The 144,179-nt window shown below is 43.2% G+C and overlaps 2 protein-coding genes across 3 annotated transcripts in view; one reads left to right on the top strand and one right to left on the bottom strand.

Annotated features, from left to right (window-relative positions):
- The first annotated feature begins 42,845 nt into the window (after positions 1 to 42,845).
- Positions 42,846 to 121,722, top strand: rad54l2 (RAD54 like 2). Of its 2 annotated transcripts, none has more exons than XM_078209377.1 (22): positions 42,846 to 43,020; positions 68,582 to 68,753; positions 73,768 to 73,901; positions 75,922 to 75,966; positions 79,426 to 79,557; positions 81,359 to 81,588; positions 83,088 to 83,270; positions 83,781 to 83,914; positions 89,032 to 89,228; positions 90,147 to 90,489; positions 94,571 to 94,748; positions 97,033 to 97,281; positions 97,879 to 97,997; positions 100,610 to 100,725; positions 102,526 to 102,625; positions 107,143 to 107,348; positions 110,202 to 110,377; positions 111,314 to 111,510; positions 111,916 to 112,109; positions 112,847 to 112,936; positions 114,245 to 114,337; positions 120,556 to 121,722. In XM_078209377.1, the coding sequence occupies exons 1-22, from the start codon at positions 42,903 to 42,905 to the stop codon at positions 121,533 to 121,535; spliced, it is 4,386 nt and encodes a 1,461-aa protein (XP_078065503.1). In that variant the 5' UTR covers positions 42,846 to 42,902; the 3' UTR covers positions 121,536 to 121,722. The 2 variants fall into 2 exon arrangements, with proteins under 2 accessions (XP_078065503.1, XP_078065504.1); XM_078209378.1 differs by having other exon boundaries at positions 42,852 to 43,020; positions 81,362 to 81,588.
- A 12,627-nt stretch (positions 121,723 to 134,349) lies between these two features.
- LOC144491486 (MAP kinase-activated protein kinase 2-like) overlaps positions 134,350 to 144,179 on the bottom strand; it is a 127,051-nt gene continuing 117,221 nt past the window's right edge. Inside the window, exons 8-10 of the mRNA XM_078209376.1 lie at positions 140,501 to 140,586; positions 139,715 to 139,795; positions 134,350 to 137,000 (exon numbers count right to left, since the gene is read on the bottom strand). Of these exons, the coding sequence (XP_078065502.1) occupies positions 136,845 to 137,000; positions 139,715 to 139,795; positions 140,501 to 140,586 (323 nt within the window). The 3' untranslated portion in view covers positions 134,350 to 136,844. The remainder of the gene's footprint in view (positions 137,001 to 139,714; positions 139,796 to 140,500; positions 140,587 to 144,179) is intronic.

Raw genomic sequence — 144,179 nt, 5'->3', positions numbered from 1 at the left:
AGGGTTCATGTTTCAGGTGGATGAACTTTCTGTCGTATGCAGTTGCAGCATTTTCTGGGTTTTATATAACTCTTCATATTGTTTCAAAGCTGCTGTGATGGCCCTTATTCTGGTATGAAAGGATACTGATCTGTTTGAGAGTGGATCTACCATTGCTCAATCAGAACACAGGCAGGATACTTATTATACTGCATGGGTTGTTTTTGCTGAGCATTGCAGCTGGGTTTCACTTACCTCTGGAAATCACTTGCTGAAGTTTTATCCACCATTTTTTCATTGAAACACTGTCATTTTGTGTATCGACGTTTTAGATTTGTACATAATACCGAGGGCATATGACAGTCCGATTAAATGCTGTCACTGAGCAAAGATGAATAACTTGAGGACTCCTGTTTCTTAGTAGCGCAAGTAAGAGTCAAGTTGACCGGGATCTCATGTCCAACCATTTCAGACATAATCTTGTTTGGGACCAGATTAGAGTCTGGGGTTGTGACAGTCTGTGAAATGAAAGATTGCCTTTGTATCAGAACAGTGCGGATAGTGCAGTGCTTCCCTACGGCTCACAGGCAATGAGCGGATAGGGAGAAAGCAGGTGCTGGGAGGGAGTCACTCAGCTAGCAGCATTAGTAGTGTTGATTGTTTGAAGATCATAAGTGTATATTTTAGTGGCTCCAGTGGACAGTGTTTCCTTTCTGCACTTAAACCTCCAAGGAGACTAGGCTGCAAATGTGTAATTGATTGCAATATTATCAGTTGGAAATTACAGATCCTATTTCTCAAAAGCGATTGTTTTATCTTGAGTGATGCTTGAAAATGAGCAAAGATCTGATTAATAAGGCAGGAGGAATGCTGTGGAGGCAGTGTGCACTTCTCTATGGGAATCTGCTTCTTACCCTGTGTTGTATAACACATGACTATTACAGTGACATATGTGCAGCTGTTTCCCTCAACCTTGCCTGCCCCTTTTGTAAGTAGGATTGCTGAACTCTTTTCAAAAGGATAGGTTCCAACTGCGTGCCATTTTGAATCCTTTAGCAGGTAATTGCTGGGGTTAGTGTGATCGAGAGCCTTTTAGCAGTGAAGAGATGGATCTGAACAAGGTGCTGTCTGCCACCTGATTCTATTGCTGGGTTTTGACCTGTTTTAGTTGAATTTGGCTTTTCAGAAATCTTCCTGTTATACACAGATGCTATTTGCAGTATTATGACATTGACTCTCCAGCATGCTGGGAACTGTTCGTCACTTGGAGAGACGTGTGCAATTGACCACATAATCTCATTACAGCACAGAAAGAGGGCATTTGGCCTGTCATATCCGTGTTGATTCTCTGAAGGAGCAATTCACCCAGTGCCACTCACCAGAATGACAAGTGATCTATTGCCAAACCAATCCATAACCTAGAATTTCGCACTGCTTTAGGATTTTTTGATATGGTATTTAAGTATCCATTGTCACTGTTTGTGGTGTGATTACTGGATCCATTGAGATGTTGCTTTGTTGCACAGATATCTTCTCCCGTTTATAATATAAGCAATGATTGCAGCTACATTGTGGGACCTATCAATTAATGCCATACAGTATTAATAGGAGTTCCAATTTGATAGTTTGTACAATTACAGTTATTTTGTAGTGTATCTTCATGCCTAGACTTTTTTATTCTTTTGGGGAATGGTGGGGGAAGGATTTCCGAGGTGTTTATCAGTCTGTTGAACTGCATTGAACACTGCTCCCATGGCCAACAAGTCCTTATCTAGCAGTAGGGATAATACCACTGCGCTATAAGCCCTCCTTACTACAGAAATATATGCAGGTAATTTATAGCCCGGTAAAAAAGGTGTGTGTGTATGCACATATAAACTTATTCCTGTCCAGCACACAAGAACGATGAGCAGGAGGAGGCCACTTGGCCCCTCAAGTCTGCTCTGCCATTAAATAAGATCAGGGCTGATCTGATTGTGGCCTCAACTCCACTTTCTTGTCTTTACCCAATAACTTTTGACTCCCTTATTAGTCAAGAATCTATCTAACTCAGCTTTAAATATATTCATTGATCCAGCCTCCACCGCTCCCTGTGGAACAGAATTTTGCAGGCCACAACCTTCTGAGAGAAAATAATACTCCCATCTCAGTCTGAAAAGGAAGGCTCCTAATTTTTAAACTGTCCCCTAGTTCTAGACTTCCCCATGAGGGGAAATATCCTATCAGCATCCACCCTTTCGAGTACCCTCAAGATCTTGTATGTTTCACAAAGAACATCTCTCAATTTTCTAATCTGTGATGGTTATAGGTCCAACCTACTGACCTTTTTATATCCTTAAGGAGACTAAAACTGTATGCTGTACTTCAGATATGCTCTCACTTCAGGCCCTGTACAGTTGTAGCAACAATTTCCTACTTATATATTTGATTCACTTTCAAAAAAAGCCTTCCTAATCACTTGTTTTATCTGCATTTGACGTTTTGTGGTTCATGTATTAGGACACCCAGATCCATCTGGATGGTAGAGGTCTGCAATCTCTCCATTTAAATAATATTCTGCTTTTCAATTCTTCCTGCAAGAGTGGACAAGTTCACATTTTCCCACATTATACTCCATTTGCCAAGTTTTTGCCCACTCACTTGACCTATCTAAGCCCCTTTATAGACTCTGGCCCATAACTTCCAGGCGAATAACCCCCCCCCCCCCCCCCCCCCCCCCCCTCAGCCTCGCCCCCCCCCCCCCCCCCCTCGCCAGAATCTAGAAAATGTTTGAAGATCACAACCAATACATCTATCTCTGCAGCCACATTTCCCTTGAGATTGTTTCAAGTTCCTCCAAACTTTTTACCTCTTTGTTTTCAAGTATTCTTGGGATTTTTTGGGGGTCTTGCACAGTGAGAGCAGACACTGTGTTCACTGCTTCTGCCATTTCATTGTTTCCCATTATTAATTCTCAGCACTCACTTTAGCTAATACTCGTAAAAATTCTTACTTCTGTTTTTATATTTCAGTTTCACTCATACTCTAATTTCACTCACCTCATTTTTATTAGCCGTTCTTTGCTGATTTCTAAAAGCTGTCCAAATTTCTGACTTATCACTAATCTTTAGAGTAATGCATTTTTCTCTTTCCGCTTGATGCTATCCTTAACTTCCTTAGTTAACCATGGGTGGTGCATCCTTCTGAGTCTTTCTAGGACATATCTTTGCTGAGAATTATGAAATATCTCCTTAAATGTTTGCTACTGCTTCTCTACTGTCCTTTTAACTTCTCACACTTGTCCAATGAGTTGAAATTTCCTATACTATATCAGGACCACTGAAATAGTTATCTTTGGTCGTTGCCACAAACTCCTTTCTCGAATCACCAATTTTGGTCCCCTCCCTGAGAGGCTGAACCAGACATATCTTAACATTGGTGTTGCATTTGATTCTGAGATGAGCTTCCAAACATAGAACAGTACAGCACAGAACAGGCCCTTCGGCCCACGATGTTGTGCCGAGCTTTATCTGAAACCAAGATCAAGCTATCCCACTCCCTATCATCCTGGTGTGCTCCATGTGCCTATCCAATAACCGCTTAAATGTTCCTAAAGTGTCTGACTCCACTATCACTGCAGGCAGTCCATTCCACACCCCAACCACTCACTGCGTAAAGAACCTACCTCTGATATCCTTCCTATATCTCCCACCATGAACCCTATAGTTATACCCCCTTGTAATAACTCCATCCACCCGAGGAAATAGTCTTTGAACGTTCACTCTATCTATCCCCTTCATCATTTTATAAACCTCTATTAAGTCTCCCCTCAGCCTCCTCCGCTCCAGAGAGAACAGCCCTCGCTCCCTCAACCTTTCCTCATAAGACCTACCCTCCAAAGCAGGGAGCATCCTGGTAAATCTCCTCTGCACTCTTTCCAGCGCTTCCACATCCTTCTTATAGTGAGGTGACCAGAACTGCACACAGTATTCCAAATGTGGTCTCACCAAGGTCCTGTACAGTTGCAGCATAACCCCAGGGCTCTTAAACTCCAACCCCCTGTTAATAAAAGCTAACACACTATAGGCCTTCTTCACAGCTCTATCCACTTGAGTGGCAACCTTTAGAGATCTGTGGATATGGACCCCAAGATCTCTCTGTTCCTCCACAGTCTTCAGAACCCTACCTTTGACCCTGTAATCCACATTTAAATTTGTCCTACCAAAATGAATCACCTCACATTTATCAGGGTTAAACTCCATTTGCCATTTTTCAGCCCAGCTTTGCATCCTACCTATGTCTCTTTGCAGCCTACAACAGCCCTCCACCTCATCCACTACTCCACCAATCTTGGTGTCATCAGCAAATTTACTGATCCACCCTTCAGCCCCCTCCTCTAAGTCATTAATAAAAATCACAAAGAGCAGAGGACCAAGCACTGATCCCTGTGGCACTCCGCTAGCAACCTGCCTCCAATCCGAAAATTTTCCATCCACCACCACCCTCTGTCTTCGATCAGATAGCCAGTTACCCATCCAATCGGCCAACTTTCCCTCTATCCCACACCACCTCACTTTCATCATAATCCGACCATGGGGGACCTTATCAAACGCCTTACTAAAATCCATGTATATGACATCAACTGCCCTACCTTCATCAACACACTTAGTTACCTCCTCAAAAAATTCTATCAAATTTGTGAGGCACGACTTGCCCTTCACGAATCCGTGCTGACTATCCCGGATTAATCCGCATCTTTCTAAATGGTTGTAAATCCCATCTCTAAGGACCTTTTCCATCAATTTACCAACCACCGAAGTAAGACTAACCGGTCTATAATTACCAGGGTCATTTCTATTCCCTTTCTTAAACAGAGGAACAACTTTCGCCATTCTCCAGTCCTCTGGCACCATCCCCGTGGACAGTGAGGACCCAAAGATCAAAGCCCAAAGGCTCTGCAATCTCATCCCTTGCCTCCCAAAGAATCCTAGGATATATTTCATCAGGCCCACGGGACTTATCGACCTTCAGTTTATTCAAAACTGCCAGGACATCCTCCCTCCGAACATCTATTTCCTCCGGCGGCACGGTAGCACAGTGGTTAGCACTGCTGCTTCACAGCTCCAGGGCCCCGGGTTCGATTCCCGGCTCGGGTCACTGTCTGTGTGGAGTTTGCACATTCTCCTCGTGTCTGCGTGGGTTTCCTCCAGGTGCTCCGGTTTCCTCCCACAGTCCAAAGATGTGCGGGTTAGGTTGATTGGCCAGGTTAAAAATTGCCCCTTAGACTCCTGAGATGCGTAGGTTAGAGGGATTAGCGGGTAAAATATGTGGGGGTAGGGCCTGGGTGGGATTGTGGTCGGTGCAGACTCGATGGGCCGAATGGCCTCCTTCTGCACTGTAGGGATTCTATGATTCCAGCCTATTAGCCTGTAACACCTTCTCTTCCTCAAAAACATGGCCCCTCTCCTTGGTGAACACTGAAGAAAAGTATTCATTCATCACCTCGCCTATCTCTACTGACTCCATACACAAGTTCCCACTACTGTCCTTGACCGGCCCTAACCTCACCCTGGTCATTCTTTTATTCCTCACACAAGAGTAAAAAGCCTTGGGGTTTTCCTTGATCCGACCCGCCAAGGACTTCTCATGTCCCCTCCTAGCTCTCCTAAGCCCCTTTTTCAGCTCGTTCCTTGCTAACTTGTAACCCTCAATCGAGCCATCTGAACCTTGTTTCCTCATCCCTACATAAGCTTCCCTCTTCCTTTTCACAAGACATTCCACCTCTTTCGTGAACCATGGTTCCCTCCCTAACATCTAATCCCTGCAATCCAAGTAACTGCTATAGCTACTTTGATTTTGCTTTTCTCATTGTCCTTTAACAGGGCATCCCCTAGTTAGCAGCCTGATCCTGCCCCAAGACTGCTGAAAGCAACACCACAGGAGATCTGCTAATATGTATAGGCATGATGCACCACGGGGACAATGGAGCATGAGTACACCATTCAGCACCTCGAGCCTTCTCTGTCATTCAATTAGATCAAGGTGCTAACTTGTATGGGTGTCTGTGTTGAGATGAAAAGGAAAGAAATGAATCTGGGACTAAAATAAAAGCAGAATATGTTGGTAATGTACCACAAGTCTGCCAGCATAGAATGGAAGAAGGCATTTAGCGCATTGCGTGCCTGTGTCAGCGCATTGCGTGCCTGTGTCAGCACATAAATTGAGCTACCCCTTTCGTTCCAATACCCCAGTTTTTCTCCATGCCCTGGAATTAATTTTTCCTTTCAAGTATTTACCCAATTCCCTTTGAAAATTATTATTCAGCAACATAAACAGAAAATGCTGAGATTTTCTAGCATTTTCTATTTTTGTTTCAGATTCCAACATCTGCAGTATTTTGCTTTTATTATTATTCAACCTGCTTTCACCACCTTTTCTAATGGTGCATTACAGATCATGGCAACTTGCTGTGGTTAGAAAGCGTCATCGTTCCACCTTCCTCCACCTTGTGGTGGTTCTGCTGCTCAGCTTAAATTTGTGTCCTCTGGTTGCTGACTCACCGGCAGTAAAAGCAATTTCTCCCTAAATAACTTAAAAAATCTAGTTAGAACACTGCTATTGAATCCCAACCCCGGTTACATTTTGCAATGTTTAACAAATGGGTTAAAGCTCCATTGTTGACTTTACATCAGAACCGGATGTGGAGCGATAAGTGAAACCCTTTATCGGACTCAAAACCCAAGGACAGCAGCAGTTAAAAGTCAAGAGTTAGTTCGGCTAACTGTTGTGCCAAAGAAGATGGCTTTAATATTCAGTTAGATTTTCCTTGGAAAGAAATGAACAAATGCAGGATGATTCTACAGAAATGATCTCAATTGGGTAATAAGAGGCAAAGTGAATGACCCAGAGTGGAGAATAAAACGGGGGAAACATGCAGAAAGATGCAGGGGTGCATGACTAAGATCCAAAATCGACATTTGAACCAGAGTGCAAAGATGGCAAATGAAGTTATGTGCTGAATTTGATTGGAACCTCGTCGAAGGCTAAATAATGGGAGACATACGATGAGGAAATCAGGATCATGTGGATGAAATAGCGCTATTCAACAAATTGATGACCCAGTTTCCATTTGGTCTTCCCACTGAAAAGATGATGGTGGCTTTTAACTGGCTGAGATAATGTTTGTCTATCACCCGGTGCTTTTTCCATCTCTTTCCAGTCGCCGTTGATATGTTCTTCTCTCCCATCCCTGTATTTTGTCGAGCCTTATAGCTGGGACTTGCTTCCAGTTTGGACAGAGGATGTATGCTTAGAATATTCACCTAACCTTTCCTTTTACAAATTCTAACTGACTTGCTTGGATTTGTTATTCTGTATCAAGTGTGCAAATTTAGCATTAGTTGCCAGTTTTCTGGGAGGGTGGAATTTGCTGGCAGGGCTTCAAGGTTGCCAACAATGGACAACAGAAATCCTCAATTGAAGAGAAGAACTAACAGGATTGATTTCACTGTAAATAGCGAGAGAATATTAATTGCGTACGTTATGTAATGCATAAAGAAGTTCTTTGTTTCTAACACTGATATAACTATCCATGAAATAGCACAACTCAACGAAACACTGATGTAGACCTTGCAGGATGTCACTTGCACAGGGGTACATGCTATTGATATTAAATGAATTTTCACTTTTGTAATGTAACCACAATGTCTTCATTTTAATAATCTGTGGGATGATAAAACTGTGAAGTTGTACAGATTGCTTCCTGCTGCTTCTCTCCAGGACTGTCGAGCAGAGCCAGTACTGCCAGAGCTCGAGGGTTTCACAGTCTCACGAATGATTTGAGGCAGTTTAATCTGGTACAGATGATCCAAACAGTTTTTTTTCCTGTGGGAATCGGTTGTGGAAGGAACTGGGGATCACTAGATAACCTACAAACAGCTTATGTAATGAACTGCCTTTCCAAACCACTGCTCAAAGTGTACAGGGTACATGGGGGCATTGAGTCTGGTCGTTCTGTTACATAAGCTTTTTGTTTTGTGAAACTGATCTTGGCAAAAGGCAAGACTAGTGCAGAATTAAGACTTCAAAGCTCGTTGACTGATTAGGGTTATGTAACTGCCAGTGGGGAGACTTGACTCCTTTGAGTGATTTGCTGTTGCGTGACTGTCACTGTTTTGCATACACACTGATCTTGTACTCTGCAGGGGCCTGCTGACAAAGTCAAATGTTCCTGTTTTTTTTGTGTTGCTGCATTTAAAGTCATATTAAAGTGGATTAGTACTGGGAGTGAAGGGTGCCTGATGTGTTCTTGCATCTGCATTCAGCACCAGAGGTCAGTCTTAGCGCTGTTAAATGCAGCAGGAAGTTCAATGCACGCTACTGCATCATTGTGAAAGTTCCATTTCTTTCTTGGATGGTTCTAAGGAGAAGTGATTACAGAGTTGTGGATGGGCGAAGCCTGGGTTGTTGCTCTTAAAAGAGAGAAGGCTAGGAGGAAATTTGATCGAGCTGTTCAAAATCACAAAAGATTCAGAGTGCAAATAAACGAGAAACTTTACAAAGGATGAATGTTGTCAACCAGAGGGCCCAGACTTGGGCGATTCACCAAAGGGAGTTGGAAATATACTTGAAGGAGAGAGAATTGCTCAGATGATGGTGGACCAGAGGAGTGGGACTAACTGCAGTGTTCTTTGTAAGAGTTAGCACAAACATTGATGGGCTGAATGGCTTGCTCCTGTGTTGAATGGTTCAATTTCTCATACCAGCAGTGTTCATAAGTGAGACTAGGAGCAGTTTTTTTTACTGTTGGCCGAGAGATTGGGTTTGAGATTGTCTAGTTTCTTCACGTAGTATTCCTCTAAATCCAGGGCAGTGACTTGCCAAAAGGCTATCCCTACATTGGAACTTATGAGTGTTATCAATTTCAGAAGTTGTGGTTGGAAATGCCAGCTATGCACCAATATGATTTAAAACTTTTGACTGTCTAAGATTGTGCCACTCTGCTTATATTTTTCTATTGAAGATTGCTACATGACACCAACTCTTTATGTATTCTTGCTCTTTGAGTTTATAAATCTGTTTCATCTCTTGATGTTGGGCCTGACGAGTGGAACTATCACAATTTCCCAACGAACAGAAAAACACGGCCCAAAGAAATTCCCCCCCAGTCTCATTAGACCAGAGTATTCAGTGAACACACTGGAATAAAAACAGAAAATTCTGGAAACACTTATCAGGTCTAGAATTAACAGTTCAGTTTGTGTTTGGATGGCTGTAACCCTTGCTTTGGAGATGCTGGTCATTGGTTTGAATCTAGGAGTTAGCACTGTGCATGATGGTCATGGTACTAATTTTTTATGTGGAGCATTAGATTTTTGGGTGGGTGGTCAGATTGTTTTTTGGTAATAGCATCTCCACCTCTCAATGTTCTTGAAAATAATGTGCATGTTTTACTGAAGTATCATAAAGATTTACAGCATAACAGGAGGCTGTTCGGCCCATTATGTCTGTGGTGACTCTTTCAGTTCCATTCCCCCACTCTATACTCCTAGCCCTGCAGATGTTTCCTTTCCACGTCTATGTCCAATTTATTAATGGAAGTCACTGTTGAAGCTACTTCCAGTGACCTTTCAGTGCATTTCAGAGCATCAGAACTTGCCCTGTAAAACCCTTTCCTCCTCTTGCCCCCTCTTTTTATTTTCACCAGTTAAATCTGAGGGGGTGGCATGGTGGCACAATGGTTAGCACTGCTGCCTCACAGCACCAGGGACCTGGGTTCGATTCTGGTCTCTGGTGACTGTGTGCAGAGTCTGCACGTTCTCCCTGTGTCTGTGTGGGTTTCCTCCCACACTCCAAAGATGTGCGGGTTAAGTTGATTGGCCATGCTAAATTGCCCCTCAGTGACAGGGGATTAGCAGGATAAATACGTGGGGTTATGGGGATAGGGCATGGGTGGGATTGTTGTCAGTGCAGGCTCAATGGGCCAAATGGCCTCCTCCTGCACTGTATGGATTCTATGAACACTTCTTTGGTTACTGTCCCTCATGAAAACGGTTTCTCCTTTAAGTAGCAACATGTTTCACCCTTCAACACAATCAGCACTTCTGAGAAAAGCAATTAGAAGAACCTCCCTTGCCTTGGGTGTCCCTTGGCCCAAAGCAATGCAGAGATTTTAAAATGTGAATTCTTTTGGGTGGACCACTCAGTTGTTAGTTAAATTAAAGATGAGCTGGATACACCATTTCCACTGTGATGCCATTAAAACTGTTTCTCTTAGGTTTCTCAGCCAGAAACCAGGTTTGAGTTGGCCTTTGAGGGATGTTCTACTTTCTTTCATTTTTAACCTCTTTGATTTAACTGCATGTCTTGTGCTGTCCTGATGTTTGGTTTAAATGCTGAGAGAGAATTAATTGCCACTGGTGGGTCTGAATTGGCTGTTGAACTGACGTTCAAACTGGGTGGAGTAACATCTGCTCAATCTTCAACAAAAACAGGAAATTCTGGAAATACTAGCATCTGTGGAGACAGAAACGTTGACTTTTCAGGTTGTGATCCAGAATTGTGACCTCTGAACTGGAATTCTTTTCATTTCACAATACATGGACATTGCTGGCTAGGCCAGCATTTATTACCCATCCCTAATTGCCCTTGAGCAGGTGGTGGTGAACTGCTTTCTTGAACCACTGCAGTCCATGTGGTGTAGGTACACAGTGCTGTTAGGGAGGGAGTTCCAGGCATTTGACCTAGTGACAGTGAAGGAACAGTGATATATTTCCAAGACAGGATGATGAGTGGTTTGGCAGTGAAATTTCAAATGGTGGTCGTGTTCCCAGTTGTCTGCTGTCCTTGGGTTGTAGGTTTTTCAGGTATGGTGAAAGGAGCCTTGGTGAGTTGCTCCAGTGCATCTTGTAGGTGGAGGCAGTGAATGGGTTGCCACTCAAGCGGGGGCTGCTTTGTCCTGGATGATGTTGAGCTTCTTGTGTTGTTGGAGCTGCACTCCTCCAGGCAAGTGGCGAACATTCCATCACACTCCTAATTTGTGCCTTGTGGATGATGGACAAGCTTCTGGGATTCAGGAGGTGAGTTATTTGTCACAAAACCCCCAACCTCCAACCTGTTCTTGTAGCCACAGTATTTATATGGCTCGTTCAGTTTCTAGTAGCCCCTAAGATTTTAGTAGTGAGGAATTCGGAGATAGACATGCCATTGAATGTCATGGGGAGATGGTTAGATTCCCTCTTGTTGGAGATGGTAATTGCCTGGCACTTATGTGGTGTGAACGTTACTTGCCACTACTCAGTGCAAGCACGAATGTTCTCCAGGCCTTGCTGAAGAGTGGCATGGACTGCTTGAGTATCTGAGGAGTCACAAAAGATGTTGAACATTGTGCAACCATCTGCGAACATCTCCACTTCTGACCTTTATGGTGGAGGGAAGGTCACTGATGAAGCAGCTGGAGATGATTGAGCCTAGAATACTACCCTGAGGAACTCCTGCAACAATGTCCTAGGACTGAGATGATGGACCTCCAACAATCACAGCCATCTTTATTGTATCCATTGCAATTCAGAAGAATGAAAGATGACGTTGGAACATAGAAGATTCTGAGGGGACTTGGCACGGTGGATACTGAAAGAAAGTTTCCCTTTGTGTGAGAGACCCAACTAGGGGACATAGTTTAAGAATGAAGCCTCCCTTTTAAGATGGAAATTAAATATTTTTCTCCGATGGGCATGACTTTTTGTAACGTTCTTCCCTGGAAAGCAATGGAGGCAGGGTTATTGAATATCTTTAAGGCAGAGATAGATTGATCCTTGACTAACAAAGGAGTCAAAGATTACAGGAGTGGGTGGGAATGTAGAGTTGAGGCCACAATTAGATCAGCCATGATCTTATTGAATGGCGGAGCAGGCTCAAAGGACCGAATGGCCTACTCCTAATTCATGTTTGTGCTTGGTATAACTCCAACCATTGGAGAATTTTCTCTCTTATTCCCATTGACTCCAGTTTTGCTCGGGCTCCTTGATGCCATACTTGGTCAACTGCTGCCTTGTTGTCAAAGGCAGCCATTCTCATCTCTTGAGTTCAACCTTTTTGTTCATGTTTGGACCAAGGCTGTAATGAGGCCAGGAACGGATTGGTCCTGGTGGAACCCAAACTGACATCAGTGAGCTTTTTTTTTGCAGAGTAAGTGCCATTTGATAGCACTGTTGATGACCCATTCCATCACTTTACTGATGATCAAGAGTAGCACTATAGCCAACCACTTCCATCACTTATCGAGATTGGACTGATGGTAATTGGTCCAATTCGATTTGTCCTACATTTTGTGGGAAAATCAAATATGTTGAATCTTTGTTGATGCCTTTGTTTAGCAGTTTTACCATTGGGTATGGGTACTCACCTTTGACCTGTTCACCATGGGGAACCCTAGTGCGAGTCCTTCATCTCTTGGGAAAACGCTTGAAGCTAATGGAAAGCTAAAAGTTATTTGCTCAAGAAGAACTTGATGGCATTGGACAGCAAAGTGAGCTGTTTGAAGGCAGCTTTAACTATGGAGATGTGAATTTCTTTTGTCAGGGAAGACCGAGATGCCAAGAAAGCAATTAGATGGCGAAGGGCTAAAGGATGGAACATCATCAGCAAAAGATGGTAGCTGCTGGTTTGATTTGAAAAAAGCTTGGAGAATTATAGGATCTTATAGAACAGGAGGTGGCTTGTCAGCCCATAGTGTCTGTGTCAGCTCTTTGACAGAGCCATCTAATTACAGCCACTTCCCTGCCCTTCATGGCTCTGATTCTTTGCTCCTTTTGAAGTATTTATCAAATTCACTTTTGAAAATTATTTTTGACTCTGTTTCCACCGTCCTTCCAGATTGTCATAGCACTGTGCAAAGAAGAAAAGCACATCACATCTCTGGCTCTTTTTTGCCAGTTACTTAAATCCTATATCATCTGGATATTGACCCTTATAAAGTACTAATGTTCACAAGTGCCAGTTGATTTCATGATTTCAATTGCACCATTACAATCTATTGTTTTGTACTTGCAATGATTACACTTCAAAAAGCCATTCATTAATTGTGAAGTGCTTAATGTGGTCCCGAAGATGTGAAAGGCACTATAAAAATGCAAGTTGATTTTGAGCTTTGCAGCTTTAGGGAATTGTTAAACACAAGTATCACTTAGACATGCCAACTTGGTGTAACTGGAGATTTCTTTTCAGATTACCACTTAACATTTATAATGCAGATGATGATTTTGTTTGCTATGCCAACTTGAATCCAAATATCCAATTTCCGCTTTGTAGCTCTAGTTTTAGATGTCTGGGTCCAGCAATACTGCATGAACAAGTGTAAGTGGGCAGTTTTGGCTCTGTGGTAGAAGGACTTCTGTCTCTGAGAAAAATTGAGCTTTCAGAACGCACTGCGGAGAATTGAGCACCTAAACCTATGCTTACATTTCAGTGCAGTACTGAGGGAGTGTGTGCGCTCCTATCCATTGAGAGCTGTCCCCGATGCACAATGATCACTGGCTGTTATGCACAACAAGTTGCGTAAAGCAATGATTATCCCAGTACTAGAAGGACCAAGCTGTTTCCTGCTAAGCAGATACTTATGGTGGTGGATCCCTAGTTTTGCTGCCTGCACAGTCTTGGGCTACATTTTATCAAAATGTAGCCAGGAACCTCCCTTTGGAATGCAAAATATGTCAGCCAGTTTATACAGCTAACTGATACCAACTTTAATTTTGGCCATGTAGTTTCAATCCTGTGATAGAGGGACTGTTGAAGGACAAGCCTAAATGTGGCCCCAAATACATGAAGTTAAATAGGAGAGCCACTTGTATCTTTTAACATTTGTGCCTGATCAAACTCTGGTTATGCCAGTTTCTTTCCCCTGTTTAATGAAAGACACTCTGGATGGCTGACCAAGAGTATCTATTCGCAAGAGAACACACACGTGAATATATTAAAGGGACTACTTTGTGCAAGACTGATGTTGTTCCATGAGTTCAGAAGCTAAAATAGGATTAACATGCTGTAGCTAATTATGGGATTCATCCTAGTCATTGAGAAAAATTTAATGTTGTTAAACATTTTTTTTCTATTGAGGATGCTTTGATATGCTTTCCATTACTCTGAAAATGTTTCAAAATTATTTTCCCTGAGATGCAAATATTGTAGGCATTTATTGTCCATTTCTAATTGCCCTTGACAAGGTGGTGGTGAGCCAGTTCATATGGTGTAGTTACACCCATAGTGCTGTTTGAAAGGAACTTCCAAGATTTGACCCAGCGAAGGTGAAGGAATTACTATATAGTTGATGTTCCCATGCGTTGGCTGCTCTCGTCTTTCTAGGTGTAGAGGTTTGAAAGATGCTGTCAGTAGGTGAGTTACACTTCATGGAATTCCCAACCTGCACTTGTGCCTATAACATTTAAGAGAAATAAAAGCAGGTTTACGCATAATTTAATCCTTTTAAATCCTGATTTCTGGTTAAACTGCACTGCACCTTCTCCAAGGCCAGTATATTTTGCTTGTAATACTCCAGATGGCCTTGCAACTGACCATCCATTCCTCACTTGTGAATTCTAATGCCCTACCTTGCCTTGGAAAAAGATATGAAAGCTACATGTCAACTGTGAACTCCAAGCTTCAGCCAATGACCTTGGTGTGATTACTGTGACTCTCAAGTAAAAAGATGTTATTGTTCCCTGTGCTAAATCTCTTGCATTTAATCTTGCATTTTTGGCCCCTTGTTTCAACACCCTCCCCAACCACTGGAAACAGCTTTTGTTTACCCATAAGCTCTGCGAATGAGAAGCATGAGCCCCAGTACAGAAGGCATAAAACTGAAATGGACCTGGGTCTGCACCCACCTGTCTACTATTCTGGCCAGGAAAACATCATCTTGTTTGATGCCCCTTGCCCTTAATCTGCATGCAATATCTTTTGGTGATTACTAACTCTAAACCACAAGCACATAGTACACTACTGCACATATCTTGTAAGTATTATCTCTGGGTCCTTCACAGTGGGGAGGAATATGCTTGTTTCACTCTAATCTCTTGTCATTCTACCTTTTTTCAAGGTTTCTTTGCCTGACCTTTGGGCCTTTTTGATTTTGTGTTCTTACCTCGTGCACAGAAATCAAAACAGGCTCATGAATTGTTTGTTCAATGAACCACCTTCTGGCTTGAGTTCAGTTTAGTTTCACAGCTCTGCATATCTCTCAGTAAAAAATAATGGAAATTATGATTTTGGCTTAAGAGCAGGTATAAGGAAATCTCATTTGATTTTGTGTAAGTTAATTCTACATCAAAGATTCTGCGTTATTTGAATCTGTATCAAGCTCACAGATGCAGTTGGTCAGTATTAACAGTGTTATTACATTCCTTTAAGTTTTGTGGCTTTGATTTGTGGACTCATTGAATAAGTGCTTGCAGTAATTAGCAATCTAATTACTTCTAAAATATTCCACCCTGCATAAACACCCTAGCACACATCCTGCATTGGTGATCATTTGCTGTTTTTCCTTGATGTTTCTGTCGTGCTTATTGCTTATGTAGTTATGCATTGAATGCCCCAATGGAGCAGACGCCTGCAGTGTTTCAGTCCAAGTAGGACAGTAGGTCATTAGAACATTTGGCCTGTTGGGCTAAAGGTATGGTTTGAAATGAAGTTGGTGTCTGTCACCTGCTGACTGTGGGTAAGCACGTAACTTAGATTGGAGAAGGGCAGTGAATTACTCTTGCACCACATTCTAGGGAATAGAGTACGAGGGTGGGGGGTTTGCTACCGTTGACCTGATTGTAACGGATGTGTACATCAATTTTAGTAGAGGGCACAATTTAGCTTGATTGTGATACTTCAATTGGTGGATTAGTATGCCCACACTTTCTCTATAGGCTCGAATCAAAAAGTTGAAAGAGACTGTACCATATCTGCAAAACTGTACCTCAGCCTTCAGAAGTGGAGGAGAGAAGATCTGGGCTGTAGACAAGAGAAAGAGATTGGAAATACTGATTGTACACCTTACTCTGGTTGAACCTTTAATTCCATTGCGAGTTGTAAACATATTTAGGGGCACTAATAACTCACTTGTACAGAATTTTCAATGAAATCAGTCAGGAGCTCTTTAAAGTGAAAGTTATATCAGTTCTAATGTAATTTCATGGACCCACAGCTTTCCAACTCACTCGTGTGGCGTAAGATGTGTTAATGTACAGCAAGGTAGTTGTAATTGCCTTCTAAATGTAACCCTTGCAGAATATTTCTGGAAGGAAATTGACACAGTAGAAGGGTGCTGGCTTGGAATCGAGTCAAAGTGTTGACAAAATAGTCAGCAAAGTCCAGAAAAATGCTGGAAGTATACAAACTAAATGGCTCTTTCGCTTTTGGGCTCTTGGAATTTATAGCTAAGCGGATTTTGAGAGTTGAATGAATTAGTGTGCTGTTGAGGTACCTTTTCATGTGTTGATAATCAGTAATCAGGAAACATTTTGTATTTGTTGAGGAACAAAAATAAGGGAATAGATTAAAAATTCCACACTGCCTTCCAAACTACCATGTGAACAAAATGATTGATTCATTGGAATTACATGTATTGGAGTGGATGGAAACTAGGTTGGTCCAGGGAAATTCCATACGCTGGGAGGGAATGACGTGGTCATACATTGAATGCAAATGGATCATGATTTGGCCCATCGGTTTTTGTATAATGAGATTATGGGGGAGGGTGTCAATGCAAGTAGACAGCGAAAATGAGTCAATGAAACACAATTACTGTTCTGGAGGAAGCTACAGTCCTGAATACAGTAAGCCAGAGGGTCTTGAACAATAGAAGGAAGCCATTCAGCCCATTGAATCAATGCTGCAGAGCAATCTCATCAGCCCCATTCCCAGCTCTATCCCTGCAACCCTGCTAGTTTATTGCCCTTATTGGCTATCCAATTTCCTTTTGACATTATTTCCATTTACATCATCCTTGTAGCTGGTGAGTTCAAGGCCATAACCATTCGTTGCATAAAAATAGATTCTTCCTCAGATTCCACCCTTCCATTTCTTAGCCAAAACCGTAAATCTGATACCACCATGTCAGTTTATGATCACCTAATAAAATAGCTTTTCTTTGTCCAATTGAATCCAAATCTGTCATCATATTGTACCTCTTCTCAAATCTCCCCTCAACTTCCTAGCCGCTTCAGCCTAAATGTGTAGCTAAAATCCCTCATCCTGAGAACCATCCTTGTAAATCTCCTCTGCACCCTCTCAAGAACCCTAATTTCCTTCCTAAAGAGTTGTGCCAGAACCGGACACAATACTCTGGTGGCTTAATCAGAGTTTTATAAAGGTTCAAACTATAACTTTTTTTGTCAGTGATCAGAATTACTGCAGCATTGCAAACTTGGTGTTGAATAAAATATATAAAGGAGAAGGAATGGGACTAATTGGATAACTTTTTCAAAGAACCAGTACGGGCATGATGGGCTGAATAGCTTCCTTCAGTACAGAAAGCTTTGAGTTTTTGAAGTCCAAGTTTACTTTTTTTCACTTCCATATGTAACGTAATAATTTCCTGCATTCCATGCAAGCCTTCCAACCCCTTTTCCATTTGAACCCTTCAACCTGTTGACTGTCTTATCGACCTGAATCTCTCTGTTCTATTTAAAAGCACATGTGCGCCTCCTATTATCCTATCTATTCTCCTGCCATTCATATATTTATGTGGTGTCTCTCTGCAATTGAATTGGAAAGAGTGGGGTGCAGATCGCCTGGCAGGTTGGTGTGAAATTGCAATCCCTGTTTCCAGGGGCATTGCTTAAGAACATTGTTGAAATTGTTCTCCTTGGAGCAGAGAGGATAAGAGATTTAATGGAGGCATTCAAAATCATGAAGGGCTTTGATAAGGACAAACTTTTTCCACTCACAGTAGAATTGATAACCCAGGGGCAAAGTTGTATCAAAGAATCAGGTGCAGTGGCTTCACTTGCTGCTCCTACCTCAGTACCTCTGCTGTCCCACTAAGTATCTACCCAGAGCCAGCTCTTGTTTTTCACCACTCTGAGACTGCCTACTTCCCTTTCCATAACATCACCCAATTCCACCCCTGCCTCAGCTCATCTGCTGCTGAATCCATAGAACCATAGAAAATTACAACTCAGAAACAGGCCTTTTGGCCCTTCTTGTCTGTGCCGAACCATTTTTTGCCTAGTCCCACTGACCTGCACTTTGCATATCCCTCCACACTCCTCTCCATGAACCCGTCCAAGTTTTTCTCAAATGTTAAAAGTGACCCTGCATTTACCACTTTATCCGGCAGCTCATTCCACATTCCCACCACTCTCTGCGTGAAGAAGCGCCCCCTAATATTCCCTTTAAACTTTTCTCCTTTCACCCTTAACCCATGCCCTCTGGTTTTTTTCTCCCCTAGCCTCAGTGGAAAAAGCCTGCTTGCATTCACTCTATCTATACCCATCAAAATCTTATACATCTCTATCAAATCTCCCCTCATTCTTCTACGCTCCAGAGAATAAAGTCCCAACCTATTCAATCTCTCTCTGTAGCTCAGCTTCTCAAGTCCCGGCAACATCCTTGTGAACCTTCTCTGCACTCTTTCAACCTTATTTACATCCTTCCTGTAACTAGGTGACCAAAACTGTACACAATACTCCAAATTCGGCCTCACCAATGCCTTATATAACCTTACCATAACACTCCAACTTTTATACTCGATACTCCGATTTATAAAGGCCAATGTACCAAAGGCACTCTTTACGACCCTATCCACCTGTGACGTCACGTTTTTAGGGAATTCTGTAGCTGTATTCCCAGATCCCTCTGTTCAACTGCACTCGTCAGGACCCTACCATTTACCCTGTACGTTCTACTTTGGTTTGTCCTTCCAAAGTGCAATATCTCTCGCTTGTCTGCGTTAAATTCCATTTGCCATTTTTCAGCCCATTTTTCTAGTTGGTCCAAATCCCTCTGCAAGCTTTGAAAACCTTCCTCACGGTCCACTACACCTCCAGTCTTTGTATCATCAGCAAATTTGCTGATCCAATTTACCACATTATCATCCAGATCATTGATATAGATGACAAATAACAATGGACCCAACACCGATCCCTGCGGCACACCACTAGTCACAGGCCTCCACTCAGAGAAGCAATCCTCCACAACCACTCTCTGGCTTCTTCCATTGAGCCAGTGTCTAATCCAATTTACTACCTCCCCATGTATACCCAGCGACTGAACCTTCCTAACTAACCTCCCATGAGGGACCTTGTCAAAGGCCTTGCTGAAATCCAGGTAGACAACATCCACCGCCTTCCCTTCATCCACTTTCCTGGTAACCTCCTCGAAAAACTCTAATAGATTGGTCAAACATGACCTACCACGCACAAAGCCATGTTGACTCTCCCTAATAAGTCCCTGTCTATCCAAATATTTGTAGATCCTATCCCTTATCACACCTTCCAATAACTTGCCCACCACCGACGTCAAACTTACTGGCCTATAGTTTCCTGGATTTCTTTTGGAACCTTTTTTAAACAACGGAACAACATGAGCCACCCTCCAATCATCCGGCACCTCCCCCGTGAATACTGACATTTTAAATATGTCTGCCAGGGCCCCTGCAAGTTCAACACTAGAATATGTCTGCCAGGGCCCCTGCAAGTTCAACACTAGCTTCCCTCAAGGTCCGTGGGGATTTATCCACTCTGATTTGCCTCAAGACAGCAAGCACCTCCTCCCCATTAATCTGTAAAGGTTCCATGACCTCCCTTTCTGTTTGCCCTATTTCCGTAGACTCCATGCCCGTTTCCTTAGTAAATACGGATGCAAAAAAACCATTTAGTATCTCCCCATCTCTTTTGGTTCCATACACAGTCTACCACTCTGGTCTTCAAGAGGACCAATTTAATCCCTCACTATCCTAACATACCTATAGAAGCTCTTTGGATTTTCCTTCACTCTGTCTGCCAAAGCAACCTCATGTCTTTTTGCCCTCCTGAAGTAGCTCTTAAGTAGCTTCTTGCACTTTTTATACTCCTCGAGCATCTGATCTGTTCCTTGCTGCCTGTACATTTCATACAACTCTCTCTTCCTCTTAATCAGTGTTACAATCTCCCTCGAGAACCAAGGTTCCTTATTCCTATTTACTTTGCCTTTAATCCTGACAGGAACATAGAAACTCTGCACTCTCAAAATTTCTCCTTTGAAGGCCTCCCACTTTCCATTTACATCCTTACCAGAGAACAGCCTGTGCCAATCCACACTTCCCAGATCCCTTCTCATTTCATCAAATTTGGCCTTTTTCCAGTTCAGAACTTCAACCCGAGGGCCAGATCTATCCTTATCCATGATCAGGTTGAAACTAATGGCATTATGATCACTGGATCCAAAGTGTTCCCTCACACTCACATCCATCACCTGCCCTAACTCATTTCCCAATAGGAGACCCAATATCGCATCCTCTCTAGTTGGCACCTCTATATACTGATGTAGAAAATTTTCCTGAACACATTTTACAAACTCTACCCCGTCTAAACCTTTAACAGTATGCGAGTCCCAATCTATATGTGGAAAATTAAAATCCCCTACTATCACAACTTTGTGTTTCTTGCAGTTGTCAGCTATCTCTCTGCTGATTTGCTCCTCCAATTCTTGCTGGCTATTGGGTGGTCTATAATACAACCCCATTAATGTGGTCATACCTTTCCTGTTTCTCAGCTCCACCCATAGGGCCTCTGTAGACAAGCTCCCTAATCTATCCTGCCTGAGTACCGCTGTAACATTTTTCCTGACCAACAATGCCACCCCCCCCCCACGTTTTATCCCTCTGCCTCTATCCCGCCTGAAACATTGGAACCCTGGAACATTGAGCTGCCAGTCCTGCCCCTCCTGTAGCCAAGTTTCACTAATGGTTATAATGTCATATTTCCATGCGTCTATCCATGCCTTCAGCTCATCTGCCTTCCCCACAATACTCCTGGCAATGAAATAGACACACCTCAAAAGATTATTTCCACCACACTCAACCCTTCCATTTGTGATTTTGCTTGAACTAACCTGTCTTTTTACCCCTGCTCCACTATTTGCTCTGGCACTCTGGTTCCCACCCCCCTGCAAATCTAGTTTAAACGCTCCCCAATAACACTAGCAAACCTCTCTGCAAGTATATTGGTCCCCTTGTAGTTTAGGTGTAACCCGTCTCTCTTGTACAGGTCCCACCTGCCCCGGAAGAGGTCCCAATGATCCAAGAATCGGAAACACTGCCCCCTACACCAGTTCCTCAGCCACGTGTTCATCCGCCCAAGCATCCTACTCCTACCCTCACTGGCACGTGGTACAGGTAGCAATCCTGAGATTACTACCCTCGGGGTCCTGCTTTTTAACTTCCTTCCAAGCTCTTTTCCTGGTATAGACTGGAAATCGCTGAGGGCAGGGACTCTGGATGGGGAGGAATTTGTAAAATGTGTACAGGAGGGTTCGTTGGAACAATATGTGGACAGCCCAACTAGAGAGGGGGCTATACTGGACCTGGTACTGGGGAATGAGCCCGGTCAGGTCTTCAAAGTTTTGGTTGGGGAACATGTGGCAAATAGTGACCACAATTCTGTTAGCTTTATGATAGTGATGGAAAAGGATGAGTGGTGTCCCAAGGGTAAGGTGTTGGATTGGGGGAAGGCTAACTTTATTGGGATCAGGCAGAAATTGGCAGCTCTTGATTGGGAGAGGCTGTTTGAGGGTAAATCCACATCTGGTATGTGGCAGTCTTTTAAGGAACGGTTGTTAGGGCTACAGGACAAGCATGTGCCTGTAAAAAAGAAGGATAGGATTAGAGAACCGTGGATAACCAGGGAAATTGAGGGACTGGTCAAAAGGAAAAAAGAGGCGTATGTTAGGTCCAAGCAGCTAAAAACGGAGGGAGCTCTGGAGGAGTACAATGAAAGTAGGAAAGTACTCAAACGGGGAATTAGAAGAGCAAAAAGGGGTCACGAAATGTTCTTGGCAGACAGGATTAAGGAGAATCCCAAGGCATTTTATTCATACGTTAGGAACAAAAGGGTTGTTAGGGAAAAAATCGGACCTCTCAGGGACAAAAGTGGGGAATTATGCTTGGAGCCCAAAGAAGTAGGAGAGATCCTAAATGAATACTTTGCGTCGGTATTCACAAAGGAGAGGGATGTGTTGACTGGGAGTGTCTCTGAGGGGAGTGTTGAACCGTTGGAGAAAATCTCCATTACAAAGGAGGAAGTGTTAGGTTTGTTAGAGAATATAAAGACTGACAAATCCCCAGGGCCTGATGGAATCTATCCAAGGCTGCTCAGGGAGACGAGAGGTGAAATCGTTGGGCCTCTGACGCAAATCTTTGTCTCGTCACTGGACACAGGTGAGGTCCCAGAGGATTGGAGGATAGCCAATGTGGTCCCGTTATTTAAGAAGGGTAGGAAGGATAACCCGGGTAATTATAGGCCGGTGAGCTTGACATCCGTGGTGGGGAAGTTGTTGGAGAAGATTCTTAGAGATAGGATGTATGCGCATTTAGAAAGGAATAAACTCATTAACGATAGTCAACATGGTTTTGTGAGAGGGAGGTCATGCCTCACTAACCTGGTGGTGTTTTTTGAAGAAGTGACCAAAATGGTTGACGAAGGAAGGGCCGTGGATGTTGTCTATATGGACTTTAGTAAAGCGTTTGACAAAGTCCCTCATGGTAGGCTAGTGAAAAAGGTTGGATCCCATGGGATAAAGGGGGAGGTGGCTAGATGGGTGGAGAACTGGCTTGGTCATAGAAGACAGAGGGTGGTAGTGGAAGGGTCTTTTTCCGGCTGGAGGCCTGTGACTAGTGGTGTACCGCAGGGCTCTGTATTGGGACCTCTGCTGTTTGTGATTTATATAAATGATCTGGAAGAAGGAGTAACTGGGGTGATCAGTAAGTTTGCGGACGACACAAAACTGGCAGGACTTGCAGATAGTGAGGAACCTTGTCAGAGGCTACAGAAGGATATAGATAGGTTGGAAATTTGGGCAAGGAAATGGCAGATGGAGTTCAATCCTGATAAATGCGAAGTGATGCATTTTGATGGGAATAATGTAGGGAGGAGCTACACGATAAATGGAAGAACCATAAAGGGTGTAGAGACGCAGAGGGACCTGGGTGTGCAAGTCCACAGATCTTTGAAGGTGACGTCACAGGTGGAGAAGGTGGTGAAGAAGGCATATGGCATGCTTGCCTTTATAGGACGGGGCATAGAGTATAAGAGTTGGGGTCTGATGTTGCAGATGTATAGAACGTTGGTTCGGCCGCATTTGGAATACTGCGTCCAGTTCTGGTCGCCACACTACCAGAAGGACGTGGAGGCTTTGGAGAGAGTACAGAGGAGGTTTACCAGGATGTTGCCTGGTATGGAGGGGCTTGGTTATGAGGAGAGATTGGGGAAACTGGGGTTGTTCTCCTTGGAAAGACGGAGGATGAGGGGAGACTTAATAGAGGTGTATAAAATTATGAAAGGCATGGATAGGGTGAACGGTGGGAAGCTTTTCCCCGGGTCGGTGGTGACGTTCACGAGGGGTCATAGGTTCAAGGTGAAGGGGGGGAGGTTTAACACAGATATCAGAAGGACATATTTCACACAGGGGGTCGTGGGGGCCTGGAATGTGTTGCCGGGCAAGGTGGTGGAGGCGGACACACTGGGAACGTTTAAGACTTATCTAGACAGCTATATGAACGGAGTGGGAATGGAGGGATACAAAAGAGTGGTCTAGTTTGGACCAGGGAGCGGCGCGGGCTAATTGTTCCTTGTTTCTCGTTTCAAGGCTTCATTCTATGATCATCTTGCTGGTGCCAGTACAGAGCGAGACTGCGGATAGTTGGGAACCTGTCTCGGGGGCAGGGAATTCATATGGTGTTCGTGGAAGTGGAAATGACTAGGGTTGGGAAGCATTTTCCGATCAGGGCCATTGTGATCTCCTGGACTCGTTTCGATCGCCTCAGGGGGTCGGAGAGGAATTTCCCAGATTTTTTTCCCCCATATTGGCCCTGGGGTTTTCACTCTGGGTTTTCGCCTCTCCCTGGAGATCACATGGTCTGGAATGGGGGGGTGGGGGTGAGTTAATAGGTTGTGATGAACAAAGCATCGTAGCTGTGAGGGACAGCTCGGTGGATAGGATATTGGTATGTAGATAGGCTGGAAAATTGGGCGGGGATCCTGGATTCAGGATTCAATCCTGGACCGGGGAGCGGCGCGGGCTTGGAGGGCCGAAGGGCCTGTTCCTGTGCTGTATTGTTCTTTGTTCTTTGTACTGTTTAGGGCCTCCTCACTCTTCCTGCCTATGTCATTTGTACCGATGTGCACCACGACATCTGGCTGATCACCTTCCCACTTTAGAACGCTGTGCACACGATCAGAGACATCCCTGACCTTGGTACCCGGGAGGCAACAAACCATGTGGGAGTTTCTGTCCCGACCACAGAACCTCCTGTCCGTACCTCTGACCATTGAGTCCCCTATCACTACTGCTCTCCTCTTCTTCCTCCCACCCTTTTTTGCGCTGTAGAACCAGACTCAGTATCAGAGTTGCGGCTGTCGCAGCTTGTCCCAGGTAAAGCATCTCCCACAACAGTATCCAATTCAGTATACCTGTTGTGGAGGGGTATGGCCACAGGGGAACCCTACTCTGCCTGTCCTTTCACATTTCCATTTCCTCTCCTTACAGTAACCCAATTTCCTGTGCTCTGCTGCTTAGGTGTAACTATCTCCCTGAAGCTACTGTCTATATACTTCTCATTCTCCCGAATTAGATAGAGGTCATCAAGCTCCTTCTCCAGTTCCCTAACACGCTTTGCTAGCAGCTGCAGCTGGATTCATCTTTTGCAGGTGCTGTCGTCAGGGATACCGGAGGTCTCCCTGATCTCCCACATCCTGCAAGAGGAGCATTCCAACATCTTGCTTGGCATTTTTTTTTTACTCTGGGGGAAAAACAAGAATAAACTTTCTGGGGAAAAAAAACCTACTCTCGCCTCTGCCTGTTCTCACCGAACCCGTTTTGAGCCAAAGCCCTTCAGCCCTCACTCTGCTACCTGCTCACTCCGCCGCCCACTCTCAACGCTGCCCGCTGGATAGTGCGGCCTGCTTTTTAAACCTCCCGCATGCTGAAAAAAGCTACAAAAAACCTTCCCAGGTCACGTTTTGCATACTTGGAATTTAGAAGGATGAGTGGTGATCTCATTTCAAACATAGTAGATTTTGAAGGGGCTTGCTGGGCGAGACACAGGGATTGTCTCCATTGGCTGGAGAATCTTGAACAGAGTCCCAGGATAAGGGTTGATCATTTATGACCAAGGTGAGAAATGACTCTGCTCTAGAGTTATGAATCCTTGGAATTTTGTACCCCAGAGGGTAGTGGATGCCCTATTGTTGACTATATTTAAGGCTGGGATAGACAGAATTTTATGGTCTCATGGGATAAGGGCAGTGAGTGGGAAAGTATAGTTGAAGGCCAAGATCATCCATGATTATATTGAATGGTGGAGTAGGCTCGATGGGTCATATGGTCTACTCCTATTTCGTGTGTTTGTTACCTCTCGACTTGACTGGTTCTATGCTTTCCTGGCCAGCCTCCCATCTCCATCTATTGTGAGCTCATTTAAAACTGCTACCCATTTACTAAATTACACCAAGTCCCATTCACTCATGCTTGCTGACCTGTTTGACCTTTGGCCTGACATAGTTCAATTTTAAAAATTCTTGGCCTTGTTTGAAATCCCTCTTTAATATGCCCTTCCTTATCTCCAAACACTACCAGCCCTACAACTCTTAATAACTGCGTCTCTCCAATTTAGACCTCATCCACATCCTTGATTTTAATGATTGCATGCACCTTCAACTTCCCGAGCATTACGCTCTGGAAATCCCATGCCTTAAAAATGCTCCATCTCATTATCTCTCCTTCCTGCTTCAAGGTGCTTCTTAAAATATGTTTAACCAAGCTTTTGGTCATCTGTCTTAAAACTGCCTTATTTTGCTGGATATCAAATTTTGGTGATGCTGTTGTAAAGGTCCTTAGAACTACCCAACAGGTGCTATATAAATTCAAGTGTTTGTTTGCATTTGAGATAATTTACAAAGGAACCTAATGAGAGATGTGAATTTCTTTTTCCAAGTTGTTGCCTAAAAGGACAGAAGGAAGATGAATAACCTTAAGAAGTAAATGAAGTAATACAGCTTGGTCAGTGGGGAAAGAGCAGGGGAATGGGACGCATTGTGCAGCACTCAGTGATGCAGAAATTCAATGTTCTCAATCTCAGCTTAGTGGGAAGGAGATACAAACAGCAAAAAGAAAAGATTTACACTTAAGAAGCAGGAAAGTGTAAGTTGTGCTACTCTTCCTGAAAGAGAACTTGGAAAATGTCCCTTATAATTGACTTTTTAAGACAGTGTTGAAAAGTGAGGTAGGAGGAATCTTGTGGAACATAAACATGGGCCCGTTCAAGTTGGGCTGAATAGCCTGATTCTGTGAAGTGAACTCTATGTAATGCAAAAGTGGCTTGACTGTGAACATTGTGGAATAAGCCACATTCTATCAAGCAATGACATTTCAAGTTACTGTACCAATTATATTCCAAAATGATCAGACTGAATTGATTTGAATGAGCTGTTTCTTCCAGATAATGCTTTTAAAATGACCATGGACAACCTGTGCTCATAGATAAGGAATGTGTCATACTCTGTAGTAATTTGTTTGATTTACATATGCAGACAGGCAGTTTAATTATATTGTTCCATTTGAAATGTCATGTAAAGGCCCTTTGGCATCCCTCAACACCCGTAACATTGCTGTACTGGCTCTGATGACAGCTGTGTTACTGACGCATGACTCTTGCCAAAGCCATATTTCATTGGTTAATTACGTTACCATGCTATACCTGCAGAATGGGGACCAATCAGAGTAACAAGTAGTTACATAACACCATTTGTTTCATCCACGCCCCTTGCCTCAGAATTAAGCTTAGACCTGTTTTGTTGCATGGTAGTAAACTGATTCTAAAATCCCTGGTATGTGATCCATCTGGTATTAAGTGCATTGAGTCCTTGGTCTCAGGAAGGGGAGCTTATACTTTTCTGTCTCTCCTTTGCTGTGTTACCTCTGTCTTTCTCTGTGTTTCCTTTTATTCATCTACACCAGTGTGAGCACATTCATTGCCAGCATTTCCCAATTTTTTTGGCAGATTACCAAAGGGGACACACTAACAGAATAGCTTCAAAAGTCAGTTTTGAATTCTGTGGTGAGTAACTCACCTCCTGACTCCCCAAATCCTGTCCACCATCTACAAGGCAAAATTAGGAGTGTGATGAAATACACTCCACTTACTTGGATGAGTGCAGCTCTAACAACACTTAAGAAGCTCAGCATCATTCAAGACATAGCAGCCCGCTTGATTGGCGGCATTGTGGCACAACGGTTAGCACTGCTACCTCACTGCACCAGGGACATGGGTTCGATTCTGGCCTTGGGTCACTGTCTGTGTGGAGTTTACATGTTTTCCCCCCTTCTGCGTGGATTTCCTCCAGGTGCACCGGTTTCCTCCCACAGTCCAAAGATGTGCATGTTGGATAGATTGACCATGCTAAATTGGCCTTTAGTGTCCAAAAGATGTGTAGGTTAGGTGAATTAACCATGGCAAATGTAAGGGGTTAAGGGCATAGGACGGAGCAAAGGGCCTGGGTGGGATGCACATTTGGAGAGTCAATGCAGACTCGATGGGCTGAATGGCCTCCTTCTGCACTGTAGGGATTCTATGATTGGCACTTCTTCTATCATCTTCAGCATTCACTCCCTCCCACAGTGGCAGCAGCGGGTATCATATGCATTGCAACAACTTACCAAGGCTCCCTCAACAGCACCTTCCAAATCCGACCTCTATCAGTTAGAAGGACAAGGGCAGCAGATATGTGGGAACACTACCACCTGCAAGTGTCTCTCCAAGCTACGCACATCCTGACTTGGAAAGATCGTGCCATTCTTTCACTGTCACTAGATCAAAATCCTGAAACACTCTCCCTAGAGAGCATTGTGGGTGTTCCTAAAACACGGACTGAAGCAGTTCAAGAAGGCAACTCACCACCAGCCCCTCGAGGGCAATTAAGGATGTGAAATGAATGCTGGCCGAGTCATCTTGTGAAAGAGTAAAACAAAAGACGTACCACAAAAGCCCTGAGCATTGTAGCATTGAGCTAATACAGGAGAGGGGGGAAGAAGGAGAGTTGTGGCTGCTGGACGGCGGCACGTGGCATAGCAGTTAGCACTGCTGCCTCACCATGCCAGAGCCCCAGGATCGATTCCCAGCTTGGGTCACTGTGTGGAGTTTGAACGTTCTCCCTTTATCTGCGTGTGTTTCCTCCAGGTGCTCCAGTTTCTTCCCACAATCCAAAGATGTGCAGGTTAGGTGGATTAGTCATGCTAAATTCTCCGTCAGTGCACCCGAACAGGTGCCGGAATGTAGTGAGTAGGGGATTTTCATAGTAACTTCTTTGCAGTGTGAATGTAAGCCACTTCTGACTAATAAACTTTTTTAAAATTTAAAAACAAAATTTCATAGAATTAACATTAACATTACAGATTAATAACTTTTTGTCAGAACTGGAAAAGTTTAGAGAATGCCATTACTTGCACCATCATCCCTGTTGTCAGTAACGCCCTCTGCCTTCCATTCTATTGAGACGTATTGTTTTGATTGTCTTCCGATTTGTCCCCCACACACTTTCCCCACCTCAGTACTTGCTTAAAGTCTGTTACATGTCTAATTTTTTCAATCTCTGACGGAAGATCGAGCTAAGTAAGTTTCTTCCTCCACAGTTGTTGTCACTATTCTCTGTTTCTATTTTAATTGCAATATTTCTTTTGCTTGTGGGGACAGTGTCGCCACCGGGAGCTCTCTGCTTGTTGAGGGAAGGTTGCTTGAGCGTACATTAGGTCAGGGTTTCCCACACTTTTCGGGCAGCGGAACCCTAAATGACCTCCCAAGAGCATCGGGAACACCAACCATTTTCATGTTGATGTCCCTTTGCCACAAAAAGTGGGAAAACAGAAATCAAATGTAAACCAGTCTTTTCTAGCAATAACTGTGCATATATTGGAATTAGGAAGAGGCAAACAGTCGCAAATACATTTTGGCAGCTATGTGACCCCCTCAGTTTAACCACAGGCCAAGCTACCCTTCCATGGCACCTAAACCTGAGCCCCTGGAAGTAGTACATACTTTAGGAGTGAGTAATCTGGTAATTTCAAAGACTTTTTGTCACCATTTGTCATTTTCAATGGGAGGAATGATGCTTGAACACGATTCTCATATTGACACGTGCATCCCTCTCCTGAACTTATACCCACAGCACACTCACACACGTGCGCGGCTGGGGTGCAGGTTAGATGAATTGGCATTGTTAAATTCTCCCTCGGTGTACCCGAACAGGCACCAGAATGTGGCGACTAGGGGATTTTCACAGTAACTTCATTCAGTGTGAATGTAAGCCTACTTGTGACTAATAAATGAACTTAACTTAAATGCTTGGATGGCAGCAGTACAGGTTTTCCAGACCCCATGTGTTGAAAACTATCTTCAGGAACCATTCATGAACTGTCTGTTCCTGTTACTCTATCTGGTTATATTTTGTAATCCTGCCTCTTATTCTGTAGAAATGCTTTCAAATAATACCTGTTTTTAAAAAAAAGTGTACATCACATTTTTCTTTCGTACAAAAAAGTCGTTTGTTTAAAAAAATAAAGAGATGAAGCCCTCTATTTTCTAGTCAATCTCCTTTGGTTGATTTGAGATTATACTACCCGCAGTTAAGAGCAGGGTGAGTTACCTACTTCCAAGTCTCTGCCGGTGCTGTCCTCTTTGAAGCACTTGAGAACAATGTAGCTGGGAGGCAGTGGTGGAGTGATATTGTCACTAGATTAGTAATCCACAGGCCCAGGGTAATGCTCTAGGGACCTGGGTTCAAATCCCACTATGGCAGATGGTGAAAGCTGAAATTAAAAGTCTCATGATGACCATGGAACTACCAATTGTTGTAAAAACCATCTGGTTGAATTAGGGAAGGAAACCTGCCATCCTTACCTGGTCTGGCCTATACGTGACTCCAGTCCCACTGCAATAGCACTCTTAAATGCCCTCTGAAATGGCCAAGCAAGCCAGTCGTTTCAAGGACAATTAAAGATGGGTAATAAATGCTGGACCAACCAGCAATGCCCACATCCAATGAATATTTTTTAAAAATTCACACTGCTGCTAGTTGTTTCTTCTCTTGTACAGAGGTACATGTTCACAGCATTGCAAATGTAAGCAAGATCTCATCAGAATGGGAATTTAACCAACCTCTCTTGAGGCCAACCATTGATCTTTCATAACTCTTTGATTTGATTTATTATTGTCACATGTATTAACATAGTGAAAAGTATTGTTTCTTACGTGCTATATAGACAAAGCATACCGTTCATAGAGAAGGAAACAGAGTGCAGAATGTAGTGTTACAGTCATAGATAGGGTGTAGAGAAAGATCAACTTAATGCAAGGTAAGTCCATTCAAAAGTCTGACAGCAGCAGGGAAGAAGCTGTTCTTGAGTCGGTTGGTACGTGACCTCAGACTTTTGTAACTTTTTGCCAAAGGAAGAAGGTGGAAGAGAGAATGTCCGGGGTGTGTGGGGTCCTTAATTATGCTGGCTGCTTCGCCAAGGCATCGGGAAGTGTAGACAGAGTCAATGGATGGGAGGCTGGTTTACGTGATGGATTGGGCTACATTCACGATCTTTTGAAGTTTCTTGCGGTCTTGGGCAGAGCAGGAGCCATACCAAGCTGTTAATACAACCAGAAAGAATGCTTTCTATGGTGCAACCTGTAAAAGTTGGTGAGAGTTGTAGCTGACACGCCAAATTTCCTTAGTCTTCTGAGAAAGTAGAGGCGTTGGTGGACTTTCTTAACTATAGTATCGGCATGGGGGGACCAGGACATGTTGGTGATCTGGACACCTAAAAACTTGAAGCTCTCGACACTTTCTACTTCGTCCCCATTGATGTAGACAGGGGCATGTTCTCCTTTACACTTCCTAAAGTCGATGACAATCTCCTTCGTTTTGTTGACATTGAGGGAGAGATTATTGTTGCCAAACCAGTTCACCAGATTCTCTATCTCATTCCTGTACTCTGTCTCGTCATTGTTTGAGATCCGACCCACTAAGGTGGTGTCGTCAGCAAACCTGAAAATCGAATTGGAGGGGAATTTGGGCGCAGTCATAGGTGTACACGGAGATGTACAAGGGCGGCACGGTCGCACAGTGGTTAGCACTGCTGCTTCACAGCTCCTGGGACCTGGGTTCGATTCCCGGCTTGGGTCACTGTCTGTGTGGAGTTTGCACATTCTCCTCGTGTTTGCGTGGGTTTCCTCCGGGTGCTCTGGTTTCCTCCCACAGTCCAAAGATGTGCGGGTTAGGTTGATTGGCTATGCTAAAAATTGCCCTTAGTGTCCTGAGAGGCGTAGGTTAGAGGGATTAGTGGGTAAATATGTAGGGATATGGGGGTAGGGCCTGGGTGGGATTGTGGTCGGTGCAGACTCGATGGGCCGAATGGCCTCTTTCTGTACTGTAGGGTTTCTATGATTCTATGATTATAGTAGGGGGCTGAGAACACAGCCTTGTGGGGCATCGGTGTTGAGGATTATCGTGGAGAGGTGTCCTTACTGATTGTGGTCTGTGAATTAGGAAGTTCAGGATCCAGTCGCAGAGGGAGGTGTTGAGGCCCAGAACGCGGAGATTGGAGATGAGTTTCGTGGGAATAATGAGCTGAAGGCTGAGCTGTAGTCAATAAATAGGAGTCTGACATAGGTGTCCTCGTTATCTATCTAGGTGTTCCCGGGTTGAGTGCTAGGCCAGGGAAATGGCATCTGCTGTATACCTGTTGCGGCGGTAGGCAAACTGTAGTGGATCCAGGTAGCCCGGGAGGCTGGAATTGATTCGTGCCATACCTAACCTTTCGAAGCACTTCTTTATGATGGATGTCAGAGCCACCGGACGATAGTCATTAAGACACGTTGCTTGGTTTTTCTTAGGTACCGGGATGATGGTCATCTTCTTGAAGCAGATAGGGACCTCAGATTGTTGTAAAGAGCGGTTGAAGATGTCTGTGAATATCTCCGTCAGCTGATCTGTGCAGGATCTGAGTGCACGTCCGGGTACCCCGTCCGGGCCAGTTGCCTTCCATGGGTTGACCTTCAAGAAAGCTGCTCTGACATCTGCAATGGTGACTCTAGATACAGATTCTTCCAGGGTGGAGGGCATGCTCTCGCTGACCTCTTGCTCAAAACGAGTGTAGAATGCATTGAGCTCATCAGGGAGAGGTGCGTTGGAGTTGGTGATTTTACATGCCTTCATCTTGTAGCCTATGTCTTGCAGACCTTGCCGTAGTCGGCGGGGGTCGGTATGGCTAGCCTGGGACTCTAGCTTGGTCCGGTACTGTCTTTTGGCATCTTTGATGGATCTCCTTGGGTCGTATCTGGCTTTCTTGTATAGGTCAGTGTCGCCTGGCTTGAATGCCTCAGACCTGGACTTCAGTAAGCAGTGGATATCCCTGTTCATCCATGGTTTCCGGTTGGGGAACACACGGATTTGCTTCTTTGGCACACAGTCTTCTACACACTTACTAATGAAGTCAGTTACTGTAGTGGCGTACTCGTTTAGGCTGGTTGCAGAGTTTTTAAATACTGACCAGCCCACTGACTCCAAGCAGCCCCGTAGGAGATCATCCGATTCCTCAGACCAACATTGCATGACTCGCTTTGATGGATTCTCCCGCTTCAGTTTTTGCTTGTAAGCTGGGAGCAGGAGCACAGCCTTGTGGTCTGATTTGTCAAAGTGTGGGTGGGCGATAGAGCGGTAGGCATCTTTGATATTTGTTTAGCAATGGTCTAGGATGTTTGGACCTCTGGTGGAGCAGGAGACATGTTGGTAGTAACTTGGTAGTACGCTCTTGAGTTTGGCCTGATTGAAGTCCCCAGCCACGATGAACAAGGTCTCGGGATGTCTCATCTCAAGGCTATTCATAGTGGTGTATATTTCGTCCAGCGCGATCTTCACGTCCGGATGGGATGTAAACTGCCACCAGGATAACGGAGGTGAACTCGCGCGGAAGGTAGTAGGGCCGGCATTTTAGCATCAGGTATTCTAGACCTTCACCACACTCTTTAGAGAGCAGCTGTTTAGTTGAGACCTTGAATGGTGTTGTTTGCTTGTTTAGGTTTCTTCCACTTTTCTGTATTTTCCTCGTCACTCCAAGCCCTCAATGAGAACATAGAACCATTGAATCCCATAGAATTCCTTCTGAGTAAATAACTTAGTAAATAGTTTAGTGGGAACAGGTCAAGACAGCAAAGGTGGAGTACATGGACAAGATGAACATAGACCAGGATGGGGCAGGGTTTTAGTTTAATGGGTGAGGGTAAAAAGTAAAAGCGGGTTTCGTTTTGTGCTTTATTTCTTCATCCATTAGAAAAAGAAAAGTTTGGAGCGACTCTGGAGGACTTAAAACACATCAAACATTTTCATGGTACAATCATTCCTCTGATAGCCCATGTTGGAGAGTGTGTGGCTTGAACACTGGTGTCCAGTCTGTGCCGGTATCGGAGCAGACACAGTGCCAGCCCAGACTGGATCGTTCTCAGCCACCAAATCTCAGAAAGAGTTTCTTACCCAGGTCTCCGTCACTCCGATACCCCTGCCAAACCAGTGCTCTCCTTGGTATGCCAGAGCAAACAATGATGAGTTGTCTTCTGATTTGTTCTTCATGGAAGTATTTTATCATTGCTTGGAACCTCCGATCAGTAATCAGGCTATGGAATTTCTTGGATCAAATCCCATTTAGCCTTAATTTGTCTGAACCTGCAACTTCACACTTAAATCTTTGCAGGTATGTTCATTACTGCAAGTCTTCAATGCTTTACATTTTGAATATCAGTATGGAATACATATGGCTGTAAAGGTGTTTAAAGGAAGAGTGGAAGATTTATGAATCTCGTACAGAGTGCATAAATGGATTTTATATCTGCACCACAAAATTCTGAAGGAAGTCATATTGGGAAAGGTTTCATGGGTGTCAACTGCCTTCTAATATCCCATCCAAGTAACTTCATGTTACCTTGTCAGTGAATGTTGGCTGATTATTCAATTGTGGAGTCAACGTATCTGATTCTGTCAGCGTCCGGTATTCACATTGGCTGTTTGTTTTCTCCTGGAGCTCAGGGACACTGAAGCTAGTTGTAAAATCTTAGCTGAGATTAGCTAACTCATTGTGGAGCAGACCGCCAACCAAGATGTTACTGATCTGTAATAGGGCATTATTTTGAAAGTTCCAATTGAATCTCCTCTACAATATTTTGAGGCAGTGTATTCCAGATTCCAACTATTTGCTGCTTTAAAAAAAGGTTTTTTTTCTCCTATCAGAGTTGCTGCTTTTGTTAATCATCATAAATTGGTGATTTATTGGCACTTTCACTTTCCCCGAAACCATTCTTGCACGTCTTTGCTGCACCCACTCTAATGTCTTCCTAAAGTGTGGCCCTTAGTCAGTTAAGGCTGAACCAGTGTTTTTATAAACGTTCATCACAACTTACATGATTTTGGTCTCTGTCTCTATTTATGAAGCTCAGAATTCTGAATGCCTTTTTACCCATGTTCTCACCTTACTGCCTTCAATGATTTGTGCACATCTACTCCCAGGTGTCTCTGTGCCTGCGCCCCCTTTAGAATTGAGCCCTCATTTTTCATCGCCTCTCCTCATCCTCTTATCAAAATGTATCGCTCCCATTTCTTTGCATTATACTTCATCAGTGTCATGGTGTCTCCCATTCCACCAACCCATCTAATATGTCCTTTTAAAATCTATCTTTATCTTTCTTACAGTTCGGAGTACTTTCAATTTGTCGTCTGCAAATTTTGAAATTGTGCCCTCTATATCCAAATATAGGTCATTAATGTGTATCAAGAAAAGCGGTGTTCCTGGTACCGATCCCAGGGAAACTAAAAATCATTTACCTTCCTCCAGTCGAAAAAATAACTATTCAACACTGCTCTTGGTTTCCTGTCACAGATAGAAATGAGACAAGAAAGAGACCCATGCACTGAAGCAAGTGCTGTAGGGGATGGTGGCAGAATTGTTACAACATAGAAGGAAGCCAATCAGCCCTTGTGTCTGAACTGGCTCTCCAAATGAGCAGTTCACCTATTGCCATTCCCCTGCCGCCTTCCTATAACCCTGCACATACTTTTTCAGATGATCATATTTCCTTTTAAATGCTTCAATTAGCAGCCTGTAGCACACTTAGGCAGTACATTCCAGATCCTAACCACTCACTTTTTGCTTTTTTTTGCAAATTACTTTAAATCTGTGTCCTCCTGTCCTCAATCCTTTCACAGTGGGGAGCAGTTTCTCCCTCTGCTGTGTCCAACCCCCTCACGATTTTGAATACTTCTATTAGGTCTCCTCTTGGTTATAGGAAAACCATCCCAACTTCTCCAAGTTATCTTAATAACGGAAGGAGGGACCGACCCCTTGATGGGAAGGATGGGAGAAAGCAAGAGACCCTTGGAGTTGGAAGAAAGGCGAGAGAGAGGCCCTCTAGAAGGGGTTGAGTAAGAAAAGAAACAAGAGGGAAGCATTTTGTTTAATCTGAACTGATCAATGTTACAAAATACCTCATGGTAAACACTGTCCCAGCAGATTCCCTAGTTATATGTAATAAATATTAACACAGGTGGAGTTGCAATTCAAACCTGTATCAGTGGATTGTTCAGATGCCGATAAACTTCACTTATGATGTCCCTTGAATCTATTCTGTGCATTATGTAACATACTGCTATCTTGGTGACCTTGTTGTATTCATTCCAATTTTTTAAAAATACAAACTACTGTTGCATAACGAAGGAAGGGGAAGAAAGGATGCAGCACTCTATTCTCAAAACATCCTAAAATACTTCTTAATCAATTTTTAAATTATTTAGGAAGAAATTGGCTGATTCTTCAATAACATATTTTTATCTCTTAGATTGAAAAATTTTTACAAAGCACAATGAGATGTCTGTACCAGTTCACAGAAAAAGCTTATCACATAGTCCCATTCATTCCCCTGCCCTTTCCTCAAACTTGATTACATCTTTTTCTTTCAAATATTTATCCACGTCCTTTCTGAAAGCAACTATCAATTTTGCTCCCATCGCTGTTTCTGTTGGCAGAATCCATGGACTGGTGATGATCTTAAATTTATTCTTTTTGGTTACCAAGTCATCGACCTGGGTCTTCCTTGTGTATGCCAAAGCCCCTCGATTTTAAACTGCTCTGCCAAATCTCCCCTTAACTGTTTCCATTCTAATGAAAGCAGCCTTTCTAATTGAAGCACTGCAATTGCTCTCGCTTATTTCGGAAATTGTCTGTCTGTAGCCTTACAAGTTGAAATGCTCATTTGCACAGGTCCTCAAAAAGACGGTAGATGCTGGAGGACAATTAGTGTGTTCAGGACTGAAATCATTAGATTTTTTATTGAGTAAGGGCACAAAGGAATATGGAGCAAAGGCAAGTAAATGGAGTTGAGGTACAGGCAACCATGATCTAACAGTGGTGGAGCAGGCTTGAGGGGTTGAATCTAGTGCTGTTCCTCTGTTCAAAGCTATTTTGCATAGACTGGAGTTTGCACAGCTAGTTTTATTCTGACTTCAGGAGGTGTTTTCCGTGATGATCGCAGTTGTAATGTTACATGGTTTTCAACAAGAACACTGCAGTTGAACCATGTGAATTGAACTTGCAATGATTTATTTCTATTAGGAGCATGAATAGGCCATTCAGCTCCTCAAACCTGTTCTGTCACTCGACATTAGTGGTTTTCAACCAGTGTGCACAAGAACTCTCCAAGTGTGCCGTGAAATTTTGTACAAAGGTACAAAATGTCCGCATTTTAGAAACATAGAAAACTACAGCACAAAACAGGCCCTTCGGCCCCACAAGTTGTGCCGAACATATCCCTACCTTTTAGGCCTACCTATAACCCTCCATTCTATTAAGTCCCATGTACTCATCCAGGAGTCTCTTTAAAGACCCTATTGAGTTTGCCTCCACCACCACTGACGGCAGCCGATTCCACTCGCCCACCACCCTCTGTGAAAAACTTCCCCCTAACATTTCCCCTGTACCTACCCCCCAGCACCTTAAACCTGTGTCCTCTCGTAGCAGCCATTTCCACTCTGGGAAAAAGCCTCTGAGAGTCCACCCGATCTATGCCTCTCAACATCTTATATACCTCTATTAGGTCTCCTCTCATCCTATGTCTCTCCAAGGAGAAAAGACCGAGCTCCCTCAGCCTATCCTCTTAAGGCATGCCACTCAATCTAGGCAACATCCTTGTAAATCTCCTCTGCACACTTTCGATCTTTTCCACATCCTTCCTGTAATGAGGCGACCAGAACTGAGCACAGTACTCCAAGTGGGGTCTGACGAGGGTCTTATATAGCTGCATCATTATCCCCGGACTCCTAAACTCAATCCCTCGATTGATAAAGGCCAGCACACCATACGCCTTCTTAACCACCTCCTCCACCTGCGGGACAGATTTTAGAGTCCTATGGACCCGGACCCCAAGGTCCTTCTGATCCTCTACCGTACTAAGAGTCTTTCCCTTTATATTGTACTCCTTCATCCCATTCGGCCTGCCAAAATGGAACATGACGCATTTATCTGGGTTGAAGTCCATCTGCCACTTCTCCGCCCAGTCTTGCATCCTATCTATGTCCCTCTGTAACTTCTGACATCCCTCCAGACTATCCACAACCCCACCAACCTTTGTGTCGTCGGCAAACGTACCAACCCATCCCTTCACTTCCTCATCCAGGTCATTTATGAAAATGACAAACAGCAAGGGTCCCAGAACAGATCCCTGGGGCACACCACTGGTGACCGACCTCCATTTGGAAAAAGACCCATCTATACACACACTCTGCCTCCTTTGGGCAAGCCAGTTCTGGATCCACAGGACAGCAGCCCCTTGGATCCCATGCCCTCTCACTTTTTCTAGAAGCCTTGCATGGGGGACCTTATCGAACGCCTTGCTAAAATCCATATAAACCACATCTACCGCTTTCCCTTCGTCAATGTGTTTAGTCACATTTTCGAAGAACTCCACCAGGCTCGTAAGGCACGATCTGCCTTTGACAAAGCCATGCCGAGTATTCTTGAGCATACTAAACCTCTCTAAATGCTCATAAATCTTGTCCCTCAGGATCTTCTCCATCAGCTTACCAACCACTGAGGTTAGACTCACCGGTCGGTAATTTCCTGGGCTATCCCTATTCCCCTTCTTGAAAATAGGAACCACATCCGCAATCCTCCAATCCTCTGGCACCTCTCCCGTCTCCATCGACAACGCAAAGATCATCACCAGAGGCTCTGCAATCTCTTCCCTCGCCTCCCACAGTAACCTGGGGTACATCCCATCCGGACCCGGCGACTTATCTATCTTGATGCCATTCAAAGATTCCAGCACAACCTCTTTGTTAAAGTCCACATACTCAATCTTTTCAGTCCACCGCAAGCCCACAGTACATCCACCCATGTCCTTCTCCTCTGTGAAAACCGAGGCAAAATACTCATTAAGCACCTCTGCCATTTCTACTGGTTCCATACAGATTTTCCCACCTTCATCTTTTATAGGCCCTATTCCTTCACGTCTCACCCTTTTACTCTTCACATATTTATAGAACGCCTTAGGGTTTTCCCTAATTCTACTCGCCAAGGCCTTCTCGTGACCCCTTCTGGCTCTCCTAATTTCCTTTTTTAGTCCCTTCCTATACTCATACGTATACTCATCTAGATCCCTATCTTCGCCAAGCTCTCTGAACCTTTTGTACACTTTCCTTTTCTTCTCGACTAGGTCCCGCACAGCTTTCGTGCACCACGGTTCCTTTAACCTACCAACTCCTCCCTGTCTGGGAACATTGTCCTGTAGAACCCTAGACACACATTCCTTGAAAAACTACCACCTCTCTTCAGTAGATTTCCCCGAGAATACCTCCTTCCAATTTACTCCTCTAATTTGCTGCCTTATGTCTTCATATTTCCCCTTACTCCATATAAACGCTTTCCTAGCTTGCCTGATCCTCTCTTTTTCCAATGCAAGCATAAAGGAGATAGAGTTATGATCGCTATCCCCAAGATGCTCTCCCACTGAGAGATCTGACACCTGTCCAGGCTCATTGGTCAGTATCAGATCAAGTACAGCCTCTCCTCTTGTAGGCTTGTCCACATGCTGTGTCAGGAAACCCTCCTGAACGCACCTAACGAACTCCTCCCCATCCAATTCCCTTACCCTAGGGATATTCCAATCTATGTTTGGGAAATTAAAGTCTCCCATCACAACAACTCTGCTATTTTTGCAACTCTCCAGGATCTGTTTCCCTATCTGCTCCTCCACCTCCCTGTCACTATTGGGCGGCCTATAGAAAACTCCCAGCAAAGTGATCGACCCCTTCCCACTCCGAACTTCCACCCACAGAGACTCTGTGGACAATCCCTCCACAGCATACACCTTCTCTACAGCTGTGACACTATCCCTGATCAGCAGTGCCACTCCACCCCCTCTCTTGCCTCCCTCCCTGTCCTTCCTGAAACATCTGAATCCCGGCACCTGTAGTATCCAGTCCTGTCCCTGAGACATCCAAGTCTCCGTAATGGCCACCACATCACACTTCCAGGCATCGATCCACGCTCTGAGCTCATCCCCTTTATTCACTATACTCCTGGCATTAAAGTAAACACATCTCAATCAAACAAAGAACAAAGAACAATACAGCACAGGAACAGGCCCTTCGGCCCTCCAAGCCCGCGCCGCTCCCCGGTCCAGGATTGAATCCTGAATCCAGGATCCCCGCCCAATTTTCCAGCCTATCTACATACCAATATCCTATCCACCGAGCTGTCCCTCACAGCTACGATGCTTTGTTCATTACAACCTATTAACTCACCCCCACCCCCCCATTCCAGACCATGTGATCTCCAGAGAGAGGCGAAAACCCAGAGTGAAAACCCCAGGGCCAATATGGGGGAAAAAAATCTGGGAAATTCCTCTCCGACCCCCTGAGGCGATCGAAACGAGTCCAGGAGATCACAATGGCCCTGATCTGAAAATGCTTCCCAACCCTAGTCATTTCCACTTCCACGAACACCATATGAATTCCCTGCCCCCGAGACAGGTTCCCAACTATCCGCAGTCTCGCTCTGTACTGGCACCAGCAAGATGATCATAGAATGAAGCCTTGAAACGAGAAACAAGGAACAATTAGCCCGCGCCGCTCCCTGGTCCAAACTAGACCACTCTTTTGTATCCCTCCATTCCCACTCCGTTCATATAGCTGTCTAGATAAGTCTTAAACGTTCCCAGTGTGTCCGCCTCCACCACCTTGCCCGGCAACACATTCCAGGCCCCCACGACCCTCTGTGTGAAATATGTCCTTCTGATATCTGTGTTAAACCTCCCCCCCTTCACCTTGAACCTATGACCCCTCGTGAACGTCACCACCGACCCGGGGAAAAGCTTCCCACCGTTCACCCTATCCATGCCTTTCATAATTTTATACACCTCTATTAAGTCTCCCCTCATCCTCCGTCTTTCCAAGGAGAACAACCCCAGTTTCCCCAATCTCTCCTCATAACCAAGCCCCTCCATACCAGGCAACATCCTGGTAAACCTCCTCTGTACTCTCTCCAAAGCCTCCACGTCCTTCTGGTAGTGTGGCGACCAGAACTGGACGCAGTATTCCAAATGCGGCCGAACCAACGTTCTATACATCTGCAACATCAGACCCCAACTCTTATACTCTATGCCCCGTCCTGTAAAGGCAAGCATGCCATATGCCTTCTTCACCACCTTCTCCACCTGTGACGTCACCTTCAAAGATCTGTGGACTTGCACACCCAGGTCCCTCTGCGTCTCTACACCCTTTATGGTTCTTCCATTTATCGTGTAGCTCCTCCCTACATTATTCCCACCAAAATGCATCACTTCGCATTTATCAGGATTGAACTCCATCTGCCATTTCCTTGCCCAAATTTCCAGCCTATCTATATCCTTCTGTAACCTCTGACTATGTTCCTCACTGTCTGCAAGTCCTGCCAGTTTTGTGTCGTCCGCAAACTTACTGATCACCCCAGTTACTCCTTCTTCCAGATCATTTATATAAATCACAAACAGCAGAGGTCCCAATACAGAGCCCTGCGGTACACCACTAGTCACAGGCCTCCAGCCGGAAAAAGACCCTTCCACTACCACCCTCTGTCTTCTATGACCAAGCCAGTTCTCCACCCATCTAGCCACCTCCCCCTTTATCCCATGGGATCCAACCTTTTTCACTAGCCTACCATGAGGGACTTTGTCAAACGCTTTACTAAAGTCCATATAGACAACATCCACGGCCCTTCCTTCGTCAACCATTTTGGTCACTTCTTCAAAAAACACCACCAGGTTAGTGAGGCATGACCTCCCTCTCACAAAACCATGTTGACTATCGTTAATGAGTTTATTCCTTTGGTCCGAGCTCTCCCCTTCTCTATCCCCCGTCCATCCTCCCTCTTGCACCGTCTATAACCCTTCTCTGTTTGCGAGCTAACTTCCTCGCTCCCAGTCACCTCGTCTCGATCCCCTCGTCTCGATCCCCTTTGAGACTGGCAGAGCTCCGCTGGAGAGGGAGTTCAGCGACTGGTGCACAAGGACACCTAGGTCCCGCTGCACACTCCCCTCTCCCAACTTGCAACCATTCAGGTAGTAATCTGCTGCCTTGTTTTTGCTTCCAAAGTGAATAATCTCTCATTTATCCAAATTATACTGCATCTGCCATTGATTTGCCCAGTCGCCCAACCTGTCCAGATCATGCTGAAGGATCTCTGCATCCTCGTCACAGTTCACCCTCCCACCCGACTTGGTATCAGCTGCAAACTTTGAGATGTTACATTTGTTCCCTCATCCAAATCATTAATATATAATGTAATTTATTTGTAATAACGGTTTAGCTCAGTTGGTTGAACGGCCGTTAGTGATGCAGATGACGCCGTTAGCGCAGATTCAATTCTCAATTAAGCCTTCCTTCTCGGCCTTTCTCCACATTGAAGGCATGGTGATCCAAAGGTTAAATGAGCACCAGTCAACTCTTTCCCCCTTAAGGGAGATGCTCTCCTCGCTGAAATCTTATGCTCATCTGGGACATTGCGAACTTTACATTTACCTATTCCAGTTCCTAAATTCTGACTTTCAACTTTAACCCCAGATAGTAGTTATTCCATGTACAATCTTCATTCAGATCGCAGTGTACTCCTGGGTTTTCATTCTACGTAAACTATCCAAAGCCCTCAACAAGATTTTAGGTTTGTACCCTCTCCTTGGCATGTATGCTTCAAAATTATTCCCAACATGGAATATCTATTTTGTGTTTACAGTATAGAAGCATTTCTTGTCTGCATCTTGAGGAAAATATGGAGCTGGCATTTATTTCCCCAAGGCCTGAATCCAAGGTTTACAGGAAGTTTAATAACTGGATGCTTGGTGCGGAGTTATAGTTACCAACTGTTCTGCAATGGGTTTTTTTTGTTGAAGACAATGTTATGTAGCAATAGTAAAATCATGCAACTGGCAGAAAGACAGTGCATTTTAATTTTATCAACTTCTGCATTTCTGCCCACAGGTGAACAGCCTTCCCTCAGATGTCTAATTTGATCTTATACTGTTGAAATTTGCTCTAATTTTTTTGTCTAATCTGATAAATGCTAATGTTTACGCTTCGTGTTGCCCTTGTCATCACAGGTCCACAGAGGGGGGACAATGAGTTTGTAATGCACAGTGTCTGCTGCTCTGGGCCATGGAGGACGAGTCTATCTCAGGGAGTGATCCAGATGTGGAGTCGGAGGATGTGGAAGAGGAAGAGGAGGAGATGGAGGACAATGATGGTGATGATGAAGATGACCTGGAGGAAAACGGTGAGCATCCAGAGCCCTCTTATGGTTTCCTAGTAAAATATAAATAATCAGGGTTGCTACTGAAATTTAATAATGAAAAATGCTTCCTTAACCTTGTGTTCAGTCTTGCTCAATTGGTAGAACTCACTGAGAAGTTTGAGGTTGTGGGTTTGAGCATCATGTCAGGAGTTTGATACTAAGTTGATGATCTAGTACAGTACTGGGGGGGGATGCTGCATTTCTGAATGTACTGCCTTTCAGATGAGGCACTGTCTGCTTGTTCCAGTGGTTCAGGTGAAATGTTAACGATTCAGTGGAAAAGCATGGAATTCCTGAGGCATCTTGAACAGCATTCTCCTATGGTTAACACCGCTGATGGAGCTCAGTTGGACATCTGCAGTTTGTTGTCCAATCTGTGTGTACCAAATATTTGCACAAGAATCATTTCAGAATTGTTTATTATAAGTGAAACTTACTTCACTTGAGATACTATATTAATGAAAGTGTTTCTTTCTGTTGCTTGCTTTTGTTTATTTTGTGTCTTCCATCATCTCCACAGCTTTTTTTTGTTTATTCCCTTAAACTTCAGGTAAATTTTCCTTTTGAGTGCTTTGATGAGAAACTTGCAACTGTTTATTTCATCAATTTTGATTTAATAAACAATTATGCCCAAGCTTTGTGGTTTTAGATGGCATTTTTAGTTTGAGAAGTGGTGGCAATGTTTAGAGGTAACATTCACATCTGTTGCTCTCAGCACTTTGTCATCAAAAGATAACAGTGGTAACAAGTGACCTAAATAGTTAAAGTCAAGTCTTTGAAAGTTAAAGCCTTAGGTCACATGACCATGCTGTGACATTTGATGTTTGTAGAGAAGTTCTAAAATTCTTAACTTCTAGATGTCATGCTGTGGTATCTCATGTTACTCATGGCCCTGTCATTGTCACAAAAATCCATTTTGGCTCTAGTTAGGGCCCAAATACATCTTTCAATCTATAAATTAAAATTTATTGATGAACAATATATAAATGAATGTGGTGAATTTTTTATAAAGCTATCAGTAGAAAGGGTTAATGTGTCTGCTTGTTTTCCACGATGGAGCAAAGCTTTCTCAGCAGATGAATGCAATTGCATCACTTTATGTAATTCTTTTGAAAATACCTTCCTGGTCAAAAAACAAGCTTCATTTTAAACTGCTTTTGTTAATTTTTACAACATTGTTCAACTTGGCGCAAATGTTACCCTTGGGAATTGAGATCAACAAATATTGTAACATTGTCATTTAAAAGGAAGAACATTCTCATCGGTGAAGACAGCATTTTAATTTAAATCAAATTGTTTCAAACGTTTACTGTAAAATGTTTCTCACCCAAGATTATTTTTTGGTTCAACCAGTATGATTAGACAGCCGGAATCAGTTCAAATAACTCAAATTCCAATTCACATCATTGATCATTTAAAATCCAAAACTGCCAAGATGTGTAAGCCTTATTATCCACAAGTAAAGACTCTCAAATACCTTGACATATGTCACCGTGATGTGGAGATGCCGGCGTTGGACTGGGGTAAACACAGTAAGAAGTTTAACAACACCAGGTTAAAGTCCAACAGGTTTATTTGGTAGCAAAAGCCACACAAGCTTTCGAGGCTCTGAGCCCCTTCTTCAGGTGAGTGGGAATTCTGTTCACAAACAGAACTTATAAGACACAGACTCAATTTACATGAATAATGGTTGGAATGCGAATACTTACAACTAATCCAGTCTTTAAGAAACAAAACAATGGGAGTGGAGAGAGCATCAAGACAGGCTAAAAAGATGTGTATTGTCTCCAGACAAGACAGCCAGTGAAACTCTGCAGGTCCACGCAACTGTGGGAGTTACAAATAGTGTGACATAAATTCTGATTCTAGGATCGCATGATAAAGACTCAGGAGGAAAAAAGCAGAAATATTTATGTGAAATAGTGTGACATAAACCCAATATCCCAATATCAACCGGGATATTGGGTTTATGTCACACTATTTCACATAAATATTTCTGCTTTTTTCCTCCTGAGTCTTTATCATGCGATCCTAGAATCAGAATTTATGTCACACTATTTGTAACTCCCACAGTTGCGTGGACCTGCAGAGTTTCACTGGCTGTCTTGTCTGGAGACAATACACATCTTTTTAGCCTGTCTTGATGCTCTCTCCACTCCCATTGTTTTGTTTCTTAAAGACTGGATTAGTTGTAAGTATTCGCAATCCAACCATTATTCATGTAAATTGAGTCTGTGTCTTATAAGTTCTGTTTGTGAACAGAATTCCCACTCACCTGAAGAAGGGGCTCAGAGCCTCGAAAGCTTGTGTGGCTTTTGCTACCAAATAAACCTGTTGGACTTTAACCTGGTGTTGTTAAACTTCTTAATATGTCACCGTGGCAGTAATAAAATTCTAGTTTTCGCAACTTGGGTTATTTAACTTTACAAGTCCCGATTTAAGTCGAACCAAGACTTATTAACTAAACACCAAGCATATAGCTCGTAGGGTAAGAAGAAAAGATAAATCACATCACCGTCATGTTGCTCTTCAAGAGCCTTTTCAAATGACTGCAATAAAACTATGTAGACAAAGAAAAGGTTTGCTTTCACAATTAAATTAAACCTTCAATTTTAAAGCAAGAAGAGTTCAAGGGACAACAGCCTCTTGGAAACGACACACTTCAACCTTACAGACTAACTGCAGGAAAGGGACAGAATCTTTCTCACATCAGTTTTGTTTTTATCCTTTTTTCTCAAACAATTTTCAAGTTGTGATGTTTGCTACTTGATCTCATATGAGAAAGGTCAGTGAGATCACAGATCTTTAATTTACACTGGATATCAATTACAGTTTTTCTAACCTGTAGTCAATTTAAAACAATGTTTTGAAAAGCTCAAATTGGATTTCTACCAAATGTTTTCAAGGCTTAAGTTTGTGTTTTATAAGACAAAATATCCCTTTTCCACAGTTGCAAAATAAATTTTGAAAAAGAATAACACACCAACCAGCAACTTGAATTTAAAACATAATTCAGTTTTTCAATCTCCCAATTCTCGGTGCACAATCTTAAATTGATACAAATGGACTCAACAATCACACTTGTACTTCTAAGAAACTTAGAAATGTTGATTCCTGTAATGGGTTAGAAACTCAAAGTGTGAAAAATATGTCACAATACCCAAGCCCTAGCCCACATTCCCAAGCCCTAGAGAGAACACAGCTTCAACTAGTTCACAGCCAAAATACTACTCAGATTTCCCACAAAATATACACTTGTACAGATCAAACAAGTAACAAACTTATACTTTCGACATGAAAGGCTAGACAACAAAGGATCAAATTTAAGTTTATATATTAGTGGCTTACATTAACACTGCAATGATGTTACTGTGAAAATCCCTTAGTCATCACACTCTGGCACCTGTTCGGGTACACTGAGGGAGAATTTAGCATGGCCAATGCACCTAACCTAACCAGATGTTTCCTCCAACATCTTTTGGGCTGTTGGAGGAAACCAGAGCACCCAGAGGAAACCCACGTAGACACGGGGAGAACGTGCAAACTCCACACGGTGACCTCAGTCAGGGATTGAACCCAGGTTCCTGAGGCTGTGCTAACCACTGTGCCGCCAGTTATTTTCAGGTTGGCGAGTTGTAGCAGGTGAGATAGAGTCATAGTCATAGACGACACGGACAACACGAAAATGGCTGGACTTGCAGATAGTGAGGAACATTGTGAGAGGCTACAGAAGGATATAGATAGGCTAGAAATTTGGGCAAAGAAATGGCAGATGGAGTTCAATCCAGATAAATGCGAAGTGATGCATTTTGGTAGAACTAACGTAGGGGGGAGCTATACGATAAATGGCAGAACCATAAAGGGTGTAGATATGCAGAGGGACCTGGGTGTGCAAGTCCACAGATCCTTGAAGGTGACGTCACAGGTGGAGAAGGTAGTGAATAAGGCATATGGCATGCTTGCCTTTATAGGACGGGGCATAGAGTATAAAAGTTGGGGTCTGATGTTGCAGTTGTATAGAACGTTGGTTTGGCCGCATTTGGAATACTGCGCCCAGTTCTGATCGTCACACTACCAGAAGGACGTGGAGGCTTTAGAGAGAGAGTGCAGAGGAGGTTTACCAGGATGTTGCCTGGTATGGAAGGGCTTAGTTATGAGGAGAGATGGGATAAAATGGGATTGTTCTCACTGGAAAGCCGGAGGATGAGGGGTGACCTAATAGAGGTGTATAAAATTATGAAAGGCAAAGATAGGGTGAACGGTGGGAAGCTTTTTCCCAGGTCGGTGGTGACGTTCATGAGGGGTCATAGGTTCAAGGTGAAGGGGGGGAGGTTTAACACGGATATCAGAAGGACGTATTTTACACAGAGGGTGGTGGGGGCCTGGAATGCGCTGCTGAGCAAGGTGGTGGAGGCGGACACACTGGGAATGTTTAAGACTTATCTAGATAGCCACATGAACGGAGTGGGAATGGAGGGATACAAAAAAATGGTCTAGTTTGGACCAGGGAGCGACGCGGGCTTGGAGGGCCGAAGGGCCTGTTCCCGTGCTGTATTGTTCTTTTTTGTTCTTTGTTCTTGTTCTTTTTAGGTTTACAGCATGGAATCAGGCACTTCAGCCCAACTTGTCCATGCCACCCTTTTTTTTTTAAAACCCCTAAGCTAATCCCAATTGCCTGCATTTGGCCCATATCCCTCCATACCCATCGTACCCATGTAACTATCTAAATGCTTTTTAAAAGATAAAATTGTACCTGCCTCTACTACTACCTCTGGCAGCTTGTTCCAGACACTCACCACCCTCTGTGAAAAAATTGCCCCTCTGGACACTTTTGTATCTCTCCCCGCTCACCTTAAACCTATGCCCTCTAGTTTTAGACTCCCCTACCTTTGGGAAAAGATATTGACTATCTACCTTGTCTATGCCCCTCATTATTTTATAAGGTCACCCCTCAGCCTCCTACGCGCCAGAGAGAAAAGTCCCAGTCTATTCAGCTTCTCATAACTCAATCCATCAAGTCCCGGTAGCATCATAGTAAATCTTTTCTGCACTCTTTCTAGTTTAATAATATCCTTTCTATAATAGGGTGACCAGAATTGCACTCAGTATTCCAAATGTGGCCGTACCAATGTCTTGTACAACTTCAACAAGACGTCCCATCTCCTGTATTCAATGTTCTGACCGATGAACCCAAGCATGCCGAATGCCGCCTTCACTCTGTCCACCTGTGACTCCACTTTCAAGGAGCTATGACCATGTACCCCTAGATCGCTTTGTTCTGTAACTCTCCCCAATGCCCTACCATTAACTGAATAAGTCCTGCCCTTGTTCAATCTACCAAAATGCATCACCTCGCATTTGTCTAAATTAAACTCCGTCTGCCATTCGTCAGCCCACTAGCCCAATGATCAAGATCCCGTTGTAATTGGAGATAACTTTTTTCACTGTCCACTATGCCACCAATCTTGGTGTCATCTGCAAACTTACTAACCATGCCCCCTATATTCTTATCCAAATCATTAATATAAATGACAAATAACAGTGGGCCCAGCACTGATCCCTGAGGCACACTGCTGATCACAGGCCTCCAGTTTGAAAAACAATTCTCTATAAGCCAATTTTGTATCCATTTAGATACCTCACCCTGGATCCCGTGAGATTTAACTTTATGCAACAACCTACCATGCGATACCTTGTCAAAGGCCTTGCTAAAGTCCATGTAGACAACATCAACTGCACTGCCCTCATCTATCTACCTTGGTTACCCCTTCACAAAACTCAATTAAAGATGCAGTGGAGATCAGTGCTGTTGTCTCAATTATTTGCAATCTATGTTAATGATCTGAATGAAGGGTCAGAGCATGTTGTAACCAAATTTGCTGTTTATATACAGATAGGTGGAAAAGCAAGTTGTGAGGGCAACACCAATGGATACAAGTGAATGGGCATTAATTTGGCAGATGAAGTACGATGTGGAAAAATGAGGTTACACGATACTTTGGTAGGATTAACAGAAAAACCAAAATTAAAATGGAAAGAGACTGCAGAATGCTTTGATGCAGAGGGTACTGGGTGTCCTCATACATGAGTCACAAAAGGTGCATGCAGGCACAAGTAATTAGGAAGGCGAATAGAATGTAAGCCTTTATTAAATAGGGGCGTGAAGTATAAAAATAGGGAGGCTTGCAACAACTGTACAGGTTTGAGACCACACCTGGAATACTGCATAGAGCTTTCGTCTCCCTACTTAAGGAAATATATATTTATATTGGAGGGAGTTCAGAGATTATTAATTGCGTTGACTTCCTGGGGTGCAGGTTTGTCTTATGAGGAAAGGTTGGGCCTACAGTCATTGGAGTTCAAAAGAATGAGAAGTGACCTTACTGAAACATAGAGGATTCTGAAGGGGCGTGACAGAGTAGTTTCTAGGGGGATGTTTCCCATCGTGAGGGTGTCTAGAATTAGGCATGGTTTCAGATCAGGGCTCACTGATTTAAGATCGTGAAGGGAATTGTTGAAGAGACAAGACAGTAGTGCTAAGTATAATAGTGTCAGGAAGGGATAGAATATACAATTGTAAGAGTGCAACAGCAAATAAGGCCAGTAAAGGGAAAAACGGCAAAATGACAGAATTAGGCACTTTATTTGAATACACATAGCATTCATTGCAAGATGGATGAATTGTTGGCACAAATAGAAATAAATGTGTGATATAAAAATGAATAGAAAAGCAGAACATTATTTAAATGAAGGGATGCTGCAGTACAAAGGGATCTATCTGGGGGTCCTTGTACATGAAACACACATTATCATGCAGGTAACAGCAATTAATTAGTAAGGCAAGTAGAATGGTGGCCTTTATTGTAAGACTGATTAATAGGCAGTCTTAGTATAGGGCATTTGTGATACTGCGCCTGGTGTAGTGTGTACAGTTTTGGTCTCACTTAAGGTGGAATGTGCTGGCATTGTAAACGGTTCAGTGAAGATTCACTAGACTGATTCTTATATTGAATGGGTTATTTTAAGCAGAAGGTTTGAACAGGTTGGGCCCATACTACGTGGAGGTTAAATGAATCAGAGATTTTATTGAAACCATTAACAGGGTAGATGCTGGGCGGATGTCTCTACCTGGGGAAATCTACAACTTGGGGGCACAGTTTAAAAATGAGGTTTCCCATTTAAGACAGAGATGAGAAGGGTTTCTTCTCTGAGGATTATCTTTTGAATTCTCTTCCATGGAGAGCAGTAGTGGCTGGGTCATCAAATATGTTGAGGTTTTGTTAGATTACTGATCTGCAAGGGTGTTAAGGAACAGGCAGGAACATGGAGTTAAGGCCACTGTCAAATCAAGCATGATCTTATTGAATGGAGACGTAGGCTGGATGTGCTACATGGCCCACTCCTCCCATTCCTTATGATCTTATGGGTTGTTAATCTTTGAAATTCTCTACTCTGGAAAGCAGTGGAGGCTATACCATTGAATAGTTTCAAGGCCATGTTAGTTTATCAACAAGGTGTTATGATTTGGTTAGAAACCAGTAGCATTTTGCTTAAAGTAGACAAAGTTTGATATCTCAGTTTCAAATCACATCACCCACTTGGAAAATAAAGCCACAAGATTGCACAGCCTTTAATAAATAAACAACTTGACAAAGTCAAAAAAGTAAAACAATCTACAATATATCTATCTTGTATTCTAGCATTCAGAAGAGGTAGCACAGTGGTTAGCACTGCTGCTTCACAGCTCCAGGGTCCCGGGTTCGATTCCCGGCTCGGGTCACTGTCTGTGTGGAGTTTGCACATTCTCCTCGTGTCTGCGTGGGTTTCCTCCGGGTGCTCCGGTTTCCTCCCACAGTCCAAAGATGTGCGGGTTAGGTTGATTGGCCAGGTTAAAAATTGCCCCTTGGAGTCCTGGGATGTGTAGATTAGCGGGTAAATGGGTGGGGCTTGGGTGGGATTGTGGTCGGTGCGGACTCGATGGGCTGAGTGGCCTCCTTCTGCACTGTAGGGTTTCTATGATTCTATGAAGTAACAGGCAAACTGTGGTCAAACACACCACACTGCATATTAAATGGCAAATGTGACCAAGACGGATACCACAGATTTCTCAACAACCCACCCAAATGTCAGTGACCACTGAGAGTCGCAAAATCTTGTTAAAACTATCACCCTCACAAGGGATTTCCACTCTTCTAAGATCCAGCCTCAGAATTCCCTTGGAAACCACTCTGACTTCTGCTCACCTCCCAATGTTTCAAACTCTTCTGAGACTGCAATCCATGGGATTCACAAAGCTGCATCCCTGGCTCTCAATACTGGCACAATACCATCTCCTTCGTAAACTGCTAGGTTACTTAAGCTGGCACCAGCCCTGAATTTCTTTAAACTCCAGTCTGCCATTTGCACCAATCTATAAGGAAAGGTAAAGTAAAGTTGCCATAGTCCCAGATGACCATTGGCTGCTCTCTCCTTTGAGGTGGAGAGCTGTCTGGTGGTGATTTAACCTGAGGATCACCATACCGTGGCAAGGGGCAAGGTTGAGAAGGTGGGCCTTCAAGAATGACCTCAGCTGGTACGGGAATTGAACCTGCACTGTTGACATCGCTCTACATCAGAAGCGAGCCATCCAGCTGACTGAGCAAACTGACCTCCAAGCTAGAAGTGACTCTGACCTAATTGCACTGAACAGCTTTCACTGCTTTTAAACTAATTTAGCTTTAACTTTCAAAACAAAAGTTTTGCAAGCAATCCGATCTCCAGTTCTCCAGCTAAGTGAGCCTATTTGCAGTTTTATGGCATCTTCTATTCCTGATTATATTAAACATACAGTAGCTTTCTGAATTGCTATTTGTTTTGGTATTCTGGCCCACAAATGCTGGCCAGAATAAGGTATACTCCCAACAGTGATTTGCAGCAAAGCAAACCTGGTAGCAAGTGCCAATTACATTGATTCATGCAGTGACATGGGATCCACTCCATTCATACAGCTCATTAACAAATAATGGATTAATTGTTTAAATTGCCTCTAACTTCTGCGCAGGGCTCAAAATTGCTTTCTGTAGCTAAGAGCACTCAGCTGTGAGTGTGCATAGTAAGTCCTCTTGAATCAAATCAATGGTTTTTATATTTTGGTGAATTCTGCAATGTTGTTTTTGCAATGTATTGTTCCATTGCATGCATACATTTTTATTTTGGGTAGAGAATGTTAATTTCACTGTCCCAGAGAGCACCTGCTTTTCCTCCATAACCCTCTATTCCTTAATCTATCACTCAATCTATGAAACATTTATCCACCTCCACTTTGAATACTTCTAATGATCCAGCCTCCACCACCCTTGGGGCAGAGAATTCCAGAGATTAACCCTCCACTGCGAGAAGAAATTTCTACGCACCTCAGTTATAAATGACTGGCCCTTTCTCTGTAGCAATGTCCCTTTGTTCAAGACACTTCCACTAGTGAAAACATCTCGGTATTTTCCCTGTCAAGCCCACTCAGGATCTTATATGTTTGAATAAGGTCATCCCTTGCGCTTCTAAACTCCAAGGAATGCAGACACAGACTATTTAGTCTCTCTTGATAGAAAAACCCTCTCTTCCCAGGAATTAGCCTGGTGAATCTTTGTTGGACTGCCTCCAATGTTACTATATTCTTTTTTTAGGGAAGAGGACCAAAACTGTGTGCAATATTCCAGGCCTCACCAACACCCTTTGTAATAAAGGCCAAAATGCTGTTTTCCTTCTTAACTACTTGTTGGCCCTGCTTGCTAGCTTTTAGTGATTGATGCACTAAAACACCTAGATCCCCCTATACTGAGAGAATCTGCCTTTTGATTTCTCCTACCAAAGTGCATGACCTCACACTTGCCCACATTAAACTCCATTTGTCTGGTTTTCGTTCAGTTACCCAATCTATCTAAATCCCGTTGCTCAATCAAAATATCCCCATACCATGCCCTTCCACCTATCCTTGTATTATTGGCAAATTTGGAAACCTTGCCTCTGTTCCTTCCTCCAGGTCATTAAATAAATAGTGAACAATTGTAGGCCAAGAATTGATCTTTGTTGTACCCACTAGTTCCATCTTTCCACTCTGAAAAAGACCCATTTATTCCAACTTTGCATTCTACGTGCAGCCAGTTTTCAATCCATACTAATGCTCTTCCCCCAATTTCATGAGCTTTTACTTTATGGACCAGCCTCTTATGCGGCACCTTGTCAAATGCCTTTTGGAAACCTAAATGCTCTACGTCTACAGATTCCCCTCTATCTACTCTGTTGCATTCTCAAAGAATTTGAAAAAATTTGTCAAATATGATTTAACTTTCATAAAACCATGTTGACTAGGGATGATCAGTTTTCCTAAATTATTAGTTATTTCCTCTTTGGTTGACTTCAGTGTCTTGCCAATGATAGGTGTTAAACTAACTGTCCTATGATTCCCTGCCTTCTGCTTTTCTCCCTTCTTAAACAAGGGAGTCACACTGGCTATTTTCCAATCATCTTGTACACTCCTGGAATTTAGCGAGTTTTGAAAATTTTTAACCAGTATGTCCATTATCTCTGTGGCCACTTCCATTAAAACCCAAGCATGCAGTTCATTGGGTATTGGTGACTTGCCCACCTTTAGCCCCTTGAGTTTTTCAAATACTCTCTCTCCCTTATGATTGGGATTTTTGTAAGTTCTACCATGTTATCTGAAATCAGCCCATCTGATACTTAGGGATAATTGCAATCTCTTCCACAATGTAGACTGATGCAAAAAAAATATTTTTACATATCTGCCATCTCTTTGTTTGCTATTATCAATTCACTAGCCTCGTTCAGTAAAGGTTCCACATTTACCCTAGTCCTTGCTTCATACCTGTATATCCTTAGAAACTCTTACTGTTTTGTTTTTATGCTGCATGCAAGTTTTCTCTCAAAATTCATTTTCTCCCTTCTTATGAACTTTTTAATGTTTTGATGCTGGATCCTAAAAACTTCCCAGCCCTCTGGTCTACCACTATTCTTTGCCACTTTGAATATCCTACTTTTCAATTTAACATTATCCTTGGCCTCCCTTCTTCACCATGGATTTTGCCTCGTTCTTGAGGTATCCCTCTTTTTGTTTGGGATAAATTCTGGCTGAGCATTTTCTGGCTGAGACAATACACATCTCTTTGACCTGTGCTTAACCCTCTCTCCATTCACATTGTCTGTACCTTTAAGATTTGATTACCTGTAAAGACTCGCATTCCAACCATTATTTTGTAAATTGAGTTTGTGTCTTTATATGCCCTGTTTGTGAACCGAACTCTCACTCACCTGATGAAGGGGCAGCGCTCTGAAAGCTTGTGCTACCAAATAAACCTGTTGGACTTTAACCTGGTGTTGTGAGACTTCTTACTGAGCATCTGGACCAGCTGTTTGAATATCTGCCATTGCTCATCTACTGACCTGTATCTTAACTTGTTTACCCAGTTTACCTTAGACAACTCCCCTCTCATACCATTATAATTGCCTTTATTTATGTTGAGTACACTGGTTATGGACCTATGGCTTTCACCCTCAAACTGTATGTGGAATTCTATCATTGTGGTCACTACCCCCTCAGGGGCCCTTGACCACAAGATCCCAATTAATCCTCCTTCATTACACAAAACTAAATCTAAAATAGCCCATTCCCGGGTAGATTCCACAACATACTGCTCTACAAAGCAATCCGTCAACAAATTCTTCTTCTACATTATCCATGCGGGTTTGGTTTGTCTAGTCAATATGCAGATTAAAATCTCTCATGATAATTGTAGTTCTCTTCAAACGTGCCCCTGATATTTCCCCATGTATGCTTTTGACTTCTGGAGAGATCACATTTTGGGGGTCTATAGACTACTCTCATCCTTGTTTTCCTTCCCTTGCTATTCATGCTTTCAACCCAAACCAATTCTACATCACTACCCAGTGTCTTTACGTCACAACTCAGCACTGCTCTGAAACCTTCCTTGATTAACAATGCTATCCCACCTCCTTACCCCTTTTCGCCTGTTCTCTTGGAACATTGTATCTCCTGGAATGTTGAGCATCCAGTCCTAGTCAGCCTGCGACCATGTTTCTGTAATAAGGTTTGGGTGAGGCTACTTGTCTTGAGGGTGGGGGAAGCGTGTGGGCAGGGGAAAGGGCAGGGATTGAGGCAAGGTTTGGGTGGTTGAACATATCTTGGGGTGAAGGTGTGACAGTTGTGGGAGGGTGTGCTGATCTGGGAGAAAGGACGTAGGCAGGGGATATAGATTAGGGGTTAGGGTGTGGGTGGGATGGGTCTGGAGGGAGAATGTGATGGGGCTGTGGATCTGGAGCATTTTGTCTCATCATTCTCAGCAGTTGCTCTGTTGTAGACCGAATCTTGCATGCAACTGCTGGGCAAAACCACATTGTCATATAGTGTTGGATTAATTCATACCAGAATTCCACACTTTGGAAGAAAAAAGCTGCAAAGCTTTGCATTGAATGGTGTTAGATGGTCATTCAGTAAATATATACACAGATGCAGTTCATTGGGAATTGTGTGGGGGATGTTTTCTACTAAGATTAATGTAGGTAGCTAAAATGGTATCACTGTGTGGTTCGTCAGTAATCTGCATTGGACATTGAAGGTTGATGTGCCTTTTGACTTCAAGCTTAGTGGGCGTTGGGGGAAGGAGGTATGTCACAGTTGAGTTGAATCCTGAAATCACGTGAAATTTCCTGAAGGAGCATTGAACACCATGAAGAAATGGTAACCCTGGCTGATTGCAAGCTCTGCCCTGCTTTCTGTCCAGAGGCACTGAGGTCAATATTAATGCTCTGTGGTGTGGCGACTACTGCAGCACAGACCACTGAATCAGACTTGGAGCCTTACTGGTCTGTAAGGCTCAACACCATATTGTGTAGTTCATTTACCAAGTGAACCTTTGGGACAGTTTCACTGTGATTGATTTTTAAGCCAATTTAATGCGTCATTGATTAGCTTTGCTTCAATTTGTAACTTTTTCTCTCACTTCAATCTCTTTGTCATGATTACCAACATTCATGCCCCAAGTTTATGTCTGCTAAAGTGGGTGAATAAATGTAGATTACCCAGTTGTTGCACAGTGTGTGCACTGGTGATGAGTAAAGTAGTAAGTAAGCAAAAGGGGAGGACAAGAACAAAGCCAAGGGAATGTGACTCAGGTGGAAGTGTAGAAATTTTATAAGAGAAAATAAAAAGAGATATCAATAAAGAATAAGATCCTTGCTTGTTTTAAGGTATTATGGCACAGGCAGAACATAAATCCATGGTTGTATATTAACAAAACATCACATACCTGGAAAGCCTGCCTCCTTCTGGGTTGTGTATAATGCTGAGGACTTTTCCACCTAACTTCTGTCAGTGGCTTGCTGTCACTTGTGTAACATCGAGATAGAGCATGCTATTTGAAGCAACAGGATAAGATGATTCAGCACAGCCTGTTGCCACAAAGTAACTCAGAACCTCAAAGCTTCTGGAAGTTTCTGCTGAATAAAGTAGTGGCCCCCTGCCCTGCAACTCAGTATATTCTTGTTAGATATATGTAAAGAGTGTGGCTGGAGAGTTGTGCTCCATGAACTGTCATGCTCTGTAACTTTCCCCTCCAGCTTGTACAGTATAGAGTATCCCAGCTCATTTTTCTGTCATTCCCATCTTTTTTTTAAATGGTTAATGCTGAGTGTTATAAAACAAGAAATGGTAGTTGTTCTGAGGCACAGACCCAACCCCTTGTCTGCAGAGCAAAAAATAGCATTCCTTAACTATCTCAATCCATCAGAACGTTTGGCGACTAGGATATGTGACTTTCAGTCCTGATGATTGTTCAGTTGGTTCAGCCCATCAGGTAGTGTCATCGGTATTGTTAGTCTGCACTGCAGATCCTATTTTGAAACAGCAGACACCTCCAAAAGGAAGGGCAAATGTATTTGGGGGTGCTTGGGTTTCAGATTGCATGTCAAACACTGAGTCACTTGTGTGAATAAGAATTCTCTCAGCCTTCCAGAACATTTCCAGTACTGGGTACCAACTACAAAGACACTCATTTTATTTAAAGTCAGGCAGGGCTGAAGTTGAACATTTTGTAAGAAGCGCAGTTACATTCTGGGAAAAATAACCAACTTTTTTAAAACCATGTTTGGATCCAGACCCTAAAATGGCTGGGTATACTCAGAATCTGCAATGGTAACTATGAAATCTCTGGCAGTAGCTTGGGAAAAGTCTGTCTAGGTAGCAATATAAAACTGGCATTTCTCATTTCTATGGGTATCAGTGGTGCCCAGCACTCTTCTCAGTCTATAATAGCACTATGTAATATAAATGTTGCTTTAGAGTGTGCAAATGCATGATGACAGAAAGTCATTATGTTTGCAATGTCTACTGGTTTGTAGGAGTGAGAATTGTAAACTTCATTTCCACAGCCAGGAAAGAAATTTGGCCAGGTGAATTTTCCCAGAACCACCTTGTGATGAGCAACATTTATCGAGAGACCAGGAAGGTGGTTGATGCCAGCCTGTGTCAAGCCATGGTACTTGGTTCTATTTGGTGGGGAAGAGGGGGAGAAGGTAGTTGAAAGAAAAACTTAAGTGACGTGCTTTTCTCTTTGTATCAGACTTTTGTTCATCTTTAAAGCTCCACCAGAAGCAGATTCCATAGCTTTAAATGATTTTGAAGAACCGCATGCAATACATTCTTGTTGCCCAATTTAGCTGCTGTATTGCTTGATTCCTGTAGTCTTGGAAGTAGCCTGCAATGATTGACATTGATTTGTATTAGAATTGGAAGAGGAATTTCAATGCAACAGCTCTGAATCTGTCTCATCGCCAAGTTTAAGTCACAAACGTACCTTCATACCTATGCATTCACTGTCTTGCCCCTGAGTTTACCCTCAGCATGATTATACAAGACAGCAAAATGTTTTAAGCAAACTGCTCTCTTGCATTGTTCCCATGTACTTGCAGGGTGTTAGTTTACACAAGTTTCCGTCACTTCTGGAACCTCCTTCAGAACCTACAACCAAATTTCCCTCGAATTTCTTGTTGTGCACGTGGTGTATTAATTTAAACGTAGAGGCCTTTGAATTTTTTTTGGTATTGTTGTGCATGTGTGGTAACTTAGAAGGCCTCTTTGTTCTTGACCTGCTTCGGAATTCCTGGGTGGCTACACAGCCGCACAGCTCGGAGCAAACATTGCCTAAGAATCATCGATTTGGGTCTCTTCTGCATCCGTGACTGTCTTAGCCTTACCATTGGTGGCTGTATTTGTAACCATTTTTTTATGTAGCATCTTTAACATAGCGAAATGTCCTAAAGTGCTTCACAGGAGCTTTAACAGACAAAATGTAAAACTGAGCCACATGAGATTTTAGGTGACCTTGTCAGAGGCCTGTTTCAAGGAGCCTTATAGGGAGAGAGAGCAGGAAAGGTTGAAGGAGTAATTCAGGCGCTTGGGGTTTAAATAAGGCACGGTGTCTAAAAGTACCTTTAAATAGGTAGTCAAGAGATTTTTGAAGCTGGGATGGAGGAGGGAGGTAAGACCCAGATGGGATGAATATTATGTAATGAATGGTAGGCGGAGAGATGTAAGGAAGATCAGTGCCAGATGAGCGGAGGGCATGTGCTGGCACTTGAAGAATGATGTGCAGGTATGGTGGGGTAAGGCAGAGGAGGGATTCATTAATACGTATGAGAATTTTGAATTCAGTGAATTGGACTCTGAGCTGGTGGAGATCAGTGAAGAAAGATAAATGAGTGCTGGTCACTCTCTCAGTCAAACCCTAGGGAAAATATTGCCTTGAGGCCCACATTTAGACCACATCTGCTGCAGATTTTAGTTTCATAGAAACACTTCAGTGCAGAAGTAAGCCATTCAGCCCATCGAGTCTGCAGCGACAACAATTCCACCTGGGCCCCATCCCCATCACCCCATATATTTACCCTGCTAATCCCTCTAACCTGCACATCTTTCGGACTGTGGGAGGAAACTGGGAAACCCCCACAGACACGGGGAGAATGTGCAAACTCTGCACTGACAGTGACCCAAGTTAGGAATCGAACTCGGGTCCTTGGAGCTGAGGCGCATCAGTGCTAACCACTGTGCCACCGTGCTGCCCCTAATTGTATGATGTTTGTTCACAGAATTTACTTTTTCCTCCAGTTTTCTCTCCATCCTCAGCTGAAGGTGAAAAGTTGCTGTGCTGCAGATCTAGACACACTCCAGAACCTGACTCAGCTGATCATACTTTATTTATTATTTACATTTCTTTTAATTAGTCACAAGCAAGGCTTATATTAACACTGCAATGAAGTTACTCTGAAATTCCCCTAGTCGCCACAGTCCGGCGCCTGTTGGGGTCAATGCACCTAACCAGCACGTCTTTCAGAATGTGGGAGGAAACCAGAGCACTCAGAGGAAACCCATGCAGACACGGAGAAAACGTGCAAACTCCACGCAGACAGTGACCTAAGCCGGGAATCGAACCCAGGTCCCTGGCACTGTGAAGCAGCAGTGCTGATCACTGTGCTACCATGCTGCCCCATGTATGTGAGTTCCTGCAAGCTGTTCAGTTGTGAAGGCGACTTAAGCCTGATGCAGTCACTATTGACATACAACACTGGTTAATGGATGGCAACCCTGGGTCGGTGTTGCTGAAGTCAATTGTAGAGCTTCAGATGTCACTTAGATAGAAATCAACTAGTTGATCGTCATCTGAGGATCTAATCCTATGACACAGCATTACTTAGGTACTACAGAATCCCTACAGTGCAGGCGACCATTGAACCTGCACTGACTCTCCGAAATAGCATCTTTCTGCTTTCATCCACTGAGCCATCAAGGGAGCCATTGATTCCTTGAATTTTTTCCTTTAAAAACACCCTTCGAGTCTTTCAAATATCAACCCTGCTATCTGGTGACTTGGTGTTTATATGCCTTTATACAAGTGACTTTCACCACTTCGGGATGTCCCAAAGAGCTTTTCAGCTGAAGTACTTTTGAAGTGTAATTGCTTTGTGACGAAGGGAATGTGGCAACTAAATTGTTTGCAGCAAGTTCCCACAAACTTGGCATTCTCACCTGTAGTGTGATAATGAGCATATAATTTGTTTTTGCAACGTTAATGAAATTATTATTTAAAAAGACCCTGGGAAGAGCTCCCCTTCTGAATAATGCTTTTGACTAATTTACCTGAGGGAGGCAGATGGGGCCCGGGTCTTAGTTTAATGTCTCATCTCTAAGTGGGTTGTAAGTGCATGTGGGTCTGTTTGGAAATTAAAGGGAAATAGTTCAGCTGCAAGATAGTTTGTTGTGCATGTCGTATGTATGGAATCCCTTTGGTAGAGCCCTGGCTGAGTCTGAATTGTTATGTAAGGCTCTTTGTTCAGTCCTGCTGTTGCTGCTTGCTTGAATTAATTGCAGCTTTTGGGTTTGAGTGGCTGGGGTTGCACTGTGCTGAGATCTCTTGCTATATTTCAGTTAGCACTTTAATGGAAATTTAGCCACTGGTTCTGGGTAATGATCAGCCCAATTACCTGTTGAGGGCGAATCAAAGCAGCTGACACCTGTGAGCAGCATGGACTTGGCTTACAAATCAAGCAGTATGTTACTGCGAGATAACACCCAGCATTTAACAAGTAAGTAACATTTTCTTAGTGTCTCAGTGCTGGAGACCAGGGAATTCACTTGAATAGTGGTATTTAAAATGAGGCTAAGCCAGGAGTAATTTATACGATGAACTTTTACCCTTTGCCCACACGCAGTTGTTTGATTTTTGCTGAGTAACAGTTATGTAACTTGGTAATAGCTGGATGTGTTCACTTGAAATCGAAACTGAAAAGTCAAACCCTGTATTTTTAGATTGCTTTCCTAGGACGTCGTAATGACTTTCAGATGAAACACTCCAACTTTCCGGAGGATTTTCCTTTGATATGATGGTACTAAACATTTGGCATGTTTCCTGACTTCTGGATTAGCTCCTTTTCTGCACCTTTTCCTGCTGGTCTCCATCCTTCTCTGTTCAGTTGTTGCTGAACTGAAGAAACATTTAGAACCTCTGAAAGTAGCTTCTCAGAATGCTTGAGATACCAGCATTTCAAACACTTTATTATGCTAAAGGGTGTATAATGTCACTCTCATCCTTGAAATACCACAAAGCATTTTAGAGCCAATGAAGTAGTTTTTGAAGCTTAGTCACTGTTTAATGTAGGTACGTGCAGCAACCAATCTGCTCACAGTAAGGTTCCACAAACAGCAGTGAAATAAATAACCAGATAATCTATTTTCATAGTTGAAGAATAAGTATGGGTCAGAACACTCTGGATAATGCCCTGCTTCTCTTCGAAATAATGATCATGTAAAACTGGCTCAACATCTGGTCTGAAAGATTGCACCTCCTACAGTGCAGCACTCTTTTGGTACAGCACGGAAGTGTCAATCTGCATTATGTGTGCAAATCTCATGGGGTAAAATTTGAACCCATGTTCTTCTGACTCATTGCAAGTTGTTGCCTTACATAATGTGATGCTTGTTTCTGAGCCATAGGGAGTTCAACCTTTTGTGCAAGAAACATTGTTCATAACTTTTATCTTGGCACACCCCTGGTCTGAACTTAACCGCTCTGTTATGGGCCTTTGCAATTTTTCTAGAAATTATGAACTTTGTGAAGTGCTGCTCTCTGTGATCTGTTTATCACATTTGTTTCTTGCAAATTGCCATCTCTACGATCTGCCATCTCTCCTGTGTTCTCTAATACATTAGAGACGAATAGCAGAACTAATGATTACAGTGGGAGTTGCTGTAAACCTCTAATATATTGAAATTACAGGACAATCTTTAAAAGAAGAGGCTAATAGGCCTATTTAAATATTCTTTGGCTTATCTATCTTACTCCCTGTGGGAGAGGTAAAAATACATCCAATCCTAGGATCAAGAGTAAACTCGTCTGTCCCCCAAGCCTGTTTTTCCATTTAATTTGATCATGGCTGATGTACATTTTAACTCTACTGATCTTGGTTCTCTAATCCTTAATATCCTTGGTTTACAAAAATCTATCAATCTCGGTTTTTAAATTTTTAATTTGCCTCCAGCCACAACTGTTTTTGGGAAGACTTTCAAATTTCCACACTCCTTTGTGTGAGGATGTGCTTCCCGACATGGACTGGCCAAACTGTCCCAAATGGCCAAATTAATTCACCCTCGTTCTGCACTCCTCACTAGAGGGAATGGATTCGTCTACCGTATCAACTTCTTTAATCAGATCACCCCATAACCTTTAATACTCGGACCAATTTAGGAATCTTATGACAAAAATGCTTCTCTGTCCCCTCAGAGATGCTCCGGCAAAGCAATAGGAGGCTGCAAGCCCAGAATCCTAACTACCTTCTGCTGTGTTCACTTTGTTCTACAAAAATGTGTCCAGCACCTTCTCAAAGGACTTCAAGCAATCACTTTTCACTGCCACCTCCAGATTAGCATTCTACAGGGAAAATGGAAGCGTTGTTTCTGTCTGGACTCAATGTATTGAGGGTTTTTTTTGCTAACATCAGTACTTCTTGCTGTACACCAATACAAAAAATGTTGCAGACATCAGATTTTGCCCTTAAAGTAGTTGATATCTTTTGGACGTTCGGAAAGGAGACTGAAGTTGGTCAAAATTTGCAGGGGTCTCCCACAAAGAAAAGTTTGAAAACTGCTGCTCTGACATTATTTATTGTCATTAGAATGGTTACAGCACCTAAGGTGGTCACTCATAGAATCCCTACAGTGCAGAAAGAGGCCATTCAGCCCACCGAGTCTGCACTGACCACAATCCCACCCAGGCCCTATTCCCGTCACCCCACACATTTACGTGCCAATCCCCCTGACACTATGGTCAATTTAGCATGGCCAATCAACCTAACCCACACATCTTTGGACTGTGGGAGGAAACCGGAACACCTGGAGGAAAGCCACACAGACACGAGGAGAATGTGTAAACTCCACACAGACAATAACCCAAGCCAGGAATCAAACTCGGGTCCCTGGCACTGAGGCAGCAATGCTAACCACTGTGCCATTATGCCACCCCTGTCAGGCATTGCATTCCAGAGCCTAATCACTGGCTTCATAAAAAAGTTTTTCATCCTGGAAACCTGTAAATGCAGTGTATTTAGATTTCCAAAAGGCATTTGACAAGGTGCCACATTAGAGGCTGGTGCATAAAGTAAAAGCCCATGGAATTGGAGGAAATGTGTTAGCATGGATTGAAAGCTGGCTGTCACATAGAGAACAAGAGTATTGGAATAGATGGGTCTTTTACAGAGTGGAAAGATATTTCTAGTGGAGTACCGCAGGGATCAGTTCTTGGCCTGCATTATTCACGAATGACATGGTTTCCAAATTTGTCGATCTTAAAGGTAGGTAGAAAGGCATGTGATGTTGATATTGCGATTCTGCAACGGGATATAGATAGATTGGGTGACTGAGCGAAAACCAGGCAAATGGAATTCAATGTGGGGAAGTGTGAGGTCATGCACTTTGGTAGGAGGAATCAAAAGGCAGATTATTATCCAAACGGAGAGAGACCACAGGTTAGTGAAGTACAGAGGGAAATAGGTGTTTTAGTGCATGAATCACAAAAAGCTAGCAAACAGGTCCAACAAGTAGTTAAGAAGGCAAACAGCATTTTAGCCTTTACTGCAAAGGGGTTGGAGTTTAAAAATGGGAAGTTTTGTTGCGATTGTAGAGGGAGTTTTGGTGCCTTTACCTAAAAGAAAATGTAGTTAACATTGGAGGCAGTCCAAAGGAGATTCACTAGGCTAATTCCTGGGATGAGTAGCTTGTCCAATCGAGAGACTAAATAGCCTAGGTCTGTATTCCTTGGAGTTTAGAAGAATGAAGGGTGACCTTATTCAAACATAAGATCCTGATGCAGCTTGACAGGGTACAAGGTGAGATATTTTTACTAGTGGAAGAGTCTTGAACAAAGGTGCATAGCTACAAGATCAAGGCCGGTCATTTATAACTGAGGTGCGTAGAAATTTCTTCTTGCAGAGGGTGGTGAATCTCTGGAATTCTCTGCCCCAAAGGGTGGTGGAGGCTGGATCATTAGAAGTATTCAAAGTGGAGTGCATAAATATTTGATAGATTGAGTGATAGATTGAGGATTAGAGGGCTATGGGGAAATCGGAGTGAAAAGGAATTGATTCTGGCATCGATCAGCCATGATTATATTGAATGGCGGGTCAGGCTTGAAGGGCCTGGTGGCCTATTCCTGCTATTTTCTTTTCCTAATCACTTAAAATTGGTGGCTGTTCCATGACACATCCGTCAATGGGAATGGTGTCTTTCTATCCACTGTTGTCCAGGTTCCTCATGGTTTTTGAACAGCTCTATCAGATCTCCTTCAATCTTCTCTTCTCTAAAGAGAACAGTTCCAGCTTTGTCACTCTATCCACGTAACTGAAGTCTCTCAATCCTGTAAACAACCCCATCAATGTTCAACCTCCCCCAGTGCCTTCATATCCTTCTTGCAGTGTAATGCTCAGAATTAGACACATTGCTCCAGTTGAGACTGTGCCAGTGATGGTGCATCAGCATTTCACCATTTTTATACTCTGTGCCCTCCGTGCCTCTATTGATAAAGCCCAGGATCCAATTTGCATTATTGACCATTTTATCAACTTATATTTGTGCAGATAAACCCACCCAGGTGTCTCTATTTCTGCACTTCTTTTAGAATTGTACTCTATTTCATATTGCCTCTTATTCTTCCTACAAAAATGTATCACTTTTCACATCTCTGCAGTAAATTTTTATCTGCCATGTGTCTACACATTCCACCAGCCCGATGTCCTCATGAAGTCTATTACTTTCCTCCTCTCAGTTCACAATACTTGAAGTTTTGGAGTTTTTGTCTCCACAAGTCATGGTCATTAATATCAATCAAGAAAAGCTCTGTTCCCAATACCAACCCCTGGGGAACCTCCCCGTATACTGTTGTCTTCCAGCCTGCAAAAACGGCCACCTTCACCATTACTGCTTTCTGTCGCTCGGCTAATTTTGTATCCATGCTGCCACTGCCCCTTTTATTCCATGGGATTCTGTACTGATGCACCTTTTATGTGGCATTTTATCAAAGGCTCTTTGGAAGTCCACATATACCATATATCCACTTCATTACCCTCAAAGACTTGGGTAGACTGGGGATGATTTTAAACATTGCAGGTGATGTGCAACTTAGAGATATAGTAAACAATGAGGAGCAAGTAACAGACTTCAGGAAGACATTTACTAGTGGAATGTGCAGACACATGGCAGATTAAATTTAACATAGTCTCTCTTCATTCTTCCTATCAAAATGCATCAATGTCAATTGGTAAAATCTTAAAGGGGTATAGGGACACGGACGCCTGGATCATATGTGCGCACATCTTTGAAGGTGGTAGGATAAATGTAAAAAGGTTTTAAAAAAACTCCTTTAAGATTTGGATTTTATTAATAGAGGAATATAAAGTACAGTAGCAAGGAGCTTGCGCTAAATAAGCTGCGTTTGGTTAAACTTCAACTGGAACATTGTTCACTTCTGTTTAGGACACACTTTAGGAAGGATGTCAAGGTCTTGGAGAAAATGTTGGAGCTTTTTGGGGCCTCGGGAAGTGATCGGTTGGGGGGGGGGTTGTTGAGGCTGGCTGGACATCTTCGGGAGGTCAGCGATCGGGCGGGGGGGGGGGGGCTCGGTCAGACAGTATTGTGGGGTCGTGGAGCTGACCAACAATCGGGAGTCCGGCAATGCGGGGCTACTGCGCATCCGCAATATCTTGCGCGTGCACAGTTGCCTCCTCAGAGCTATGCTGCCAGCCTCTCCAACGGGAATAGGCCCTGCCCACTGGTTTGTAGCGTGATCCATGCTAGTGCACTGTGCCGTGCTCAGTGTGTGGGATTCATTTTGAAACTCCCGCTGAAAAAACCAGCGGCATTTACACCAGTTTTTATGCGAATTCGACATTTTGGGTAAATCCCACCCAATGTTTTCAAAGGGCTACCACACTGGGCTAATGGCCTCCTCCTGTGCTGTATCATTCAGATACAAAACAGCTTTAAAGATATACCAATGGCACTAGGATGAGTAGGTTGTTATGTTTGCATTCATTATTTTGTAAGAAAGGTGTTAACTGACATTAAAGAAAACAATGTATTGGGAACAATCTGCAGGTGGTGTTGGTATCCGAACCAGAAAACCAGATCAGTGTTTTACATTTTCAGTTGAACTTCAGTTTAATTTTCAGCTGTGACTCAGTGGGGGATAATCTAATTTTTGAGTTAATGGTTCAAAATTCAGTCCAGAGACTTGACCACATAATCAAAACTGATATTCCAGTGCAGTGCTGAGTAAGTGCTACACTGTTGGAGATGCCAGTAAGATGTTAAAGGTGAAGGCTGTGTTTGCTACCAGTGCCATGTACGTGTAGTTTTATATGCAGCCACCACTTTTATAGGGGGCAGTGTTCAGCACGTCAGTTCTTTGCAAAATTATATTTAGTTCTACAATGTCAGTAATTCGTTGATCCTCAAACTGAAGAAATTTGAGAATGTGACAGAATATGCAGACATTTTAAGACGGAATTCTGCCCTTGCACTAAACCACTAGAATTAGTGAGCTCAGTACAACATTTCAACAGTTTTCTTCCCTGCCTTGACTGAATCTTTCAGATCACTGAACACTTAGCAACAGAAATCATTAAAATGAGTTGAAGCATTGGTGTTCGGTAATGATTCTGGATTGTCCCTGTCATTCCTCATAAAATACTATAAGATTAAGTGATGTGTGGGATCCATCAAATCCACAAACTAAGAGCATATTGGAATAACCAAGTCAAAGCAAAATGAGTTGTCAACGTGCTAGGTAAACTGATGTGTACATGTCAATGAATTTCTTTGTATGCATAACTAGTGTACACACACCGATGGGTGTCAGCAGCCAGCTCGCAAGGCCATTTTGCATTAGCAGAGGACACAATGACACTGTGACAAAGAAAAGTATGGAATTTCTCTACAGCGTCCTGGGCAATATTTATCCCATATCCTGGTTTCATGGTGGTGGTTATCTGGTCATTATCACATTACTGTTTGTGGGAGCTTGCTGCGTGCAAATTTGTTGCCACGTTTTCGTAATTCCAACGCAGTGACTACACTTCAAAAACATTTAATTGGTTGTAAAGCATTTTGAAGTGCCATAAGGTCGTAAAAGAAACCAAGGAAATGCAAGTACTTCCTTTTTTCCACTTCGTTATCAGTGGCACCAAATCTTGGGCCACCCATGCATGCGCCGGCTGGGAAAGAGCCACTTATGCAAGGCTTAGATTTTTTTTGTTGATCAGGCCCATGCGCATGATCAATGGGACTTGGAGCTGAAGACAAAGGTCTCATGCATCCGCACGAAAAGCAAAAACTCAAAGGATGGGAAAATCCTGGGAGATGCGAGGAGGCAGGGAGAGTTTTTCTAAAAACAGGCAAAAGGACAGGGTGAGGTTCCCAGTAAGGGAACAAGACAAGAGAAAATAGAGGTATGCCTCAAAATCTTTTAGTGTCAAGGTGTGCCATGACATATAAAAGGTTGGGAACCACTGATCTAAACCAGTAACTTTTGTATGTATGCTTCAATCTCATTGTAAAGTAAGAAAACACCTTGTAAATAAAGCCAGTTACAAATCATTCAGTCTTTTTTTTGACAGTGTATATACATACTGAGCAGCAGTTCTGATCAGACTCATTTCATTCACCCAGTATAACTTGCCTCTGTTATAAAATAATGAAAACACCATCCTTCCACGCATTAGAATAACTTTTGTTCAACTTGTTAAGCTCTTGGAAATTTTCTTCAGAGCCTGGCCAAACCTTACTCTTGTAGTTTTTGTTTTTAAAAAAAAAAATTCCTGACTGCTTTTGCAACCATTGCTGGATCTACATTTCTGCCTTTTTCCTTCACTTTATATTCAAAAAAGAAAGTCAGCTCAGCACCAAGGACCAGATATTTCTCAATACATTGGGTATAACGTATTTATAACTTATCAAGATAAGCTAACTAGTTGCTTATTGTTTACCATCTTTGGCGAAAGCAACTCCCATCAGCACATTAATTACCTTTCATTGAGGTACTTTCTCTTTCCACTTGTGAAAATATATTTTACTTTGAAAAGCCAACATTTAAAGAGACATCTTTGTTCCCTTGTGGAAAATGCTCACAAAATCCCAAAATGCGGCAGGCTTTTAAAACTTCCAAATCATTTGTTATTTTAATTTCAGAAAGCAGTTTAAAGGTCAGTGGTGCTTTTCTACTTAGCAGCATGATCAGAAGAGTGAGTGCAACTGATGTTCTGTACTTGAGTAAAGGCTAATTGTTACTTTAGTTCACACTGCAGAAGTACTTATGATTCATTTGTAGAAGGTCCAAACTTGCCCCTGAAAGTTTGTTGATGTGAGTACAAGTGGAGTGTTGGGAGAGAGCCCAAACTAACACATTTCAACTCCTGTTCCCGTTCTTTCTTTCAGATGACTCTGAGCGCACCCCTGTCAGTTCTGAGCATTCTCCACAGCCCGATGCCAGGGGATGGAAATGTTCCACTTCAACTACCTCATCACAGAATGAAAGGAAGCAGGCTTGCTCAGAAAATGGCAAGAAGCAGAGGTCAACGAAGCCTGTCCACATGAGGAGAAACATCCGGTACACAAAGTTCTTCCAGTTTAATCTCTTAGGATCTGAGAAAGAGCAGGCAATAATTCTGCGTTATGTACTTGGATACTGATGCAGATTTCTGTTCTGTGTGATCACAGAGGTGTCTGAAGCCAGCTGAACAATCCGGTATGATTGCCTTGTTCTGCTCTAAAGCACATGCTGGTACCAAAGGAGAGCTGTTTAGCCTGTGGAAAGGGCCAATTCAGAAGATGCTAAGCAACTTGAAAATGAAAACATAATCAATGCCCAATTATCAGTATTTAGTTGTTAATTTTAAAGGTTTCTTAGGAAGTGCACTGATACAGAACATTGCAAGATTTCCATAGAATAAGGAGTACGTTACCCATTTACTTGAAGTATTGGAGGAAAATTTATCTGAATGTTGCACTTGATGGTAAATATCCCTCGCTTCCATGAGCACCAAAGCAGAAATAAAAGATTGTGGCAAGATTATAATGATCCATCATCAATATTGGTGACAGCCTAACCTGTTTTGTGCCTGCACTGTTGTTGCTCAGATCCCTACCAAGGCCTCATGGCTGTTTTATTCCGAGAAGTATATTTTTTCTTGTGTTAGAAATGAGGTTGGCATTAACTCTGGCTCTTAACATTAGCTCTATCTCCCTTCATGTTTCCCCAGATGAGATTAGCTAACTCAGTACCAGAACACTGTTCGAAGCTGCAACATTCCTGGCCAATGTGGCTCAGTTACTCACTACTTTAACTTAACACCAAGAAAAATAAGTTTCCCTTGTTTTACAACCAATTGAACACTCTGATTTTGAAGCAAGTTGCCCTCAAGTTTGCATCAATATAGCAATCCTGTTAAAATCAGTATTTCAATATTTCTCAGTGAATAGCCATTAATGATCACATGGAAACATGTGCAATGTCAGAGGAAGCTGATTCCGAACCTGACCACAAACAAAATAAAACTCGTGGAATTACACAAAATGTCAACTGAAAGTTAATGTAAGGCTGTCATCATGATTAATCAATAATTCTATACACACAAGGCCATTTTCAGAGCCTGAATGATGTGTACTACCATAATACTTTGCCAAAGGGCTGAATTATATTCTCTCCCAAAATTCACACCTGTGTGCATTTCAGTCACCTGGATAGTGCTAACGGGCAGAAATGTGGACTGATTTACTTTGTTTCCTAACCATCCTGAGGCTGTCAAAACACTTGTGATGCCTTGCTTATAGCCTGTTGAAGTGTCCTGCTGAATGCCCACCATAGTGCTCTTCTTACTGCCCTCAAACTGAACTGATTCAAGATAGAGGTTACTGTTGTGCGTTTTGACATCTGAACACCTCCATTAGTATCAAATCTGATGAGGTACTCCCAGGTATCCATTCTATTCCTAGCATGTCATACACTTGTTTGAAACATTCAGCTGAACTAGCTCTTGGCTCAGCCAATAAAGGCAGGATATGACTGAGCCTTATGGACCACATGCCCATTGGTTGATTCCCACTGAGTAGTCTAATCACTGCCATAGTAGCAGTAAGGATTTTACAATTGGCCTCAGCTACCCACACATGAATAAGATAATGGGGAGCAATATGTGGAAGAAACTGTATCCTGGAACAAACTGGAATGGTTGAGAGAGATGGGGAAGGGGAGGAGAAAATGTTAACTTCAGGAACCTTAAGGACTCTGGAAATCCAGCCATCCAGGGTTCCCACTGCTGATCATTAGTCAATGATCACTGGTGGAAAGAGCATTGTGTGAAAATTGATTGAGGGATGGGCAGGTTTTTTTTTCATAGAAACCCTACAGTGCAGAAGGAGGCCATTTGGCCCATCGAGTCTGCACTGACCACAATCCCACCCAGGCCCTACCCCCATATCCCTACATATTTACCTGCTAATCCCTCTAACCTACGCATCTCAGGACATAAGGGGCAATTTTTAGCATGGCCAATCAACCTAACCCGCACATCTTTGGACTGTGGGAGGAAACCGGAGCACCCGGAGGAAACCCACGCAGACACGAGGAGAATGTGCAAACTCCACACAGACAGTGACCCAAGCCGGGAATCGAACCCAGGTCCCTGGAGCTGTGAAGCAGCAGTGCTAACCACTGTGCTACCGTGTCGCCCCTAGGTTTGACTCTAATTTTTCATCCCTCCCCTTCATTATTTTCACAACTGAATTATCTTTGGTGAACTGCAATTCAAACAGGTTCCAGCAAGTCTATGATCAGATCTGAGGGGTGCACACATCATAGATCATAGAATCATAGAAACCCTACAGTGCAGAAGGAGGCCATTCGGCCCATCGAGTCTGCACCGACCACAATCCCACCCAGGCCCTACCCCCACATATTTTACCCACTAATCCCTCTAACCTACGCATCCCAGGACTCTAAGGGGCAATTTTTAACCTGGCCAATCAACCTAACCCGCACATCTTTGGACACGTTCAACACCAAGGGAAAATATGCACGCTCCAGTTTGGGGGGGGACTGCATTTGCAGTAATGTTGTCCATACAACTTGATGCTTCCAGCACTCAAATATTTCAACTTTCCCAAGTTGTATTGGATCAAAACAGGCAAATAGTTCTAAATTTAAAAAGGTGCCAAATCTGGCGCAGCTGCAGTCCCAATTACCTAATATCACAGGCTGGTGATCTGTGGAGTAATAAAACAATGAGAAACAGACTGTGCGTTTAAGTGCCTTTTAAAAGCATGGCAGATAATGCGCATAGTAGAATTGGTTTGGACTAATGAAAACGCTTAACAAAAGATACACATGGAAGATTTATTATTAAAGCTACAGGAATAAAATGTTAGGCTAAATGATTCATTAAAAAATGAATCTAATACTCAAACTATGTTGTCAGGGAGGGAGAGGAAAGGTGTTCATCAGTGTTTGAACACATTTTTAAAATCTGTGTCAAAATTCTGGATTTCCAAGCCTGGTGTCAACTTCATAGAAACCCTACAGTGCAGAAGGAGGCCATTCGGCCCATCGAGTCTGCACCAACCACAATCCCACCCAGGTCCTACCCCCACATATTTTACCCGCTACTCCCTCTAACCTACGCATCCCAGGACTCTAAGGGGCAATTTATTTTAACCTGGCCAATCCACCTAACCTGCACATCTTTGGACTGTGGGAGGAAACCGGAGCACCCGGAGGAAACCCACGCAGACACGAGGAGAATGTGCAAACTCCACACAGACAGTGACCCGAGCCGGGAATCGAACCCGGAACCCTGGAGCTGTGAAGCAGCAGTGCTAACCACTGTGCTACCGTGCCGCCCGGTAACTTAACCAGATAGGCTTGCAGCACTAAAATAGAGAGGATGGTAGGCTTAGGCTTGCAGCACTAAAATAGCAAGGACAGTAGGCTTAAGACAATTTGCAATATGACTTGGTGGCAAGGCCGATATTTACTACCCATTCCTAATTACTCTAGATAAAGTGGCGTTGGCCTACTTTCACGAAGCCTTTTGTATTCTTTTATAGGATGTGGACATCGGTGGCTAGGTCAGCATTTATTGTTCTTCCCTAATTACCCTCAAAAAAGTGGTGAGCCACCTTGAACCACTGCAGTTCATGTGGTGTAGGTACATCCATAGTGCCGTTAGGAAGGGAGTTCCAGGATTTTGATGCCGTCATAGTGAAGGAACAGCAGTATTGTTCCAAGTCAGGAAGCTGTATGGTTTGGAGGGGAACCTGAAGGTGGTGGTGTTCCCTTGCAACTGGTGCCCTTGCCTCTGGCAGTCTGGATGTTGAAGGGCCACCTGTATTATTAAGTGGAGAGAGTTTCAGGCTTCTGACTTAGCAACAGTGAAGGAATGATGATGTATACCAAAGTTATGATTTGGAGGGGAACCTTGAAGTGATGGCTGGAACTAATAGACTGCTAAGAAATGTGGACTGAACTCTGGAGGGCACATAGTGTTTTCCAACACCACTCCCTCAGACTGGAGCTTGAACCTAATTAATTAATTAACAATATAACAATTTTGCAATTGCAGTAGAGAAGGGAGAATCACATAGCAAACTTTTATATCTAAGTAAGACAAGCTTCAAAGTGATGTCAAATGAACTAATTGCAATCAGCTAGGCTGAATTGTGCTGGGTAAACTTGTAAACAGTGGAAAAAATACAGTAGGATAAAAACAAAATACTGCAGATGCTGGAATCTGAAACAAGAACAGAAAATGCTGGAAAATCTCAGCAGGCCTGACAGCATCTGTGGAGAGAGAGTAGACCCAATGTTTTGAGTCTGGATGACCCTTCATCACAGTATTGTGTCAGTCACAAAACCAGTATGTTACCCTAAAATGCAACTGTTCCACTGTGTAGTTAAGCAAACGTGGCTAACAAATTAGGTCAGGCAGTATCAAACCAAAAGACAAGACTTACACAATGCAAGACAAAATGAAAACCAAGCTGACTTTAAGAAATCTAACAAGCAACAAAGTATGCACTTGCTACTTAAATACTAAAAGGAATATGAAAAAAAACTGCCAAGGATATTAAAATTAACAGCAAAAGTATTTATAAATATATTGAGCAAGAGAGTGGCAAAGGGGAATGTCCATCAAAGACTGACTTGTTAAATGAATCCTTTGTATTGTTCTCTCTGGAGGAAAAGGGCAAAATACCAATGATGCAAGGAAACGTGGAGATCAACTTGGTGTCCTTAATGTCAGTCATAATAAATGATGATAGAGAAATGAATGGGACTCAGTTAATAATTTGTACCAATGCAAAAAATAAGTCTAGTGATTGCCCTGCTGCTTTGCAACTGGATGCTAAGATTTTAACTGATTATCTTTTTATTTCTCCCTGTTTGTAAAACGAGATCAGGAAGTTATAAATTGGGAATTTGTGTTGATGTGTGTTTCATTCTATAAGCACCATGCACTTGTACAAGAGAGTGTTGTGTTGAAAGCTTTCATCAGTGAATTATAACTGTTTTAAATTGTGGGCTTTTTTTTAGTCTGAATCCATTAAAAAAAATTTTTGTTTCTCAGAAAGCTACTACGGGAGGACCAACTTGAGGCTGGAACCAAAGCAGCACAGCAGGAGGAATTAGAGCGTCTCAAACGTCTAGAGCAACAGAGGAAGGAATTTGTATTACCCACGTTGCCATTTGAACTTCTACAAGGTGAGAGTGGGACAGTGGCCAACAGCCTCTTGTGCTGCCTGCAGCCTTTATTGATCATTTACATGTGCTTCCCTAGCATCACTTGCATTTGCTTGCGCCAAACAGAAGAGTTCTAAGAACTGTGGTTAGCTAAGATTGACTTTAATTTTGGGATTTCCATGTCAGTCTTATACATTTACAGAAACAAGGGAAGTGAAATCCAGACACAGGTGAGCTGTGTGTGGTTAACTCCTGCAAAAGACTAGGCTAATGTTATAGAGTCAGAGTTTTACAGTGCAGAAAGGGCCCTTGGCTCATCATGTCTGCTGGCTATCAAGTACCTATCTCATCCCATTTTGAAGCACATGGTCTATAGCCTTGTATGCAATGTCATTTCAAATGTTCATCTCGTGGATAGCCATGTTTTTCCATAGGTCTCTGAAGGTGGAAGGGCATGTTAGTGGAGTGGTGAAAAAGGCATATGGGACATTTGCCTTTATCAATTGAGGCATTGAATACAAAAGCAAGGAAGTTGTATAGAACATCTTGGAGTTGTATAGAACTTTGATGAGGCAATAGCTGGAGTAATCTGTACAGTCTGGTTGCCATATTATAGGAAGGATTCATTACACTTCATAAGTTAAATGTTCCACCCCAGGCAACATCCTGGAGATTCACCAGGATGTTGCCTGGGATGGAACATTTAAGTTTTGAAAAGAAGTTGGAGCAGAGATGATTGAGGGGGTGACCTGATTGAGGTGTACAAGATTGAGGGGCATGGACAGACTGGATATGGAGCAGCTGTTCCCCTTAGTTGAAGGGTTAGTCACCAGAAGACATGTTCAAGGTGAGGGGCAAAAAGTTTAGGGGAAAATGCGAGGGAAAACGTTTCTGCGCAGATGGTGGTGACAGTCTGGAATGCTGTTGCCTGGGAGGGTAGTGGAGGCAGGTTGCCTCACATCCTTTAAAAAGTATTTGGATAAGCACTTGGCACATCATAATATTCAGGACTGTGGGCCAAGTGCTGATAAATTAGATTAGGTAGGAGGAGGTTAGGTGGTTCTCGTGTGTTGGTACAGACTCAAAGGGCCTCTTGCATTGTATGATTCTGTGATGTTCCTTAATTGAATCAGGCATGAAAATTACTTCAAGAGGAAAGAAAGGAAAATGCAACCAATCAGATCAGGAATAAACCTCAAGTCTGGCATAAATCTGCATTTTAGGAAATTGTGCTTGTTGGCAAATAGGTCTTCAGCTAAAAGTCATCAAGCCGATAAGGGGCAATAAGGTAATTTCACAAGACTATACTCTAAACAAACAACCAGCACAAGTTTAGAAAACCTGCAGTGGCAATCAGCGCATCTAATTTTGGCACATCTGAGATCCAGGATATCTTGATGCCTGAAATATTGAGAATGCCGCAGCTTTGCCAAGGTGGCCTTCAGACCTGACTCTCCAATTCATGCTTCTCAGTGAGGCTCCCTAACAGAAGCACGCTTGACCGGAATGTAAATATTTCTTAGCAAAAGTATTGCCTAAGTTCCCCATATTTAATATTTTAAAACTTTTTACCTCAAACGGATGCATAGTAATCTGGACAGCAGCAAGAACAACTTGCATCAGTAAAGCACATTTTAATTTCTCACGGGAGTGTTGTCAGAGAAAAATTGGCACTGAGCCTTCGAGTTATTAGCTCAGCTGATCAGAAGCTTGGACAAAAGATTGGGTTTTAAGGAGGAAGCTGCAGAGGGGTTTAGGGAGATAATTCCAGAGCTCGGAATACATGACTGACAGTACGGGCACCAGTGGAGGGTGAAAGAATTGGTGATGCACAAGAAACCAGAAGGAAGAAATGCGGATATCTCGGAGGATTCGATTACAGTGAGGTTACAGAAATAGGCTGTAGTGAGTCATGAACAGATTTGGACAGTGATCATAATTTAAAAAGCTGTCCAACCATGACTGCCTTGGTCCAACTTGTCTTGAGCAAGTGACCTTTGATCACGATTGTTTCTAAAACCTGTTTTTCTACTACCCTTAGAATCCAATACTCAATCCTTAAAAAAAGAGCCAGTCTGGAGTGAAGGTAAGTGAATATGTTGATCTGAAAATATTTTACAAGTGCTACTGCTTTAAGCAGTCTTATTGTTTCATACAAATCAGTTAAGCAGTGATTGAAAATGTCAAAGTGTCAATAGGAAGAGACCTTTTAGGCAAACTATGCAGTAAATCCCAAGGACCCCTCAAGTTTGTTCGGTTTCTGTAGTTATGCACACAAAGTAGATAGCTGGTAACAATTCAGCTGTGTCCCTCACTGGAATAATTATTAATTGTCCGTGAAAACTCTTCTTTTATTGCCTAATTTCCCACTGGGTGAAAACCAGTAATAGATGTTGAACAATGGAGTGAAAGTCTTATCTCCAGGTGTTTGCATTAAATGACCACGCAGTAGATATAGTAGCAATGGTAATATTCATTATCAGGGACATTTTCCCTTTAAACCAGCTGTGTAGTGATTTTAAGAGTGCTGCTTATTTAGGAGTGCAACTAGTGCTACCTTCGGCGTGGTTAAACTGGGGTAAAATAAACCATATCTTAAAATTTTCATCACAGGTAAAGGTGAGTAAAAGATGTTGGTTTTGCTAGATCTAAGCATTCCAATGTTTTATGCACCCATTTCGCAAAATATAATCCGACTTAATACATCAATGAAAGTTGACAGCTTCGGAAATGTGATGTTTTTAATACGCTGATCATACAAAGTAATGATCCCCTTGTCCCCGTTCTGCTACTGCCTGCTAACCTCAGAGAGACATTTCAGCAAAAAATAGAACAAACGAGGACTAGATTTGGTTCTGGGACAGAAATAAGAACTGAAGCAATAACACAATGCTGAAAAAATTCATCAGGTCCGGCAGCCTCTGTAGAGAGAGAAAACAGTTAATGTTCCAAGTCTGTTTGGCTCTTCATCAGAATTCAAGAGAGGAAAAAATGTGTTCGAGATTAAACTGTAGCTGTGAGAGATTGCAACAAGATGTAGCAACCTTAAAAACAAAAGAGAGGCTGCCTTGCGTGGGAGGGAAATGGGGGAAGGAGGAGTTACTGCATTGAGACAAATGTATAGGATATTTTTAAAAAAGGGGTTTAAGATGGTGGAGAAAAGTCACAGTCTAAAGTTATTGAATTTAATGTTAAGTCCTGAGGACTATAACTACCCCTCTTTAATGCTGAGCATTCTGCACTCAGCAAAGGACTCTGTCTCATCCACTTCCGTCTTCACCTCAATGAATTTCGGGCTCCACACAATGCTGAACTCACATCTGTCTGCATGCTCACTTCTTTGGGCAGGAGTTTTTCTCCCATTCGATGGATCCTTTCACCCACTCCAGTATTCTCCCTCCACCTGGACCTCGCCCTCTAGCTTCCTACTTGCCCTTGATCTTTGAATTGAGAACTGTTGGTGTGACATTGGCCATCTCTGTTTCTCTGCCCCTCTCACCAATTCTAACCTGTCTCCCTCTCAGCTTCCTGCAGTTCATTCTCTTAGGTCCAACTGTGACGTTCTGATCAAACTTGCTGACGAGTGGTGCTGTTGTTATCTGGCACACTGACCCATACCTCACAGAGGCTGAGTATCAACACTCAGGCACTTGCTCCTATCTACCCAGTGCATGACCACATCACTGAACATTAATTCATTGTTTCCAGGATGGTCACTGACTTCATCGCCTCTGAAGATCTTCCCTCCATAGCCTCCAATCTCATAGTTTCCCCATCCCATACAGCCTGCTTCTATCATTTTCCCAAAATCCACAATTAGAGCTGCCTTGATTAAACCCACCATATCAGCCTGTTCCTGCCCCACAGAAGTAATTTCTTCCTATCTTGACTCCATTCTTTCTCGCCTTGTCCAGCCTCTTCCCACCCACATTCATGATTCCTCTGATGCCCTACGTCATATCAGCAATTTCCAGCCCCCTAGTCCTAACCATTTGTCCTATCACCTAAATAATTTCTCCTTTAACTTGTCTCACTTCCTGCAAATAAAAAGGTGTAGCTAGCCATGGGTACCCACATAGGCCCCAGTTATGCCTGTCTTTTTGTGATTATGTAGAATACTTCTTATTCCAGTCCTACTCAGGCCCACTCCCACGACTCTCTTTCCGTTGCATCAATTACCATCGACAGCTTTGTGTTCTCATCTGGACCAGGGAAGATTTATCAATTTTGCATTCAATTTCCACCCTTCTCTCATCTTTAAATGGTTCATCTTTGACACTTTCCTTCCCTTTCTTGACCTCTCTGTCCCCATTTCCAGTGATAGACTGACCACCAATAGTCATTACATACCCACCGACTCCCACAGCTCCCTCAATTACAACTCCTCACATCCTGCTTCAACCCATTTCCTTCATCCCTTCCCCTTCCAGAACCATAATAGGTCCCCCTTGTCCTCACTTTCCACCCCAGCAATCTCTGCATTCATTTTCTGCCAACTCCAGCATGATGCTACCATGCAACACCCCCTCTGGTCAGCAACCCACAGGGTATGCTCATTCAGTGACACCTTGGTCCATTCTTCCATCACATCTAAGTCCTCATTCCCTTCCAATGGCATCTTCCCTTGCAATTGCAGAAGATGTAACACCTGGCCCTTTACCTCCTCCCTCCTCAACATTCAAGGTCCGAAACATGCCTTTCGGGTTAAGCTACGTTTCACTTTCTACAGTATTTGCCACCCACAATGCGGAGAGACGAAACACAGACTGGGTGACAGCTTTTGCGGAACACCTTTTGTTCATTCCAAAAACCTTCCTGTTGCTTACCATTTTAACTCGGCCCTTGGCTTGCTGCGATGTTCCAGTGAAGTAAATGGAAGCTGGAAGAGCAGCATCTCGTCTTCCAGTTAGGCACGTTACAGCCCTCGGGACTCAACATTGAGTTCAATAACTTTAGACTGTGACTTTTCTCCTTCATCTCCAACCCCTTTTTAAAACAAAATCCAAAAAATTTATTGTCTTTTATGCAATAATCCTTTCCCTTCCACAGCAGGCCATCTGATTTTTGTTATTAAGGTTGCGATATTTTGTTGCAATCTCTCACAGCTACAGTTTAATATCTAACACATTTCTCCCTCTCTTTAGTTCTGATGAAGAGCCAAATTGACTCAGAACATTAATTCTGTTTTTTTCTCCCTGCACATGCTGCTGGACCTAAAATCATAGAATTTTGCAGCACAGAAGGAAGCCATTTGGCCCATTGTGTCTGTACTGACTCCTAAAACAGCTACCCAGCCAGTCCCATTCTCCAGCCCTACTTCCGTAGCCCTCTAAATAAATTACTTTCAAATATGTACCTGCTGAGTTTTTCCAGCATTCTCAGTTCTTGTTTCAGATTCCAACATCTGCAGTATTTTGCTTATAACAAGAACTGAAGATTTATTGGAAAAAAGATGTTTTAGGATTTCAAGAGAGAAATGTTGGTTAGAAAGAGGTGGCAATGAGCAGAACCGGTTGTATTCTGCTGTTCCAATTTCTCATTGCAGAGGAACCTGCACAGAAAACTGATGAAGTTCTGTCAGCTCCACCAAGACTCCCTAAGCCTGAGGTCATCTGTGTGGATATAAGCAGTGGGAGCGAAGAGGGTGCCGCGGCAGAAGAGCGAGTCATAAAAGACGGTGAGGGTCAGGTGCAGAGATCATTGATGGATCCCATTGTATTTTTTCCCTCTATAGTTATCTCATCTTTCTCCACCCATCTCTCTCATGTCTGCCCCCGACTGCAAACTTATGCTGAGGTTCATGCTTCCACAGATACTGATCTTGATTACCAGCTTGCCTTCAGTGGTGGGCAAATCTTTCCACTTGAGGGCCGCATCAGGGTGTGGAAATGGTTTGGTCGGGGAGCCGGCCATAAATGCTCAAGAAATTATCAATTATTATAATTATTTTAAGACAAATAAACACAATCCTTATCGTATAATTATCATAAAAACAATGATGTGCTGCACGCAATAGTGAAGCTGAATGTATATTGTTTTTCAAACCCCCTTAGATTAATATGAACAATGCAGTAGGTGATCCCTCTTTACAACGGCATCAAAGTTTGGTGTCATGCTCTTCCTCCTCCGCAGTGATGCCTGACCCCAATATTTTCTGTTTTTATTTCTGATTTTGAGTTGACTCGCATTATGAAGATCTTCTGACCAAATGCCAGATTGCAATGGGCTGAATTTCTTTTGTTCTTTCACAGGATTATGGTGCTGCTGGCTAGGCCAGCATTTGTGACCCACCCATGGGTGGCACAATCATTAGCACTGCTGCCTCACAGCACCAGGAACCTGAGTTCGACTACAGCCTTGGGTGACTGTCTGTGTGGAGTTTGCAAGTTCTCCCCATGTCTGCGTGGGTTTCCGCCGGGTGCTCCAGTTTCCCCCCACAGTCCAAAGATGTATAGGTTAGGTGGATTGGTCATGCTAAATGTATGGTACTACAGGGATAGGGTGGAGAAAAGGGCCTGGGTGATATGTTTTTTGAGTGTCAGTGCAGACTCAACGGGCCAAATGGCTGCCTCCAGCACTATAGGATTCTATCCCTATTTGCTCTCGCGTGATGGTGGGATGAACACAATGCTGTTTGGAAGAGAAATCCAGGATTTTCACCTAGTTACAGTGAACGAACGGTGATATAATTCCAAGTCAGGATGATGTGTGACTTGGAGGGGATCTTGAAGGTGGTGGTGTCCCCATACATTTGTTGCCCTGTCTTTCAAGGTGGTAGAAGTTGTGGGTTTGGATGGCGCTGTTGAAGGAGCCTTTGTTAAAATTCAATCAGAACGAATATAAACTTATTTCTCAGGTAGGAGTCCTTTGGTAGCAAGATTCCAGACATTCAGATTGGATAAAGACATTGGCTCATTCAGAAAAGAAAGGAACACAAAATAGTAGCAGGAGTAGATGATACAGCCTTTCGATCCTCCTCCAGCATTCAATACGATCACAGTTGATCTTGGGTTTCAACTCCATTTTCTCACCAGGTCCCAGTATCCCTTATTTCCCTGAGACCAAAAATCTGCCTTTTCCCAACCTTAAATATATTCAATGATGGAACATCCACAACCCAAAGATACACAACCCTTTGAGTGAAGTAATTTCTCATCTCAGCCCTAAATGATCAGCCCCTGACACTGTGCAGCTGTGTTTTAGATTCCCTGACCAGTGGAAACAATCTCTCAGCGTCCACCCTATCAGACCCCCTCAGAATATTGTAAAGTTCAATAAGATTGCTTTTCATTCTTCTTTTGCTGTAACTTTCACTGTGCTATAGCCACTTAAATTGGTGTACTAATTTACTTAATTAAAGACCACTTTTACATTCCGAGGAATAAAGCCTGTTGAATAAACACGCCTTTCTGCTGTTCCTGTTTTGTGTTAACACCTTTCCTATTTTTCATTGCACCTTATTTTTTTGTGTTTCCCAGAAGATGTGATTGAGCTGAGCTCAGGGGAAGAGGATTCACTGCACATTCTTGACAGTGAATCCAGCAATGAGGAAGAGGAGGTGAATGAGGAGACTAGTGGTGCACACGTGAACGATGCCTTGAATCAGCCAGACGATCTGGGCCGTGTCCTGGTCAACATAAATCATCCGCCAAATGAGCAAGATATTTTCCTGGCGCCCCAGCTGGCACGAGCTGTTAAATCACACCAGGTAATTGGAGTTCACCGTTTTTTTCCCGAGGTATTGTGCAAGGTTTTGTGCCAAGCACAGCATTTCTTATCGTCTCTCCCCAGCTGGTGAGACAGCTCCAGTTGCATAGTGGGGCGTGTGTAAGGTGATGAATCTGCCATCGTTCTCAGAAGTCAGTAACTGAATCTTTTGAGGCTATAATTTTCAACAAAATTGCCAAGTTTTGTGAAGGTGGATTGTTTTAGTGGATTTTCAGTCATTGTTATTGCCTCCTCCCTGGATCTTCATTTGACTTGACAAATGTGTTTGAGTAAGGCAGTCCTAAAATAATCATTCATTTGTATCTGGGATTTGTTTGAGGTTTCTGTTTTAATGATGGGGCTTTTTAACCTTTTCACTCTTTAGTATTTTCTACCATTTACTTGAGTTTGTGCTCAACCCACTGAGCTGTTATTACTTTGGTTCAAAGGGGAAAGAGATTGAATATTATGTGGGGCAAGTGGGCAGAGTTAGACAATGACCTTTCATTTCTGGGAACTGGATTTTGAGACCAGTTGAGATGGATCAAACCTTGTCTTTGGGTTTTGATGAAATGAGTCTTGATTAATCTTAGCCTAGCCCCCGAGTGAATGCAGGTGTGCAGCACCAAGTTATGTTAACTTGGAATAAATTTAGTAGACTGCCTCTAAGGTATACATATTTGAGAAATGGAAATCAGGTACTTACTTTTCTGAGGAAAGAGGATTCAGAATTCTGACAGGGAACTGCCTGAATTGCAGTGAAGCATTGTTATATTCTTGTGTTCTCACCCAAATGGTTGCTGCTGATTCATGTTCTTGGGCTGCAGTGCTGTTGTTAATCACCTTTCTTCACAGATCACCTTCACTGAGTGTTGAATCTGCGCTGATGCTAGCTGCTCTGGGGGAGAGGATTTACTACTTGGTAATGTCAATAGAGATCTTTTTCCAGAGACATTCTCAACATCAAGGACCATTAAATCCTTTGAAACAACTGCAGTGGATGCCTTGGTCTGGGTTAAGAGTATTTCTTTTGTAGCCATTCTCTCAGCTGTATGGAAAAAGCACCTTTCCCTAGATCTTTCCCAATGTGAGATTTGCCTTTGTGTTTCTGCCCTCTGTGCAGATAACCCCTGTTGCAACAACATTGGGCAATGCTCGGAACTTGCCCTGTGCTGTATGTTTAGGAAAAGGCATGCGAGCAGCAACATGCTTTGATTGATTTTGTAGTTTCTAAGAACAAACTCTACCTCTGTGTACTTCACACTTTCACTCACTGCCCTCTTGCTATTCACCTCTCTTTGTATTTATTTTTGTATGGCATTTTTGCAAAACAACATGTTATGCGTACAAACTTATTTCTAAGCATTAAATGGGCTGTTCCTGCAGACTCTTATTGTTCAGTTTCAGTATAATACTGTCGGGATGTATCTAGTTTTGAAGTTCCATAGTGTTTCAGTTGATAACTTGACTTTTGCATTTTATTCTGGTCTGCATACATAGGTTGGTGGAATTCGTTTCCTGTATGACAATCTGGTGGAGTCACTAGAAAGGTTTAAAAGCAGCAGTGGTTTTGGCTGTATCCTGGCACACAGCATGGGCCTCGGGAAGACACTGCAGATTGTCTCCTTTGTGGATGTCCTCTTTCGATACACAGAAGCTCGCACTGTCCTTGCCATTGTACCGGTCAGTATTTACACATTGGTTCAATTACTCACAACAGTGAAGGGCCTTTTTTTTTTGACGGTGAAAAAAAAAAATCATAGATTGTACCCGGCATGGGTGTTGGTCTATGTGACGCAAGGGTTCGGCCTTTTTGCGTACATATCAGTGAGATGTAATGCAACAGCCTGACTCTCATCTCTTCAGGAATGGTGGTATTGCATTCTATATAGTTGTTGCACAATGATGTCATTGGTATTCCCCTGCCTTGGTTAAGAAAAGGTATTTGAAAATACTTGGCTATGAATACTTGGAATGATGTAGTTTCCAAAAGGTTAAGCATTCAGCTGGAGGAGAGGGGAATGTTGAGCATCTTAGCCAGTGGTTACAGAGAAATGGAAGGAGCAGATTTAATTGTTGGTTGAGTGTTCCTGTTTAGAAGTAGTGAGGTGGAACCTGTGATGATTATAATGTGTAAATGAGAGTGGAGGATTGTTTTTGTGCAGGGATGATATTGGCTCTTTTTCATTTCAGGTGAACACTTTGCAGAACTGGTTGGCTGAGTTTAACATGTGGCTACCCGCCCCAGAAGCACTTCCTGCAGATTACAACTCTGAGGAGATCCAGCCCAGGAGTTTCAAAGTTCACATCCTAAATGATGAACACAAGTATGTTCTGTTTAATTTTTTTGAAGGAGGTTTTCCAGGGCCTGATCTGGTCCATGTAAAGGGAGAGGCTGCACAAACACCTCAAGTTCCAGAACTCTGGGAGTTCATGGATACTTGTTATTTAGAAACATAGAAAACTACAGCACAAAACAGGCCCTTCGGCCCCACAAGTTGTGCCGAACATATCCCTACCTTTTAGGCCTACCTATAACCCTCCTTCCACTAAGTCCCATGTACTCATCCAGGAGTCTCTTAAAAGACCCTATTGAGTTTGCCTCCACCACCACTGACGGCAGCCGATTCCACTCGCCCACCACCCTCTGTGTGAAAAACTTCCCCCTAACATTTCCCCTGTACCTACCCCCCAGCACCTTAAACCTGTGTCCTCTCGTAGCAGCCATTTCCACTCTGGGAAAATGCCTCAGAGTCCACCCGATCTATGCCTCTCAACACCTTATATACCTCTATTAGGTCTCCTCTCATCCTACGCCTCTCCAAGGAGAAAAGACCGAGCTCCCTCAGTCTATCCTCATAAGGCATGCCACTCAATCCAGGTAACATCCTTGTAAATCTCCTCTGCACCCTTTCAATCTTTTCCACATCCTTCCTGTAATGAGGCGACCAGAACTGAGCACAGTACTCCAAGTGGGGTCTGACGACGGTCTTGTATAGCTGCATCATTATCCCCGGACTCCTAAACTCAATCCCTCGATTGATAAAGGCCAGCACACCATACGCCTTCTTAACCACCTCCTCCACCTGCAGGGCCGATTTTAGAGTCCTATGGACCCGGACCCCAAGGTCCTTCTGATCCTCTACAGTACTAAGAGTCTTTCCCTTTATATTGTACTCCTTCATCCCATTCGACCTGCCAAAATGGACCATGACGCATTTATCTGGGTTGAAGTCCATCTGCCACTTCTCCGCCCAGTCTTGCATCCTATCTATGTCCCTCTGTAACTTCTGACATCCCTCCAGACTATCCACAACCCCACCAACCTTTGTGTCGTCAGCAAACATACCAACCCATCCCTTCACTTCCTCATCCAGGTCATTTATGAAAATGACAAACAGCAAGGGTCCCAGAACAGATCCCTGGGGCACACCACTGGTGACCGACCTCCAATTAGAAAAAGACCCATCTATACCCACTCTCTGCCTCCTTTGGGCAAGCCAGTTCTGGATCCACCGGGCAACAGCCCCTTGGATCCCATGCCCTATCACATTTTCTAGAAGCCTTGCATGGGGGACCTTATCGAACGCCTTGCTAAAATCCATATAAACCACATCTACCGCTTTCCCTTCGTCAATGTGTTGAGTCACATTTTCGAAGAACTCCACCAGGCTCGTAAGGCACGATCTGCCTTTGACAAAGCCATGCTGAGTATTCTTGAGCATACTAAACCTCTAAATGCTCATAAATCTTGTCCCTCAGGATCTTCTCCATCAGCTTACCAACCACTGAGGTTAGACTCACCAGTCGGTAATTTCCTGGGCTATCCCTATTCCCCTTCTTGAAAATAGGAACCACATCCGCAATCCTAGAATCCTCCGGCACCTCTCCCGTCTCCATCGACGACGCAAAGATCATCGCCAGAGGCTCTGCAATCTCTTCCCTCGCCTCCCACAGTAACCTGGGGTACATCCCATCCGGACCAGGCGACTTATCTATCTTGATGCCATTCAAAGATTCCAGCACAACCTCTTTGTTAAAGTCCACAAACTCAATCTTTTCAGTCCACCGCAAGCCCACAGTACATCCACCCATGTCCTCCTCCTCTGTGAAAACTGAGGCAAAATACTCATTAAGCACCTCTGCCATTTCTACCGGTTCCGTACAGATTTTCCCGCCTTCACCTTTTATAGGCCCTATTCCTTCACGTCTCATCCTTTTACTCTTCACATATTTATAGAACGCCTTAGGGTTTTCCCTAATTCTACTCGCCAAGGCCTTCTCGTGACCCCTTCTGGCTCTCCTAATTTCCTCCTTTAGTCCCTTCCTACAAGCCGTATACTCATCTCGATCTCTATCTTACCTTGCTTACCTTGCAACTGAGTACCAACCAAATTAAAATTGAGAGCCCCCCATTGGTTCTCGCAATAAATACACCTCCCTCTGAGCCATGCAAACCTGAAATGTCCCCAAGGCCCTGATGTCTGTTCAGGTGGATGTTTCATACCTTTATTTAAGGAGAGCGGCGAAAAAGTGATGTCATTTACATATCTGCTTGCTGTTGCTGAGATCTTATTGTACACATAGTTTCTGATCAGTGGTAACCCCCAGGATATTGATGATGTGGGATTCAAGGATGACAATACCAATGAATGTCAAGAGATGATGGTTAGATTATCTCTTGTTGGAGAAGTTTGTTGCCTGGCAATTATGTGGCTACAAAGCAGGTCAGAGGTTCAGAATCCAGCGAGTAATTCATCTCCTGACTCCTCATAGTTTCTGATCAGTGGTAACCCCCAGGATATTGATGATGTGGGATTCAAGGATGACAATACCAATGAATGTCAAGAGATGATGGTTAGATTATCTCTTGTTGGAGAAGTTTGTTGCCTGGCAATTATGTGGCTACAAAGCAGGTCAGAGGTTCAGAATCCAGCGAGTAATTCATCTCCTGACTCCTCATAGTTTCTGATCAGTGGTAACCCCCAGGATATTGATGATGTGGGATTCAAGGATGACAATACCAATGAATGTCAAGAGATGATGGTTAGATTATCTCTTGTTGGAGAAGTTTGTTGCCTGGCAATTATGTGGCATGAATGTTACTTGTCACTTGTCTGTCCAAGCCTGGATATTGTCCAGATCTTGCTGCATTTGGATATGGACTGCTTCAGTATTTGAGGTGTTGCGAATGTTACTGAACATTGTACAATTATCAGTGACCATCCCTACTTCTGATCTTATCAATGGAAGGAAGGTCATTGATGAAGCAGCTGAAGATGGTTAGGCCTAGAGCACTGCCCTTAAGAACTCCTGGAACTGACTTGATTGGCTTCCAACATTCACTTTGTTAGATATTACTCCAAAGAAACAAGAAGCAGGAGTAGGCCATTCGTCTCTTTGAGACTGCTCTGCCATTCATTTTGATCTCGGCTGATCATCGAATTCAATATCCTGACCCCCCCCCCCCAAAACTTTCCCCTCCAACTAGTTGCGAGTTTTCCACCTGATACCCATTGACTCTCCCCCACCCCCCCACTTTCCCCTCCAACTAGTAGCGAGTTTTCCGCCTGATACCCATTGACTCCAGTTTTGCTGGGGCTCCTTGATGCTGCACTCGGTCAAATATGGCCTTGATCTCGAGGGCTGTCAGTCTCACCTTACCTCTGTTGTCTATGTTCGGACCAAGGCTGTAATGAGGTCAGGAGCTGAGTGACCCTAGCGGAACCCACCTGAGCATCAGTGAGCAGGTTATTGCTAAGTAAGTGCTGCTTGACAGCGCTGCTGATGACTCCTTCCATCATTTTACTGATGATTCATAATAGACTAATTGGCTGGGTTGGATTTTCCTGCTTTTGTGGACAGGGCATATCTAGGCAATTTTCCACATTGCTGCATAGTTATCCATGTTGTAGCTGTACTGAAGCAGTTTGGCTAGGGGGTATAGCAAGTTCTGGAGCACAAGTCTTCAGTACTATTGCTGGAATATTGTTGGGCCCCATAGCTATTGCCATATCCAGTGCTTTCAGCCATTTCTTCATATTACGTGGATTGAATCGAATTGGCTGAAGACTCAAATCTTTGATGCTGGGGACCTCTGGAAGAGCCCAAGATGGGTCAGCAACTAGGCACTTCACGACTAGATATGGCAGAACTGCAGAGCTTCAATCTGATCCATTGGTTGTGGAATTGCTAAACTCTGTCGTATCATTTGCTGCTTTCACTGTTTAGCATGCATGTTGTCTTGTGTTGTAGCTTCATCGGGTTGACATCCCATTTGGGTATGGCTGGTGCTGCTCCAAGCAAGCCCTCCTGCACTCTTCTTGTACCAGGGTTGATCCTCTGGCTTGGTGGTAATGGTAGAGTGGGGGACATGTTAGGTTATCTGGTTACAGATTGTTGTTGCGTACAATTCCACTGCTGATGGCCCACAGTGCCTCATGGATGCCCAGTCTTGAATTGCTAGGATCCATTTTGAAGCTATCCCATTTAGTGCTTTGGTTGTACCACACCGCACGATGAAGGGTGATAATGTGAAGACAGGATTTCTCTCCAGAAGGACTGTGTGCTGGTCACTCCTACCTGTTCTGCCATGGACAGATTCATCTGCAGCAGAACAGGTAGGTGAGGATGAATTCAAGTATGTGTTCCCTCACCATCTGTCGCAGACCCAGTCTCGCAACTGTGCGCTTCAGGACTCAGCCAGCTGTCTATAGTGCTGCTACCAAGCTATTCTTGGTGAAGGACACTGAAATCCCCCACCCAGAAAACGCTCTTCACCCTTGCCGCACTCTGCTTCTTCCCCGTGATGTTCAACATGGAGGAGTACGAATTCATCAGCTGATAGGGGATGTTACATGGTAATGAGCAAGGGGATGTTACATGGTAATGAGCAAGAGGTTTCCTTGCCCATGTTTGACCTGATGCCAGGAAACTTCATGGGATCTGTAGTTGATGTTGAGGACTCGCAAGGCATTTAACAGTCAACCACATTGCTCTGTATCTGGAGTCATGTGTAGGCTAGATGATGTAACGATGGCAGATTTCCTTTGCTAAAGCATATTAGTGAGCCAGATGGGGTATTTCTGATGATCAACAATGGTTTAATGGTCATCATTAGACTTTTAATTTCCGATTTTTAAAAATTGAATTCCAATTCCTCCATCTGACATGGTGGGATTGAATCCCAGTTCCCCAGAGCAATACCCTGGATCTTAGAGATTGCTAGTACAATGACAATATCACTATGCCACTGCCTTCCCTTGTGGAAGCACTAATCAAACATTACCATTGTGGCTAATAATGCTAGAAGTGCATCCTATGATATTTTGGTATTTTGTTTGAATTGGTGTCTGGCAACCCTTTGCACTGGTATGATACAGGGTTCTGTAAAAATGTACATCTGGAATACTGGGGCAATCTGATATTCCTTCTCTCTTTGTAGAACAACTGTGGCCCGTGCTAAGGTGATCAATGAATGGTCGACGGATGGCGGCATGCTGTTAATGGGGTATGAGATGTATCGCTTACTGTCATTGAAAAAGTCATTTGTTACTGGGAGAAGGAAGAAGACAAAGAAACCAGCCGGACCTGTGATTATAGACCTGGATGAGGAAGATCGGCAACAAGAACTGCTAAAAGGTATTGGGGAAATAAATTGCATTTATAGCACATTTCACAGCCTTAGTTGTCCAAAAGCCCTTCACTGCCAATGACTTGCCTTCAAAGTGCAGTCACTAGGCTTGTTTGACCAATAATGCAATAATACAGAGCAAGATCCCACAAACTGTCATGAGATAAATGACCTGTTAATTTGTTTTGATGGTCCTGATTGAGAGACTTTGTTGACCAGGACAGTTTGGGAATTCCCAACTGCTCTTTGAAAACCTACCATCAGATCGTTTATGTCCAGCTGAATAGATAGATGAGAATTAATGTCCAAATTAATCTAAATTAATATCCAGTGGTGTCACTGACAATATAGCACTCCATCATGTCTGTGCTGAAGTGTCAGCTGCATTTTGTGCTCGATTTTGAGATGGTGCTTTATAGTCTATGGAAGAGAAAGAATGGAATCTTAAACTGGTAAGCAATTCCATTGATATTTTGCCCATATGAGACAAGAGGGGAGGGCATTTTGTCCCTCATCACTGTACCTGCTGTCTAATAGAAGTCTAAGATTAGTCTCACTGATTCATGATATTTCCATTGCCAATAACTTCCTTTATTTCAATTTTTTATCAAGCTTTCCTTTAATCGTTACAGTAGTCTCTGCCTCAAAATCTCCTTGTGGCAAAGCACTTTGTATTGCCACAGTTCTCTGCATTTCACACTCTTCAACCAACCTGATGGTTCTGTGGCATGATAGGAAGTTGCAACGATGACGAGGGCTAGTCAGCCCAGTGTGTGTTTGCTGGCACTTAAATAACATTTCTATAGTTGGAGGAACCTGTCTTAGTCACTTAGATACTTTTTATAATTAATGCTTTATGGTGTTGCCTTAAGTTCATATTGCATTGTGTTCCTTTTCATTTGATCAGAAGTTTGATTTTTCCATAGGAATTGAGAAAGCGTTAGCTAAGCCAGGTCCTGATGTAGTTATTTGTGACGAAGGCCATCGCATAAAGAATTGCCATGCCAGCACATCTCAGGCCTTGAAGAGCATCCGTTCGAGGCGGCGAGTAGTCCTGACTGGATATCCACTCCAGAACAACCTCATGGAGTACTGGTGCATGGTGGACTTTGTCCGACCCGATTTCCTTGGTACCAGGCAGGAGTTCAGCAACATGTTTGAGCGTCCCATCCTAAATGGACAATGTATCGACTCCACCCCTCAGGATGTCCGCCTGATGCGATACCGCAGTCACGTTTTACACAGCCTGCTAGAAGGGTTTGTACAAAGGTGAGAACTTGGGTGGTAGACTTGTCAAAATTATAGTTTCACCCCATCTGGAGCACTATTCAGATCTGAAAACTGGGAGGGATTTATTGGTTGCGCTGCAGATCACTGCAGATTAACCACCATGATACTACAATTAAATTATTGGAAAATATTGCATCGTCTAGGCTTGTAGTTCCTTGCATACTGAAATTTAAGGGTTTTCTAATTAAGGTGTTTAAGCTGATAAACTAGAAAGTGAAAATATATTTTCTGTAGTGGGAGAGTCCAAAACAAAGGGCATAATGTTAAAATAAGATCTAGGTTGTTCAGGGAAGATTTTAGCAAGCACTTTATACAAAGGATTGTGGAGCCATTCTTATTCAAAACGTTGTTGAGGCTAGGGGCCAGGTGAAGATCTTAACTGAGTTTCATTGACTCTTGTTAGGCAGGGGTAGCAAGGGATGTGGAACACTGATTAATCTGAGTTGAGACACATTTAGGGAGAGGCTTTATGGCCTAACACAGTTCGTATGCATCCTGGTCAGATTTTTATTTAAGTTGCATGCTAATGTGTTCTAAGTTTTTTTTTAATGCCTACATAATTTTTCAGAATTTTCTGTCTGCTAATTTTGGTGTGTCCCAACCAGGCAGACTGATTTAAGTCCCACTAACGGTAGCAATTTATTTTTGCTGCCACAGGTGGGGAAAGGCCATGGGGTGTCAGGTAGTTTACTGAATTCTTTCCTATAGAGCTGTTGACTTTTGAGATGCCCAGTAGGAATGAGGTAATCATAAAAGCTCTTTAGGGCACATACAGTGATCCATTTTAAAAAACCTTTATGACAGAACAATGCATTCAAATTGCTTGCAGCATGCATTTACAATAAGAGTGCCAATACCTGTAGGAATCCTGTGGAGACAGGTGTAGCACTGATAGCAATAACTGTAGGGAGAGATGTCCGTACCTCTGCCTGGTAGGAAGAAGGGGTGTCCGAGCCCAAATGTGGTGGGAAGAGGGTAGCAAGAGTGCAGAATTGGGTGGGGGACTTCAATGTCCATCATCAAAAGTGGCTTGGTAGTATCACCACAGACCCAGCGGGCCGGGCCCTAAAGGACATAACTTCCAGACTGGGACTGCAGCAGGTGGTGAGGGAAAAACATGTTTTATCTCATGCTCACCAGCCTGTCTGCTGTAGATGCATCTGTCCATAACAGTATTGGTAGGAGTGACCACCATACAGTCCTTGCAGAGACAAAGTCCCATCTTCACATTGAGGATTCCCTCCATCATGTTGTGTGGCACTACCACCATGCTAAATGGGATAGACTTGAGACAGTTCTAGCAACTCGAGACTGGGCATCCTAGAAGCAGCATCATCAGCAGCAGAATTGTATTCAACCACAATCTGTAACCTCGTGTCTTGGCATATCCCCCCACTCAGCTATTGCCATTAGGCCAGGGGATCAACCCTGGTTCAATGCAGAGTGCAGGAGAGCATGCCAGAAGCAACACCAAGCACACCTAAAAATGAGGTGTCAGGATTACTTGTATGCCAAACAGCATAAGCAGCAGGTAATAAACAGAGCTAAGCAATTTCACAACCAGCTGATTGGATCTAAACTCTGCAGTCCTGCCACATCCAGCCATTAATGGTGGTAGACAATTAGACAACTCACTGGGGGAAGTGGCTCCACAAATATCCTCATTCTCAATGATGGAGAAGCCCAGCACATCAGTGCAAAAAATAAGGCTGAATAATTTTCAACAATCTTCAACCAGAATTGCTGAGTGGATGATCCATCTCGCCCTCCTGTGGAGGTCCCCAGCATCACAGATGCCGGTCTTCAGCCAATTCAATTCACTCCATGTGATATCAAGAAATAGGAAGGAACTCGATACTCCAAAGACTATGGGACCTGACAGTATTCCTGCAATAGCCCTGAAGCCTTGTGCTGCAGTTCCAATATAGCTACAACACTGGCATCTACCCGGCGATGTGGAAAATTGCCCAGATATGTCCTGTAGACAAGAATAAAGGCAAATCTAACCTGGCCAATTACCATTTCATCAGTCTATTCTTAATCATCAGTAAAGTGACGGAAGGGGTCATCAACAGTGCTGTCAAAGTGCCTGCTCACGAATGTCAGTTTGAGTAGCGCCAGGGTCACCCACTCCTGACCTCATTGCAGCCTTGGTTCAAACATGGACAATAGAGCTGAACTCCAGAGGTGAGGTGAGAGTGACTGCCCTTGGCATCGAGGCACAATTTAACCAAGTGTGCGTGCAGTCCTCTGGTAGACGTCATACCTGGCACAAAGGATGGTGGTTGGAGGTCAGTCACTCAGCTCCAGGACATCACTGCAGGAGCTCCTCAGGGTAGTGTCCTAGGCCCAACTATCTTCAGCTGCTTAATCAATGCAATTCCTATCATCGTAAGGTCACAGGTGGGGATGTTCGTTGATGACTGCACAATGTTCAGTATCATTCGTCACTCCTCAGATACTGAAGCAGTCCATGTCCAAATGCACCAAGACCTGGACAATATCCAGGTTTAGGCTGTCAATTGGCAAGTGCCAGGCACTGACCATGTCCAAAAAGAGAGGATCTAACCCCATGACATTCAATGGTATTACCATCGCCAGGGGTTACCATTGAGCAGAAACTGAACTGGACTAGCCATGTAAATACTGTGGCTACAAGAGCAGGTCAAAGGCTAGGAATCATATGCCAAGTAACTCACCACCTGACTCCCCAAAGTTTGTCCACCACCTACAAGTCAGGAGTGTGATGGAATACTCTCCACTTGCCTGAATGAGGGCGCTTTCAGCAACTTTAAAGAAATTCAACACCATCCTGAAGAAAGCAGCCCATTTGATTATTACCCCTACCACAAACATTCAATCCCTCCATCACTGGCGAATAGTGACAGTTGTGTGTACCATCTACAAGATGCACTGCAGGGACTCTCTAAGGCTCCTTAGGCAACATCTTCCAAACTCTCAACCATTTCCATCTAGAAGGACAAGAGCAGCAGATTCCTGGGAACACCCCCACCTGAGGTTTCCCTCCAAGTCACTCACCATCCTGACTTGGAAATGTATTGTCGTTCCTTGACTGTTGCTGTGTCAAAATCCTGGAATTCCCTCCCTAACAGCACTGTGGTTGTACCTACACCTCGGACTGCATCAGTTCAAGAAGACAACTCGCCACCACGTTCTCAAGGGCAGTTAGGGATGGGCAGTAAATGCTGGCCTAGACTTTAAGTGAAGACTTCCTGCAAGGCCCATCTTGTACTGTCATTAATTGTTCAATCTTTCTACTTGTTATCCACCCACACTGGAGAAGTTAGTGAAGGTTGTTCACCTTGAAGCTCAGATGGTTAAGGCAAGATTTTGAAAGTTCAAAATCATTAAGTAAAAAATGAGAAGCTGTTACCAGTGGCAAAAGAGTTGGTAACCAGGAGTCACCGATTTAAGTTAATTGGTTAAATAAGACAGGTGATGTGAGAATACAAAATGTGATGTTATAATCTGGAATGATTTATCTGATGGATGATGGAAGCAGACTCTAACTTTCAAAAGCTAACTGGATAAATATTTGAAGAGCAAAACTTGCAAGGCTATGGGAAAAAGGGCATGAGAGTTGGACTAATTAGGTGGGTCTTTCAAAGAGCTGGCACAATCATGATGGTGCTGTGCTGTGATTCGTTGCTCTGCATCATCAGAGTCTTTACTAATATTACTATGGGCACCTTGTCACAGCTATTGTGAACAGCAAGGATCCTCAAACAAATCCCAGAAATGAAAACAGAAAATGCTGGAAATACTCAACAGGTCCGGCATCATCTGTGGAGAAACCAGCAAAGTTAACATTTCATTTTGACCTTTCATCAGAACTCAAAATTCTGCTTGATTGACTTTCCCTCAACCGCGGCTTTTTTCAGTCAGTGTTAAAGTAAATTATTTAACGAAACTGTCAGTTTCTCATTCTGTCCAGTAAGAAACTTCACAGACCTACATCTCTCCAATTCATTTTAGAAGATAATGTTATGTTAGTATAAGCTGTTACTTCTAAGGATTAATAACATTCAACTCATTGCAGACGAGGTCACGATGTCTTGAGAGGTCACCTTCCTGATAAAGAAGAACATGTGCTGCTAGTTCGTCTCTCCAAAATTCAGCGATCACTGTACACCGAATTTATGAACCGTTTCCGAGATGCAGGGAACAGTGGCTGGTTGGGGCTTAATCCTCTGAAAGCATTCTGTGTCTGCTGTAAGGTAGGCCTCTTATCTTTTCAGAACTAAGTGGTACAATAGAAACTTGTTGATTTGATAAAATGCCTTGTATCTTTGTTCAATATACTCAGCAATCAATGGCTGGTTTCTGGCAACTGACTAACTTCTGTTATTGATGCTTTGTCAGGTCGTGTTAGGGCTTGTGTATCATTAACTGAAGGGAATAGTTGATGTGAGAGCCTCAAGGATACTTTATTCTTTATCAAGCCTACGCTATACCTGGTGTTTGATTGTGTTACGTGATGCAAAAAATGAATTGTTCACCCTGCTGACATGTTAGAATTTTGCTACATTTCAATCCTAATAATCTCAAAAATCTCTTGTTGTGATGGACATTATAAAAAAAATTCAAGGTACACAAAAGGAGACAAAATTGAAAGAATCGAGGTGATTTGACTAGAATGAAAGCAAAATACTGTAGACACTGGAGATCTGAATTAAAAGCAGAAAAGGTTGGAAAAACTCAGCAGGTCTGGCAGCATCTGTGGAGAGACAGAGTTAACATTTTTAAAATTTCGAGTGCGGTTTGGTTCCCCTTCAGAATAGCCAAAGAAAGCAGCCAAATTTGAGACCGGAAGAAACAGAGACTGAGGAAACAAATACAAGTTCGTGGAAAGACTTGGAAAGTTGTTAGATCCATAAAAGGCGAAGTGGGCATTCATGGAGAAAAATCTTAATAAAGCTAATGATAGAAGAGTTAATGGTGACCCAGAGGAAACTGGGTTCCTCGAAGAAACAATGACCTCGCGTGCACGAGAGTAAAGCAGATGGAGGGTAAAGGAATGGAGTGCGGAAGCAGATGGAAAGGGAATCGAACAGAGTGCTCAACCCATTCTGATCTACATGCATATCCTGGTTGCTGTATGCTTGCTAGCACAAGCACTTAATCAAATTTGACAGCACCTACCAGACTAACGTGGCTCCAGTAAAAACATGACAAATTTTGTAAAACATCGTGCACTACATTTTAAGTGCCCAATGGCTCAATCTTAGAAGGGCACCATCTTCAGAGGGAAAGGGAATTCAAAAACCTTTGAGAAGCATATTAGTACTAAGAGAAAGGGTGTAATCATTTAGGAACCATAAGGGGATTATGGAGGCAGATGGCACGACTGAGGTACTAAATGAGTACTTTGCATCTATTTTTACCAAGGATGAAGATGTTACTAAAAACATAGTGAAAGAGGAAATAGGTAAGATGTCTGCAGGGGCTAAAAAGTGATACGGTGGAGGTTTTAGAAAAGCTGAAAGTACTTAAAATTGATAAGTCAGCAGGACTGGACGGGATATCCAAGGATGATGCCAGAAATAAGAATGAAAATCACTGAGGTACTGGCCTAAATCTTATAGTTTTTATATATTTGGGCATGATGCCAGAGGACTAGAGAATTGCAAATGTTGTGCCCTTGTTTGAAACAAGATTCAGAGATCAGCCCGGCAGTGGGAAAGCTTTTGCAAATAATAAACTGGGACAAAAACAGTCTCACGGACAAGTGCGGATCAATTAAGGAAAGTTAGCGTGGATTTGTTAAAGGTAAATTGTGTTCCCTGACTTGATTGAAGGTAACAGAAAGGGTAGATCAGGGTAATGGGATTGATGTGCTTCCAATGGGCATTTGATAAAATGCCACATGATAGACATGTCAGCAAAGTGGTAGCCCTTGGCACAAAAGGGGCAGTGACAGCATGGATACAAAGTTGGCTGAGTGATAGGAAGCGGAGTAGTGGTGAATGGCTGTTTTTTTGTACTGGAGGAAGGTATGCAGTGGGGTTCCCCATAGGTTGATGTGAGGACCATTGCTTTTCATGATGCATATTAATGACCTGGTACTTGGGTACGCAGGGCACAATTTCAGCATTTGCAGAATATGTAAAAATTGGGAATATTGTGAGCTGTTCCTTAGACTCACGTGAACTTTAAAGATCCTATGGCTTGCCCTCGCTCTGGGGCTGGCGCGGAGCCTTGCCCTCGCTCTGGGGCTGGCACGGAGCCTTGCCCTCGCTCTGGGGCTGGCGCGGAGCCTTGCCCTCGCTCTGGGGCTGGCGCGGAGCCTTGCCCTCACTCTGGGGCTGGCGCGGAGCCTTGCCCTCGCTCTGGGGCTGGCGCTGAGCCTTGCCCTCGCTCTGGGGCTGGCGCGGAGCCTTGCCCTCGCTCTGGGGCTGGCGTGGAGGCATCATGCTTTCTGCATGTTATTCTGAGTGGGTATTTGAATGTGGCACACTGTAAAGTTGGTTGATTGTTGTTGGTCTGCTCCATCTTTCCCAGATCTGGAACCACCCAGATGTACTTTATGAGGCTCTACAGAAGGAGAACCTGGCCAATGACCCAGATTTAGATCTTGAGGTAAATGACCTTAATGCGAGCACACCGAATGCACGCGCTCTGCCCATTGGGGGCAAACGCAAAACTGAATGTGCCACTGCCACCATTGATTCCACAAACAGCAAGTTCACCCAGAATGTTGGATTCAACCATTTCCAGGACAAAGCCAACCAGGTCATAACGTACGAGTGGGTAAGTGACAAACCACCACCTTTCTCTCATCTATAGTTAGACTTTTTGAGACCTGGGACTGGATCATGGCAGACCGAGGAAGTCTGACACCTTTTATCACTAATAAATACTGTTCCTTGAGCAACCCATGCGAGGGAGATGATGGTTTCCACTGCAGCACCCCACTCCACTGTCCCGCCCCGTCCCCAAAACCATATTATCTTGTTCCTCTTGTCCAGCATTCATCTCTGTTGCAAGGAGCTGCTCTCGTACTTTTGCCACTTCCATTCTATAGCTGGCTTATGAGAACTCCTTGGGGCTGCCTTGATCTTCTCCACCTCCCTTTTCTGAACAAGACAAAGTGTCTTGAACCTTAGTGGAGAATTGGTTGTGAATTGCCATTCTGTTACTTGGGTACTATGTCATGTTACTTTACTGCCCTCTCATCCCTTTTAACAGCACTTGGCTTCCCACTGTGGGCTCTATTCTAATAATGGGCTCAGCTAACTGCCTATTCATTTTGCTCACTGTTGTCTCCCTTGTGTAAAATACTACATGATCTTTTAGAACCTAATACACATGAATTAAGTGGACTGTTCTCTCTGTATCTCTCCTCAGGCTAAAGATGTGTTGGCAAGCTACCAACCTGGCTTGCTAGAGAACTCTGCAAAAATGGTCCTGCTATTTGAGTTGATTGAGGAGAGCCTGAAGCTTGGAGACAAGATCCTTGTGTTTAGGTAAGAGAGTGCTATGGAGAATGATGCACGAGATGGTAAGGGTCAGATAGAAACTGCTGCTGAGCACATCAGTTTTTATTTAGCTTTGTCCCGAAGGCGCTGACTCATGCTGGGATGTGGTTCAGCAGGAATCCATTGGAGGCTGTTTAGACAGCGGGTGAAGCGTCACTGCTATGCTGTCCTAGCTTCATCTTATAGCTACACACACACAGTTGCCAGCAATCTGCCATTGTGTGGTCTTCAGGAGCTTTGATTAGCATTTTGGCACTCTTCCCCGCCTAGGACTGCTTAACCCAACTATTGTGCTCCTCCCTCCACTCACATTGACATCTGATCATTCAACAAAGGTGGAGATGAAACATGAGACCTTGCTGTCCTGTGTAACTCTGCAATGTTAGGTGTTTCATTGAACCCTTAGGGATACTAACTTCCTCTGTACTCTGGCTAATTGAGGATGCAACAGAGACCTACCCTCCAAGCTATTCAAATGTTTCTCTTTGGATTGGGGATGCAAGAGGGTGAGGGGGGTACCATAGGTGTTGGTTTACACAGCATTGCATCTAGCTGGTGATGCTGTTGGGACCTTTCAGTTGTGGCTTAGGCTGGGGCATCTAAGGTAAGTTGGTATAGACTAGGGCATTGGTACCCCATGTGAATTTACTGGTGCCAGTAACTTGGTAATGTAATGCACTGTGGGCAAAGATTGATCCCTGTCCACCCAATGGGTATATGTCTCTCCCATTACAACACTGTGTCTCACACCAATGAGGTTGCAGGATGTGCCCTCAAGTAACTGATGCCACTGGATTGGCAGTAAGGCATCACAGTTGGCTTTGGCACATTTGGGTGAAGGAGGGGAAAAGCCTGGGTTCTTGCCCCAATAACTATTAAGTAATTCCTGCTTTAAAAAAAACAGGTATGTAGATGGAGAGTGGGAACAAGATCGCTCTCGAAGCAGATCTAGACACTTTACTAACTCTGATCTGAGTCACTTCCCTTTACAGCTTCCTTTAAATATCTCGGAATGACTAGCTTATTTTTTGTACCTGAGCCCTGGAACCAAAAGCAGCCTAAAAGCTTAATCCTTTGATAATTCTCTCTTTTTGAATGAGCCTAATTTATTTTCTGCATTTGTTTTACTTATCTTCATTTAAGCTTGCAGAAAGGTTCAACTCTGAGACTAAAACAAGCAACTTTCAGTGTTCCCAACGATATAATTACAACAAAAAGTTATCGATGTTATCCTTCCAGGACTCTGTTGCCTAGGGAGAACATTTTGAACTGTGCAGAGTAGGGCGCATGTGGTGGGGGTGGCTAGAGGTCTGTGATTGTACAATGGAGTCATGATGTGGAGATGCCGGCGCTGGACTGGGGTAAGCACAGTAAGAAGTCTCACAACACCAGGTTAAAGTCCAACAGGTTTATTTGGTAGCAAATACCATAAGCTTTGGAGCGCTGCCCCTTCGTCAGATGGAGTGAAAATCTGTTCTCCAACAGTGCACAGAGACACAACATCAAGTTACAGAATACTAATTAGAATGCAAATCTCTACAGCCAGCCAGGTCTTAAAGGTACAGATAATGTGGGTGGAGGGAACATTAAACACAGGTTAAAGAGATGTGTATTGTCTCCAGACAGAACAGCTAGTAAGATTCTGCAAGATCAGGAGGCAAGCTGTGGGGGTTACTGATAATGTGATATAAATCCAACATCCCGGTTTAGGCCGTCCTCATGTGTGCGGAACTTGGCTATCAGTTTCTGCTCAGCGACTCTGCGCTGTCGTGTGTCGTGAAGGCCGCAGTGAAGCAGAAACTGATAGCCAAGTTCCGCACACATGAGGACGGCCTAAACCGGGATGTTGGATTTATGTCACATTGTCAGTAGCCCCCACAGCTTGCCTCCTGATCTTGCAGAATCTTACTAGCTGTTCTGTCTGGAGACAATACACACCTCTTTAACCTGTGTTTAATGTTCCCTCCACCCACATTATCTGTACCTTTAAGACCTGGCTGGCTGTAGAGATTTGCATTCTAATTAGTATTCTGTAACTTGATGTTGTGTCTCTGTGCACTGTTGGAGAACAGATTTTCACTCCATCTGACGAAGGGGCAGCGCTCCGAAAGCTTATGGTATTTGCTACCAAATAAACCTGTTGGACTTTAACCTGGTGTTGTGAGACTTCTTATTGTACAATGGAGTACATCACTGGGTGCACAGACCCGTGGCTGTAGAGCAGGGCAGTGCATTATTCGGTCCAGTAGACAATCGAACATGGTGACTACTGTGTTGTGGAGGGGAGGGTTCAGACTTGTCAGTATAGGACAAAGTGCTGTACTATGTAGTACACTCAATTCATTCCTCTCAATACCTGTATTACAAGAGTATCGTGTACAACATGAATAATGTATTGACTAAAGTATTGGTACCAATTTTCTAAATAAACCAAGCAAGAACACAGTGTTGATTTCTTCCTGTTCCATAGTCTTCTCCCAGCATATGATTGATTAAATATGAGTTTAACACCAGAGGCATTGTTCATTATGGTAATTGTCTTTCATTCTCCTGAGCTTTTATACTGTTTTTGTCTGGTTTTTATTTTGTCCTTTCTGCAGCCAGAGCCTTTCTACACTCTCAGTCATTGAGGAGTTTCTTGGAAAGAGACCGATGCCAACAAAAGCAGGCTCCGAGGAATCTTCACAACCCTGGATCCGGAACATTAACTATTACCGTAAGCACCCACAGGGGCCATGCAGCAGTCTTTCAGATTGAAGGAGCAAAGGTTTAAGATCACAATATTAATCTTAAAGCTGCAAAAAATAAACAACAGTGCCATCTTGTGGACAACTCATACAGCCTTTCACAAAATGTCACCTGCCTCTTCCAGCAATAACTTGTATTTTTATAGCGTCTTAATGTAATAAAACATAGCAAGGCACCTCCCAGGAGCATTACAAAACAAAATATGATGTCAAGACACAGGAAATATTCAGACAAAATACCAAAAGCTTGGTTACAAAAGGTAGATTTTAAGGAGCGTCTTAAAAGATGGAAAGCAAGGTAGAGCGGTTTAGGGTGGGGATTCCAGAGCTTTTGGCATAGATAACTAAAGCCACAGCTTTAGTGATTAAAACCAGAGTGCACAAGAAACCAGAATTAGGTTAGGGAAGAGATCTTGGAGGATTGTGGAGCTGGAGGAGATTACAGAGATATGGAGGGGTTTGAAAACAAGGATTCAAATTTTAAAATCAAGGTGTTGCTTAACAGAGTCAGTGCAAGTCTGTGAGCCAGAGGATGATAAATGAACAGGACTTGGTCCAAGTTAAGACACGGGCAGCAGAGTTTGGATTACATCAAGTTTATGGAGGGGTGAATGTGGAAATTCACCCAGGAGTGAAGTGAATTGTAAAGTTTAGAGATAACAGAGTCTGATATGAGATTTTAGTAGGTTAGCTGATACTGGAGTGAAGTCGAGCACTGTTACAGAGGTGGAAATCAGTGCTCTTAATGATGGCATGAACATGAAGCTCACCTCGGTCAATTATGACGCACAGATTACAAACAAATTGGTTTTATCTCAGACAGTTGCCAGGGTGAGAGATGGAGTTGTTAGCTAGAGAACGAAGTTTGGAACAGGAATGAAAATAATGGTTTCAGTCTCCCGAATATTTAATTGGAGGAAATTGCTGCTAATTTGTCTGATAATTTAGCAGTGTTGAAGGAGTTGAGAGAACTGGTGGTGAAGCAGAGCTAGTGTCAGTGTACATGTGAAAACTAACTCTGTGCTTTCAGGTGATAACACAGAGGCTAGCATGTAAATGAGAACTAGGAGGGGGGCAAGGATAGATCGTAGTGCGCCTCCAGAGGTAACCGAGAGCAGGAAAAGAAAGAATTGCAAGTGATAATCTGGCTGCAATTATGTCGCTAGGAACAGAAGCAAGTCCTGTTCCAGCTTTTAATTCCTCCTCTCCTCACTATGCTTCCATCGTGATAGTTGTTCTATAAAACGTTCTTTCTGATCTTGCCTGCTCAAAGCTGGCACCTATTAAGCATTCCCCGGGAATCAAAAGGTAAGTTGAGGAGTAGCGGAATCATTCATTCCTGTTGTTTGTTTCCCAGGTATACCATTTACGGAAATGGCAACATTATGGTAATGTTACTGGAGTAATGCTGTGGAGGCAAGAGTTCAAGCTGGGGGGATTTAAATTCAATTAACTAAAATCTGGAATGAAAAGCTGGATTCAGTAATGGTGACCACAAAACCATATTTGAGTGTCATATAAACTCACCTTCATTGATGACCTTCTGGAGAAGGGAATCTGCCATTCTTACCCTGTCTGGCCCATAAGTGACACAGCAATGTGATTGGCTTTTAACTGCCCTCTGAAATACCGTGACACGTGTGAAGAATTTGTGTGTGTGATTGCTGTAGTTTCGTCAGGGATTAACCTATTTAGTCAACAGGGATCGTAACAGTATTACAAGCAGTGTTTAAATGGATGTTTTATGAAATATTCTTCAATTGTTGCAGGACTGGATGGAAGCACCTCTGCGATGGATCGGGAGCGGCTGATCAACCAGTTCAATGATCCTCGAAACACTAAAGCCAGTCTCTTCCTGCTGTCTACTCGGTGAGTGTGATCTGTTAAAGATGAAAGGATCGATTTTACTTCATATTTATTTGTGCGATCGCTCCCATCCATTCAGTGATCCTAGTACAGCAGCAAGTGAGTGGGAGATGCTGCTGTACTAGGGTCACTGAAGATGTATTTAATTGGGAAGTGGTTTAATGCTTAATGTGTGGATTTGCATTGCGGAGTATCCATGCAAATGACCTGTCAGCAACTCATTGCTCAGGATTAGCAGGAAGTCAGTGCTACTAGTTTATATGTTTCTCCCTAATCCCTCACTCTGGAGCTAAATTCTGTAATCCAGGTGTCCTGAACTCTGCTTTAAATCCCACGTGCTTTCATCACCACTATCAACTCCTAACGTTGTCTGTCGGTTCATCTGCTGCTGAAACCTAAAATGTAGCTTATTCAGCTCCAGATTTGGCACACTCCTTCCTGGTCTCCCCCTGCATCATGTCGAAAATTCCATATCATCCTGCAAGAAGTCCCATTTGCTCATCACCTGTTCTTCCTGTTCTCACATCCCTCAACGCACTAAATTTAAACTCCTTGTTCCTCCATGATTGTGGGTGGCATGGTGGCACAATGGTTAGCACTGCTTCCTCAGTGCCAAGGACCCGAGTTCGATTCCCAGCTTGGGTAACTGTACAGAGTTGCATGTTCTCCCTATTTCTGTGTGGGTCTCCGATGCTCCAGTTTCCTCCCCACAGTCTGAAAGATGTGCTGGTTAGGTACATTGGCCATGCTAAATTCCCCCCTCGGTGTACCTGAATAGGTGCCAGAGTGTGGTGACTAGGGGATTTTCATTGTAACTTCATTGCAGTGTTAATCTAAGCCTACTTGTGACACTAATAAATAAACTTTTAATTCGCCCCACTCCATCTGCAATCTCCTTTTCTTCATTATATTGTTTGTATAGCTTGTCCTTTCCACAACTGTCTCCCCCCCACGACTTCATGCACTCACCTTGTTCTAATTCTTTTGCTATTCTATCTAACGTTGGTGGCATGGTGATATAGTGGTTAGCACTGCTGCTTCACAGCACCAGGAACCCGGGTTCAATTCCAACCTTGAGTGACTGTCTGTGTGGAGTTTGCATGTTCTCCCCATGCCTGCATGGGTTTCCCCCAGGTGCTCCAGTTTCCTCCCAAGGATGTCCAGGTTAGGTGGATCTGCCATGCTGAATTGCCACTTCATATCCAAAGATGTATAGGTTAGGTGGATTAGCCATGGTAAATATGCGGAGTTACAAGCATAGGGCGAAGGTGAGGGCCTGGGTAAGATGTTCTTTTGGAGAGTTGGTGCAGACTCGATGGGCTGAATGGCCTCCTCCTCCACTGTAGAAGTTCTATAGATCCATCCACATTCAAAAATATCCCAAGAGTATTTCTCTGTCAAACTTTCAGTCTTCCCTTCCTAATCTTTCCTCCTGGGTTAATGTTCATTTCCCTGTCTGTCATTTGTGAAAAACCTTGGAATGTTGCTTCATATTAAAGATGCTGTATAAATGTAGTTGCTGCTTTGCATCCTGCTTTATATCGAGGCAGACAGTGGGACTCTATTTACTGCAAATCTTGTCGTATATCACTGATTTCAATTAAAGCTGAAAGGACTTTGTGTGGTACACATCTGCAAAGTCCTTGATGCAGAACTGCAATTTCCCAAATATAGTCACATTACAGATGGTAAACTCAATTTGATTTGGTTTATTATTGTCACATTTATTGGGCTATGGTGAATAGTATTGTTTCTTGCGCACTATACAGACAATGCATACCTTTCATAGAGTGTGTAGGAGAGAAGGAAAGGAGAGGGTGCAGAATGTAGTGTGTTAGTCATAGCTAGGGTGTAGAGAAAGATTAACTTAATATAAGGTAGGGTCTAATGGCAGCAGGGAAGAAGTTATTCTTGTGTCAGTTGGTACGTGATCTCAGACTTTTGTATTTTTCTCCCGATGGAAGAAGGTGGAAGAGCGTATGTCCGGGGTGCATGGGGTCCTTGATTATGCTGGCCTGGCTGCTTTTCTGAGGCAGCGGGAAGTGTAGATGGAGTCAATGGATGGGAGGCTGGTTGCGTGATGGACCGGGCTAGATTCACAACCCTTTGTAGTTTCTTGCGGTCGTAGTCTTGGAGCAGGAACCATGCCAAGCTGTGACACCGTTGTGGAGTCAGCCAGCATGTTGATAACAACTTGGATGAATTGGCTTCTTGGGACCTGGGTTGGGAATTAGTTAAGAATTAGGAAATGGAGACTGGGCATGAAGGAAATGTTCTCTGACATAATGTGGTACTCCCTCAGGACCTCTGCTGAGGTGTCAGCTTTCCACCATGTTTATCAATGATTTGGATGAAGGTTTAGAGAATTGTGCATCCAGGTCTGCTGAGGTCTCTGAGGCACAGAATCTTGTGTTGATGAGAATGGAGGGGTTACAAAGGAACTTTGATTAAGCGAGTGTGGGGAAACATGATGCCATCCACTTTGACCCAAGGAAGACAAATTAGATTTGTGGTGCTGTGGAGAGGCAGAGGGATTTGGATGTCTTTGTGCACAAGTTGCTGAAAGTTAGTGGCAAATACAAAAAGTAATCAAAAAGGCTGTTGATATGCTGCCTTTATTTCCACAGGACTGAAATTGAAAGGGATAGAAGTTATGCTGAGTTTTATTGAAGCTTGGTCAATATTGTGGAATGTTACATTCAATTTGGGCGCCAGACCTCGGGAAGGTTACATTAATGCTGGAAGTGAGTTCAGTGGCAATTCACCAGAAAGATACCAGGGCTTATGATGGGAAATAGACCAATCTGAAAAATCGGGCACTGAGGGGCCAAATCATTGGATGATTCTTTGTCTGCTGTCCAGCATGCCAGGAGATGTACAACACCTTATTCCACCCATATCAAGTTACTGGCACAAAGTGTCTACAAAGACAGAGAAAGCACAGCAGTATACGGTGATGCTGCTACTGCAGAAGTGGTGCTAGAGTACTGGAGAATTGCAAATGTAATGTCCTTGTTCAAAAAAGGGTTTAAGGATAATCCCAACAACAACAAGCCAATCAGTTAATCTCAATAATAGGAGATCTTTTGGAAACAATCTGGGAAAAAAGTAACAGTCACTTTTTGGTGGCAGCAATAGAGGGTTGTTGAGGTTAAAGCAGTTGGTGTGATGTGCATAGACTTCCAAAAGGTGTTTGATAAATTGCCATATGAGAGGCTTACCAGCAAAGTTGAAACTCATGAAATAGAAAAGACAGTGGTCGATGCGAAGTTGCCTGAGTGACTGGGAATGAAATAGTGGTGGATGGTGTTTTTTCTTTCGAATAAAGGATGGTTTCTGGTGGGGTTCCCCAGTAATCAGCTCTAGGATTGCTGCTGAACAAGAGTTAAGCGTGCAGGGTACAATTTCAAAATTTGCAGATCTCACAAACCTGGAGGTACTTGAACTATGAGGGAGATTAGTGATTAACATTGACATGCTGGTGGAGTGGACAAGGTAGATACAGTTCAGTGCAGGGGTGTGAAGACGTGTTGCATTTTGGAGAGGAGATATAAAGTAACGATGCAAGTCTAAAGTGAGGGTTGGGGAAGAAACGGGCAGAGACACCCAGGGGTATATGTGTACAAATGATTGAAGGTGGCAGGGCAGGTTGAGAAAGTGGTTAAAAAGGCATTCAGGATACTGCACTTTTTAAATAGAGGAATGAGAGTATGAAAGCAAGGGATTTATGATGAATGAGCCTTTATAAAACATTGGATCGGCCTCAACTAGAGTAGTGTGTTCAATTCTGGGCACCACACTTTAGGGAGAATTAGCGCTTGAAGAGGACTCATGAAAATGTTTGCAGGGATGAAGGGCTTCATTAAGTGGAGAAGCTGCAGTTGATATGCTTAGAAGGTTGAGAGGAGATTTGATATACATGTACAAAATCCTGAGGGATATTGACAGAGCAGAGAGAAACTGTTCCCATTGGCAGAAGTGTCCAGAACAAGAAGACACCAATACAATGTGAAAAGCACAAAAAAAACACCAGTGACCTTTTTTTTACAGTGCGAGTGGTTAGGATTTGGAATGTAGGATTTGGAATGTACTGCCTGAGAGGGTGGAGGCAGATTCAGTCATGATTTTCAAAGCAGAATTAGACTAGTGCCTAAAGAGAGGAAATGTGCAGGGCTACATCGGGGAGGAGGATTGAGGAGTGGAAACTAGCTGTTTTGCTCTTGTTGGCAGCCAGCACAAAGAGCTTTGTTCTCTGCTTGTCACCAGTCTATGATTTTCTGATCCTCTGGGTCAGTCACCAAGGTAAAACCCCAAGCCATGGCATGTTCTGTTACACTAGATACTGTATACTATGATGTTTTTTTGTAAGCGGGGAGCACTGTGGAACTCCTCAGCTTCCCTCGTTTTACATTCTACAAGCTTTTAAAAGCTAAATTTGGCATCACGAACTTCGGCCTCCTTTCTTGTCCAAATGTTGCCGGAGATGCTCAGCTGACTGGTCATGTTTCATTCCTCCGCAGAGCTGGCTGCTTAGGAATCAACCTGGTTGGGGCCAATCGTGTGGTGGTGTTTGACGCGTCCTGGAACCCCTGTCACGATGCTCAGGCAGTGTGTCGTGTGTACCGCTACGGTCAAAAAAAGCCTTGTTACATCTACCGGCTGGTATCTGACTACACGCTGGAGAAGAAGATCTATGATCGGCAGATCTCCAAGCAGGGCATGTCTGGTAAGTGTGCTGGCTTTACAAAGCAGACGTTCGTTCTGATGAAAGTTGTTAACCTGAAATGTTATTTGTCTGTGTCTCTGTCTGTCTCTCTCTCTCTCTCTCTGCCAAAACTGCTTGATTTGCTGAGAGGTTTTGTTTTTATTGTGGCTTCCCAACATCCCACATTACTTTTGCATCATCTAATACCCATCGAATTTTAAAAGGTCAGGATCGCAACAGCACCATCTGATGGTGCTCCCATATACTGCACTATTAGGCAGAAGGACATGCGTGGGTTGCTGGTCCAGTTTTATCAGCAATCACCGAGTCCTGTCACCAACCGGAAAGGTATCAATAATGGTTGGCATGTGCACTGAGCCCAAACTTCAGTCACTGGCGCATATACCCCTGATATTCTTGCCTTTCCAGTTGGTGACATAACATCTGTGTTACAGCACAATCCCAAATCCTGCACAACACGGCTACTCATTTGATAGGTAACAGGGCTCTGACTCTGGGATATAGTGTCACATTTTCAATTATTTTTTTTCTTTAAAACACTGAACAATTGTGATAACAGCCTTTGTTGCAGGTAAAGGTTTATAAAGAATCAACAGGGGCTTCCCGAGAAAGCCCCGCCATTGTAGAACACACTCATTTGTAGAAAATAGTGAACGTTACCAAATAATGCAAGCTCGAATAAGCCCATACATTTTGATGCTTCTCAAAGTCTTTCTGATAGCATCTATAAAAATTTTTTATTTGGGGATGGCATGGTGGCACAGTAGTTAGCACTGTTGCCTCAGCGCTAGGGACCCAGCTTCGATTCCTGGATCAAACTGTACAGTGGAGTACAAGTTGCCAAGGAAAGTTGAGACTGTGGAGCTTGGGTGGATAACCAATTTTGTATACAATTTTGTCAAGCACTGCTCTTATGGTGTTGCATGCCTTAGTAAGACTTATGAAAAGTAGGTAAAGGGATTAGTCCATATTGGGGATATAGCCATAACAATGGCTGACAAATGAGCACACCTATCCTAACATGGTTGTTTTGATTTATTCCTGGTTTGTTTCAATTTGCATCCCAGATCTTAATTTAAATTGTCTGCCTAGTTGTAAATGATAAGATGTGTTACAAGACATCCCAGTTACACTTAAAAACCTCCCTCAGTTTCTGCAATTAATGCTGCCTTTGTGTATGTGCATGATTCTCTGAGCATTATAAAAAGAGAAAATCCTAGGAAAATTCAGCAGGTCTGACACCATGAGAGACAGATTTAACATTTCAAATCCGTATGACTCTTTTTCAGAGCTAGAGGGGGAGAAATGTGATGGATTTTATACTTTATAAGAGGAGCATATGGAGCAAAGTGGGAGATCAGAAATAGGTGGGAGCTGGGAGAGATTGGACTCGAATGTTTTGGGCAGGAGACAAAGGAAGTGTTAATGGTAGTGTTGAGGACTAAAGGTACTGATAGTGGCATAAAGATAAGATTGTGACACAAATAAACATAGCCATTCAGAATTCTGATTGGTTCCATTGCATCAAATTTCTCCTGTTTTTTTTTTGGAGAATATTGCGCTCTCATATGAGGGGTTTTAGTGTAAGAAAATGGAGCATTTTCCTTTAACATGCGCAGTGTCAGCATCGAGCACTTAGTCCGCTGCAGGGTAGGTAGGTGTAAAGTAAAACTCCTGCCATCACAAGGAAGTTCTTGACTTGAACCAGTGTGACTCTTAGCCAGGTTCAAACTTCTGACAGAGATTCTCGATTTGCATTGTTGATTTAATGAAGAACAGGCAGCTGATTGAAAGAACATTGAATTCTAAATAATTCTGCACTGCTTTTCTTTCAGTACAGAGGCTAAAGGATGTGTCCACACACTGACCTGTCATCACCCTGTTAGTTTTAAGAGAACTGATGGTCATTTAACGGCGGCACTATGGCACAGTGGTTAAACACTGCTGCCTCTCAGCTCCAGAGATCCGGGTTCGATTCTGGCCTTGGGTGACTGTCTGTGTGGAGTTTGCACATTCTCCCCATGTCTGTGTGGGTTTCTTCCGGGTGCTCTGGTTTCCTCCCACACTCCAAAGATGTGCGGGGTAGGTGGATTGGCCGTCCTAAATTGAACCTTAGTGTCAGGGGGCTCAGCAGGGTAAAAAAGTGGGGTTGAGGGGATAAGGCCTGGGTGGGATTGTTGTCAGTGCAGGCTCAATGCGCCGATTGGCTTCTTTCTGCACTGTAGTGATTCTAATTTAGCTGCCAAGATCACAAAGATAATGTCAAGGCTGAGAGAGAATTTAGCTCCATCTTTTGGATTGTGTGTTCCCTTTCATAGTTTATGGAATGTTTGCCATTCCTTTGTACAGAGGGAGTCCTGTACTGTCTGAGGTACAGATGAAACAAGGTGAGGCTCCTTTTTCCTTCGCTGGTAGATGTAAAAAATCCAATGGTACTATTTTGCAATCAACTTGGGAGTTCGCCTGGTGTCCTGGCCAATATTTATCCCTTAATGTACATTGCTAAAAGTGATCATCTTGTCATTTATTCCATTCTGCTTGTGGAAGCTTGCTGTGCACAAATTGCCTGCCATGCTTTCTAAGTTAGAGAAGCCACTTCATTTCAAACTACTTAGTTAGCCATAACTTCTTAGGTTGTGAATGCAAACCTTCCTTTTCTCTTTCCTCTAGCTGGGCTCAATGTGCGACTGTTGAATTATTGGGACAGATAGTTATGTCCCAAGTCCACAGAGCTTGTTGCTGTCTCCAGCCAAGGTGCTGGTCTAGAGTTACTCCAATAATGGGAGGGGAATATATCAACTCCAAGAAATAAGTTAACTGAGCCACTAGCAATTGCTTGTTCATATCCCACAGACCGAGTTATTGATGATCTAAACCCAGTGCTGAATTTCACCCGGAAAGAAGTCGAATCGCTCCTGCATTTTGTGGAAGAAGAACCCATTTCATCAGATACCAACCTAGAGCCAGAGCAAATATGTGATGAAGTGATTGTCAGAGCATGCGCCAAACATAAACAACTTGTCACTAAGGTATGACTTAATGTGTTCAGTATACAAGTCTCAGGACCTGATAGGAGTGCAGGTTCCTGGTCTTTTTCCATGTTATTGAATGACTGTCTGGTTGAATGCACAGTGAGACTGAGCTAGGCAGCCGAAAGGGCTCAGTTTCAGGCCTGAAGCTGATTTAGCTGATTTTATATAGGATACACAGTGCAGAAACAGGTCATTTGGCCCAAACAGCCCTTGCTGGTGTTTATGCTTCACTTGAGCCACCTCCCATTTTTCCTCAACTAAATCTACCATCATAACCCTCTGTTCACTTTTCCCTCAAATCTGTCTGGTTTTCTCTCAAATGCATCAGTACTATTTGCTTCAACCATTCTGTGGTAGCAAGGTCCACGTTCTCGCCACACTCTAGATAGAGATTTCTTTTGAATTCCCTATTGATGGCCTCTAGTTATGTTCTTTCCCACAAGAGGAAACATCTTTTGTCCACTCTATCAAAACCTTAAATTTGGTCTCTGCATCAAGCCAGGGAAATGCCAAAGAGCCAGGATTCTTGCCCTTAACTACTGCTTGTTAAAGATTTACACAGGGTTGTAGAAATCTGGAACACCTTTCCCCTGCCTCCTAAAAAAAGCTGTGTCTGGGGAAACTTTTAAAACCAAGATCAGTCGATTTTTGTTGGCTCGGGATTTCAAGTGATACAGAAAAAGGCAGGTACAGATCAACAGTGATCCAACAGAATAATGGAAAAGCCTCAAGGGCTGAATGGCCGCCTGCTTTGTGCCCATGTTTCTATGTTCAAATGGACATAGACTGGCCTCAGTTTCAAGTTTTAAAGCTGGGCCCTTTGTCTGAGATTCAGTACCACAACTGACCTACTTGGCCATCCAGGAGTTTTTCTACATTCTTTATCATTAGGTTTCTTTTCTTTGAGAAATTAACTGGCTTCTCTTTCTGCAGCAACCTTTCCAGCATGAGTCACTGCTGATGGACCGCAAAGAGTACAAGCTGACCAAGGCGGAGAAAAAAGCAGCAAAGAAGAGTTACGAGGATGAGAAACGAGCATCAGTCCCTTACACCCGGCCATCATATGCCCAGTATTACCCAGCCAGTGACCAGAGCCTTACCAACATCCCCATCTTTAGCCAGCGGCATTGGTATGTAAATGAGAGCGTGCACATGCAGTATAGTATCTGATCACCACAGATCCCACACTGAGTTAATGCTGGTCATAGAAACTCTTCTACTCAGATGTGTGTGTGGGTTGGATCATGTTACCTGAAACTTAATTGTACACCATCATCGTGAAAGAAAAATGTTGTTGGGTCAACCTTTCTTCAATGCTTGCTGTATCATCTCAGAATTGAGATGGCACATGAGTTCAAGAGGGGATCATTCTGTTCCTCTGTGGAACCTATGTTATTGGGACATTGGCTCTCAGCTGCCATACTTCTTGAAGCTTTTCTGAGGAAGAGAAAACAATTTTGTTGCTTGTGTAGCAAACTGTTGGACCTTTGAAGATTTTTTGCTGCAGGTATTTTATGTTCAATTCTTTCCTGCAGGAGGGGACCAATCAAAGGACTGGATGAGAAGCCAGTGGCAAGTGTTCGTCCTTTACAGTCCACGCCTATTCCAATGATGCCTCGGCAGGTTCCAGGTGGAATGGCAATGCCTGGTTCGGGATTTGGTCCAGTGTTCCCTGTTGGTCACCTCCAGCGAGCTGGTGTCGTGGTACAGAAAATCGTCACTACCACAGGTAGGCACTTGGCTTTCCAAGGACACAAAGCAGCCCATTCTTCCATTACCATGATTCCAATAATAGGCAGGTGGAGAAGAGTTCTTAGCAATACAAGAGTAAGTGTGGAGGAATTCTTCCTGGACAGTAACCCCCAGTTGTAGGTGTGGGGGAGGTGAATGTCACACTGTCTGAAGGGGAAGGCACAGACTCTTCTGACAAAACTCTCCATTCATTCCCCACGAGTTGTCAGAAGCAGTATCTCATCTCTGAAGAGGGAAAACATATATTGCCATCCCGCCCCACAATTCCTTTCATTAAAGGTAACATTATATTCACTGTTCTAGGGGTACTGTTCTCCTCCCCACCCCTACCAAACCCAAATGAAAGATTTCCCAACTGCACAAGACTTTCCTTTTCCAACTTGGCCTGAAAGCAGTAACTTTGCATTGTCTCATGAGGCAAGCATTGAGCCTGATATTTTGCTGTGGGGAAGGGGACAGCGTGCAGTTGAGAAAGCAAAGGGAAGATGAATGACCGCCATAACTGGGTTCCCAATGGAAGTTACCATAAAATAACTTAAATTATGAAAATACACCTTCATGGCTTCTCATTTCCTCAAGTTTTTGTAGTATACTGCATTTTCCATTCCATTCTAAGCAGTGATTCCCATGTTAGTAGTTTCTGGTGTTTATAGATTGTATGTGGTTGGTAGAAGTATTTTATTGAACCATTCTTCCTGCTATTTCCCTTTACAGATATCGTTATTCCTGGAACCAATACATCAACTGATGTCCAAGCAAGGATCAATGCTGGGGAAAGCATCCATGTTATCAGGGGAACAAAAGGTAGCTTATAATAGCTGACATTTCATGAGAAAATAATTAATTGGTGAAACACCCTGACCCGTTTCTTACCTTCCCTCATCAGTGAAGCGTTTAAGGTACAAAGTTGTAAACTCGTAGATTAGAGTGCCATCCCAACCCAGCAACTACAAATGTAGTGAATCTCCAATTTTCTTTCCCGCCCTCTGTTCCTCCCATTTGCAGCCAGTGTTTGGAGCTAGCTGTTATGGAAGAATAGAAGTAATCCCCAGTTTAAAAAGGTAGAATCTTAACCTTGCACAATCATTTGGGTCTAGACTAAATATCATGAGATCGCCTTGGGGGAGTCCTCCCATCTTAATTGAACTGTGAAACCAAAAGGCACCAAATCCAGAGGGTGCCTGTTCATTGAGAGATGCCATTTCTTTTAATAGAACGTAGCTTTAAATTATATGCTATATTTTAATGTAATCTTACTAACTTCCTGCTGAGGCCATACTCGACCGTACATGAGGGCACTTGGGGACATTGCAGCACTATATTCTGCAAATTGATGTGTTGTAAATCTACACTTACCATCCCTGTATGGTGAACTCATGGCTTCCATTGTGTTGAAGCAGTTGCCAATTGGAAGAACAACTGTGCTGCAGAGCCAGTAGTTCTGTTTTCATTGGGCTTTTTGGAAACTGGGTAACCCTCCTGCCTGTGACATTTCATTGCTATCCTTTGAAGACCAAGAGGAGAGATAACAGCAGATAATTCTACTTGGTCATTTTGTATTATAGTTTCCATTGGAACGTAAGGAAACTTGGTAGCAGTTCTGTGCACAGCGCGATCCCACAAACATCAATGTGGTGACAGCCAGATTTTTTTTTTCAAAAGTGTTGATTGAAGGATAGATATTGACGAGGACACTGTTGAGAACTTCCCGGCTGCTCTTTGAGATAGTACCAAGTAATCTTTAACATCCACCGGAGAGAGTTAGAGGAGCCTCTGTTTAACCTCTACCAGTGCAGTATTATCTCAGTACTGCTCTGAAGTGTCAGACTGGATTTTAATCATTTGTATCTGAGGCAGGAGTGCTCATACTGAGCCACAGCTGTATGTAGAAAAAGAGACCCAGAGGTACATGGTCCAGGAGTGAATGGAGGGGCAGCTTCCATATGATGATTCACACAAATGTTTGGATTTGGCTCTGCTTGGTGCAAGGTATTAAATGCCCCATTTCACCAAGGCAAAGAATTGCAGGGACTTGAATAAAACAATTGTGTACTTGAAACTGATTTATTACATTTTGTTTGCTTATCAAAGTGCCATGTGCTTTTCTCTTAGGGATGTACATTCGCACATGTGATGGAAGGATCTTTGCCGTACGCATGGGCAATAAACCCAAAGCGACCGAGGGAAACCATGCAGCTGCATCGGGTGAGATCTTTTGATTCCATCTTTCCTTAGTTGACTGTTTGCTGACTTCCTAAGCAAAGAAATGAACGGAACACCTTTACTAATGATCTGCTAGGCAACACATAGGTAAAAACCCCCACAACATCCATGTGGAAGGACCTGATTGCAGTATGTTGCTATGTTGGGACAGGCCTTTCCCAATAAATGGGACTAGTATCAGGGAAGGAAGCAGTCCTGTTAAAGAATGACAGACTGAGGATAGAGCAGTTACCCACCTGACCAGGGGTGATGGTGCATTGCACCTTGAGTTGCGTGAAGAATGGGAAAATGTTATCATATGGGTGCTAAGGAGAGAAATGTGAATCATTTCTCCTGAGTGGTGGGTCTTGATCAATGCAACTTAGTTTGTAATTGAACCACTCAAGAGAAATCTGTCTGACTGGTTCAGACTGAAAAGTCTGCTTTTAACATAGTCACCCGGATAATCCATCATTTTGTTGACAAACCTGAGCCAAAGCCCTGGACACTACCAAGATTAGAAAGAATAAACCAGCTTAATCCCAGCGTAAGTGATAGGTAACCCCTCAATCTTTGATTTTAAAAGTCTGAGGAAAGGAAGAACGGGAAGTGAAGAGTTCCACAGCTTTCTTGGGAAAGAGGGAATTAGGGATTTAAATTCAATACAATGATAAGGATCAGGACCAAGAGTTCAGAGCAGCACTTGTCATTAAGTAGACAGGTTGAAATTATATTACAGCTTTAGAATGAATCACGTGTGGAATCCCCTCATACAGAAGAAGCCAACATACTTCAGCACAGGCTGGAGATGACGAAAGGAATGCTTGAAAATCCAGGTTTTGAAATTGGGAGAGGGAGCTCCAGCAAGTAAAAGATATAAAACAAAAGTAATTTTCTACACTATCTTACACCATCGCAGGATATTCTACAGTGCTTCACAGTCAACAAAGTAATTTTAAGATGTACTCTCTGCTGTAATGTTGGAAACATTACTGACATTAGGGGGGATGGTGGTTTAATGATGTCACTAGACTAGTCACCCAGAGACCTAGGCTAATGTTCTGAGGGACATTGTTTCAATCCCACCATGGCAGCTGGTGGAATTTAAATTCAACTCATAAATATGGAATATAAAGCTTGACTTTGTAATGGTGACAATGAAACTATCATCGATTGTCATAAAAAACCATCTGGTTCACTAATGCCGTTTAGGGAACAAAGTCTGCTGCCCTTACCTGGTCTGGCCTACGTGTCTCCAGACCCGTAGCAATGTGGTTCACTCTTAACTACCCTCTGAAATGGCCCAGCAAGTCACTCGGGTTCAACATAGAAACATAGAAGATAGGAGCAGGAGGAGGCCATTTGGCTTTACGAGCCTGCTCTGCCATTCATTATGATCGTGGCTGATCATCCAACTCAATAACCTAATCCTGCTTTTTCCCCATAACCTTTGATCCCATTCGCCCCAAGTGCTATATCTCTTGAATACATTCAAGGGCAATTCAGAACAAATGCTGATCTTGCCAGCAATGACCAGTTCCATGAAAGAGTACAGGGTAAAAAAAAAAACAATTTTTGGACAGTAAGGTCCCACAGTCAGCAGTGGGATTAATGATAAAATGTACTGGTTGACAAAAAGGTATTGGCCAGGATATCAGATAAGTCGAAGGTAACTGGGAGATGGAGTCCCATGATGGGAAGATCGATATAGAACATAGAACAGTACAGCACAGAACAGGCCCTTCGGCCCACGATGTTGTGCCGACCTTCATCTGAAACCAAGATCAAGCTATCCCACTCCCTACCATCCTGGTGTGCTCCATGTGCCTATCCAATAACCGCTTAAATGTTCCTAAAGTGTCTGACTCCACTATCACTGCAGGCAGTCCATTCAACACCCCAACCACTCTCTGCGTGAAGAACCTACCTCTGATATCCTTCCTATATCTCCCACCATGAACCCTATAGTTATGCCCCCTTGTAATAGCTCCATCCACCCGAGGAAATAGTCTTTGAACGTTCACTCGATCTATCCCCTTCATCATTTTATAAACCTCTATTAAGTCTCCCCTCAATCTCCTTCGCTCCAGAGAGAACAGCCCCAGCTCCCTCAACCTTTCCTCATAAGACCGACACTCCAAACCAGGCAGCATCCTGGTAAATCTCCTCTGCACTCTCTCCAGCGCTTCCACATCCTTCTTATAGTGAGGTGACCAGAACTGCACGCAATATTCCAAATGCGGTCTCACCAAGGTCCTGTACAGTTGCAGCATAACCCCACGGCTCTTAAACTCCAACCCCCTGTTAATAAAAGCTAACACACTATATGCCTTCTTCACAGCTCTATCCACTTGAGTGGCAACCTTTAGAGATCTGTGGATATGGTCCCCAAGATCTCTCTGTTCCTCCACAGTCTTCAGAACCCTACCTTTGACCCTGTAATCCACATTTAAATTAGTCCGACCAAAATGAATCACCTCACATTTATCAGGGTTAAACTCCATTTGCCATTTTTCAGCCCAGCTTTGCATCCTATCTATGTCTCTTTGCAGCCTACAACAGCCCTCCACCTCATCCACTACTCCACCAATCTTGGTGTCATCAGCAAATTTACTGATCCACCCTTCAGCCCCCTCCTCTAAGTCATTAATAAAAATCACAAAGAGCAGAGGACCAAGCACCGATCCCTGCGGCACTCCGCTAGCAACCTGCCTCCAGTCCGAAAATTTTCCATCCACCACCACCCTCTGTCTTCGATCAGATAGCCAGTTACCTATCCAATCGGCCAACTTTCCCTCTATCCCACACCTCCTTACTTTCATCATAAGCCGACCATGGGGGACCTTATCAAACGCCTTACTAAAATCCGTGTATATGACATCAACCGCCCTACCTTCATCAACACACCTAGTTACCTCCTCAAAAAATTCTATCAAATTTGTGAGGCACGATTTGCCCTTCACGAATCCGTGCTGACTATCCCGGATTAATCCGCATCTTTCTAAATGGTCGTAAATCCCATCCCTAAGGACCTTTTCCATCAATTTACCAACCACCGAAGTCCGACTAACCGGTCTATAATTACCAGGGTAATTTCTATTCCCTTTCTTAAACAGAGGAACAACATTTGCCACTCTCCAGTCCTCTGGCACCATCCCCGTGGACAGCGAGGACCCAAAGATCAAAGCCAAAGGCTCTGCAATCTCATCCCTCGCCTCCCAAAGAATCCTAGGATACATTTCATCAGGCCCAGGGGACTTATCGACCTTCAGTTTATTCAAAACTGCCAATACATCCTCCCTCCGAACATCTATTTCCTCCAGCCTATTAGCCTGTAACACCTTCTCTTCCTGAAAAACATGGCCCCTCTCCTTGGTGAACACTGAAGAAAAGTATTCATTCATCACCTCGCCTATCTCTACTGATTCCATACACAAGTTCCCACCACTGTCCTTGACCGGCCCTAACCTCACCCTGGTCATTCTTTTATTCCTCACATAAGAGTAAAAAGCCTTGGGGTTTTCCTTGATCCGACCCGCCAAGGACTTCTCATGTCCCCTCCTAGCTCTCCTCAGCCCCTTTTTCAGCTCATTCCTTGCTAACTTGTAACCCTCAATCGAGCCATCTGAACCTTGTTTCCTCATCCCTACATAAGCTTCCCTCTTCCTTTTCACAAGACATTCCACCTCTTTTGTGAACCACGGTTCCCTCACTCGGCCATTTCCTCCCTGCCTGACAGGGACATACCTATCAAGGACACCCAGTATTTGTTCCTTGAAAAAGTTCCACTTTTCATCAGTGCCTTTCCCTGCCAGTTTCTGTTCCCATCTTATGCCCCCTAATTCTTGCCTAATCGCATCATAATTACCTCTCCCCCAATTGTAAGCCTTGCCCTGCCGTCCGGCCCTATCCCTTTCCATTGCAATAACAAAAGACACAGAATTGTGGTCACTATCTCCAAAGTTCTCTCCCACAACCAAATCTAACACTTGGCCCGGTTCATTTCCCAGTACCAAATCCAATGTGGCCTCACCCCTTGTCGGCCTATCCACATATTGTGTCAGGAAATCCTCCTGCACACACTGCACAAAAAGTGCCCCATCCAAACTATTTGACCTACAAAGGTTCCAATCAATATTTGGAAAGTTAAAGTCCCCCATGACAACTACCCTGTGACCCCCACACGTATCCATAATCTGCTTAGCAATTTCTTCCTCCACATCTCTATTACTATTTGGGGGCCTATAGTAAACTCCTAACAACGTGACCGCTCCTTTCCTGTTTCTAACTGCAGCCCATATTACCTCAGTGTGCATATCCCCCTCAAAGTGCTTTTCCGCAGCCGTTAAACTATCCTTGATTAACAATGCTACTCCTCCACCTCTTTTACCAGCTTCCCTACACTTACTGAAACATCTATACCCCGGAACGTCCAACAACCATTCCTGTCCTTGTTCTACCCACGTCTCCGTAATGGCCACAACATCGTAGTCCCAAGTAGCAATCCACGCCCCAAGTTCATCCACCTTGTTCCGGATGCTCCTTGCATTGAAGTAGACACACTTCAACCCACCTTCCTGTCTACCGGTACCCACCCTTGACCTTGATACCTTCCCCAATACCTCACCACCCTCAACACTGACTTCCGGACTACAACTCCTTTTCCCACTCCCCTGACAAATTAGTTTAAATCCCCCTGAAGAGCCGTAGCAAATTTCCCTCCCAGGATATTGGTGCCCCTCTGGTTCAGGTGCACCCCGTCCTGTTTGTAGAGGTCCCACCTTCCCCAGAACGTGTTCCAATTATCCACGTATCTGAAACCCTCCCTCCTGCACCATCCCTGCAACCACATGTTTAAGTGCACTCTCTCCCTGTTCCTCAACTCGCTATCACGTGGCACCGGTAGCGTACCAGAGATGACCACATGTTTTGTCTTTGCTCTCAGCTTCCAGCCCAGCTCCCGAAATTCCTGTTTTAAATCCCCGTCCCTTCTCTTACCTATGTCGTTGGTACCAATGTGTACCACGACTTGTGACTGTTTCCCCTCCCCCTTAAGAATCCGGAAAACACGGTCCGAGACGTCACGGACCCTGGCATCCGGTAGGCAACAAACCATCCTCGAGTCTCTTTTGCTGCCACAGAACCTCCTATCTATCCCTCTAACTAACGAGTCCCCAATAACTATTGCCCTCCCGCTCTCCTCCTTACCCTCCTGAGCCACAGGGACGGACTCAGTGCCGGAGATCCTCTCACTGCGGCTCACCACTGGTATGTCGTCCCCCTCAACCGTATCCAAAGCGGAATACTTATTGCTAAGGGGAACGACCACAGGGGATCCCTGCACCGACTGCTTCTTCCCAGCCCCTCTCACCGTCACCCATCTATTTTCATTCCGCGGAGTAACTGTATCCCTGAAGCTTCTGTCTATGGCCATCTCTGCATCCCTAATGATCCTAAGTTCCTCCAACTCCAGCTCCAGTTCCCTTACACGGTTTTGGAGGAGCTGCAGATGGATGCACTTCTCACAGGTATAATCAGCAGGGACACTGACGTCGTCCCTCACCTCGAACATAGTGCAAGAGGAACATTGCACTGCCTTCACACCCATCCTCTCTAGATACCTTGCCAGTACCAGGTAGAAACAGCAAAAAATGAATTAACTCACCCCCGCTCGCCCTTTCTGCCCAAGCCCTGTGAGCCAAAGCCCTACAGCTTTCACTCTGCCTCCTGCTCACTCTGCTGCCCGCTCAAAAGTGCGGCCTACTTTTAAACCCTCCAAAAACCTTCCCAGACTCCTGCTGGGCCCACTTCCTGTTTTTAAAAAAAAAACCTCCGATTTCTTTACACAAATTTAACTTTAAATAAATAAATAAATGTAGTGAACACACCAACTGCCTTCTCCTCAGCCTGGTCCTGTGGAACAATGATATTTGAGACTTAGAGGTCGGAGGAGCAGGTCGATCAAGGCTACTGAGGAATTAAGTGTTTATTTTTAATTCAGTACACTGGGAGTTGGGGAGAGGGTAGCGGCCAACTCAAAGGAGCAAAGTCGGAAGTTAGAGAGAAGGTTGAGTAATTGGAGATTGAAGGCGAGTGAACATATGGCTACAAAAACTCATCCTGGATGTTGCCTAAAGGGAGGACTGTCTGACATTATTGAAGGGCAGGGATTGACTTGATTTCCCAGTAATTTTAACTTGAGTTTGTCTTTTTTTTAACAGGTTCACAAGGAGATTCTGTTAATCATGGGAGTCACAGTTCCTCCTCCCCTGACCAGGCGCAGAAGGGCCTTTCCCCAGATGAGATTGCACGGCCCCTTTCCCCAGACAGTCCGGAGATAATAAGTGAGCTCCAGCGTTATGCTGAGGCAGCAGCTGCCAGAGAATCCAGTGACCGGCCGGGGACTGTTGCCAACACACAGGGAGACCACGGCAAACTGAGGCAGGCTCAGCCGTCCGAACAACTCCTGGGCATCAACAGCGCAGCCACGGCCCGCGCTGCTGCCTTGAATGTGCCAATGGCAAGTCGGTATGTGGACTGGACCTCTGGCGCATTTGGGATGGACGTCAGAGGTGGCAAACGGAAGGCATCCTCTCCTTCATTGGAGGACCATGCCCGGAAGCAAAGACACTCGATGCCAACTCAGAACTACTCACTCCCTGCTGGCTTTAACCTATCGTCTGTTGGCTTGAGCCCTGAGATGCCTGGACTGGCTGGTAATTGCCCAACTCTCTTAAACCCCTTGTACAGCACGGGGAGCCCCTACTACACACTGCCTGGCTTGCTGGGGGACCCGCGGCTGATGTACCCCATGACTACTGACCCGCGACTTGCTGCTAGCACCGCCGGCCCCGCCGTCCCTACCTCAGCGACCGGTACCGCGGCGCCCTTCATGCTTAATCCAACCTCGACCCTGCCCACGGGCCTACTTCCCGGCCTACATCACCCCTTCGCGCAGTCTCTGCTGAATGAGCCCCGGATGTTCGCGCCATACCCAGTGCCCCTGCTCACCAACAGCCTGCCAGCTGGCGTGGGACAAGCCAGCAGAGTCTTTGCACCGTCGTCATCATCGTCTTCTGGCTACCCAGCTCCGGAGCTCCTTAGCACTGCGGCTCCTCAGATGGAGCCGCCCACAGGATTGGACACTGCTGGCAGCTCGGATGACGACGTCATCGAGGTCACGAGCAGTAACTCGGGGTGACCGACTCATAAGGGACAGGGCTGTTATCCAAATCTTTTTAAATAAATAAACATGTCACTCACCCGAATTTTATGGCCGAAGACTACCATTGTAAATGTTGTCTTTTTTACATTTTTTTAAATTATTGGCCAAGTGTTTTTTTTCATCTTTTTTAAATAAAACTTTCCGCTGGATTTTTTTTTTTGTTTCTTGCCTGGAAGGAATTTTTTGCCTTTGTTTAAGAATTTAGCAAAGGTTTGACTTAAGTTAAGCAGGGAAGAGCAGTTGTTCCCTGTCTTTGGCGGGAGGGAGGGTGCGTGGGGTTTGTCAAGGAGCAGTGGCGTATAAAATTGTTTTAAGGGGCCGTGTCTCAATGTTTGAAAGAGCTGTGTCACATGAAGTTTGACCGACACACATTTGTATTTTTGTCTTGTGTTTTGATAAGAGCTGGTGTGCAGAACAAGCAGGACTTGATGTTTTCAATAGTGGAAGGCCAGGAGGGTGAGAGGATTGGCGTATGAGAATCAGTTCCTCAAGTTACGGGCCCTGGATCCGAAATAGAATGGAGTGCTTTCTACCAGTTTGAGAGTTTCCTGAGAGAGGAAGGTGGGGGAGCTTTCTCTAAGAAGCAGGATTGAATGGCTCAGTGGGCTGAACGCACCATTGCAGTGCAATGCTGAGCTGTGCAGCCCAGAAGGCTTCAGCTCCATTTCCAATCTGCCGAGCCTGTTGTCCCAGCTCCACAGATAAAAAAGGAGAAGAAAAGTCCTCTCCCAGTCCTGTGGGTTGTGAATGCCTTGTTAGCAACTGGAAAATTGTACCCAAGCATGAAACAAACGAGGGAGAAGAATTGAAATTGAGTGCCTATGAAGGAATAGTTCGCCATTCTGTGTAATGGGAGGTGCCTCTGAGTACAGCCATGGAGGTTGATTGCAAACTCTCCGTGTGTCCTGCAGAGTGAAAATCATACCCACCTTTCAGTTCCCTTGTTCTCTCCTCAGCTTGGTGCTGTGGGGAATTTGGCAAAATTCTTCACCGGCTACAGAGGAGAGGCAGGTTGGGGAATTTAACTGTGTTTAAAGTACTACGATTGATATTTGATGTGGAGTATCTTGCTTAATTATCCTCTGTAACAGCGCATTGGCGTGTCAAATCACACAGCAAGGCAGAACATATGAACTGTGACTTAACTGGAAGTCTGTTGGGAATTGTTTCATTCAGGTAAAGCTCAGACTAGTGTTTTTACACCAGTATTAAACCCAGAGAACTTTCAGAAGGTTTTTCAGTTTAAGGGCTTGCTTTAAAATTTAAAGCCAGCATTATTATTGATTTTTTTTTTCTTGTAGGTGAATTCCAGTTTTAACTTATTTATGAACTTGGATATCTATTTATCACAAGTTACTACAGTGCAGATGTTTTTGGAGGGAAAAGTATGGGGGATAATAATTCTGACCAAAGTTCAGCTAATATTTGGACCAACTGTAATCAGACCAAATGGATTCTGGCTTCATGGGTTGAATAAGAAACAGTAGATGAATGGCAACCATTTGAAATGGTGTAAGCTGATGGCTCATGCTTGCTCTAAAAGGGTTTGGTGATTATTGTAAAGATTTCTTATTGAATTTAAGATGTTTTCTGTAGTTTTAAAATTGGAGTTAAATTGGGATGAGACAGCCATCATTTGTTAGATTGGTGACTCCAGGTGACCTTATTGCAGTCGATCATGGGGTCACTACTTTGTATAAATGTTTTGCTGCATTTACTACCAGCAGTCATATATATCTTGCTAATTTCAGTCAGAATGTTAGTGTTTATACTTCCTATGTCATCAGTATCACTCAATTGGTCATTTCCTGGAGAGTTGTAGGTTTGAGATGGAGCAGAGAGGGGGAATTCTATTTTACAATTGGCTCTGAAGTGCATTCCACTATGGAATGTATAAATGGCCATTCAAAGTTCCATTACCATGACTATAACCCAGCTGCAATCCCATAAGGCCCCCATATACAATAAATTATTTTATTATTTCCCATTCTTTGGTTTTAACATTTTTATCAGTTACAATTCTTTCTTTAAGAAGGGTTTTCCCTCCCTCCGAAAGGCAATAATTCATGATGTCAGGTATAGCATCACAGGCATCACTGGCAACAGTTCAACACCTTACCCAAGTGGTCATTAAAATTGGTGAGTGGCAGAGAACTATTCTATCACAAGATGCATCACTGTATAATTTAAGTATGCAACCAACATACTAGCACTTGGGGACTAGAGATAGAGTGGTTATAACTTGGATCAATCAGGCAGCCATGACGAGATGTTAATCCAAATGTTTGCCGCAAGAAAATAGACTGATACTGCACACCGGCAGCACTACATGTCTTCTATCTGACTTTGTGAGCAGTCGTCCTGAGATTGGGCTTGACATGCTCCTGCAGAGTTGGTGTCTTTCTATTGTGTACAGACTGATAACTAACTCAAATTAATGGTCACACTGCTTGTGTTTTCTTATTGATGCTGACTCTAAGATCTTCTTTCTAAAGGCTTGTCATTTTGAATGCCTGTCTTTAAAGTAAGCGTGAAATGAAGCAAGATGGTAATGACAGCCCCAAACAGCATTCTCGTCCCTGACGACCAATTTTCCCATTTCCCTTCCCAGCTATATTAGTTTACAAACCCCCTCAGCTCTTAATGGGATTAGTGGTTTCTCTGAAAGCCATTGATGGAGGTGGTTGCCCCCCAGGGCTGCCTGCTGATTGTGAGCTGTGGAGAGAATTCAGGATAATTGTGTTTCACTTTCTTGTTTTAAAAAAAAGAATTATAAGCAGAAGAATTTAACAGGAGAAGCCCAAGAAGCCAGGTGTGATTTGATCGAGATATTTCATCACCACAATCTGTACTGAGCTAGTTTCAATTTGAACTTTTGATTTCCTCCTTGAACTGTTTTCCTCAAGTCCAGAGACTGTTATTTGGGAATTGTCATAAGAGGTGGGCAATATTACTAATCCATAGAAGCCTTAGAGATATTAGCTATGCAAGTTTTTTTAAATAGAATTTTTTGTTTGAACAGAGCACAGATGGGGTGAGATAAATGAGGCTTTAACAAACTTGTCAAACTACTAAAGATGTGACCCCACCTGTCAGCTAATAATGGTGAAGTTACCGAATCTCCAAAGACTTGAAATTGTTTCTTGGATCCCTGTATCTGTTGCGTCCTGTGCTGTAAGACCCAAAATAGAAGGGGTTGATGAAGAGGGAGGGGGGAGTTCTGATTTTGTGTTATCCTGCCATTCAAATATCCTGGTCAACTTTATTTAAGCCAGTAACTGAGTGAGGCCTTGGAAAAATTGGTGCCTGGGGGCATGGGATACCAGTGCTGGCAGTGAAAGCTGCTAGTTAACCTTGGAGATTTGGTTCTGGGCAATATTCCATTGTAGCAACAATTGTACTAATGCATCGAGTTCTTTGTTAAACCTTCTTGAAGTCTGTAAGGAGCCAGTATATTCTTTTATTTTGTATACACAGGGCTCTCAATCTCTTTCCTTTATTAGCTTTTTGTTGAGGGAGTCGGGGTAACTTCATATTTTGGGTGTACCAAACATCAAATCATGTGCTATTAATATTTTGGCGTGTCTACAGTCATTGACTATATCCCACTCCCACCTTTATACACTACTCCTGCTGTTAATGCAGACTTCAGCCCTCTGTTCCAGTCAGGTTAATCTGCTTTTATGTGATGAATTCAAATAACCCACGTTTTGTAATAAAGGAGGTTGGTTGGGAGGTCAGTTTGAGCAGTGTGGATGTGGACTATTGCTGGTTCTGGAAGTGTGTTTGTGATGTCTCAACCATTGTTGATGGTGAGACTGATATCCTGTGAAAGAGCATGTCGCTATGCTCCTTCAGCGAGTCATCCAATCATCCATTCTGTGGTCGTCTTTTCAATGGGACAAATTCATTTAGATTTCCTTCGTCCCAGTTGTGTTTTAACCATGCGGGTCTGTTCCATTTTTACAGTGAAAATTATTGCTGCAACGCTGGCGTCTCTATTCCTTTCTGGATTCTGTGTATTATGCCCAGTGCTATGCAAGTGCTCTTTATCCTGTATGCCACAGAGTGTGTTGTACAGATGAGATTGTGTTGTGCAATTGTCATGATTTTCTCACACTTGCTTTGTGAGTTAGACAGGGAAGTCTCACTACTAACCAGTGTGAATTTCTGCATCTCTTTTCCCTTGGCTCTTTCTGATAGTGCTTCCATTGTTTTCCAGTGCTAAATAGTTGAGTGTGATGCACCTGCAATTGGAGGTGTGTTGTCTTCTGCCCCTGGAGTGCCCTACACTGGACAAAAGTCTATTTGTTTGCTCATTATTGAATGAGGAAAAGGATTTGACACATCTTGTTAAGCCGCAGAAATTGTTACCACTAGGATTTAAGGGAGTCTGTGGTGTTAATTGCTGTTCATGCATACGTAACAGGTGCAAAGTAGGCAAGACCTCATCCACTGCCTCAGCAATGGAACTGATGCTGTCTCTGCACCAAGCAGGCCCACAACAAGCAGGTTGCCCTTGATCCCTCCAATTTACAGGAGACAGAATGGTTCAAGTTTATTCCCCCCTCTCTCATCCGCTCCCCCCTCGCATAAAATCAATTGAAAACTAGTTTGTTCAAAATAAAAACAACTTTTTTGTAATTAAATGTTACAAGTCTGTAAACTGCCTAATTGACCTCTTGTTTTATTTTGTAAAATGAAAAATAAAGACTAGCTCCTTTTGTGTTTTAGTAGAGAAATCCTTTACCCATGTGTCTGTGTGTTAATGTTCTTGAATGAGTTTGTGTACTGTGCTGCTTAATTCATGATTAACACATCACTCATTTGTCAAGGAGTCTTCTGCCTGTAGCATCGTCTCTATAGCGTGTATTCAAAATAAATGACCCAATTTGCAATATCTGTCTGGGGCCGCTGATAATTTTGTGCAACACCAAAAGTCTTGAGTGAAACCGAAGATTTATCCAGACCAGACAGAAACCTTTAAAGCAACAATAAGGTCTGTTTTCTCCTGACATTTGCAAGCTGTGCTGTTGGTCTCTAAACCTCAGTTTGACTTCACCCACATTTCAACTCATTCTCTACTGAAACCCTCATTTGTGCTTTTGTTACTCCGACAATTCTGACATGCTCCTGGCTGGTTCATCACTTTGTTGAGAATTTATTTTATGACTTCACTTTTCACTCTCCCTATCATGGTTACTTTAGAATGTAGCCCAAGTTGCCAGTGGCTGATACAGGGGTCCCTTTAATTGGTTTTGACCTATCCATAAATCAGGTGAGTTTGCATCTATGTAAATACCATCCATCTGGAGTGTGAGCTTGCTATCCTCCCCTCTCCTGAAGGTAGGTGGATGTCCTCCAGTGCCTTAGGCAAGTGGCCATGTGTAAATTTAGGACAGTGTGTTAGCAGGCTGCTTGGCCATAGCAATGTATCATCATGCCTTTGACTGTAATGTACTTTTAGCAGGGATTTCTGGAAAGTTTGGAATGTGAATCCTGAATCCAAATGTTATCATCCCATCAGCTGAGTTTGGCCATCCATACCTTGCAGCAGACAGAGCCATTATCAAAATTTCAGAATCTGTTCTGTATACTTTTTCAAAAATATCTGAACTAGTGGTTAGCACTGTTGCCTCTCAGCGCCGGGTTCGATTCCCAGCTTGGGTCACTGTCTGTGCGGAGTCTGCACATTCTCCCCCTGTCTGCGTGGGTTTCTTCCGGGTGCTCCGGTTTCCTTCCACAGTCCAAAAATGGGCGAGTTTGGTGGATTGGCCATGATAAATTGTCCATTAGTGTCAGGGAGATGAGCAGGGTAAGTATATGGGGTTACAGGGATAGGGCTTGGGTGGGATCGTTCTTGGTGCAGGCTCAATGGGTCGAATGGCCTCCTTCTGCACTATGATTCTCCCACTAACAGTGGTGATTTATGTAAGAGTTTGATATTGAGAATGGAGAATTTTTATATTGGTTAGTGGAACATTACCTTCGCTCGCTTGGCCAAGATTTATTGCCGTTTTAAACTGCCCTCGGGAAAGTAATTTTGTGTGGCACAGTGGTTAGCACTCTGCCAGCCTTGGGTGAATATCTCAGTGGCGGACCACTTTTTAGTGCTATCTTTTAGCTTGGAGTTTTCACTTGTAAGGCTGCAAATGGCTTTCGTCAGAAAATCTGGATGTTATTTCGGGCCAGTCATCCAGACTTGAAATGTTGGTTCTGTTCTTTCTCCACCGATGCCGTCAGACCTGTTGAGATTTTCCAGCATTTCTGTTTTGTTTCAGATTTTCACTGAGCTGAGGCAATTTTGTGGATGTAAGTCATCAAAGTTGAGATACTGGAGTTGTGACTTTTGATGCTGGACTAGCATCAAGAGTTTTACTCAAATCCCTCCCAAGTTGGGAAAAGTGAATTCATTAAATCTTGTGATTTGTGAGCTGCCATCCAGATAAAATGAGCATTCTGGAATGCACAGCTTGAGCCTCCATCTCTGTGATGGAGGAAGATTTAATTGTGACTTTCAAAAGGAGATTGGATAAAGCACCAGAAGGGTAAAGAATTTGCAGGATCATAAGGAAGAAGGAAATGGTATATCTAAATTACTCTTGGACACTATGAAAGCTGCAATTGTTATTAACACCCAAATAAAAGCAAAATATTGCAGATTCTGGAAATTTGAAATAAAACAATGTTGGATAAACTCAACAGGTCTAGCAGTATCTGTGGAGAGAGATGTAAGGTTGTTTCAACTCCATATAACCCTTAGAATTAGAATTATAATAGTCATATGGACTCAACATTACCCATTTATCTCTCCACAGATGCTGCCAGAGCTGTTGAGTTTATCCAGCATTTTCCGTTGTTAACATCCAACTGATTCAGGGAAAGTAAAATGCTCCTTCTCTTCCTTGCCTGACCAACATGTGACTCGATCCTCTAGCCTGTGGTTGATTCTTAAAGTCCTCGGAGCGACTAGTCAGGGTCACCCATATCCTGAGAACAAAATAGCAGTCTTCAGGCTGTGAGTTGTTCTTTTGATAGACATTTTATTTCTGTAAACAGTTAATTGATAATTGAACCACAGTTCTCTTATATCTTAAGCTAGTTTTTTACTTTAAAGCCAGTGAGCTCAATCAGCTTTGCAATGAACAGCAGGAAACACGGAGCTAGTCTACTTAAGCGAATCGATCAGGAAGTTAATGGTTAAGGGACTGTTTAGATGTCAGTTATGGAGCAAAGAAATGTGATTCCTGGAAGAAAAAGATACCAGTGGAAGTTACCTGGACAATAAGAACAAACCTTGATTGCACCCATGCCTATGTCAACAAGGCTGTGTTAGTGGTCTCTGGCCTTTGAAGTGAGGGTTCAAGTACTACACCTGGGTTGACACTAGTGCAGTATTGATTTGAGAGGGTGTTGCACAACTGGAGGTCCTGTTAGTCAGCTCAGATATTGGGGTTCTGGCTGCCTGTACAGGTAGATGTTCAATATCCCACAGCACTTGGAAGGGCTGGAGAGTTCTCCCAGTGTGTTGGCCAACAATCTTCCCTCAGCCAAACAAATCAGTCATTCCACTGGCCACTGCTTGTTTCTAATATGTCATGTTTGCCTATGTAACAACAATAATTGATTGTATATGAAGCATTGCTGAGACAGGATAATGTCAGGTAAATGCAAGTTCTTCCATAACAAGCATATCTCATTACAGGACTGTACAAAAATTGCAAATACGTCAAGAACTTTAACTAGGTTACAGGATCAGAACTCTAAAAGCATTGATCTTTATTATTTAACTGTTGTAAATAGAAAACGGTCAATTTACATGGCTCTGAGTTTATCGTAGGGAATGAAGTTGGGCAGGTATGATCTGTAAGCTCATGTCAGTCATGGTGATAATTTAGTTAGATTAGGATAAAAATTGACCAATTTTAAATGTGGGAAATTGGGAAAACTTTGCTTAGCTCCAATGTGATTTCGTAATGTGAGCTGGTAACAGCTACTGGAAGGTAAATCAGTGTCATTGCCCTTGGTGACATTCACGGAGGAGAGGTAAGTTTGAGTGAATAAGGCGACGGTGAATCCAATGGTGACAATGATCTCAGGTGGAAGGTAAGACAGTATCTCAGGAAGACATGGCTCTACCCTGACAAGCCCATCAACAAGATTGGATGTACTCAAATCAGTGACCGATTTAATGATCTGACACATCCCAGAAGGTCCTTGGGACTTTAAGTCACTGTTGAGTAACTAGCCAACCTGCTTTCTTAATAAGGGTCTTGGGGATATAACCAGCACTGAGGGATTAAAAGCCACTGTCCTAACTGAACAAGTAGCAGAAATATATTGTGCCATTTGAGCTAGTTCAGCTTTAGCAATACTTCCCCTTTCCCACCAATCCCAGATATGTGTTCAAACTTCAGCAAAGATCTCCAAGCTTATGTGTCTCTAAAGGGAGACTGCATTTTCATATCAGGCAAACAGAAAGTAAGGCAAACCAATTATAGTGAAATTATAACACAGTAACGGGTTGTTAAATGTTGTTGGCATTAGAAAGAAAAATCAACATGATATGGTAGCCAATACTCAATCATAGATATAGGTTTGTGGAAGGAACACCAATGATCCAGGACAAAGCAACTCACTTGATTGCAACCCTTCCACAAACGTTCACTCTCTCCACCACTGATGCACAACTGCAGCAATGTGTACCATCTACAAGATGCACCGCAGGAACTCAGCAAGGTTCCTTGGGCAGCACCTTCCAAACCCACGACACCACCTGGAGGTTTACGTCCAAGTCACTTGTCATCTTGACTTAGAGAAGGAACAGCGATATATTTCTGTCACTAGTTCAAAATCCTGGAATTCTCTCAACGCATTGTGGGTGTACCTACACAGCCGGACTGCCGTGGTTCAAGAAAGCAGCTCACCATCGTCTCAAGGGCAATTAGGGATGAGCAACAAATGCTGGTTTAGCCAGCAACCCCTGAATGAATAAGAAAAAAATTCAACCCCTGGAAAGTGTGACAAAATGCTAGTGGTCAGGACTAGTCTTGGTGATTAAAGATGAAATCACTTCAATGACCAGAGAATATAATGAGGTAAGCAGGCAGTGGAGACTATGGCTAGAATTAACAAGCAGGGGTAGTTTTCTATAGGGCCCAGGTAGCATTTGTGAAATTGAGATTGTATAAATGTAGTAATTAGACAAATAGTAGGAACACTGGTTTAATTGGGGGATTTTAACTTTCATATTGCTTGGGATAAGAAGACTAGGACATGTTAGAAAGGTAGTAAATTTATTTAGTATGTTCAAGATAGTTTTCTTCATCAATATACATCAATCAACAAAGCATGTGATATTAGATTTAATAAGTAACGAGCCAGTTTTAGCTGCATCAACATTTTTCTAATAATGATCACAAAATGCTTTAGTTCAGTGTAGTGTTTGATAGGCATAAATGTGAAACTTAAGATTTGAGATTCAGGAAAGGTTGATTGATTTCAAAGAGATGAGAGAGAGACTGTCTACAGTAAACTGGGTAAATCTGTTAATGGGGGAAAATAACACAGAAGATAGCGGGCGGTGTTCAATAAATAATTTAATGCAATACAGAATCAGTGCAATACAGACCCCTAGGTGCTGGAGTTTTTACTTGTCAAAAATAAAGCCATGGACAACTAAACAGAAACTTGGTTAAAACTAAAAGAAAATGCATTAAAAATGCAAAAAAGCACAAATCCTGGCACATGGGAATAAAGAATAACGATGTGTAACAAAAGTAAGAGTTACAAATAGGGAGTATGTGAAGAACCTGTAAAGGAAATTCAAATCAACACAAAATAGTTCTACAATTATATTAAGGAATAGAGGGTGGTTAGGAGCAATGAGGGTTCTTAGAAAACTAATAACTGTGATATTGCCAATGGAAATGGTGAAGGTGCTAAATAATCACTTAGTGTCAGTATTTACAGTAAAGGAAGAGAGTTCAGCCTGCTGAACATTCCAAGGAAACTAATGTTGAATCAGCTGGGATTGATCAAAACAAGATAACAGTAATGTGTGAAATAATGGCATCAAAAACTGGTATATACCCAGACTTCATACCCAAGGGTTTAAAGAAAGTGGGTGAGATGTCATTACTATAATCTTGAAAAGTTTTCTCCATTCATAAGATTTAGATCATAAAATTGTGCATAAAACTCCGCTATTTAAGAGAGAGCGAAACCAGCAAATTATTCTTGAAATTAGAACAGAGAATGCTGGAAAATTTCAGTAGGTCCAGCAGCATCCATAGGGAGAGAAAACAGAGTCAACATTCTAAGTCCACATGGACTCAAAACATTAACTCTCTCTCCCTACAGAGGTGTCCAGACCTGCTGAGATTTTCCAGCATTTTCTACTTTTATTTCAGATTTCCAGCATCTGCAGTATTTTATTTTAGCATTCCTGGGATGTCCAGCTGACTGACACACTTTCTCTATTGTAAATACTGACAGAAAGCAAATCCAAAATATCTATCATTTTTAAAGAGGTGAATATAGTAATGGGGAATGTCTATGGATGGTATTTATATGAATCCCAAAAGGCATTTGATAAAAGTCTCTCATAAGAGACTGAGAGTTAAGGTTGAATCTCATGGAATTGAAGGCAAATTATTGACCTGGTTAGAAAATAGACTGTACAGCCAGTGACTGAAAGAAAGAACACCAGGAAAGCACCCATTATTTATACTGGGACCTCAACTATTTACTGCATTTATTAATTACTTAGATGACGGGATAGCAAGTCATATATCCAAACTTCCAGATGATGCAAAAAGAAATGTGAAATTACGAAAAGATATTAATAGATTTTGTGGATGAGCAAATCAGATCATAAGGAGCAGGAGTAGCCCACTCAGCCCATCAAACCTGCTCCACTATTCAATAAGATCAGGGATGATCCAATTGTGACCGGAACTCCACTTTACTGCCTGCTTCCCGCAACCCTCAACTTCCTTGTCGATAATTTGGTTAATTCAGCCTTGAATACAGTAAATAACTGCTCTCTGTGCAAGAGAATTCCAAAGACTAATTAATAATGGTTTTCCAAGAGAAGGAATTCCTCCTCATCTGTGTCTTAAATGGGAGACCCCTTATTTTGAAACTGTGCCCCCTAGTTCTAGATTTCCCACAAGAGGAAACATTCTTCCAGCATCTGCCCTGCCAAGCCCCCTTAGAATCTTGCATGTTCCAATAAAATCACTAGGATGTGGGCCATTGGATCCAGGGGACTTGTCAGCCTCTAGTTCCATTAGTTTTTCTAGTATTTTTTCTCTAGTGATCATGAGTGTTTTAAGTTCCTCCTAAATTCCTCCTCCTGTCCTTTTGCCTCTTGATTTTCTGCTATTCTTGAAATGTTTTTGTGTCTTCTCCTGTGAAGATAGATACAAAATACTTGTTCAAAACTTCTGTTTCCTATTATTAATTCCCCTGTTTCACCCTCTAAGGGACTAATGCATACTTTTTCCAAACTTGAAGCTTTTGCTGTCTTTTTTATATTTCTTGCTAATTTACTCATGCTCTAATTTCTCTTCATACTTTTCTACTTACCTTTATTTAAGTTGAGACGTTAGTTTCTTATCCTCAGACTGAATGTGAAATTCTATCAATGTTATGATCACTCTCATCTTGGAAATCCTTTACTATGAGCTCTCATTATACAGGTCTTAAGTTTATTCCCTGGTTGGGAATTCCCATATTGAATACACTATGACATCATCCTCCAGGTTATTTTTGCCAACTTGATTCCCTCAATCTATATGAAGATTAAAATCTCCCATGCTAATCACAGTACCTTTCTTACAATCTGTAATTATTTATTGATTGATATTGTCCTACAATGTAGCTACTGTTAGGGAACTTATACACCATTCCCACCAGTGATTTATTTTCTTTGCTACGTCTTATTTCCACCCAAACGGTTTCTATATCTTGATCTTCCAAGCTAAGATCATTTCTCACTACCATACTGATCTTATCCTTTATTAACAGAGCCATCCCACCACAATATCCTTCTTCCTGTCCTTCTGAAATGTCAAATCCCAATGAATATTCAGGTGCAACCATGTCTCTGTAATGGCTATCATATCAAACTCATTTATTTTTAATTGTGGTATCAATTCATCCATCTTGTTTATGACCGCTGTGTGCATTCAGATAAAGAGCTTTTAGTTCTGTCTTTTCATCCTTTTTCCCTACCCTGACCTTATTTGTTGGTACAAATTTATATTCATACCCTGTCCCATCCTGTTACATACTGGTTATCATGTGTATCACCACCTTACATTATTGCTTGTCCTTTCCCTTGATAACCCTCCGCACCAACACCAACACCCCGCCAATCATCTCACACTACACCATTTTAGTTTTAAATCCTCTCTACAGTCAGAGTTACACAATTTAGCCAGTGGGGTCCAGGTGAAGATCATCCCAGCAGTACCCTCTTTTCCCCAGTACTGGTGCCAGTTGCCCCACGAATTAAAATCCATTTCTTCCTCACCAATTTTGAGCCACACATTCAACTCTCTAATTCTAGAGCAGTGGCTCCCAAAGGGTGCGGTGCGCCACACTGGTGCGGTGAGAGAGGATGGCAAGTGTGGCGGGAAGATTCAAGGACAATAAAAGAAACATTTAAACATGGTTTAAACAAGCATTGTTTTATACTTTCTGGATGTCCCATGATCATATAAAGTAGTTGTGTTCTATGTTATGAATCAAGCACTGCTAGGAGTTGTTTTTTTTTGTTTTTGAATGTATTTCTTATCAATAAAAGATTCGGTGTGGCGTGAGAAAATTTTTATTCCGAAAGCGCGGCCCAGTGAAAAAAGTTTGGGAACCACTGTTCTAGAGGCTTTTGCTGTCTCTTTTTGTATTTCTTGCTAATTTACTAATGTTCTAATTTCTCCTTCATATTTTTGTATTTTCCTTTAGTTAACTCCAATTTCTTATCCTCAGACTGAATATGAAATTCTATCAATGTTGTCTCACCTTGGGAATCCTTTGCTATGGGGTATCATTACACAAGTACTCCCATACTCCACAGTGCCATTGTTGGTTTGCTCATTTTTCCTGTGGGAGTGGGGGGGCACAGGAAGACCTATGGTTGGGGGGGGGGAGAGAGAGAGCTGTGAGGGGAGGATGAAAAACCTGACAGAGTGTGGGGTGGGGGGGGGCGTGAGAGTGACCTGTAGGTGGAGTAGTGACCTGTGGGAATGGGGTTTTTTGAAGTGTAGGGTTTTTAACTAAAAAGCACCTACCTTTGCACTGGCTGCTTTGGAGCAGGAATCATATCTCAAAGATTGGTTGTTTCTACCATTAAAATCGCAAGGATTTGAAGGGGTTTCACAGTGATTAACATGCGGTTGGAGCTCCACAGTGGACATTGCTGCCTAAGAGATCACCAAAATCTCACCTGAGTCACTACCCACAGGTTGGGGAAGCCCTGTTCTAGAACTGGAAAAAACAACTAAAAGCAGGCCCTGCTTTCCCCTCAGTAGCCATACCTCATCACACTCGGGCTTCTTTGCTCCCACTCTGAGGCAAATGAATTTCAATGCAAATGTGATATCATCCTCTTTGAACCCAAAAAAGGGCAAAAAGGATATTTTCAAAATGATGAGGCGCTAGAAACAGAGGAGTTCCAAATAGACTTGGGAGATCCAGGTACATAGATCATTAAACATCAGGAATAGGTGCCAAAAATAATCAAAAAAAGCTCAGGGAAAGCTGGAGAACTAGTATATATGTCATGTTCCAGTTGTACAAAGTCCTGGTTATACTGCACCTGGAGGCCTGTGAACATTCCTGACACCGCACTTGAGGAGTATCTTAATGGGAGTGCAATGTTGATTTACCAGAATGATATGTGGACTTCATGCATTAAATTTCAGAAGAGATCACTCAAACTAGGGTTGCATTCCCTGGTGATCTAATTGAAGTTTCCAAGATAGGAAACTTCAGAAACTGAAGTTTCTGCTGGCTGTGTGGCAGGGAGGGGTGGGTGCTGGGCTACGTGGGAGAGGCTAAAAATTAGAGCCAGACCTCCCAGGAGTGAGATTGGAAATCATCCCTATATACAAAGGGTAGAAGAAGTTTGGAACTTAGAAATGAATGCTCGATCAACTCCTGATTTAAATCTGAGATTGATAGATTTTTGTAAAGCGGAGGCATTGAGGGATACGGTACAAAGGCAAATATATGGAATTAGGTCAAATGTTAGCCACAATCTCATTGAATGGTGGAATTAGCTTGAGGTGAGCATTGGCTGCCATATTTCTTACATTACAACAGCGACTGCAATTCAAAACTGCTCCACCGACTGAAAGAAGCTTCTTAAGGTCACAAAAGGTGCTTTAAAGTTTTTTTTAAAAAACCCTCGAGTTATCGGGGCAACTGGGTGGCAATTTTAATTACAAATAAAAAAAATTGCCTGTGTAATCTGACTGAAAGTTTGCCTTGCCTACGATTTAGCAGAACATTTTCAAAAATAATTTTCACATTCTACCCAGTAGTACCTTAGCAAACCTTGGATCATCACCCTTTGTTTGTGGTGGTTTAACCGATACGCCTTAGCTACATCTCTGACCCTTACAGTGTACCAATTGTTTTATCCCACTCCTTTCCTGAAGGCTCTTGGTGGGATAGAGATTCCACACTGGCAACTGCCTCATGGTACTTGCTGCCAGTGACTATTCATCCTACACAAGTCTCGACTTCCTCCCTGTTATCATGTTTACTTTATAGACAAGTCGTTCAGTGCCTGGAGTTTCTGTTGCAGCTCCACCAGGATACACCAGGCTGCTGGTGGGTGTAGCCACCAATTCTATAGTCTAAAAATACCCACTGACCACAGATGGCATTTCAAATGCAAGTCCTGTGGGCGATATGTGCGTCCAGTTTACAGAATACTTAGCACTCAAGAGAGGATGCAGCACTGACACAACATCATTGCTTACCTCCTCCCTCTTTCTTTCATCAATACCTTGCAAAGTTTGAGCTTAATTAAAACACCAGGATAAAACACTGTTCATAACAAAAGGAGCAAAACAGCAGTACGGAAAGGAAGGGGTTTGGGATCCTGGGCACAGCTGAGTGGTCCTCTCTTTCCCAGATGTGTTGTCAATGATAATAGAAACCATCCTCTGTGATGTTGAGAACCTCCAGCCTTTATCCAGGTTGAATTGGCTGTGCTGGAGTTTTAGAAGCTTTTTGTTTAAAAAATATCCTGTCCTGTTGTTCCTCCATTCATTGATTGCTGCAGATGGCTGATGAGGATCGTGCTGACGAGGTCTGCTTCTTTCTCCTCTTATTCAAGAGGGGGTTACTGGTTTTGTCCAAGTCCTTAATCGTTACCTGGTCGTAGTCGACACGCATTGTGGCGAGTGCACTTGTCATTTCATCCTAAAACCAGAGTGTGGAACACTGCATTAGAGCAAACAACTATCTTAGGTGCCGAGGTTTCTGTAAAATCTGTGTTTTAAAATGGAAATTACCAGCAGCAATTCTTTTTTTAAAAAGTCACACAAATGGTTTGAAATGACATTGTCTTACACTAACGATGGGTTTAGTTTAAAGGGGTGACCACTGGTGTAAAATAGTCATGGCTCATCGAGCTTGTTCCACCATTCAATACAACAAATGCTGATCTTAAGCTCCAACTCCACTTTCTCACCCATTCCCCATATCCTTTAATTCCCCGAGACCAGAAATCTGTCTGTTCCAACCTTAAATATATTCAACAATGGAACATCCACAACCCTGAGGGGTAAAGAATTCAAAGATTCACAACCATTTGAGTGAAGCTTTGCAAAGATCCTTCCCAAGATTCTCCTGTGTTAGCCATTACTTTCCATTCTCTCGACAAGCTTTGCCCCTTCCATTTCATTTTTCTGTTGATTGGTTACCCAATGCTTCGAATTTAAAATTCTCCTTGTTGTTTTCAAATCTCTCCATAGCCTCATCCCTCACTATGTCTGTCATTTCTTCCAGCCCTACACCCTCACGAGATATCATGTTACTGCATATCTGGCCTCTTGAGTATCCCTGGATGGGACTTTCCACCTCACCTGCTCACGGTATGTTTTGTGGTGGCGGAGGCAGTCCACCCATGATCTTCCGGTCCCGCCACTGTCAATGGGTTTTCCCCAAGGAACCTGTGGTGGGGTCACTATTGGCGGGATTGGAAGGTCCTGGAAAATTTCAGCCTCTGGTTTAATTGTTCCACTATTAGCAGCTAACATCTTGAACTCTGGCATTCCTTCCTCAAATCTCTCCCCCTCTCTCTTCCTTTAAGATGCTTCTTAAGAAACTCTGTCTTAATATCTGCTTCTGTGGCTTGCTGTCTGATTTTGTTTGAGAACACTCCTGTGAAGCACCTTGGAATGTTTTAGCATGTCAAGGCACTACAGGAATGCAAGTTGTTGTTGATCTAATTCAGAGAGCAACAGGAATGAGGAACTCACTGATACACTGAATGGTCGTCTCCTGGGCCCGGCCACCTTCATGAAGGTGCTGCTTTCATCATTGACCTTCCTTCCATTATCAGGACAGAAGTGGGAATGTTCACTGATGATTGTTCAGCACCATTTGCAACTCCTCAGATACACAATCACTAACCCATTTCAGGGCATGTTTGTTGCATATATGGGATAGAAGTGAGTACAGGTTGGAAAGAGGAATTTGATGGGAGGGGAATTGTGTGGACGACAATCATCTATATAGTCTTGTGGAGTTAAACAGCCAGCCTGTTTCTATGGTATAGATTGTGTAATTTTAAGTTGCATTTTTAGTTCTTTATCTTAGCAGTTCTTGCTCTGCACGTCCCACATACGTTGTTTTTTTTAAGTAGGTCGTTTATCCTAGATATGTTTATTCTTGAGTAAAGCCCTGACTATCCCAATGTAACTACAATACTGGAGATCTGAAGTAGAAACAGAAAGTGCTGGTAACTCAGTTCTGGCAGCATTTGTGCAGAGAGAAAGAGTTCATGTTTCGTGTCGAATATTGGAACTGAAGGGTAGAAATTTGATGGTGATGCGCGTTATCACACACGAGGCTTGATGCTCAGGAAATAAAGGCTTTTATTTGCTGTAACAAGGCAGCTACTAATTATATACACGATCCCAGACTGAGGGGTCCCAGACAGAGCAGAGACCTTTATACCTCTCCCAGGAGGCGGAGCCCGACTGGGATGTACCACAATAACTATAATACAAGGTGTAACAACCCAACCCTAACCCCAACAGCAACATATATACATACTTGTAGTACTGGCCAGACCCTGGCTCAGTACTATCTAGTGGGAACCATCGATGGTTCACCACAGATGGGTTCTACGTAATTGAAAGGTGGAGTGGAGGAGAAGGAGAGGGTGGGAGAGATGAAAGGACAAAGATGCCCTGGAACAAAAGGCAAAGGGTGTGATAATGGTTGTAGTAAAGAAACAAAACATTGATCCAGAGCAGTGTTAACGGCAGAATAAAGGGCAGCTCTGTGCAAAAGCGAAAACACAAAAATAAAATCAGCACATGGCAAAAAATGGAATTAAAATGGGCAGCATGGTGGCACAGCAGTTAGCACGGCTGCCTCACAGTGCCAGGACCAGGTTTGATTAAACCTTGGGTGATTGTGTGATTGACATTGGGTGATTGATATTCAATGGCATTACCGGGCACTGCTGCCTCACAGTGCCAGGGACCCAGGTTTGATTCCCGGCTTGGGTCACTGTCTATGCGGAGTCTGCACGTTCTCCTCATGTCTGCGTCGGTTTCCTCCGGGTGCTCCAGTTTCCTCCCACAGCCCAAAAGACATGCTGGTTAGGTTCACTGGCCATGTTAAATTCTCTTTCATTGTACCCGAACAGGCACAAGAGTATGGCGACCAGGGGATTTTCACAGTAACTTCATTACAGTGTTAATGTAAGCCTACTCATGACATTAAAAAAATAAATAAATAAAACAACATCCTGGGGGTTACCATGGACTAGAAACTTTGACCAGTGGTGCTATATAAATGCAGGATCATTCTTCTTATTCCTATCCATGCTCTTCATAACAGTGCACCCTTTTGTTGTACATTATATTCCTGTGTTTGATAATGGGTGAGAACACACTAACCTTCACCTCCTCCCACATATCTTTCTCTTCTTGGAGCACTCGACTCGTATGTAGTGGAGTCTGAGGAACCACCATCGACTGCTGAAAGTACAAAGAATGATTTTTTCATAAGCTGCTCTACAGCAGGTTTTTTTTTGTACAACAGTCCCCTCAAATGTTACCATTAATTTAGTAAGGCTGCTACATTGGCCTGTTTGGGAAGCAGGAACCACTTGGCCAGGGCACCAGCTCCTGGTTGCTACGCAGAAACATCTGGACAGGATGTCTGTTGAGGACAGGGTCAGACTCAACCTTGGTGCTCCATCACCGGTACTCTTTCCTGCTCTAACCTGCTTATAATTTCGGCGTACACTGGTACCTGAAAGTCTGGCTGAGACTGAAAAATGACAAGCCTGAATTGGACCGAAAACAACTTTAGCAGGAAGGCGGAAACTGGATAGTGGAGTGCATTTTCTGCACTTAACATTTGATACAGATGTCCTGTTACAACCATGTTAGAGTCTCTCTTCTGTAGTGGTGTATACACAACTAAAAGACAGTCATACCCCAAGCCGGTCATGATGTTATTATCTATAAATCATTACTACCCTCTATATGAACACACGCGCGCACTCTCACACACAGACACTCCTTTTCAATTGGACAGCTCTTCAGTTCTCAGATACACCAGTACAACAGCAGAGTTCAAATAATCTCCCGCAAAAATGCAGAGTACGGTATCAATCCTATGAAGCCACACTGGATCGTGGTGTTTTGAACATAGGGCTGGAGTTTGCCTAAACCTACATTAATCCAGGGATGGTTCATAAATTCGGTGATCGTCATTCGCTCTGTGGGATCTGTCTTCAGCACCTGGCGGATCAGATCTTTCACTGCGCAGAAAGGAAATTTAACAGTTACAAGTAGTGGCCACCATCAATACACCAATTCAAGCCTGCAAACAGAGAACAAACACTACTTCCTAATTGCAGTTACTGAATGGAAGCCTGAGTGAAGAGACATGACAATTCAGAGAGGGAACTAGACTGTAGCAAAGGCTCCACGAGGTCCCCCTACATACACTCCACAGTGTTGGTCTCTGGATAGCTACTAGAGGCCTGGACAAATAGTCCAGGGAACGTGAGTTCAAATCCCAGCTTGATGATCTGAATTTGGCTTTTAAAATCTGTAAATAAAAACATGCTGGTGTCAGTAAAAGTGACCATGAAGCTGTCAGATTGTAAAAAGAAATCCAACTAAATCACTGATGTCCTTCAGACAGGAAACCTACTGTCCTTTACCAAGGCTGTGGCTCCAGCCTGTAGCAATGTGGCTTCTCACTCAAGTGCCCTCTGAAATGGTTTAGCAACTTGTATCAAATACCTCCCAGTTTTTGAGGGAGGCCCACAGCCAACAGGGCAATAAGGGATGGGTAATAAATTCTGGCCGAGCCAGCTTGAAATGGAATATTAAAAAGGAGGGGGATCTCCAGGTGCAAGGAACACAAGCATTGCTGATTTGTTCAGTTCCGATTCACACTGGAAGGCAATTTGCTATCGAGGGACTTAACTAAAATCTGAAAAAGCATGTTTTGCAGGCTGGATAGAAGCAGTGTTTGATTAGATGTAGCTATGAAGAGAGATTGGATAGACTGGAGTTGTTTTCCTTGGAAAATTATGAGTGGTATAGATAGAGAAGACAAAAAGAAACTTTTGCCCTTGGTGGAGGGATCAATGACTTAAGGTAAGGGGCAGGAGGCTTAGAGGGGATATCAGGAAAACAAAAGGCATTTCTGTGTCTATAAATGTGACTCCAGCATTGTACATTGCCTTCCTAATGCCAGGTTACAAGGATATTACAGAGTGGTTGCAGGACATTCTTATGGGGGACGGTGATTGTGATGACTTCAGCCAGGCTAATGAGGTTGGCTTACTAGAGTATGAAAAGAAATACCTGATGAGTTCTAACTGATGGTTAAATCAAGGAGTCTCATGCTCCCTATTTAAAGCAGATGTGTCAGTCTCCCAGGCTGCATTCAGCAGGGAGCATCTGGAGAGCTGGCTTTGCACAGATGTATGGTGTAAATAAAGTAACTTGATGACAGGACTTTTGCCTCCATGGAGTTATTACAGTGATCAGCCAGAGATCATGGTCTACATTGGTACCAGTGACTTAGGTATGAAAGGGGACGAGGTCCTGAAAGCAGGTTTTGAACTCTGAAAGAGATTGAAAATCAGGACCTCTAAAGCAGTAATCTCAGAATGACTCCCAGTCCCACATGCCAGTGAGGATAGAAACAGGGCAATTGAATGATTGAACATATGGCTGGAAAGCTGGTGTAGGAAGGAGGGCATCAGATTGGGACCATTTCTGGAGAAGGTGGGACCTCTACAAGCAGAACGGTCTACACCTGAACAGGACTGGCAAAGCTGAGAGGAATGATGTACTAAATTTAGCATCAGATGAAATCATGTGGGTTGAGCTGGGATCTGAAAAAAAAGGGGCAGCCACACTGCTGGGAGTATACTAAAGACCCCCAAATAGTGAGGGGGAGATAGAAGAGCAAATATGTAGGCACATTTCTGAGTGCAAAAGCAATAGAGTAGTAATAGTTGTGGACTTGAACTACCTGGACATCAACTGGAATACAAACAGTGTGAAGGGAAAAGAGGGCACAAAATTCTTAAACAGCATTCAAGAGAACTTTTTAGCCAGCATGCAACAAGTCCAACAAGAGAGGGCGCAATTCTAGATTTAGCCTTAAGAAATGAAGTTGGACAAGTGAATTAAGTAGCAGTGGGGAACCATTTTGGAGAGAGTGACCATAGTACTGTTAGATTTAGCATCATTATGGAAAGGACATTATGGAAAAGGACAAAGTTAGAACAGGAGTAAAAGATTCAAATTATGAAAAGAAAAAGTTAATGAAGCTGAGAGATGATCTGGCAAAAGTGGGCTGATTACTGCTACTTGAAGGAAAATCAGTGACAATTGAGTGGGAGGCATTGAAAAGTGAGATTCTACAGGCACAGTGTAGACATGGATAGGTTGGGACTTTATTCCCTGGAGCGTAGAAGAATGAGGGGAGATTTGATAGAGGTGTATAAGATTTTGATGGGTATAGATAGAGTGAATGCAAGCAGGCTTTTTCCACTGAGGCTAGGGGAGAATAAAACCAGAGGGCATGGGTTAAGGGTGAAAGGAGAAAAGTTTAGGGGAATATTAGGGGGGCTTCTTCACACAGAGTGGTGGGAGTGTGGAATGAGCTGCCGGATAAAGTGGTAAATGCCATTTTTAACATTTAAGAAAAACTTGGATGGGTTCATGTAGGAGAGGGGTGTGGAGGGATATGGTCCAAGTGCAGGTCAGTGGGACTAGGCAAAAAATGGTTCGGCACAGATAAGACCTAAAGACCTGTTTCTGAGCTGTAATTTTCTATGGTTCTATGTCACCACAAAGAAATGAGTGATACTGTCAAAACTTGGTTATCTAGAAGCATATAGGGTAACATGAAGCAGAAAAAGAAAATTTGTAACAGTCACAAAAAAATACGTTAGAAAGCCTCGAGGAATATGGAAAATACAGAGGTCATCTAAAAAAACAAAATCAGAAAAACAAAGTGGATATGAAAGAATATTGACAGGCAAAATCAAGGACAACCCAAAGATGTTGCTATCAGTACATTAAGAACAGGAAGATAACAAAGGTCCTATCAGGGATGTACAAGGTAACTTATGCATTGATGCAGAAGATGAGAGCAGGGTTCTTAAAGAGTACTTTATCTTTCTCTTCACAAAGGAGAGGGATGATACACACCTTGTAGTTAATGAGGAGCAATGTGAAAAATTAGATACAGTAAGCATAATGAGAGAGGAAGTACTGGAGGGACTGACAGACTTGAAGGCGGAGTAAATTACCAGGGCCATTTGGATTGTATACCAAGCTGTTAAATGAAGCCAGAGAGGAAATAGTGGATGCCCTGAGGATCATTTTTCAACTCACTAGATACAAGTGAGGTACCAGAGGATTGGAGGTCTGAGAATGTTGTAACATTATTTGAAAAGTGTGTGAGGGATAGGTCAGAAAATTATAGGCTGGTCAATCTGACTTTGCTGATGGGCAAGTTATTTGAATCAATTTTCAGAGACAGTGTAAACTGTCACTTAAGGAATGGATTAATCGGATCCTCAGCATGCTTTTCTAAGGGGAAGGTCGGGTCTTCCTAATTTAAATAAACTTTTTAAGGAAATAACAAGGGGGATTGATGAAGGTAGTGCAGTGGATGTGGTCTATATGGATTTTAATAAGGCATTTGACAAGGTTCCACATGGCAGACTGGTCAGGAAAGTGAGATCGCATGGAATACAGGAGAAGGTGAAGAGCGCCAACGTGCTGGTTAGGTGCATTGGCCATGCTAAAGAGTTGGACCCAAATTTGTCTCAGTGACAGGAAACAAAGGGCAATGATAGATGGATATTTTTGCAAA

The sequence above is a fragment of the Mustelus asterias genome, chromosome 3 (genome assembly GCF_964213995.1).
Source record: "Mustelus asterias chromosome 3, sMusAst1.hap1.1, whole genome shotgun sequence".
Taxonomy (NCBI): Eukaryota; Metazoa; Chordata; class Chondrichthyes; order Carcharhiniformes; family Triakidae; genus Mustelus; species Mustelus asterias.
Note: the sequence above shows the minus strand (reverse complement) of the source record. Positions and strands in the feature narration are given on the sequence as shown.

Coding starts and splice junctions, on each gene's coding strand:
- rad54l2 (XM_078209377.1), top strand. CDS start 42,903: ATGGAGGACGAGTCTATCTCAGGGAGTGATCCAGATGTGGAGTCGGAG. Junction 79,558..81,358: donor AGAGCGAGTCATAAAAGACG/GTGAGGGTCAGG, acceptor TGTGTTTCCCAG/AAGATGTGATTGAGCTGAGC. Junction 111,511..111,915: donor ATCTTTAGCCAGCGGCATTG/GTATGTAAATGA, acceptor TCTTTCCTGCAG/GAGGGGACCAATCAAAGGAC.